Here is a 118673-nt window from a genome sequence, read left to right on the forward strand (position 1 = left end):
TTACTTCCCTCTATTGCTGTGGTCTCTAGATTTAAAAGCAAAATCGAAGGATGAGGTAAGTAAAGGAGGACTGCACTAAGGTAAAGGAAGCTATTTAGGAAAACAAATTGTACCTTTACATCCCCTTTAAGTGTTGGCATGGAGATTCTGTCACAATCCAAACACACTGCAGTTTGACATCCTGTAACAACTGGTAATATAAAATGGATATAAAACGGAGGTTAGCAAGAAAATGGCTGCACTTCAGTATCAGCAAAGCTCATTTCCCCTTCAGTTACATTCCCCATTTTTAGGACTTACATTTTTTAATCCATTCAACAAACAGAAATGCTTTGTACATATTAAATAGGCATGACAGTAAAATGAATATGGTTGTTTTTTATTTAGTATTATATAATTCATGAGAAATACTGAGAGTAAGATGACTGAGGTATAATACCTCCAATAAGGCCAGTGCCACTTTCTGATGATATTTCATGTTTAATGGCATTTTGTTTGTAGGTTTGCTGTTTGTTGCGCTCCTGTATACTTCCTGCACTCCCAGGATTACTGTAACATAATTCCATTTTCAACTGCTAATGGTTCAGAAAATTTCATTATCTGTGATACAGGAGACACTCAGGCTGACAGCCTATGCTAGCATACCACAACAACAACGACATCTACAATATAAAGACACTTTCAAGGTACCTGTATACAGCACCACTTTCGCAAAACAAAATTATTTTTATAATGCTTATTACCAACCCTGAAGATCTGAGAACCATGAATCAGTCTGTGAAAAACTAGGTTCACCCTACAGAGCAGGAGCAGTTGTCTATCAATTCACACCCAGCCAATTCACAGATTATACTAATTCAAACCTTAATGAAAAAAGCTGTATTGTAGCCTAAAGCTAAAATCTAGAGGACTATGCTGACTCTGGGACCTTGAATTCCAAATGAAATGCAAAACTTACCACAGTCGTGATGATTTGGGGAGCCGTGTCATCTGCTGGTGTTGGCCCACTGTGTTTTATCAAGTCCAAAGTCAGAGCAGCCGTCTACCAGAAAATTCTAGAGCACTTCATGCTTCCCTCTGCTGACCAGCTTTATGGAGATGCTGATTTCATTTTCCAGCAGGACTTGGCACTTGCCCAAACTGCCAAAAGTACCAATACTTGGTTTAATGATCATGGTATCACTGTGCTTGATTGGTCGACAAACTCGCCTGACCTAAACCCCATAGAGAATCTTTGGGGTATTGTCAAGAGGAAGATGAGAGACACCAGACCCAATAATGCAGACGAGTTGAAGGCCACTATCAAAGCAACCTGGGCTTCCATAACATCTCAGCAGTGCCACAGACTGATAGCCTCCATGCCATGCCGCGTTAATGCAGTAATTCCTGCAAAAGGAGCCCCAACCAAGTATTGAGTGCATACTATACTGTACATGGACATACTTTTCACATCGCCAATATACAGTCTCCTCGCTGGTATAGTTACCACACCACACTATCTCGTCTGTAGAGCATTGTGATGTCATCAAGCCCCTCCCCTACACAAGATGCCACAGGGGTCACGTGGCCTTTATAGGGGTTTATCACCAAAGAACCTAATAAAAACCCACAGGACATTAGAGTATACATACAGACAAAGCAATAGAAATCACCAGTGTAGTTATAATTCTGGCCATGGCAATGGGTATCAGAATTATAGGCAAGGTAATTATGCCATGATAGTGCATTTTAGTAATTATGCAATGAGTGCATTTTAGCTCTGTTGCTCATGCGTGGTGGAGAGGATTTCCATTAGCTGTGGAAGACACTTTCTTTGCGGTGATATTTATCACTCCTGTGCATTAGACTTTATTTACACTGATTACATTTTTTTCTATCAAATTTGAATATTGTGGATGCTTTTTGCACATTATGAATAAATGTTTTGATGGCACAGGCCTTAACCACTTTGCATACTGGGCACTTTTACCCCTTTCCTGCTCAGGCCAATTTTCAGTTTTCAGCCCTGTCGCACTTTGAATGATTAATGCACAGTCATGCAGCAGTGTAATCATATGAAATGTTTATAATTTTTCTTCAAACAAAAGAACATATAAATTTTTATACTATCCACTCTGTCTCCTAAAGCAGTTGCAGAACAGGGGGCAGATCCACAAAGCACTTACGCCGGCGTATCTCGAGATGCGCGGTGTAAGTGTAAATATGCGCCATCGTATCTATGCGCCGTATCCCCAAAAGGAGATACGCCTGAAAAATAGTTTTTTCCGACCAACGTAATTGTTCTACGCCGGCGCATCGTGGGCGCAAAAATACGCTGGACGCACCATTGTTTTGCTATGCAAATGAGGGAGATATGGCGATCCACGAAAGTACGTTTGTCCGGCGCAAGCTACGCGCTGTGCGCGTAATCTGTACGCCCGGTCTAAAGTTACCCCTCATAAAAGCAGCTTTAACTTTGCACCAGACGTGTGCAGGTCAGCTTCAGCAGCACCGTTAGGGACAAGCTGAGCAGCCACACTTGCAGGACAACAATCTGTATGCCAACATGCCAGGGGCATCCATGGTCATAGCTATACTGCTGGCTTTAGATGCGCGTAGAAGGAGGAGGGCACGGAGGAGGAGGGCACGGGAGAGGATATACCGACCATGCATAAACGTCTTTGCAGTAGGCATCTTTGCACATTAAACACACACACATTAATCATGGCACAAGGAGAATGCACACATGCACACCACTGTGGTCCCTAGCACACACCCCACATCCACATCAAATTGGATTAGCCCAAGTCCACCATTTAGGACTTGTGAGCAGCAACGCCACGCCAAGGCTCCGATTATGTTGCTATAAATTCATACACCATTCTCACGGACCTGGGGATCACTTCTCCCTGGTCCTGGGGATCCCTTCTCCACCACTACCGAGGGTGACACCCCTTTTCCGTCAGGAATGTCACCCCCACATTCATACATCAGTCACACTGTAGCCTGCCTGGGCATCCCCTCCTCCTCCTCAACCTCCTCCTGAGGAGAAGTGTGGTCACTCCCCTCCCCTGAGGACTCCGGGCTTGCCAGGTGGTCAGAGGCAGCCTGATATCCGGGGGATGGTGAGGACTGGCCAGATGGCCCAGCACCCTCCTGAACATCTGTGGATGACACAAAACATTCACAGGTTGGAGGATCCACACACTTGTCACATGTTTCCCCCCCCCCCCCACACATGCTACACACCAGATAGGAAATCAAACTTACTTACCTGTCCTCAAGGCATCCTCAATGGAGTCAAATCCAAGCACTCCCTCCACTTGATGCCTGTGGAGGCACTGGGCAACCACCCGCTCCTCAGCATTGAGCCTGAGAGTAGTTGATGGTCCCCCTCCAGTGCCCCTGACATGAGCGGAAATCTTAGCCAGCTTACCTCGGACGACGCGCCTGAGATCATTGTCTTTTTGAAGATCTCATTGGGGGTCCTGGCCTCACTCCCCAATGCATTAACAATCGCTGCAATAATTTGCAGGACTCCGTCCTCCTGACCTTGGTGGTATTGGCACTCTCTGGCCCATGGAGGTACCTATCATACAGGGTCATGGCCCTGACAATAATAGCCCTCTCCTGGGGGGAGTAATTGAGCTTCCTCTTCTTGGAGCTTCAGACATCTCTCCAAAAAACACACCGACAAACACCAACAGACAAACAGAACAAAAGCACCTTGCTTCAGGGGGGGAAACAAGAGGATGTACTTTTGCACTGGACGGGCGCATGTCTGGGCGTATTTCTGCCCTGGGCGTATCTCACTAATTACGCCGAGTTCTGAGCATGCGCAGAGAGGCACTGAACATAGTCAGCGTCATTGCGCATGCGCCGTCTGTTCGGCCCTTCATTTGCATATGGTCACGGCTCATTTCAATGGAACACGCCCACTTCCTTCCCACTTTGAATTACGCCGGCTTACGCCTCGGAATTTACGTTGCACCGGCGCAAAGTTGGGCGCAAATACTATGAGGATACGGTACTTGCCTCTCTAAGTTGAGCCAGCTCAACGTAAATGAGATGCGCTACGCCGGTCTATATATGCGCCGATGTACGTGGATCTGCCCCCAGATGTTTAATCAATAAATCTATTTTTTTTCAATACTTGCAACTCAAACATGCTATTCAAACCCTACTGCAGCTGTTAAATCTACAATTAAATCTACTGGCAGTAGAAGGTTGATTTCGGGAATGGTAACATGATGCTGTGTTGCAAAGATGTCTTGGTAAACTTATTTTTTCCCAGTAAAGGTAAATGGGAGGCCAATATTTGCCTCACTTATGAGAATATAAGGCTATTTTATTGCTAAAACCTACAAAAAATATTTCATAGAAAAATAGGAAAATTACATTTTGAGCTTAGTGCCATCAGTGTATCTGTCTGCTTAACACAACTGGTAATTAGTAATTGTAGTCTTACATAAAGTAGAAAAGAGAGTGGACCCGTGTTGTATCTGCTGTGAATCCTGGTAAGTTTCGTTTTATCACAGAATTGTTATTGAAAAATACAAATACAGAACAGAACAGTATTCCAGGTGAAACACAAAAAAAGGAAGTATACAATTTAACAGGCCAATATACTGTAGGTACATAGAAGATCATAGAGTAGACAGGATGGCATATAGGCATGAAATTCCTAAGTTCAAACAGCCATGGTTCATCATAGACAAAAAAGCCAACATATTGTCATAACTACCTAGGGATCCCAAGTAAGTAATCCAGGGGGGCGGGGCAGCGGGGGGGGGGGGGGGGGGTATATAAAAAAAAAGAAGGGGAGGAGGGGAAGGGGTAAGGAGCAGGGGAATGGACAAAAAAAAGGGGGGGGGGGTTAAAGCTTTGTCCATAGTAGCCAAGGGAGCCCTGTTTAAATTAATAGAAGAAAATCCAACCATCGTCAGCAGTGATATACTGGGGGGACCACAAAAGTCTTCAAACCATATATCATAAATAGAGTTGAGCGGACACCTGGATGTTCGGGTTCGGACCCGAACCCGAACTCCGAACCCCATTGAAGTCAATGGGACACGGACTTTTAGTAAAAAAAAAATGCGCAGAGGTCCCCCCAAATTCAATAACCAGACCCTTTAGGTCTGGTATGGAACCCCGCCGTCAATTTAAAAAAAAAAATATTATTATTATATGGGGTTCCTCCAAAAAATATCCATAACCAGTTTCTTGTGAAAAAAAAAAATATCCATAACCAGACCCTTCAGGTCTGGTGTGGATTTTAAGGGGAACTCCACCCCAATTTTTTTTAAAAAAATGGTGTGGAGTTCCCCCTAAAATCCACACCAGACCCCTTATCCGAGCATGTTGACCTGGCCGGCCGCAGAAAAGAGGGGGGGACAGAGTGCGGCCCCCCCTCTCCTGAACCGCACCAGGCCACATGCCCTCAACATTGGGAGGGTGCTTTGGGGTGCTGGGGTGGGGACAAAGGTCTCATCCCCACAACCCTTGCCTGGTGGTTGTGGGGGTATGCGGGCAGGGGGCTTATCAGAATCTGGAAGACCCCTTTAACAAAGGGGACCCCCAGATCCTGACCCCCCCCTGTTTGAAATGCTAATGGGGTACACTGTACCCCTACCATTTCACGAAGGAAGTGTAAATAGTAGTTTTCAGAAAAAAACACAAACACCGTAGAACAAATTACTTTATTAATTAAACCAAATACAAATCCAGCAGTGAAAATAGATGATCCATGCTGCTCCAACGTTGTCTCTATCCAGTGCCGGGTGATCTCTCCAGCGCCGGGTGATGTCTCCAGCGACGGATGATTGGTCCAGCGATGAGAAGATCCACCCATTCGGAGCACAGCTCAGCGAATGACGCGCCGATGCTTTGACGTTTCTTTTATAGGGGAGGCGGGCCAATGCGTCACATGACCCCGTCCCCCTCTGACGCACACTCTGCTACGTGGGCTGTCCCAGTGACATAGCAGAGTGTGCGTCAGAGGGGGACGGGGTCACGTGACGCGTGGCCCGCCTCCCCTATAAAAGAAACGTCAAAGCATCGGCGCGTCATTCGCTGAGCTGTGCTCTGAATAGATGGATTTTCTCATCGCTGGACCAATCATCCAACGCTGGAGACATCACCCGGCGCTGGAGAGATCACCCGGCGCTGGATAGAGACAACGTTGGAGCAGGATTGTCTATTTTCACCGCTGGATTTTTATTTGGTTTAATTAATAAAGTAATTTGTTCTACGGTGTGTGTGTTTTTTTCTGAAAATTTACACTTCCTTCGTGAAATGGTAGGGGTACAGTGTACCCCATTACCATTTCACACAGGGGGGGTCAGGATCTAGGGGTCTTCCAGATTCTGATAAGCCCCCTGCCTGCATACCCCCACAACCACCGGGCAAGGGCTGTGGGGATGAGACCCTTGTCCCCATCAACATGGGGACAAGGTGCTTTGGGGGGGCACCCCAAAGCACCCTCCCAATGTTGAGGGCATGTGGCCTGGTGCGGTTCAGGAGAGGGGGGGCCGCACTCTGTCCCCCCCTCTTTTCTGCGGCCGGCCAGGTCAACGTGCTCGGATAAGGGGTCTGGTGTGGATTTTAGGGGGATCCCCAACGCCATTTTTTTTTAAATTTGGGGTGGAGTTCCCCTTAAAATCCACACCAGACCTGAAGGGTCTGGTTATGGATATTTAGGGGGAACCCCACGTCATTTTTTTTTTAAATTGAAGGCGGGGTTCCCCTTAATATCCATACCAGACCTAAAGGGTCTGGTTGTTGAATTTGGGGGGACCTCCACACATTTTTTTTTTCTTACTAAAAGTCCGTGTCCCATTGACTTCAATGGGGTTCGGAGTTCCAAACTTTTTTCTTAAAGTTCGGGTTCGGGTCCGAACCCCAACATCCAGGTGTCCGCTCAACTCTATATATAAGTAATTTATATTTACAAACTGTACACAGTTTTGAAAAAATTAACACTCATAAGTTTTGTTTATATTAAGTAGAAGCCTTTCACACAGAAAAAACTGTCGGGATGTAACCTTTTAACACGTAACATACATAAAGCTAGAAAATAGGAAAGTGAAGGAGTTGTCAATGTTGAGTCCTGTAGATAAGAATTCATCCTCTTTTTTTTAGGGCACAGCGTCTAAAATATTTTAGAGAAGCAAGAGGTCCCTTACACTTTTCCCTTTTCACCGATAGTTGCATTTTTATACATTTATAAGCCGAGTAATATTAGGTAGAATATTTTTGTGACATGGAAAGGGTAAAAAAATATGTGTAACAATATGACATAGCTATCCATCTTTTGTATTTTGAGATGAAATAGAAAATATTCCATAAAATACCAGCTTTGCTTCAGGTCACCCTAAATAACATTAACCACTTAAGGACCGCCTCCTACACATATACGTCGGCAGAATGGCATGGCTGGGCACATGTACCTACAGGTACGTCCTGTACTAGTACCCAGCCGTGGGTCCCGGTCCAAAGCTACGGGACCGCGGGACCAGCGGACCCCTTCGGTGCTGGAGACCCGCAATCGATCCCCGGAGCTGAAGAACGCGTGATCCCTTTTATAGGGGGACACAATCGATGATGTCACACCTACAGCCACACCCTCTACAGTTGTAAACACACTTCAGGGAACACACAACCCCATCAACGCCCCCTTGTGCTTAACTCCCAAACTGCAACTGTCATTTTCACAATAAACAATGCATTTTAAATGCATTTTTTGCTGTGAAAATGACAATGGTCACAAAAATGTGTTAAAATTCTCCGAAGTGTCCGCCATAATGTCGCAGTCACGAAAAAAAAAACGCTGATCGCCGCCATTAGTAGTAAAAAAATATTTTTTATAAAAATGCAATAAAACTATCCCTATTTTGTAAACGCTATAATGTTGCGCAAACCAACCGATAAACGCTTATTGCGATTTTTTTTTTACCCAAAAATAGGTAGAAGAATACGTATCGGCCTAAACTGAATAAAAAAATACTTTTTTTTATATATTTTTGGGGGATATTTATTATAACAAAAAAGTAAAAAATATTGAATTTTTTTCAAAATTGACGCTCTATTTTTGTTTATAGCGCAAAAAATAAGAATCGCAGAGGTGATCAAATACCACCAAAAGAAAGCTCTATTTGTGGGGAAAAAAGGACGCCAAATTTTGTTTGGGAGCCACGTCGCACGACCACGCAATTGTCAGTTAAAGTGACGCAGTGACGAATCACAAAAAGGGGCAAGGTCCTTTAGCTGCATTTTGGTCCGGGTCTTAAGTGGTTTAATACTTATTTTTTCTTTCTTTATTACAGGGGGAAGGAAAGATGTCGCCATTTTGTTATAAACCAGATGGCAAATGGAGAATTGGTCGTGTCTGGGGACTCCTGTTGTCATGATAGTTTGCCAACACTGATAAGGCATTATCAAAACAACACTATACAACCTTATGGAGAGAATCTGGCTCAGTCTTACATTAAGGTAAACTGTAAACTACAGTTGGCTATTAGTTATATAATAATGAAAACACAGTCAGGCATATATGAATACTACTGACATTCTACAGGTGGTCCTGGTAATGATGGAAAAAAAAATATTGTAGAATATTATTTCGTTATGTTTTTGTGAAAGAAATAATGAAACATAATTGTTGCTTATATGGTAGCTATCACTGCTGATATTTTAGCACAGTTTGGTTCTATCTTGTAGCTAAAGCAGTACGTAAAGTGATTGGAAACCTACCGTAATTATTTTCAATATAAATGTTATATTCACCTGCTCTGTGCAATACAACACAACGCAGCCTAAATCCTCCTCTTCTTAGGTCCTCTGCTGGCACTCCTGGCTCCTCCTCTTCTTGCTGTGCCACCATAGGAAAAGCTTCCTATGGTGGCACACCTGTGGGCTTGATCCTGAGCTGTGCTGTCTGCGCGTCTATAGACACAGACAGCAAGGCTCGGCCCCACTCCTTGTCACAGGATTTGATTGACAGCAGCAGCAGCCATGGCTCCTATTGTTAAATCTTTGTCCTGTGAGGAGGGAGAGAGACACTGCTCTCAGGCACTGCTCTAGATTAAGAATGGGCTCAGGTAAGTATGGGGAGGGTTGAGGGGGAACCTGTGCACAGAAGGTTTTACCTTATTGTATGGAAATGCATTAAGGTAAAAATCCTCATACCTTTACAACCAGCTTTTTTGTCACCTCTTACAAGAAATTGCCAGGTAATCCTTAAGGCTGGGTTCACACTTATGCATATTGGATTGCAAGTTTCCCCACATCCAATTCGCATGACAGGCGACTGGGCCTGGATTTTTTATGAGACAGTTCACACATCTCCGGGGCGGCCGCAGAGTGCACTGCAATTAGGGCTGCATATCTCATAGCATGCATTCTAATGAGAAATGTAGTCAGAGTTGAGTTTATCTGTTTTGCATGATAAGGATTTGCTCCTTACAAAGAAACGCAAAAGGTGGTCAAATGCAGCTTCAGAATATTCACATGCCAAATGCCTTAAACCATGGCTGCTTAAAAGGATCACTAAAGGATTTATTTTTTTAAGCTAAATAGCTTCCTTTACCTTACTGCAGTACTGGTTTCATGTCCTTATTGTTCGTTTTTGCTTTGAAGTAGCTGTAATTCTGCTCTGATCTCCACACTTCCTGGTTGTCTGTTTCCTTATAACCATAACCAGTACTGGGAGCTTTTCACTGTTGGTCTAAGCTGTCATTACTGTGTGTCTAAAACTTAACAGAACCAATCAGATTCATTTTAAAAACAAAACACTGCCCTGGATTTGTTTGTTCTGTGTGTCTCTCTAGTTCACAGGAACCTGAAACCAGTTTAAAAGTGAAACTAACCTACAGGCACATTATATGATTGATTTTTATCTATTTGTAATCATTTTTAAAAGGAATCAGTTAACTTTTATGTCTCTATACCCTGTAAACAGTCATTTCAGCAAAAACATTTTTTTCCTTTAGTGACCCTTTAACCTGTGGCCCTTCAGCTGTTTCGGAACCACAAGTCCCATGAGGCATTGCAAGGCTGACAGTTACAAGCAAGTCCCATGAGGCATTGCAAGCCTGACAGCCTTGTAATGCCTCATAGGACTTTCTTGTAACTGACAGTTACAAGCATGACTCCCCACAGCTGAGGCATGATGGGACTTGTAGTTCTGCAACAGCTGGAGAGCCACAGGTTAAAGCGGAGGTTCACCCTAAAAACTTTTTTCTAACATTACATTGTGCTCACTTCCAACATTGACAGTATGCTGATTTTTCATTTTTTTTTTGCTATACTATCCGTCGTATAGCTATTCCCCCCCCCCCCCTGGCTTCCAGGGTACGTGGCTCCTGTGGGAGTGGGCGTTTCTATGCAGAGGCTAAGTGATTGACGTGATGACAAAAACTTTCCCCCGGCACATAAGCGCGTCACGAGTTTCCGAAAGAAGCCGAACTGCGAGTCGGCTCTATACGGCGCTATACGGCACCTGCGCACTGACGTTCGGCTTCTTTCGGAAACTGGTGACACGCCTTATGTGCCGGGAGGGGAAGTTTTTGTCATCACGTCAATCACTTAGCCTCTGCATAGGAACGCCCACTCCCGCGCAGCCACTACCGGGAAGTCAGGGGGGAAATGGCTATATGACGGTATGTTCAGCAACAAAAAAAATAAAAATCAGCATACTGTCAATGTTGGAAGTGAGCACATTGTAATGTTAGAAAAATGTTTTTAGGGTGAACCTCCGCTTTAAGCACCCATGCATTAAACAAAGCTCTTCCTTATTTAGCAATATGTAAAATCAGAAGTAATAGGCAATTCTCTTAGAGTGATTGTAAATGATCACCCTGTAAAACAACCTTTTAGTTTAAAATAGAAAGGGAAGGCAAAATATTTGTGTATAGATTTAAAAAAAAAAAACATGATAAATACAATTTTTATCCTTTTTTATAAGTGTTCACATTCCCTCGGTTTTCAGCTTCATAAGAGTTGGGGGAGAAGACACAGCAGAACAATGAGCTTCCCAGTGAATGGCTGTGTAGGGGAGACATGTCAGGACAAGTCTGATCATTGAAGGAGAGCAGGCTGAATTCCCAGCATAGCTAGAGAACTGACCACGGTGTATTCCCCTATTTAATGTGGTCAGTTTTTTTATAGGAAAGCAGAGGGACTGACAGGAACACCAGGGATTTCACACAAAGGAAGCAATACAAAGGGAACAGGATACTTTTTCATACAAGTACATGGTACAGCAGACACATATCAGGAATACAAAATGTTGGGGTAACAAATACTTTAAAGGGAACTCTGACTACACGAAAAGGCACCCAATATCCAATTTTAAGTTTTCCACTACAGACTTACACAATATGTAATTGTAAAGTAGCATTCCATGTTCATTTGATTAAATAGGCTTTTGCACTACTGACAGCATATTGGCATAATGCACCTCCAGATATCACTGTTGGCACCCTGTCCATTGTCCTATATATTCAGCAATGGAAACATATTACACAATTATTAAATAAGCAAGCATATGCAAGACACTCAGAAAGATGAGCGTATTGTATTTACAGTAGAAAAGATAATTTTATGATTTTGTCATTAGAAAATATATATTTTTTTAATTCTCTATTATGCATTTTACAGTTTTCTGAAAAAAATATTTATGACAACATTGAGCCGTCAAATGAAAGACAAGAAAGTGCTTTTTCTCAAACAAAGACAGCAACACAGAAAAATAATAAAGGTGGTATTCAGTACGGACACAGAAAACAAAGTATGCCTGCTACAGAGGTATGTTCTATTATACTAGATGTCCTATGTACATGGCATAATCCACTGCTGCTGGGTACATGCTGTTGACAGTATTTAAATAATATTAATCTGTATCATCATATTCTCATGCATCTAACCCACTGGATTTAAAACATAACTTTTATTACCCTAAAAATTTTGAAATTGTTATTCCCCTTATGTTATTAGGCACTTTGGCCCAGATTCACGTATCTGGGCGTAAAACTGTGCGGGCGTAACGTATCTGGTTTACGTTACGCCGCCGCAAGTTTTATTTTTGCCCACTGGCAAAGAAATGATCAGTCTGGATTTTTATGTTGTTATTCTGTCTCTCACTGTTAAAATAAACCTACCATTAAAATGATACACTCGGGTACACTCGGCCAGGCTCGGCTCCGCTCGCGGTCACGCCCAGTGCTGCCTCCTAGCAGAAGTTACACAGAGCAAAAACCAAGATGTTTGGCGATGGTATTGTAGCCCATTCCAGCTTTGTGTAGGTCTACAATCTTGTCCCCGACATCCTTGGACAGCTCTTTGGTCTTGGCCATGGTGGAGAGATTGGAATCTGATTGATTGCTTCTGTGGACAGGTCTCTTTTATACAGGTAAGAAGCTGAGATTAGGGGAACTCCCTTTAAGAGTGTTCTCATAATCTCAGCTCATTACCTGTATAGAAGACACCTGAGAGACAGAAATCCTGCTGATTGATAGGGGATCAAATACTTATTTCACTCATTAAAATGCAAATAAGTTTTATAGTGTTTTTCTAGATTTTTTGTTAAAATAAACCTACCATTAAAATGATAGACTGATCAATACTTGTCAGTGGGCAAACGTACAAAATCAACAGGAGATAAAATACTTTTCTCCCTCACTCCGATGCCTTGTACACACGACTGGTTTTCACGATGAGAAAACTGCCATTTTTTATATTGGTCGTGTGTATGCTCCCTAGCAGTTTTCTCGACGGAAAAACTGCCCGCAAAAAAATATAAACCACCTCTCTTTTTTCTCGTTGTGTTTCCCGTCAGTTTTTTTCTCGTCACGAAAAACGGTCGTGTGTATTCTATTTCGAGGGGAAAAAAAATGTGCATGCTCAGAATCAAGTATGCAGCCCAAAAGCAGCCCAAAGGGTGGTGCCATTTGAAAGGAACCTCCCCTTTATAGTCCCTTTGTACGTGTTGTACATCACCGCGCATTGGTCGGACGTTTTTTGCATGAACGTGTGTATGCAAGTCAGGCTGGAGAGGAATCACGTCAGGAAAAACTTTGTTTTTTTTCCTGCCAAGAAAAATGGTTGTGTGTACGAGGCATAAGAGTATTAGTTTAACCTCCCTGGCGGTATGATTCTTTTAGAAAAAACATGCTGAAAGCGGTACCATTATTTGCAAGGAAATTTGGCGTTTTATTTTGTAGGTCTGTAATTTTTAGAAATAACTCACTTAAATCTGACCAAACAAGATTCTAATAGGCATCCCGGGTATGACATTTTTTTAAAAACAAAATTATAAATTATAATATAATAAATAATTATAACAAATAATAATATAATTATAATAAAAATTATTCAATAATGTAATCAAATCAAAATCACTGAAATGTGCTCAGTTGCAGAATTGTCGCTGTCATTATTTATTTATTTTTATGACGAATTTCCCCACAAATCGCTATCGCACAATTCTGCAAGTGATTATAATTTATTATCGCTGTTTTTTAGCTGATCTAAACCATTTTTGACATAAAGGACACTTTTGGTTGCTATGGACAATCTACAGTTTGCAGGGAGAAAGAAACGTTTTTATTATATAAAATGACATGCATGACACAGGACAGACCACTAGGGACAAGGGGGGGGGGTGTTTTTTTTACATACAGTACTGTAATCTATAAGATTACAGTATACTGTATGTAATGTGTTTGTTTACTTTTTTGAATTTGGCGCCGTTCTCCGTCCCCGTGCGTCGTAACGTCGCAGGGAACGGAGATCGGCGTTACACAGAGGCACTGTGTGAATCGAGTGAGGTCCCGCTCACTCACACAGCGCGGTGGCATCGCTGGATCCAGGGACAAGGTAAGTAAACACTGTCTGTGGATCTAGCGAGGCAAGCCCGAGTCTGACTCGGGGTTACCGCTCGCAGCAGGAAAATCTAACCCCGAATCAGACTCGGGAATACCGCCAGGCAGGTTAAAAAAAGAAGTACATTAAAAAAAGAAGTACATTACTATGCTTATGTCAGTAATACAGAAAGCACATTTTCAGCTAGGGTCAGATTGGGATTTATATATTAATATACAGTGATATAAGAGGCAGAGATTACAAGGGTTTTGATCAATCGAAGCTGATATTTATTTTAATCTGTAGCAATAATTGTTCATTTTTGTTGTAGGACACTGCACCACCATTACCAGAGAGAAAATGCAGCATCGGTAATAATGATAATGAGGACATCTACTCTAAGCCTAGCAAAGATGCTCATGGTGAAGATCTATATTCTATTTCTAAAAAGGACACAGATGTCCTCTATTCTCTGGTCAAAGAAACACAGATCAGTCAAAAGAATATGGTAAAAACGAATGTTCCAGATGTTCTTTATTCTGAGGTTAAACTGGACAGCTTGCCTTCAGCTCTGGGACACTTACAAAGCTCCACACAGTCCTTAAATCAGTTGTCCCTGGACACACGGACGCCAACACTGCTTAGCAGCTTGAAGGATCTTTCAGAATGTGAAGTTCTGGAGATGAAGTTTGCAACATCCATTCAGACCGTTAACAGTAAAACAATTACTGCTCCTCTCTTGCGTGGCAGAGGTGAAAATTTAGACAGCTCATTATTGTATTCTAAAATTACATCAGAACCTGAAATTGAGGACACTTATGAACAAATACCATTTAGAGGTTCTAGATGTGAAAGCGAATATGAGGCCGTAAACCAAATTTCCAACTATTCTGTTTGTTCTACAAGCACCTACGATCATGTTTCTACTCGAACATCTAAAGAAATTACTTCTAGAGAATTTAACAAGAAGGTGGCAGTTACCAGCTTTGCACAAGATAGTGCTTATGAAACTGTTTCACGGGATGTTTCTAAGCTAGCAGGAAGAAAACAGAATATTGCAAAGGTATGTTTACTGCTTGGTGTCAATGTTCTAAAAAGATATAAAAACACTAATATAAGTAGCTATGCTTACACTTTATTAAAATCAATAAAATGTACTTTTACAGTAAATGCAGTTAGTGTAGGTACCTGAAATTGACATGATATGAGACTCTTGTTAATGCCTGTAGAGTAAAATGGCAAGGAACATGCTGATTAGAGAAATGGATAGAGTGAGCAAAGAATAGGATAATTTATTTGATGCAAAACAGAAGATATTGTAAGTTGCCAGCACATCAAGGATCACAGAGTCCAAAAAGGATTTTATACTCACCGTAAAATCTTTTTCTCTAAGTTCATAGACGGACACAGCCTTAATCTTGACAAAGTGGGTATTAGCCTTCCTTTAGGAGTGACTAGGCAGAAACTTATAGAAAATGTTAAACACATCATACACACCCTACAGCCCTGCCCAGGGGGCGGGCCCTTTGGGTATAATCCCTCTCTATGCATCTAGCAGATCAGTTCGTCAAAAAGCAGTACAGACATACAGGGCCGGCCTTAGGTGTTCAGGCGCCCTGTGCGAGCTAATCCTGTGGCGCCCCCCCATCTTCACCCCCTGGTCACCTAAACATACACAAAGAGGACGAAAAATATCCCAGCCCTGCTATAAGTCGCTGATCTCCGCAATTACTAGAATTTTTTTTTTTCCATAAATAAACAACACCGATGATGGGGCAACCATTACTCACATTGACATCAATGATGGGACACAATATCTCTCAATGACATCAATTATGGGGCACAATTTCTCCCATTGACACCAAAGATGGAGCATTGTTTTTTCCCCACTGACATCAGGAACTTTTGTACTCCAAATGGCCACAGTCTGGCCCTCCTGAAGCCTGAAGCACAGTAAACCAGCCCTTTGTTTAGAAAGTTTGGAGACCCCTGCCCTAAATTTATGAAAAAAGTAAAAAAAAAAAAAATTGGCATATGTTATATAGCAGAAAATACATATTTTTTTTCAGATTTGGTCTTTTGTTAAAAAAATAAATAAAAAAAATAAATAAATAAAAAAACACTGAAAAAATAAAATAATGCAGAGGTGATCAAATACCACAGAGAAACAAAAAATATGAATTTTATTTGTGTACAGCATCGCATGACCAGGTCAGCTTAAGTAAAAAATGGCCTGTCATGAAGGGGGGGGGGTAAATCTTTCAGAGGTCACTTGGTTAATCCGTGAAAATGTTTTGCCCAGAGTTTATTTATACTTTAGGCAATAAACCTGGGGTGTCAGTTACAAACAGGAAGTGATACTCTGTAGGAGTTTTACATATGACCGAGGTGCAGACATAGCCGGGGGGTACAAGTATAGACCAATCACAGACTGCCAGAAGTATAAATAAACTCTGGGCAAAAAATTTGACCTCTGGAAGATTTACCCCCCTTCATGATAGGCCATTTTTTGCTATGTGGGCTGCTCAACTTAAGCTGACAACTGCACGGTGGTATTTGATCATTTGATTGCGTTTTATTTTTTTTGGTTTTTATTTTTTTTTTACCAAAAGACCAATTTTGAAAAAAAATTATAATTTTATGTTTTGCTATATAACATATTCATTTTTTTTTTAAATTTCATTTTTTTTTTATTCTTAGTGCCAGGTTTTCACAGTGCTCACATCTGGTGCCCAACCTCCTCATTGGAGTACAGGTGAGGGGGGAGGAGGGAATGACAGGTGTAAAACTGTCAGCCTGCTAGATAAGGGGGAGGGGCTGCCTTACCGTTACTTTTCTTCAGAGTTACGGCGGCAGTCTGTCAGTCGCGTCCCGATCCCGGCTTCAGTCGGTCAGACTCAGTGCCCTCTGCTCTGCTCCTGGCGCCGTTAGAATTTCAAGCTGAGCGGCATGCATTACGCATACACGCTTTACGCGACGGCGCCGCGCTACCCAGGCCATTACCACCTGAGACAAGGAGAGGAGGAGGGAGGAAGGGAGTGTCCAGTGCGTGTGAGTGTCAGCGGGCGCGACGCCCCCCCCCCTCTGCAGCGCCGGGGTGCCGTGCCCGTGCTGAACAGTGACTCGGGCGGCTTCTGTCCCATTCAACACATCTTTAACAGCAAACTGACTGCGAGCTGTGATGGCCGCACGGCGCCCGTGTTGTCCATGGCGCCCTGTGCGGTCGCACAGCCTGCACCAAATCACCGCCTTACACACCTGGGAAACAGACACTTGATGTCGGAAAGCCCAAGAGGCACCTATTGCCCTGGTCGAATGCGCCGTGAGAGGAAAGGGGGGTGCCTTTCCTCCTGGCCTAAGCCACCAAAACAAACAGTGAGTCTGACCTCCGGAACGAAGAAGTAGCAGATAAGTATACTCTCAGAGCTCGGACAACGTCCAAGGAATGTAACGCCGCCTCTCTAGGGTGCGACGGATGAGGACACAAGGATGGAAGTACAATGTCTTCATTGAGATGGAAGGCCGAGATGACCTTAGGTAAAAAATAAAGCTGCGGGCGCAGCACCACCTTATCCTTGTGGAAGATCAGATAAGGAGCCTTGCATGACAAGGCTGCCAGCTCAGAAACTCGTCTAACTGACATAACAGCCACCAAAAAGACCACCTTCTGAGAAAGTGTCAACAAGGGAATCTCCCTAATCTCTTCGAACGGTGGTTTCTGAAGCACCGAGAGAACCAGATTCAAGTCCCACGGAGGTAGCGGAGGGCGGACCGGAGGGGCCACATGCCGAACCCCCTGTACAAATGTTCTCACTAGAGAGTGAGTCGCCAGGGGTCGCAGGACTCTGGACACCAAATAAGTCGCAAAGGGCTAAGTAAGCTTTCCAAGTGCGATGGTAAATCTTCCTAGAGGATAACTTCCTAGCCTTCCTCATGGTAGGTATCACCGAATCCGATAGGACCTGGTCTCTTAGTACCTGGCTTTCAATAGCCATGCCGTTAAAGCCAGCGACTGTAAAGCAGGATGCAGTAGGGGGCCTTGTGACAGCAGGTCCTCTCTCAACGGTAGATGCCAAGGGACGTCTGCTACTAGACACACTATATCGGTGTACCAAGGACGCCGAGGCCAATTCAGAGCAATTAGGATCACTGGAATCCCCTCTGCCTCCACTCTGTGAAGCAGATGAGGAAAGAGCTTTAGAGGAGGGAAGGCATAGATTAGCCGGTACTGACTCCACAGCGCCACTAACGCATCTGTCGCGTCTGCCCATGGGTCTCTTGACCTGGCCACAAACCTCAAAACCTTCCGATTGAGGCGAGACGCCAGGAGATCTATGTCTGGTGTGCCCCATCTTTGGAAAAGGAGCTGAAACACCTCCGGGTGCAGAGACCGTTCTCCTTGGTCCAGCATATGGCGACTCAGGTAGTCCAGCTGCCAGTTTTCCACGCCCGGAATGTATACGGAAGACAGGGCCGGTACGCTCCTTTCTGCCCACCTTAGGATGTGAGCGACTTCTGACGCTGCAGCCGAGCTTCTTGCTCCTCCTTGATGGTTGACATATGCCACCGCCGTGGCATTGTCTGACTGGATCCTGACTGGATGCCCTGTCCAGAGTCATCCTCACTGTCTGACCGATCTAGGTCCGCATCCTCAGATACCTCAGAGCCAGGGTCCTGAGCTGTAGTTGGGCCTGGCTCCGTATCTAAGTAGTCCCCAGAAGATGGTGGGGGGAGGGGGAACTTTCTAGCCCCCGTTTTCCCACATGCTGCTTCCACCTTGGCAACAAAGACATATAGGATTGCCGACGTAGCGTCCACCGATACATCGGGTGCAGGGGCATCAATTGCCAGCTCAGGTGTCTCAGGGGAAAAAATGTCTGCTTCTGATGCCATGCTGCCCACACGCCTGACACAGGGACTCCCAAGCAAGGTACAGTAACCCACCCTCCTAGCTGCAGCAGAGATTAGGGGTTCCCCCCCAGAGGACTCACCACCCAGGAACTTAGTAGTACGGTGTCGTTTTGTAGCTGAGCTGCTTCTTGTCCGCTGACCACTAGTAGAGTGTGTCTGTCAGTCTGTGCAGTTTTAAAGGCTATGATAGCTGCGATATGTGGCTACTTAATAGGGCTGCTGCTTTTGTCAGCTCTTCAGTTTGACTAGTCAGCAGCGTGTCTCTGTCTGACGGTGTTGTTTAAATGATAAAGATGGCCGCCGCTCTGACACTAGAGGCCAACAACGCAGAGGCTTTCAAAAGCAGCTAGAGGCCCACCCAGCGTGGCCACAGAAAAATGGCCACCGACCTTGTGGATTACCAAAGCAAAAGGCCTCAAGACCGAACAATGCCCGGGCCACAGCGCCGTATCTGAAGCACACTGCGAAGGCCGCTGAGCGGCCGCTAGATGCAGTACGGCCCTCAAAACCATGGCCGCCGAGCGTGGATGTAATACCACCTGGATCCTATGAAAAATGGCTGCCGAGGTGGCCGCTAGAGACAAAACACAGTGCGGCCACAAGAACATGGCCGCTAGTGCAAGATGTAACACCCCAGGAAGTAAACATAGCAGAAATCACCAAAAGTATGGCCGCCGAGCGTCAATAGAGGCCAATACAATGCGGCCACAAGGACATTTTCAAACTTGCAGCACAATTGCTTGCTATCTGGGTTGGTGTGATAATGACATACAGTCATGGCCGAAATTTTTGGCACCGCAGAAATTTTTCCAGAAAATCAAATATTTCTCACAGAAAAGTATTGCAGTAACACATGTTTTGCTATACACATGTTTATTCCCTTTGTGTGTATTGGAACAAAACAAAAAAGGGAGGAAAAAAAAAGAAAATTGGACATAATGTCACACAAAACTCCAAAAATGGTCTGGTCAAAATTCTTGGCACCCTTTTAAAAATGTGGATAAATAAGATTGTTTCAAGCATGTGATGCTCCTTAAAACTCCCCTGGAGCAAGTAACAGGTGTGGGCAATATAAAAATCACACCTGAAAGCAGATAAAAGGAGAGACGTTCACTTAGTCTTTGCATTGTGTGTCTGTGTGTGCTACACTAAGCATGGACAACAGAAAGAGGAGAAGAGAACTGTCTGAGGACTTGAGAACCAAAATTGTGGAAAAATATCAACAATCTTAAGGTTACAAGTCCATCAACAGAGATCAATATTTGCTTTTGTCCACAGTGCGCAATATTATCAAGAAGTTTGCAACCCATGGCACTGTAGCTAATCTCTCTGGGCGTGGACAGAAGAGAAGATTTGATGAAAGGTTGCAACGCAGGATAGGCCGGATGGTGGATAAGCAGCCCCAAACAAGTTCCAAACAAATTCAAGCTGTCCTGCAGGCTCAGGCAGCTTCATTGTCAGCGCCAACTATCCATCGACATTTAAATGAAATGAATCGCTATGGCAGGAGACCCAGGAGGACCCCACTGCTGACACAGAGACATAAAAAAGCAAGACTACAGTTTGCCAAAATGTACTTGAGTAAGCCAAAATCCTTCTGGGAAAACGTCTTGTGGACAGACGAGACCAAGATAGAGCTTTTTGGTAAAGCACATCATTCTACTGTTTACCGTAAATGGAATGAGGCCTACAAAGAAAAGAACACAGTACCTACAGTGACATATGGTGGAGGTTCAATGATGTCTTGCTGCCTCTGGCACTGGGTGCCTTAAATGTGTGCAAGGCATCATGAAATCTGAGGATTACCAAAGGATTTTGGGTCGCACTGTAGAGCCCAGTATCAGAAAGCTGGGTTTGCGTCAGAGATCTTGGGTCTTCCAGCAGGACAATGACCCCAAACATACGTCAAAAAGCACCCAGAAATGGATGGCAACAAAGCGCTGGAGAGTTCTAAAGTGGCCAGCAATGAGTCCAGATCTAAATCCCATTGAACACCTGTAGAGAAATCTTAAAATTGCTGTTGGGAAAAGGCCCCCTTCCAATAAGAGAGACCTGGAGCAGTTTGCAAATGAAGAGTGGTCCAAAATTCCGGGTAAGTGGTGTAAAAAGCTTATTGGGTGTGCAACCAAATATTAAAGCGGAGGTTCACCCTAAAACAATTATATACCATTCCATCCAGCATACTTCCGACATCTACAGTATGCTGGGTTTTTTTTTTGCCGTACATACCGTTTTATTGTTATTTTCCCCCCGGCTTCCGGGTTCTGGCTCCCGCGGGACTAGGTGTTCCTATTCAGAGGTTAGATGATTGACGTCTGGTGAAAAACTTCCCCTGGCGCATAAGGCGCGTCACCAGTTTTCCGTAACTAGCCGACCTGCGAGTCGGCTCTATACGGCGCCTGCGCCCGCCGTGTAGAGCTGACTGCGCAGGCGCCATATAGAGCCGACTCGCAGGTCGGCTAGTTATGGAAAACTGGTGACGCGCCTTATGCGCCAGGGGAAGTTTTTCACCAGACGTCAATCATCTAACCTCTGAACGCCCACTCCCGCGGGAGCCATAACCCGGAAACCGGGGGAAAAATAACAATAAAACGGTATGTACGGTAAAAAAAAAACCAGCATACTGTAGATGACGGAAGTATGCTGGATGTAATGGTATATAATTATTTTAGGGTGAACCTCCTCTTTAAGTTAAGGGTGCCAAGAATTTTGACCAGCCCATTTTTGGAGTTTTGTGTGACATTATGTCCAATTTGCTTTTTTTCCCTCCCTTTTTTTGTTCCAATACACACAAAGGGAATAAACATGTGCATTGCAAAACATGTGTTACTGCAATACTTTTCTGTGAGAAATACTTGATTTTCTGGAAAAAATTCTGGAGTGCCAACAATTTTGGGCCATGACTGTATCTTCTGTTCTGTGTTGCTTCTGGTTCCCAGCATCCACTTACCTTACAGCCATTTTCAGGAATGTGTGCATTGGGAATATTTCTTTGGGCATCCTTTTGATGCCATGCCTTTATTGCCCAGTCACATGTTGGGGGATGTGATCTAACTGTATTGATTTTCTGCAGTAGAGAAAATTCAGGTCACCAATGTCCTGCTCAACAAGCTGTACAATCACTACTTTACATTGTAGCAAAGTGTCATTTCTTCAGTGTTGTCACATGAAAAGATATAATAAAATATTTACAAAAATGTGAGGGGTGTACTCACTTTTGTGAGATACTGTGTGTGTGTATATATATATATATATATATATATATATATATATATATATATATATATATACAGGGCTTTTTTTCAGGGGGAACTTGGGGGAACTCTGTTCCACCACCTCTGGCTCAAACCAGGGCCGGATTAACAATGGGGCTGATGGAGCTGCAGCTCCAGGCCCCTTTCTCAAGATAGGCCCATTTGCCCAAAAAAAAAAAAAAAATTCAGAAAAAAAAAAAAAAAAGATCGAATTTGGGGGGTTGTAGCTCGACGACCAGAGGTCACAGAAACCCCACATTTGGGGGCTAGGCAGTTGAAGACCTACCCCACAACTGGTCAAAATATGGGATGGCTATCATTTATGGTTCCGGAGATACGGGCCTGCTTGCACAGCTTGTCAGAAGCTACATTCAGAGCGGCCAATATAAATACAAGCTGACACACTGCAGCAGACTGATAGGATCACAGGGCTTATAATAATTATTTGTATATTACTCATGGTAATTAACCCCTTGCCACCCAGGCCAATTCTGACACTTCTCTACTACATGTAAAAATCATCATTTGTTTTTTGCTAGAAAATTACTGTATGGGTGATCTTTGCACTTTTTATGTTGCACGATTCTGGCTAAAATGAAAATTGCAATTTTTTTGCTTAGAAGATAGATCACTATTCTCTCACGATTCTTGCGGCGTAACATCATCTTTCACATTAAAACAAAAAAACAAACAAAAAAAAAATGGTCTAACTTCACTGTTTTGTTTTTATGTTTTTTTATTAATCATTGAAATGGGCAAATGCAGTGTGACATAAAAGATTGCAGCAATTGCCATTGTATTCCCCAGAGTCTCTGCTAAAATATATATAATGTTTGGCGGTTCCAAGTAATTTTCTAGCAAATAATATTACTTTTTAATTTAAGAAACAAGTGTTGGACTTTAAGTGGTTAAATTTAGTTACAATGTTAGTTAGCTACAATGTTTCATTTTGTTTACAAACTTCGCAGACTGCCCAGATTTTTTCTTTACACACATAAGTGTATCCCTTTAATCTAAGAAGGAAGTGTCAGTTACAATGTTTCCTGTTAAAAACTTGGCAGACTGGGGATATTTTCTTTTGATAGCTGAAAGTCTCTCCACTTGTTATATGAAAGAATCAGCAAACTCTGCATTGGAGATCGTCAGGGGGGTTGAATTGAGATCACAATTTTTTTAACGATTAATTGTGCAGCTCTAGCACGGTATTTGCGCAGCAATTCTTCAAAAATGTTTTAAAAAAATATATATATTTTATTCATTAAAAAAAAACACTAGTTAGTTAAGTTAGCACAATTTTTTTTGGTATCCTAAGCGATGCTTTAAATTTTTTTTAGGTTACATGTTTAGAGTTACAGAGGAGGTCTAGTACTAGAATTATTGTTCTCGCTCTAACGATCGTGGCGTATGTAACCTGTGTGTATCTGGCTCTGATACTACCGGTGCCTAACCAGCCACTGACTAGTATCTCTCCCCAACCTGTCCCCACACACCCTCTCACCTGCTGACCTGTGGATGGGGGAATCACTCCTACAGTGTTATTGTGTTCTGCCAGTGCATACAATGATCAGTGTTGCTAACTATAGCTGGCAGCACTGATTGTTTTGAGAAAAACCTAACAGGCTGGTTGTACTCAAGTCGATTAATACATTGACTTGTGTAAAACCAGCTAGCCCATACATAGATCGACTATGGCTGGTTTCTGCATATTTGGCGTCATTTCAATCCATGTATGACCCGCTTAACCACTACGCAGTCCCTAAATATCCTTCCACTTCTGTACATAGTGCTCACTGTCATACACTCCACACTCCTCTCCTGTACATAGTGCCCACTGTCATACTCTCCACACTTCTCTCCTATACATAGTGCCCACTGTCATACCCTACACACTCCTCTCCTGTACATAGTGCCCACTGTCATACCCTCCACACTCCTCCATACGGAGCGCCCACTGTCATACCCTTCACACTCCTCTCCTGTACATAGTGCCTGCTGTCATACACTTCTCTCCTGTACATAGTGCCCACTGTCGCACCCTCCACACTCCTCTCCTGTACATACTGCTCACTGTCATACCCTCCACACTCCTCTCCTATACATAGTGTCCACTGTCATACCCTCCACACTCCTCTCCTATACATATCGTTCACTGTCATACCCTCCACACTCCTCTCCTATACATAGTGCCCACTGTCATACCCTCCACACTCCTCTCCTATACATAGTGTTCACTGTCATACCCTCCACTCTCCTCTCCTATACATATTGCCCATTATCATACCGTCTACATTCCCCTCCTGTACATAATGCCCACTGTCATACCCTCCACACTCCTCTCCTGTACATACTGCCCCATCATACCCTCCACACTTCTCTCTGGTACGTACTACCCTCTGTCATACCCCCTCACTCTTCCTGTACATACTGCCCATTGTCATACCCTTCACACTCCTCTCCTGTACATAGTGCCTTTTTCCGTACCCTTTGCACTCCTCTCCTGTACATAGTGCCACTGTTAGACCCTCCACATTCCTCTCCCTCACATGCACATACTTCCCACTTATATACCGTACATACTCCTCCCCTATGTCGCTTACCCACAAAAACAGTTCTTTAAAATTATACTGAATACCCTCAATGTTACCAGCTCTAGAAAAGACACACTTTTGTTAGTTCAACTAAAGGAAATCTCAGTTCTCATATTTGTTCAGCCCCATTATTAGTACTCCTTTAATTGTGTGATTACTACTATGATGTATAGAGGAACATCGGGGATCTCGGCTACTCTAAATATAGCACTTATATAAAAAAGTGTCCCTGAAAATATTTTTTAAATGTTGGCAACTATGCACTGCCCAAGGACCACCGGGTCAGTAGGGGGCCCCATGAGAGGCTCCTGGGATCCTGTGATAATAAAGCGGTAGTAAACTTTCCTGACATTACTACTTTTTAGAGGCCCTGGGGTAGGTTATGCCACAACGTACAAGTATGCACAGCATATTAGCACATTAGTGTACACTTCAATTTTCAGACTGAGCCCTCCAGTGCTGCGCTGTGATGATTCAGGCGGGGCCCGGGCGCTTACATCTTCATGGGTCTTCCTTCTGGGTTCTGTGCCATTGGTCATTTGCCTTGGCCGGGCTGCGTTCATGTCATTCCCACGCATTTATTTATTATTTATAAAAGGCCCCACCAAAATCCTCAGCACCAGGCCCATGATGTTCTTAATCTGGCCCTGGTTCAAACCCTTTGTTGTCTGCTCACCACAATCACTTGTAAACAGAGAAGTCTGGTTTCTGTGTTTACAAGTGACAGCTCTGCACTCTGTGTGTAACCCCCTGAACTCTGCATTCTACCCTTCTACTGTTTTTGAAATCTGAATGGGGTCGTGGTTGAGTTCCTGCACCTATTTTCTGAGAAAAAAAAGCTCTGTATATATATATATATATATATATATATATATATATATATATGTGTGTCCATTCACATGTAATGAATGGAATGGGAGTTAACTGTAATATTCAAAGCCAAATGATATTTTTATGTAAGTTTCGTTTAATTTGCAGTCCAAAAAGACAGATTAGATACAGCAATCTATAGTGTTAAAGATAAGAGACCTAACATCTTCTACAATTATATTCTGCATGTATTTACATAAGCATGGTACATACTTGTGCTTGTACTACTACTAACAGCTGACTTGTTTTATTCACAGACCGAGAAACCAAAAAGATTCTTTTTTGGAGACAAAAAGAAATGAAATCTTAATCTAAAGCAGCAAATGTATCGGAAGAATTCCTATTTTATGTAATGTATTTAAAATATGCAAAGGACCTGATTAGAACCATACTTACTGGAACGAGGTAAAAACTGTCCTAGGTAGCATGTACCAAATCTCACCATGCTTAAAGGGTCACTATAGGATTTTTTTTTTTTAGCTAAATAGCTTCCTTTACCTTACTGCAGTCCTGGTTTCATGTCCTCATTGTTTGTTTTTGCTTTGATGTTGCTGTAATTCCTCTCTGTTCTGGACACTTCCTGGTTGTCTGTTTCCTGATCACCACAGTACTGGGAGATTTCTCACTGTGGTGACTAATCAAGGAGGTGTGTCTAAAACCCCTCAGCACCAATCCAGTTTCGTTTTGCAAAACCTTCACTGCCCTCTATTGGCTCTCTGGCTCTGTACATCAGAGAACCAGGAAACAACAGCAAAAACGAAACTAAACTGTAGGTACATTATATGATTGGTTTTTATCTATTTTTAATGATTTTTAAAAGGAATCAGTTAACTATTATGTCTCTATACCCTGTAAACAGTCATTTCAGCAAAACATTTTTTTTTCTTTAGTGACCCTTTAATTGCTTTGTGGCTCCTGCTACCTTCTGTTCCAGTATAGGTTGGTGGAAATAATATATGTTACAGAGCATGCATGCATCTATGCCCTTTTTACTAGAAATATAAAGGAATAAAGCGAGTTCCTGTGGAACAGGTTCAAAACATATAAATGTTCAGAAATGAATATCTGCAAAACAGGTTTTGCCTCTTGAGCATTACTAATTTTCTTGGTGCCCCAAATCAAAACCATTAAGTGTTCTCTGTCTCTCTTATCACCATCTCAAATACAATTTCTCTGTTGATACAAAATATCATATCATAGATAAGAAACATATGTATAGAAACTGATTTACCTGTCAAAGGATTTTCAAAGTGATATACACACTCTTTTGATCCACTTGCATGTGTTGTACAATATGATGGATGTTAATACTTTCAAAAGCTGTTCCATGACACTGCCCCTACTTCTATGTGCTCTTTGAACTATTGGATATCACAACAATGGTGATGTCAACCCTAAGGCCTCGTACACACGGGCAAGAATCTCGTCGGGAAAAAAAACATTGTTTTCCCCGACGAGATTCTTGGCAAGAATCTCTTGCCGCCCGAGTGTACACACAGACCTTTCAAAAGAACCGCGGTTCTCTTTGAAGGCAAAAACGCGGTGACGTCATCGCGTACAATGAGCATGTGCTCGTCACATTCGATGCCGTCGCTCCTGCGCATGCATCAAAGTCATTTCGAGCATGCACGGGTTTCCACGGAGACCAGGTAAGTATACACACTCTCGAGTTTCTCGGCAGGAAAACTGTCGAGAATCTCACAACGAGAAAATAGAGAACATGTCTAAATTCTGGGCAGTTTTCTTGTCGAGAATCCTGAAAGCCTCGTACACACGCTCGGTATACTCGGCAAGAAAGCTCTGCCAGCAGTTTTTTGCTGGATCTTGCCGAGTAAACCGTGCGTGTGTACGAGGCTTGAGCTCTCATTCTCCTGTAAGTGCTCCAACTCTTATCCATCACCTAACAATACATGCACTACCAATACAATCCTCTGCTTTATTTTTAGCAACTGTTGGTCGGAAAATCCGCCATTTCTGTTTTGTGGATACCTTTTACTATATAGATTTCTTCATTATGCGAGACATAACTGGTGCACCCATTTTACTGTCTGTTATCATTCTTTCTTTACAATTTACAAGTTTGGATGGTGACCTAACCGGTCTGTTCCAATGAAGGCTGTACCATAACAAGGAGGTTTTCAAAGTTTTATAAAAATCCAAAATCTCCCATTGTTTTGAAAATCCAATGGAAAGTACTTAAAGTAACAACAGAGATACTACAAGAAAAAAAGAATACTACTAAAATAACTATTACTTTAACTAGTATTTCTATGTAAGTCTCATATACTATACCATCTCTAAACCTTACCAAAATAAAGCACAAAAACAATACATGACAAAGTATACTCTATATACTACCAATAGTGTCTGATATAATCCATAAAAATATAACATCTAATCTTCATAGTAAACAGTTCCCAAATTCAAGTACAATCCTCATATAAGTGACCCTTTCCTCATTCATTGTGTTCCTACAAATAGTGAAAAATGCGAGTATTGCCTCTGTTAAATTTGATAACAATATCTGTAAAATGTGCCAGCATCCCTATTGTTTGTAATTGGTGAGACCTGATCAATGAACTCAAACAGGGGCTGCTTGGGGCCTAGTTGATTGACCATAGATCAAAAAAGGAAAGGGAAATGTTTGGGATTTTCAAGGCACTGATATAAGACAATGTATTAAAAATGTATAAATATTTATTTGACAAATTATAATGATACAAAAAGTACAAGACATTTGGGACAAACCCCACAAATCAGATCGATCACAAGACCGTTTTTGTCTAATCGGTGGAGTCGTAATCTCGACCGGTTTCGCAGTATAAAACTGCTTCTTCAGGAGAATGTCTCGGTTTGCCAAAGTGATCGTGTGCTTGCTCGGGCAATACCCCCTAGGGCGCACGTGGGGGATAATAAAGACGGGCTCGTTCAGGGTATAGTAATCAATTTAATGATACTGGGGCGAGTGACACATGGTTATAGAAGAGGAACCGGCAAGATGACAAAAGAGCCAGTGTAATTTAACACAGGCGATAGCCAATCAAGTTCCATGAAGTGTCAGCGCGTCCCCAGGGAGAGCTCTGTGCGAGACGTGCGCCCTAGGGGGTATTGCCCGAGCAAGCACACGATCACTTTGGCAAACCGAGACAATCACCTGAAGAAGCAGTTTTATACTGCGAAACCGGTCGAGATTACGACTCCACCGATTAGACAAAAACGGTCTTGTGATCGATCTGATTTGTGGGGTTTGTCCCAAATGTCTTGTACTTTTTGTATTATTATAATTTGTCAAATAAATATTTATACATTTTTAATACATTGTCTTATATCAGTGCCTTGAAAATCCCAAACATTTCCCTTTCCTTTTTTGTTCCTACAAATACATTTCTGCAATTCCACTTGTGTACCCACGCAGTGTACCACTCCACATCTCCTGGATACAAACTTTACTCTTTTAGATTGACAGTAACTATATATAAACAGTTTGATCAAATTTGCTATAAAACCACCAAGGTTTGGTATCCTTCACTAAATGTCTTTCGTTCTTTCAGGTTCAATAGATTAACATTTCATGAGCATGACACAAAAAAGGCTCATAGTTTAATACAATTTAAACCATTTATTTAAAGCTCATTTCTAGGGAAATAACACAACTACAATTGCAGTGGGGTTTCCCCTGTATTGCAAGGGTTAAATGTTTGTTTTTGTCTAGGGTATCTTATGAAAGCTTTACTTATCTTATCCCGCATTCCCACAAAGCTCCTCCCCTCCATGAGACCGGTCCCCCAAAGGTGCTTTTCTTTAGTGCTGCCTCCATCAGTCACACTCGGACATCATCACATAGTCCTGTATTGTAAGTGCGGTCGCTAAGGGTTCCCCAACAACCTGGAGCAATGAAGGCAATAGGAAAGGGTCTGTTACTGGGGCAGTGAGGAGTAAGGTAAGTAAGGTAGTCATAACACTGAATAAGGTAAGTAAACCGCTTTTTTTTGTATCCCTGACAAAAACAAGCATTTAACCATTGCAGTGTAGGCAGAGCCCCCTGCAAGAGTAGTTTCCCAGCAGTTCAGCTTTATGATGCATAAAATAACACTTACATAAAAGATACACTACTTCTCTGCGCAAAGAATAAATAATGAGACAGCGTAACCATAATCCAAATGTGTCTGGGTGTCGTCACAGCTTCCCAGCCTGCATGCTTACATCAGCAAGCTCCACCCTATGCATCATGTCCTGTGGACTTCTTCAGGGATACCTTGCAATTATCAACAGTTTGCTGAAACCAACCCCAAGAAAATATAGGTGTTTTTTTAGAAAAAATTGCATCTTTAGAATCCAAAACAAGTGCATCCATTCAAAAATTGGCATTGAAGGGTTATTTGTAGGGAACTACAATACATTTCCAATAATGAAAACAGTTACAGGCATACCCCGCTTTAAGTACACTCACTTTACATACACTCGTGAGTAAGGACATACCCCCGAGTGTATGTAAAGTGCCTTACAAGTACTGTACAGACATTTTGCAGCCGCAGTAGAAGGAGCTGAATCTTTGAGAGCATAGCCCGCCCTGTTCCAGTGTGCCCCTGACACCCCTCACTACAGCCCCTGAGACCTCAACTACAGCTCCTGAAACCCCAAATACAGCCCCTGTCCCCCTACTACACCCTAGAAGTGAAAAAAGGTATTGTTTCACTTTAAGTACATTTTCGTTTTACATACATGCTCTGGTCCCATTGTGTACTTAAAAATGGGGTATGCCTGTACTCTTTTTTGGCTCCCCTCCATTTGAATATGTGCAAGTGTTTTACAAGGGAAGTGCAGACAGCAGAACACACAAGAGGTGACTTACTTCCATACATAGGAATTGGTTTTTAGAAGCTGTCTGAGGCCTCATACACACAACCGTTTTCCTCGACAGAATCCATCAAGAAACTTGGTGGCAGAGCTTTTTTGCTGAGGAGAACAGTCGTGTGTATGTTTTTAATCGAGAAAACTGTCGTGGAACTCGATGAGAAAAAAAGAGAACAAGTTCTGTTTTTCCTCGTCGGGAGTCTCAATTTCCTCGTCGACGAGAAACACGTTTGTGTGTATTCTTAGAAACCCGCACATGCTCAGAAGGGTGGCGCCAGTGGAATCAAACTTCCCCTTTATAGTGCCGTTGTAGGTGTTTTACGTCACCACGTTTGAGAACAACGAGATTTTATCTTGACAGTGTGTACGCAAAGAAAGCTTGTCAAGTTTCTCGACAAGCCTGACAAGGAACTCGTCGAGGAAAACGATGTTTCATTTACGACAAGTTCCTCGGTCGTGTGTACGAGGCCTGACACTTTAAAATCTTCAGGCTCAATTCACAAAGCTCAACTAAAAAATAGGACAGTTATTTTCAGCAGAGAGTCAAAAGGATTTAAAATTACAATCACAAAACAAAAAATATAGATCCTTATCCATATTTGTACATATGCTGTGTATGTATGGGACATGCACGGCTCTTGATGACAAAAAAGCTTTGACTACAATTAATACATTATACAAAGCAGGGCTGTCTTTAACAAGGGCCAAAAGGGGCAGCTGCCTTGGGCCTAGTCATTGTTGTGGGACCCAAAGCAGCTGCCCTTGAGCCCGGCTTTTGTTTTCCAGCACACACACTCCGCAATTTGCAGACACGCAACACACGCAACCTCCACCCTGGAAGTCTACAGGGTCCTGCCCAATCAGCAGTAGTCTGAAGGTAGATAGACATTGCAAAAGGCCAATGAGTGTGGTGGACTGGCTCAGACAACAGGGGCTACTGTGCCTGGCAGGGGGTGTAATCAAGAAAATGTTTGCTCAGGGTCCAATCATTATTAAAGACGGCCCTGATAAAAAGTATACAGTACAATGTACAGTTGCATGATTATGAATCTTGTTTTAGAATAGGCAAAATTGACAAGACTGGCGGTCTCCTCATCTCTCCACCACTATTTTATTTCACAAATGTTTAATGATTTTATTTGTTAATTAAAATGTACGATTTGATTAAAAGTTTACTAGTACAGAATTAACTAAACCTAATGTTATGGCTATTTTTTTATGGCATGGAATATGTACGAAACAAAATACATAGCTTCCTTTTAATTACCTGGTGTATAATTGCATAGTTTAGTAGTGAAAACTAATATGCCAATCACATTCAACATAAAGAAAACCTGTGGTTATTTTAATCCTAATGAGTTACCAGATGAACTTTATAGTAAAGGCAAGAAGATAAAGTTCTGGTCCGTCTGCTCCTTACTATTTATTAGTTCGGTCCACACGTTACATTTGGCAACTATAGGTGTGGCACAAGAGGAAAAAATGGCTGGCCAATGTCTTAACTGGTTGACATTTGCATTATAGATTGGTACAGCTTATGAAGCTTCTTGTGCTTTTGGGAAGAATTATGAAACACTTCTGGCACCTATAAGTAACTAGTTGTAAGTCTAAGGCCCCATACACACGAGAGGATTTATCCGCGAATACGGTCCAGCGGACCGTTTCCGCGGATAAATCCTCTCGAGGATTTGAGCGGATTTCCATGCGATGGAGTGTACTCACCATCGCATTGAAATCCGCGCCGAAATCCTCTGGCGATGACGTGTCGCGCCGTCGCCGCGATTATGACGCGGCGACGTGCGCGACGCTGTCATATAAGGAATTCCACGCATGCGTCGAATCATTACGACGCATGCGGGGGATCCCTTTGGACGGATGGATCCGGTGAGTCTATACAGACCAGCGGATCCATCCGTTGGGATGGATTCCAGCGGATAGATTTGTTTAGCATGTCAGCAAATATTTATCTGCTGGAATCCATCCCAGGGGATAAATATCCGCGGAAAAAGATCCGCTGGAGTGTACACACCATAGGATCTATCCGCTGAAACCCATTCGCTGGGATTTTTCAGCGGATGGATTCTATCGTGTGTATGGGGCCTAAGCAGAAATTTACAAGGATGTGCAATTTTTATGCAGACTACATGGCTAACCTTGATTTCCCTACATTGAAGTTCTATCCAATAATTGTGTGACATATATATATATATATATATATATATATATATATATATTTTTTTTTTTCTTATACAAAACCAAACACATTAGTTATATATAATGGTTTTTATCCCATTACCTGCAGAGTGCTTCTTGTAAAAGTCTTCCCTTCGGTGTTTCCTTCAAAGCCATCAGATATTTCCCTGAGCAAAATAGAAAGAGTTGGTCGCACACCACTGTAGTAGAGATGTTCAATCTTTTATTCCATATGTTGGTTATGAATAAGCACTAATACATGTGTGAAGTGCGTAAAAGGGTTTGTAAAGGTTTTTTTTTTTTTTAAATAACAAACATGTCATACTTACCTCCACTGTGCAGCTCGTTTTGCACAGAGTGGCCCCGATCGTCCTCTTCTGGTGTCCCGCGGCGGCTCTCGCGGCTCCTCCCTGCATTAGATAACCCCCTCTGGGAAGCTCTATCCCGAGGGGGTTACCTTGCGGGCGCACTCTCGTGTCATACAGTCGGCAACCATAGACGCCGAGTGTATGACCATGGCCCTGCCCCCCCAGCGGCCACATCATTGGGTTTGATTGACAGCAGAGGGAGCCAATGACTGCACTTCTATCAATCTATCCAATTAATGCAGAGACTCTGTGGAGAAGAGGACGCCGTGGGAGGCGCACAGCAGGTGAACGGGCTCAGGTAAGTAAAACGTGGGGGCAGGGGGGCCCGTGACAGCCAGGTGTTTTTTCACCTTAATGCATAGGGTGCATTAAGGTGAAAAAACACGAACCTCTATCCCAAAAGGAAAAAAAAATTCTAATGATTGGTAAGCTGCAATGTAACCCATTTTTGGTTTTGGGTTTAATACCGCTTACAGCCGCCACTGCTAGTCTGAAAAGTCGCTAGTCTTTTTTACTCTCCCCCTTTCACAAAACTCTTATTATTATTCTGCCATAATGTAATGCGTTCTGGGATTTGGTGGAGGAAATGCTGTCCTTCAACTGCTCCTCCATTCACAGAATATGATGCATTGTGTGAGAGTGGTAGTACAGGTTTTGTAAATAACAGAGAGGGCAAAAAAGAGCGGGCAAGCCGCAAAACTTTTTAGACTGGTTGCGGCCCTCAGAGCCCCGAAAGACGCTATATCTGGTGGCTGTGAAGAAGGCATTGAAGAGAGGATATTAACAAGACGGAACAGCCTACAGGTAAGAAGATACACACCAGTACTTATAACTAATGTGTTTGCTAAACTTCAGATTTAGTTTGGCACAGCAGTGAACATCCATTATAACAGCTAACCAAACATTTTGCTGTAAATCACATGACTGTCAATATTGTATTGATTCTTTACAGCTATGGCGCTGAAATACACAATGCATGTATTCTATTTCATGTAAAAGTATATCCCTCAGTTGCTGTGGGTCACAAAACATTATTTATCCATCCTCCACATTGTTTTGTGAGAAGCACAGTATAATTGTTTTATATCTTTTGCAAGCTTTGTGGTAACCTGTATAGCCATGACTGCTGATGGGCTCAGCAAAATAAGCGCTCCAGACCTATCCAATTACATGACTGGGGCAGGCCCAACTGGTATGGTGACCAACATAAGCCTCTTTTCTAAATCGATTTCACCTACTTTTGTATTTTTGTGGTCATTGTAAGTTTACCAAAATAATGAAGCTGTATTCCTCTATATATACAGTGCTTTGAGTGGGCGGGAAAGCTTCCATTCACATATTGGTCACTGCATCTGAGGTAAATTACCACACAGGGAGGATAATGAAGTATTATTCCAATATACCACCAGTGTGCTTCATTTTAGTTGACCAAGTTTACACATATGTGGTGTCATGGCACGTGCCCAGCTCATTGAAAACCCCCCCCCCCCCCCCCCACACACACACACTAAGATGGCAGTAGCAACTATTTTACTTTTTTTAGATTGTGTGTGTGTTTGTATATGTACGTACAGTATATAAGAATGACAATTCGTATTTATTCGATTTACCCTTTAACAACATTCTTTAAAATCACACATATGTATATTTCAGCCTTGTCCATATTCTGGAATATGATTTTGGTATGTGGTCCCAGGAGAATTTAAGCAGTTTTATATTTTTACTCTTATAGACTGTTCAAGCTGTGCTGGAAATACTAGTACAGTGGAAGATTCAATTCTAGAGAAAATAACCAGGATAACCAATCATATTACCTTACTGCAGTCCTGGTTTCATGTCCTCATTGTTTGTTTTTGCTCTGATGTTGCTGTAATCCTTCTCTGTTCTGAACACTTCCTGGTTGTCTTTTTGCTGATGAAAAAAGTCATGGGAGCTTTCTCTCTGTGGTCACTAATCAAGGAGGTATGATTACTGTGTGTCTAAACCCCACAGCACCAGTCAGTTTCGTTTTACAAACCATCACTGCCCTGTATCGGCTCTGTACATCACAGAGCAGGAAACAGCATGCAAAAACAAAACTGAAACGGTAGGTACATTATATGATTGATTTGTATCTATTTTTAATCATTTTTAAAAGGAATCAGTTAACTATTATGTCTCTATACCCTGTAAACAGTCATTTCAGCAAAAACAGCTTCACTGTTTGATACTTGGGGTCATGGGCTCTCTCATTGCCTAAACTGAGGGAGACAGGCTGTATCTGATGCATTAGACAGTAACTTCAGCTTATTACCTGGTTATATGTATGTACTGATTCCAGCAAGATCAGAATTTAAATAAAGGAGCTATTAAAATATCTAGACTTGATAAAACATGTCAAATATACCGACTTCATCAAGATTTGGAAAATTCCTTTCACTTTTGATTACATTCCTTTTCGGCAAGAGAACATATTTTATGTAGCACAGCTCCTGACAGCCCTAATATGCTATGGGCCTACTAATCTTCTAGATCATGCTAATAAAAGTGGTATTAAATCCAAAGAGAACATTTTAATATATTGCAGTTCATGGTGGCTGCATTTATTTTCTTCATTCAGTTTTCTTCCTATATTTTCAATGGTTTATCTGGCCAATAACACACTTCCTGTCTGAGGGTATCTCCACTCTGGATGGAGGCACAATGAAGTCACATTGGATAGCAGCATTGTCAACCTATGAGGGGAGTTTTAGATGCACTAGATTAGGGGTGTCAAACTGGTGTGTACGAGGCCTAAGACTAGATGTCCAGAGCACCCCACTCCCCTTACATCAGATGTCAAAACCCTCCCTTACATCACAGGGCACCCCCCTTACCTTGCACTGCTTCCAGGAAGAAGATGGGGCGGAGCTGGGAAGCAGAATGTTCAGGATCTGGAGGTGAACCAGAGGAGGGCTGGAGTTAGCTGCAGGATCTGGCAAAGGAGTTCTGTCCTCCTCTCTGCTGCTGACTGCGGGCGCGGGCGCGGTCATGAAGTTTCGGACCGGGTCGCAGGCGCGCCTGTACAGGTACGTGCCTGTGCCCTTCTGCCGACGTATATCGGCGTGAAGCGGTCATTAAGTGGTTAACACTGACAGGGGTGCTTACAAATGTCAGCTTTTAATCAACAGTTATGCCCAAAGAAAAACATTTTTGTGTAACTGCTCAAAAAGTGTTAGCTTGAGTTCTGGTTTGAATTGTTAGTCAAGTATATCTATATCTACTAGTGCACATGTGTCAAACTCAAGGCCCGCGGGCCAAATCCAGCCCGCCAGCCTATTTAATGTGGCCCTTGCACCTCTCCTGCAACTGCGGCACCCCCCCTTGTCTCCGCACCACCTTGTCTCAGCAGTCAGCAGCAGAGAGGAGGACAGAACTCCTTTGCCAGATCCTGCAGCTAACTCCAGCCCTCCTCTGGTTCACCTCCAGATCCTGAACATTCTGCTTCCCAGCTCCACCCCATCTTCTTCCTGGAAGCAGTGCAAGGTAAGGGGGGGTGCCCTAAGATTTAAGGGAGGGTTTTGACATCTGATGTAAGGGGAGTGGGGTGCTCTGGACATCTAGTCTTAGGCCTCGTACACACCAGCGGATCTGTCCGATGAAAACGGTCCGCGGACCGTTTTCATCGGACATGTCTGCTGCCGGATTTTGGTCTGATGGCTGTACACACCATCAGACCAAAATCCCCGCGGAAAACAAACGCGGTGACGTGTCGCGACGTGGCGGCGACGTGCGCGACCCTGGAAGGTCAATGCTTCCATGCATGATGTAAGGGGAGTGGGGTGCTCTGGACATCTAGTCTTAGAGAAACAACTGGTCCTTTGAGGGCAACCATAATGCTAATGTGGCCCACGATTAAATCAAGTTTGACGCCCCTGATCTAGTCCATCTAAAACTCCCCTCATAGGTTGACAATGCTGCTATCCAATGTGACTTCATTGTGCCTCCATCCAGAGTGGAGATACCCTCAGACATGAAGTGTGTTATTGGCCAGATAAACCATTGAAAATATAGGAAGAAAACTGAATGAAGAAAATAAATGCAGCCACCATAAACTGCAATATATTAAAATGTTCTCTTTGGATTTAATACCACTTTTATTAGCATGATCTAGAAGAGTAGTAGGCACATAGCATATTAGGGCTGTCAGGAGCTGTGCTACATAAAATATGTTCTCTTGCCGAAAAGGAATGTAATCAAAAGTGAAAGGAATTTTCAAAATCTTGATGAAGTCGGTATATTTGACATGTTTTATCAAGTCTAGATATTTAAACAGCTCCTTTATTCAAATGTTGATCTTGCTGGAATCAGTACATACATATAACCAGGTAATAAGCGGAAGTCGCTGTCTAATGCATCAGATACAGCCTGTCTCCCTCAGTTTAGGCAATGAGAGAGCCCATTAACCCAAGTATCAAACAGTGAAGCCAGGACTATATGAGCCCTTTGGCACTTAAAGGAGTTGTAAAGGATTTTTTTTTTTTTGCTGAAATGACTGTTTACAGGGTATAGAGACATATTAGTTAACTGATTCCTTTTAAAAATGATTAAAAATAGATACAAATCAATCATATAATGTACCTACAGTTTCAGTTTCATTTTTGCATGTTGTTTCCTGCTCTGTGATGTAAAGAGCCAATGCAGGGCAGTGATGGTTTGTAAAACGAAACTGACTGGTGCTGTGGGGTTTTAGACACACAGTAATCACACCTCCTTGATTAGTGACCACAGAGAGAAAGCTCCCATGACTTTTTTCATCAGGAAAAAGACAACCAGGAAGTGTTCAGAACAGAGAAGGATTACAGCAACATCAGAGCAAAAACAAACAATGAGGACATGAAACCAGGACTGCAGTAAGGTAAAGGAAGCTATTTAGTAAAAAAAAAAAAAAATCCTTTAATGACCCTTTAACACTTCCAGGCACAAAGCGTTAAAATGTCCAGTGGAGAGGCATTTGCGAATAACTTGTCAAACCTCATAGACACATTTTCCTACTGGCTGCACAAAATGATTTAGCAAGGAGTATGCAAGGTATTTCCAGGTTCAAGAATATCAACTAAAGTGTCAACTAGAGAGAGTAACCGATCCAGGAGCACTAAGGACATGACAAAGCCTGCCTTGGCCTAGCCCCCATAAGGCTGCATTCACACCTGAGCGTTTTGTCGCCTGAAGCGCGAAGCTCAAAAACGCTAGAGGGGAAAAAATACATTACTGTCTATGGAGATGGTTCACATCTCCACTCCAATACGCCTGAAGCCGAACGCCTGAAGCTCAAACAAGTTCCGGACCCTTTTTTGTCGCGTATCGGGCGGTTTGGTCGTTTTTGAGCGTTTCTATTTCCCATAGAAAGTAATGAAAAAGGCTCGATTTAAGCGACTAGCGTGACAACGAGCTTTTGCTACGGGCGTTTTGTCGCTTTAATCAATAGAACATTTCACCCAGGCAGAAGATAAAAAAAATCTACCGACATAGCAACAAGTGATGAAAAGATGATCTTTTTTCCTATTGGCTAAAATAAAAAACGTCGAAGTACAAAAACGTCGGACGACGCTGTATGCAAACGCGCAAATAAGCATGAATACGCGCAAAACGCCGGAATAAAACGCCGGAAAAAACGACCGAACGACTGACGCTTAGGTGTGAATGCAGCCTTAGCAATGAACATTTAGTATATTCTAGGAAGTAAAGAAGAAATAACTCTACAACACACTTTGTTTTACTTTAAACAGAAGTCATTTTCCATATCTTTAATAAATATGCGCATTTCCAGAACAAAAGAAAAGTCGTTCATGATTTTCTTGAAATGTTCAGAAACTCAGCATGATTATAAAAAGGCACCATATTAATTCTGGGAGAATTTGTACAAATTCCCGTGAAGGTTCTCCCAGGCAAGCAATGCCCTTTAGAAGTTCAGTGACTTATCATGGTAGAGGCATGTATTGACCTCCATCCTTCATAAACCGAAGGGGGTATACTCTCTTGCATGTTAGCCCTTGTGATAGTTCATTGCACACATTATATCCTTCAAGAAACAAATATTTTCAGTTTATCTAAAGGAGAAGAGATCACCTGTCAAAGGTAACTGTTTATCCAGTACGGCCAAATGATGTCTTTAAATATTAATGCTTGTTTGGCATATACTTTGAGTGACAAGCATGTCAGATTCATAGAACACCTTAACTGCCAAAGCATAAAGTCTAACATTCTGCAGCTCTGCTCCCATTCACAACCTGCCAGGTAAGTTATAGGGTTTTATTTCTGCTCTTCATTGCTTTCATCAGGAAAAGCTTTCCTTAAGTGTGCGTGTGTCCTTTGTATCTTATAGAAGACATCTTGAAAATCAGAATGGCATCCGTTTCCGAAACACGCCACTCATATAAGCCCTTGAAAAAGCATATGTCATTTGCGCTCCATGTTATTGGTGTTATAGTTTCCTTCGATGATAAGGTATCATAATTTAGAAAAAATGCATGTAAAGAAAAAACAAAACAACATTAAATAATGTTGATTCACTTGGTGTTGCACAACCAATGAGTGTCCAGAGATAGCACGCAGCAATGAAATGTACTGCATGACAACACAGTTGTGAAGTTCCTTGAGTACAACCCTTTTCTCGCACATAAGGCCCCTCATAATAATCATAATCTTCTTTAGAAGAGAACAAATCTTAAAAATCCTTCAACTTTTTTTGCTTTAAAGATAATAAAAGGTTCAGAGTATAAAATGCAAGCAAGTTCATGACTGATAGTAAAGAAGACCGAACTTCCTGGAGTGAAGTTTACTTCTGCTGTGCAAATGGACACAGTTTTTTTTTTTTTGCAAGTTGGAAAGACTGGGTCCCTTGGAGGCCTGAGTTCCATTTGTCCTGAACCAAAGAAAACGGCTGCACCATCCTCATATCCTTATATGGAAGGTACTAGAAAGGAGAAACAAGGCAAAAGTTTTATTAAGTAACTTGATATGCAATCTGCAGCCAAAGTCTTATTACGTCTGTGTCATATGGAATGAATGACCTGGGCTTACTGAGCTATTGAAGTGTCCGGAGTTCATGTCCAAATTGCAGGGAAGAAGAGACTGATTCAGAGGTTACCTACTACAGGACTGTCCTCCACGTCAGCAATGTTAAATCTGTTAAAATTACTGCATAAAGCAGAGTTCCTTGTTAGGCTGTCGAGGAACTCGACAAGGCAAGTTTCTCCATTCCCATCAAGGAAATAGAGAACATGCTCTCTTTTTGGCTCGTCGAGTTTCTCGACAGTTTCCTTGACGAAAATGTACACACGACCGGTTTCCTCGGCAAAAAATATCTCCCAGCAAGTTTCTTGCTGGTTTTTGCCGAGAAACTCGGTCGTGTGTACGAGGCTTAAGGCTTACACTGTGCTTTTGTCCTATAATACTGGGAATATAGTTAGGCCCCAGAATGCTTGCCCAGTAGAGACTGTTAGCAAGTGAAGCTGGCCATAGATTAATTGAAATTTGTCTAGTTCAATTGAATTGTGGGGCCGAGCCTATTCAACTGAAGTTGATCGTTAGTTTACATTATGTCGAATGGGCTTGTTGAAAAATTATCGATCAGCCAGCTGCAGCCGTAAGTCAGTGTATTCTATCCCGCTGTCAGAATACAATGTTCCAGCGGGGAATATTTCTCTATCAACCTTGCTTGTGTGGATTGAGAAAAACACTTTTTTCCCCAACAGACTAATTAAAAAAAAATGAAATGATCTATGGCCAGCTTAAAGTGGAACTTCAGTCTATTTTTAAAGTTGCTGTTGTTGGAATCATTTTCCCTCTCTTATAACTCTAATGGATATAAAAAAAAAAAAAATTTGTTTAGATCTCTTCATACCCTTTTTTTTTCCTCTCTACTTTCTGCTGTGATCGCCTAGGCAAATTATATAGTGTGTTCTCATGTTGACTCCTAGGATATCTACATCACAAATCCTAGGAGTATTCATGCAACTTTTTTTTCTTCTCCTAAGATCTCTGTGCTTGAGAGGGTGGAGGAGGGTGGGGGCAGTGAGGCAGCGGGCAGAGAGGCTTGTCCAGAGGCTATAGCCCAGTCAATGAGAGGGTGGAGGAGGGCAGGAGAAGCTGGGCAAAGAGGCTTGTCCAGAGGCTATGGCTCAGTCAATGAGAGGGTGGGAGAAGCGGGTCAAAGAGGCTTGTCCAGAAGCTATAGCTCAGTCAATAAGAGGGCAGAGGTGGGCGGGGGAAGGAGGGCAGAAAAACTTGTCCAGAGGCTATGGCTCAGTCTATGAGTGGGTGGAGCAGGGAAGAGAAGGAGGGCAGAGAGGCATGTCCAGTCATTGAGAGGGTGGAGAAATGATCCTGCGATCGGCCAACAACACTGACAGTATGAGTGCCACATGGAGCAAGAATTATCGCCGTGGGGGCAGTGGGGTGTGCTCTGGCTGGGGACAAGCACATTGCCGCGTGCATGACAAAACTCCAAACATTAGGTCAGTTCAATGGCAGCATAGGAGATCACTAATTCGGTCACTCTGTAATTCGAACCACAGAGTTGGGCTGTGTATATCCATAGATACACACAGCTTAAAAACCTGCCCTCCCCCCACTCTCTGTTTACAGAATTAGATTGACAGCAGCAGGAGAGGAGCAAATTGGTCCCGCTGCCTCTGTCCTTTGTGTGCAAGGAGAAAGGAGAGAGACACTATAGATGGACACAGTGCTGGATCGAGTGAGGACCAGGTAAGTATTGGGGGGGAGGCATACAAACACTGGACAATTTTTTAAAAAATGTCATACCTTAAAAAGAACAAATCTGTCTGGACACAAGAGCAATACACAGGGATTCATCACACATGAATAAAAATCTGTAAGTGTAGAGATCCAGCCCCATCACAACAGAAAAGGCTTCCTAGTAGAAGAGCATCCTGTCCAACAAAGCTTCCCCCTGAACAAGAGCAGAAGAGGGGGTGGGGGAAGCGAAGAAATGCCCAAGGAGGCAAGACACCAGAAGAGGGGCGGAGGAAGAGTGAGCAATAGCCACCTTATTCCACAACAATAAGGGGAGGAAAAAAGGGGAGAAGGGAAGAAGGGCGGTTTCCCGCGCAATCCAGTACACCATGTAATTCAATCAGACTGTATGAGCAGTCATATGGATAGCTAAGAGCGGTCCAGGCTCAAATGATCATTAAAGACAATCCAGAGGTCCCAAATCTTCAAGAACTTAGCATGAGTGTCCGTTAGGATAGATGTGAACTTCTCATGGACTATGGTTCCCATGAACCGCTGTTAGACCTCAGCAAAATTAAGAAAAGGCTGCTGCCAAGCTCTAGCTAATGTCTGTCCAGCTGCCGGGAAGACAAACCCCTCTAGCTTTCTGTGGGCTTTAGTCAAGGATGGAATGAGCTTATGCAGCAAGGCTTCCCAAGGATCACATGCCAGCAAAATGTTTAGAACTGATCTGATCAATGAGTAGATCTTGGCCCAGAATCTTATGGCTTTAAGGCAGGACCACGAGAGGGGACAAATTTCACTACCCGCACTGGGGTCATATACCAATTGGAGAGGAGCTTGTAGGTGTTCTCCGGGCTATTTAGGGGTATCAAGACAAATTTTGTTCGACAAGGAATCATCCAGACATTTGCCTAAGTCCGCTTCCCACTTTGTAACGTAGAAAGGGCCCCCGAGTTGTGAGTCAAGGAGCTGTAAAGGTCGGACACCAAACACTTCATCTCAGTGGCAAGAGTTTACCATTGCTCAAGTAAGTAGTCATCAAGTCATGCAAGATGCCATCAAGAATTCCTATACATATTTAGTCCCTCGCATTTTTCACCAGTGAAACTCTGTTGGGTTGTCATTAGCTGGTGGAAATGGGGGGGGGGTCTAAGATAGCGGATTAAGGCAAATGGGAGGAAATAAGTTGAGCAGACAAAGGAGGATAATTAGCCTGGTAAAGAGAATCGTATGATGGGGCTAGACGGGCACCCAAATACGGTAAGGAAGTAGGCCATGAGAAATTACAGTTGGGGCGGATAACCAATAGCTAATCTGGGGCGAGGGAAAGGTTTAAGACTTAAGCCCTGTACACACGATCGGTTTGTCCGATGAAAACAGACCGATGGACTGTTTTTATCGGACAAACTGATCATGTGTGGGCCCCATCGGTTTGTTTTCCATCGGTGAAAAAAAATAGAACATGCTTTAAATTTTTCCTATGGATAAAAAAACGATAGAAAAATCCTATCGTCTGTGTGGAACTCCATCAGACAAAAATCCACGCATGCTCAGAATCAAGTCGACGTATGCTTGGAAGCATTGAACTTCATTTTTTCGGCTCGTCATAGTGTTGTACGTCACCGCGTTTGGACACGATCGGATTTTTGACCGATGGTGTGTAGGCAAGACTGATGAATGTCAGCTTCATCGGATATCCGATGAAAAAATCCATCGGATTAGATTCCATCAGATATCCGATCGTGTGTACGAGGCTTTAGAGTCATTTACGTGAAGGTGGGATGTGGATCCAAAGTAAAAAAGGAGAGCAAAAAGGTTCGACAAAGAGGTATGGGAGTCATACAAAAATATGTATTCAGCGAACATTATTTTATAATGTTCGATCGCTAGTTCCAGGCTTTCAATGTCTGGACAAGTGCGGATGGCCGCAGCCAAGGGTTAGAGCTCCAGAATAAACAGTATTGGGGACGGGGGCATACCTGTCAGGTGCCCCTACACACTGGAAAAGGCTCAGAGGTCAGCATATTTAAAGAATGCAGACAGGCAAGTGTAGAATGCGGAAATCCAAGAAAGGAAGGTGGCGCTGAAGCCCCATCATTGGATGGCAAAGAACAGGTAGGCCCAGAAAATGGTATCAAAAGCTTTGTGAACATCAAGGGACAATAACATGGCAGGGTGGGAGAGAGGTTTGGCTAAATGTGTGAGATGCACCACCCTGCAGATATTGTCACCTGGGCCCCCGAAGCAGGACAAACACGGCCTGATCTTAAGCAATCAGATGGCCTAGGAAAGTGTTCAGTCTAGAAACTAGGATTTTCTCTTTCTCCTCTTGAAAAGATACAATGAATCCTTTTCTCTTTACCGCAAGAGAATAATGTAAACAAAATGTCTGTGTAAAAAAAAAGAGAAAAAAAAACAGATAAAAAGCTAGATCAGGGTTTGATTTGGGTCAGTGTCAGGATCTTTTAGGTCTGGTGACACTAAAGAGGGGGGAGGGGACAGGACCGCCGGCGGGGGGACCTAAGTAGAGGAGGATCAGGGCTGCTCTGTGCAAAACCATTGTATGTCATGTTTGTTATTTTAATTAAAACAAATTAAGCTTTACAACCACTTTATGGGATAACATATGGCTACTAAATGGAACTTTAACACAAATCATTTGAAATAACCATTGGTTTAATTAGGCACATTACCTGAGAAAATCTGGGGCTTTTGAAATCATATTCTCAAAGTCTGCAAATGCTAATTTGCCATCACCATCCATGTCAGCCTCCTCAATAACCTTCTCACATACCAATGTCACCTCTTCCTCTTCCAATTCTTCTCGTGTCACCTTGTTAAGAGTCTGCTCCAGATCAGACTTACAAATGAAATTATCTGTATTGAAATCTGAGCAGGAAGAAAAAAATCCACACATAAGGGCCTCATGCTCACTAAGCAGTATTTCGCAGCTGCTTCAAGACATTGCACAATAGAGATCTTTCCTAGACAAGCAACACATTAATGAGACCTGTCCATAAAGACATCAATACTCAAGGCATATTACAAGCACATGGGCACTTTGTTCTGATTTAAAAAAAGAATAGCGAAACTTATATGAATCTTTGATATCTGTGAATGTTTAAACATGTACACAACAGGGTTGATTTACTAAAGGCAAAAAGGCATTTTTTTTTGCAAGGAAACTTGCACTTTGCAAGGGAATTCACCCCAAAGCTTAGTAAAAAGGGTGAAGCTCTACTGACTGTCATCACCCAATCATCTGCAAGCAAATTTTTTATTATTTTTTCTCACATGTGATTGTGCATTCTTTGCAAAGTGAAATGTCACTGAGGAAAACTCCCTTGCAATGTGCAAGTTCCCTTGCAAGGTGAACAGCCAATTTGCCTTTAGTAAATCAATCCCAATGAGAGATTTAACCTCCCTGGCGGTATGATTATTTCAGAAAAAAGGTGCTGAAAGCGGTACCATTATTTGCAAGGGAATTTGGTGTTTTACATTGTAGGCCTGTAATTCTTAGAAATAACTCACTTAAACCTGACAAAACAAGAGTCTAGTAGGCATCCCAGGTATGACAAGTTTCTTGCTGGTTTTTGCCGAGAAACTCGGTCGTGTGTACGAGTTCTCAGAGTAGCTTGTTTTTAAAGATTTTAGCATTGATGGTCCAAAGCTCTGTTTTACAAGTGCCTGACACCCTGACCACATCTCTGCTAATTTTCTTGAAGCACTTAAAGCGGGAGTTCACCCAATTCCTTTTTTTTTTCTATTTTCCCCTTAGATTCCTGCTCGTTGTGTCTAGGGGAATCGGCTATTTGTTTTAAAATATGATCCGTACTTACCCGTTTTCGAGATGCATCTTCTTCCGTCGCTTCCGGGTATGGGTCTTCGGGAGCGGGCGTTCCATCTTGATTGACAGTCTTCCGAGAGGCTTCCGACGGTCGCATCCATCGCGTCACTCGTAGCCGAAAGAAGCCGAACGTCGGTGCGGCTCTATACTGTGCCTGCGCACCGACGTTCGGCTTCTTTCGGAAAATCGTGACGCGATGGATGCGACCGTCGGAAGCCTCTCGGAAGACTGTCAATCAAGAAGGAACGCCCGCTCCCGAAGACCCATACCCGGAAGCGGCGGAGAAGATGCATCTCGTAAACGGGTAAGTACGGATCATATTTTAAAACAAATAGCCGATTCCCCTAGACAAAACGAGCATGAAGCGAAGGGGAAAATGTGTAAGGTATGGGTGAACCTCCGCTTTAATGTTTGTTTTATTCTGTGGGTGTCACCCGACCTGGCTACTTCCTGCACAACATGATCCCGGACGGGGTGCGGAAGGTGAAGGGGATGGTAACTACTAGGCAACCCGTTGTTAATGGGTGAACTGTACTGTCACATTCTAATGGTCAGTGTCTTTTGTACACAAATTTGTTCTGGACTTTGTTGTTTGTCCATTCTTTTCAATAAATAAAAAAAGAAACTTGACTTGTATTTTGGTGCAGAGTTTTAGTAAAATCAATAAGCCAATTACGCAGGTAGAAAATACAGTTTCTGAGGGTTTTCTGTATACAGTGTACAGAATGCCTTCTGGTTGCCTTATTGCGTTGAATTTTACTGAAGATTACAAAGTCTGCAGATTGAAAAAGAAAATACAATTTCTAATAACATTAATTTGCAATATACAGTAGCTTGTGTAGCAATTGTGTAAAATATATATATATCTTTTCAATTGCTATATTTCTTCACAAGAGCGGATGTGCACCCCAAAGCAGCCCCTGTAAACAATTTGGTTGGTGCTGGCTCACTGATCTGTGCGCTGTCATTGATGGGGTGACACCATTGCGGTCGGATATCACTTTCTACTTGGTGTCACCCCTGTGGCGGGTGCAGTCCGCACCCATATAACAAAGCCCCTGATCCAAACATAAAAAGACAAACAAAAAAATGGAGCGGGAGATAGAAACGGAAAGAGTGCAAAAGATGGACAAAATTATAAAGATAGAAAGAAAAGGAGACAAGGAATGAAGGAGATGAAGACAGAGGGAAGAAAGAGACAAAGTACCTTTCTCCTTATCCCCCCTAGAATATTGCCTATTAATCCCCACCCCTATTTACAGGGATTTGTTGGAAGGTCTGCTATAAAACACTGCACATGCCCCTGTATTTATTACATAACCTTTACCATAGATTTTAAAGGCATAGATTGCTTTCAGCTCACGGGGAGCCATTTCACTCATCACAGAGAACATATCTACAAAGTCATTGAAGCTGAGATTGCCCTCTCCATCTTCTGAGAATGCCTGCACAATTCTCTCCTTGAAAGGGTTTTCCTGGAAAAAGAGAAAGAGGTCATTTTAGTTGTGTCATTGTGATGTATGACATCATCTTATCGCAACCTAATTGTGACATGTTTCTTCTATACAGAGGCAGCAGAACAAGCTAACAGCGTGTCACAAATTGAAACAAGACAAATGAGTTAGGATGGGTGATGCTGACCAGAAGACAAAAGATTTTTACAGTAATTATTCCGCTGTTTTGCAGGCACAGTCTATAGATTACAAAACAAAGGCTAATGCTGACTAAACTGTATTCCATAAGACCTCCCCATTTAGGTCAACAGTGAAATCTGAAATGCACTCTTTGTGGGCTAGATCGTGCAATGGGGGCATTTTTGCACTCCTAGTACCCAAATTTAGATAAAGAAAATTTTATATGTACAATATATATATATATATATATATATATATATATATATATATATATATACACAAACACATACATATATAGATATACAGTATATATATATACGCTGAGCAAAATTATAAACGCAACGCAATGGAGCATGGGGGAGCTCATGTCCAAAATGGGGGTGGGAGTGACACAGCCCCAAATCCACAATGGCTCAAAAGTGATATGGTCCAGAAATATTTAGACAGAATAAAGGTGGATAAAGCACCTGGACCAGATGGCATCCACCCACGGATCCTAGGTGAGTTGAGCTCTGTCATTTCAAAGCCACTGTATCTAATATTTAGGGACTCATTAATGACAGGAATAGTACCACTGGATTGGCGTAGAGCCAATGTGGTGCCTATATTTAAAAAGGGAACAAAGTCTTTACCAAGTAACTATAGACCTGTTAGTCTAACTTCTATAGTTGGGAAGATACTGGAACGTTTAATAAAAGACCACATGGATGAGTTCTTGCAGGAAAAAAACTATTTAAGCAGCAGACAACATGGATTCATGAAAGACAGAAGTTGTCAGACAAACCTGATTTCCTTTTATGAAGAGGTAAGTAAAACCCTGGACAGAGGCGTGGCTGTGGACGTGATATATTTGGATTTTGCAAAAGCGTTCGATACAGTTCCACACACACGGCTCATGTGTAAGGTAAGGTCTACAGGATTGGATATATCAGTTTGTAAATGGATAGAAAATTGGCTGAAAGCCAGAATTCAGAGAGTCGTGGTTAATGATTCTTACTCTGAATGGTCCAATGTTATCAGTGGTGTACCCCAAGGTTCAGTGCTGGGACCCTTACTTTTCAATATATTTATAAATGATATTGGATCTGGGATCAAAAGTAACATTTCTGTCTTTGCAGATGACACCAAGCTATGCAGTGGAATAACGTCCTTGCAGGATGTCTCCAATTTACAAGCCGACCTCAATGCTCTGTCTAATTGGGCGACTGAGTGGCAGATGAGGTTTAATGTTGATAAATGTAAAGTTATGCACTTGGGGGCTAAGAATATGCATGCATCATACATACTAGGGGGAGTACAACTGGGGGGATCTGTAGTGGAGAAGGATCTGGGGGTTTTAGTTGATCATAAGCTCAATAATGGCATGCAATGCCAAGCTGCGGTTTCCAAAGCGAGCAAAGTCCTTTCTTGTATTAAGAGAGGTATGGACTCCCGAGACAGAGATATAATTTTGCCCCTGTACAAATCATTAGTAAGACCTCATCTGGAATATGCAGTTCAGTTTTGGGCACCAGTTCTCAAAAAGGATATCGGAGAACTGGAGAAAGTGCAGAGAAGAGCAACCAAACTGATAAGAGGCATGGAGGAGCTCAGCTATGAGGAAAGATTAGAAGAACTAAATCTATTCACTCTTGAGAAGAGGAGAATTAGGGGGGATATGATCAACATGTACAAATATATAAGAGGTCCATACAGTGAACTTGGTGTTGAGTTATTCACTTTACGGTCAACACTGAGGACAAGGGGGCACTCTTTACGTCTAGAGGAAAAGAGATTTCACCTCCAAATACGGAAAGGTTTTTTCACAGTAAGAGCTGTGAAAATGTGGAACAGACTCCCTCCAGAGGTGGTTCTGGCCAGCTCAGTAGATTGCTTTAAGAAAGGCCTGGATTCTTTCCTAAATGTACATAAAATAACTGAGTACTAAGATTTGTAGGTAAAGTTGATCCAGGGTAAATCCGATTGCCTCTCGGGGATCAGGAAGGAATTTTTTCCCCTGCTGTAGCAAATTGGATCATGCTCTGCTGGGGTTTTTTGCCTTCCTCTGGATCAACTGTGGGTATGGAGTTGGGTGTATGGGATTGTATTGTGTTTTTTATTTTGTTTGTTTATTTTTTTGAGGTTGAACTGGATGGACTTGTGTCTTTTTTCAACCTGACTAACTATGTAACTATGTAACTATGTAACACTTTTGTTTTTTCCCCTATTTATCATGAGCTGAACTCAAAGATCTACAACTTTTTCTATGTACACAAAAGACCTATTTCTCTCAAATATTGTTCACAAATCTGTGAGTGAGTGAGAAACTTATATAGCTTAACACATGCAAACTGAATTGCCTCTGGGCACCTAGTATCCTTTCCCTATTGTACTTTTGAGTTTTTTTCTGAGTAATCTGTGTAAAGCCAGTAATACACGGTTTGAATTTCGAAAACAATTTTCTTTCGAAAATCATATCAAAGAATTTCCGTACGAATTTCACACCGTTAGTGGGCTGCAGCAACAGCCGACTTTCGTGCGGCAATCAAATTTGAGGAATCACACATGTTGAAATTTTTTGCGCATGTGCAAGAAAAGAAAATTCTCAGAGAGAAAAGAATATTCCCGGCCACGAAAATTATTTTCTGTAGCAACAAGGCTTGGTCGGCCGAATTTCGAAAATCAATGATGGCATCATCGGATCACAAAAAAAAAAAAATAATCTGATTTTTAAAGGAAAATTTGTTCAACATTCAACCGTGTATGGCCTGCATTAAAAGGCCACTCTACAGTAAAATGTGCAGTTTTATCACAAAGCACAATGCCACAGATGTCGCAAATTTTGAGGAAGCGTACAATTGGCATGCTGACTGCATAAATGTCTACCAGAGCTGTGGCCCTTGACCTGAATGTTAATTTCTCTACAATAATCCATGTCCAAAGGCGTTTCAGAGAATTTGGCAGTACATCCAACCGGCCTCACAACTGGAGACCACGCGTAACCACACAAGCCTAGTACCTCCACATCCAGCATCTTCACCTCCAAGATCGTCTGAGAGCAGACACTCGGACAGCTGCTGCAACAATCGGTTTGCATAACCAAAGAATTTCTGCACAAACTGTCAGAAACCGTCTCAGCGAAGCTCATCTGCAGGCTCATCGTCCTCATCAGGGTCTTGACCTGACTGCAGTTCGTTGTCGTAACCGACTTGAGTGGGAAAATGCTCACATTCAACGGTCTCTGGCACTTTGGAGAGGTTTTTTCTTCATGGATGAATCCTGGTTTTCACTGTACAGGACAGATGGCAGACAGCATGTATGGGATGGTGTGGGTGAGCGGTTTGCTGATGTCAATGTTGTGGATCGAGTGGCCCATGGTGGCGGTGGGGTTATGGTATGGGCAGGTGTATGCTATGGACAACGAACACAGGTGCATTTTATTGATGGCATTTTGAATGCACAGAGATACAGTGACAAGATCCTGAGGCCCATTGTTGTGCCATTTATTCACAACCATCACCTCATGGTGCAGCATGATAATGCACAGCCCCATGTTGCAAGGATCTGTACACAACACCTGGAAGCTGAAAACATCCCAGTTCTTGCATGGCCAGAATACTCACCAGACAGGTCACCCATTGAGCATGTTTGGAAAGTTCTGGATCGGTGTATACGACAGCGTAATCCAGTTCCTGCCAATATCCAGCAACTTCGCACAGTCATTGAAGAGGAATGGACCAACATTGCACAGGCCACAATCAACAATCTGATTAACTCTATGCAAAGGAGATGTGCTGCACTGCATGAGGCAATTGGTGGTCATACCAGATACTGACTGGTTTTTGGACCCCCCCCCAATACAGTAAAAAATGCACATTTTAGAGTGGCCTTTTATTGTTGCCAGCCTAAGGCCTTGTACACACGACCGGTTTCCTCGGCAGAATCCATCAAGAAACTTGGTGGGAGATTTTTTTTGCCGAGGAAACTGGTCGTGTGTACATTTTTCAGGGAGGAAACTGTCGAGGAACTCGACGAGCCAAAAAGAGAGCATGTTCTCTTTTTCCTAGACGGGAATGGAGAAAATTGCCTAACAAGAACTCGACGAGGAAAACCATGTGTTTCGCCCGCCGAGTTCCTCGGTCGTGTGTACGAGGCCTTAGGCACACCTGTGCAATAATCATGATGTCTAATCAGCATCTTGGTATGCCACACCTGTGAGGTAGATGGATTATCTCAGCAAAGGAGAATTGCTCACTAACACAGATTTAGACAGATTTGTGAACATTATTTCAGAGAAATAGGCCTTTTGTGTACATAGAAAAAGTCATAGATCTTCAGATCATGATAAATTGGGGCAAACACAAAAGTTTTGCGTTTATAATTTTGCTCAGTGTATATACACACTATATTACCAAAAGTATTGGGATGCCTGCCTTTACATGCACATGAACTTTAATGGCATCTCAGTCTTAGTCTGTAAGGTTTAATATTGAGTTGGCCCACCCTTTGCAGCTATAACAGCTTCAACTCTTCTGGGAAGGCTGTCCACAAGGTTTAGGAGTGTGTCTATGGGAATGTATGCCGACGCCTTAAGAATTCCCTTCGCTGGCACTAAGGGGCTAAGCCCAACCCCTGAAAAACAACCCTACACCATAATCCCCCCTCCACCAAATGATTTGGACCAGTGCACAAAGCAAGGTCCATAAAGACAGGGATGAGTGCGTTTGGGGTGGAGGAACATGACTGGCCTGCACAGAGTCCAACCCAATAGAACACTTTTGGGATGAATTAGAGCGGAGACTGCGAGCCAGGTCTACTAGTCCAACATCAGTTCCTTACCTCACAGGCATGCTTCTGGAACAATGGTTAAACATTCCCATAGACACACTCCTAAACCTTGTGGACAGCCTTCCCAGTTGAAGCTGTTGAAGCTGTTTTAGCTGCAAAAAGTGAGCCAACTCAATATTGAACCCTACGGACTAAGACTGGAATGCCATTAAAATTCACGTGCGTGTAAAGGCAGGCGTCCCAATACTATATACATACATACATACTATATATATTTACTGAAATATCTGTTATAGCTCTTCACCATGTAGCCAAGGGCAACAAAGTTTGAAAGTTTGAGGCTTTGCTATAAACTTACGATATCTGATTGGCCGCTACTGGCTTCTATACTTTCCACCGGCTTAGTAAAAAGCCTGACAGTGCATTTGCCACCCTTTTGTATAGATTATTACACAAAACCTGTTCACTATAGTTTTCCAGAGCTGCAGTCACACGTTTTTGGTTTTGCTTCATAAAATGCATAACACGGAACACTAGTGTTTATGTTTCCAGCTGCTGTTTTTCAAGTGTCAGCAAAGTGATTCTTAATATGCACAATTGACTGCATATCTATCATCAGATGACATTTCTCTTTTCATCCATAAATTCATTAGTCAAACAGGAAAATGGCTAATCAATACCCCATAACCTTTATTTTAACTTCTCTTGAGATCATTTTCTCCTTGACTAACCACAACATTTCCACATGGCTTTTTTTTTATTATGAAAAGATAACTCAACACTAATACAGTAGAACAATTTGAAAAGACAAAAAAGACAAAGCAGAACTAAAGCAACAAACACTGGGAGCAATGTACGGGGTGCTGGTGACTAGTGGCAGTAGACAACAGTGCTGATTCTCCCTTGCTGCTGGTCAGTTCACCCCAAAAATCCTATCTCCAATGAAAGAAATACTTGTAGTATCAGAAAGGCCAATGCATACATCTTCAAAATGTTGTTAGAAGCCTGTTCATGCCTGGAAAAACTTCCACATATCTATATGTTACAGTTACCATAGAACTCCCCTGGTGATACAAAGAAACTCATAGAAGGGTCTGCTGTACTTTGGGGTATCGACTATGCGATTATGGGGGTGATGGCCATCTTGTCCTGTTGCACTGGTGAGTGAAGCTATACATAATGTTGGAAAGTCTCTCCTGAACTCTGGCCTTTAGAGTGGGATAATGTCTACATAAATGCCATGAGGTGCATAATATCCACCAGATGGAAATCCAGATATATACATTCTCTAACCACTTGCTCACCACCAAACTGTAAATTTACGTAATTTGTTTGACATTACATGCAAGGGTTATAGCTGCAGCTAGATGCCATAACCCCCCTGTCTCTTTTTTTTTCCTTAGGCGGCCAACTTTCCGATTAAAGTGATCCCATTAGTGGATTTGCCACGGGATCAATTTTATAAGTGGCAGGAGAGGTGCCCCCCCCCCCTCCCGCCGCTTCCAGTTGTTTCCTAGGCTAACGTTACTGATGGCTGAGCCTGGGAACCATCCAGCATAGGCTGTGTTTTTGCATAAAGATTAGTGATGGCAAGATGGTCACTGCTCATCTCTATGCCCTTAGAGGAATGGAGCGACGTTGACGTCTCTTCCGGTTCTCGAGCCGTGTAAAAAAATGTTTTTATCTTAAAGCAAAAGATTAAGAAAAAATAAATCTTTTGCTGTTAAGGGTAGAGAAGAGATTTGGAGGGACAGTGTAAGAATGTTAAAAATGTAATAATAAAAAAAAATATTTAAAGCGCACCCGTCCCCGCGTGCTCGCACTCAGTAGTGAACGCATACGTAGGTCACATCTGCATATGTAAACAGTGTTTGCACCACACATGTCTGAGCGAGAGAAATAATTCCAGCACTAAACCGCCTCTGTAACTCTAAACTGGTAACCTATAGAAATGTTTAAAGCTTCGATCAATGGAGATCTTTAATACAGTAGTATGGCACCATTCCACGAGTGTGTGCAATTTTAAAGCATTACATGTTAGGTATCTATTTACTTGGCATAACATCATATATATTTCATATTATACAAACAAAATCTGAGTATATATTATTATTTTTTTATTCATTAAAGTGGATTTTTCCCCAAAAAATTGCACTTAAAAAAAGGCTGAGCAAAAATCGTTGACATAAAAAATTCCAAGGACAGACATTTTTTTCTCAAGGGCCTCTGCTAAAAAAAATATATACAATTTTTGGGGTTTCTAAGTAATTGTCTAGCAAAAAATGCTGATTTTATATTGTAAGCAACAAATGTCAGAAAATGACACACTCAGTAAGTGGCTAATATGTCAGATACAAAAAGTGTTGCGCAACACAATATTTTATCAAATATCAACAACGCATGTAAGGTTTCATGCATTGAAGTGCATAAAAATATGTGACAACTCTATAACTATGGATTTTTTTTTTATAGCATTCTTATTATTAAATCTGTTTTAAACCCTTTGAAAAAATCACATGAGTGTGCATCAGGGCAGAGCCTAGTGACATCAGTATGCCCACCAGGAAGTGATGCTAAATCCATGCTGGTTTATGTGAGCTGGGAGTCGGAGCCTTAAAGCGTTTTTTTACCCTAAAAAAAATAAAAAATGGATCCTGTTCCCTTAAAGCATGTTACACAGCACAGTGCTTGTGCTGTGTAATTTGGCCCCCTTTATAACCTAAAATACCTGGCTGATCCGGCCTGGTTCTGCCCTCCCACTTGTAAACTAAACACGGTTTATCATGGCTGCTGAGCCCTGACACTGTGGTCAGTTTAAGTGCCTCCATCATCTGCTCAATCCTATATCCTCCTCTGTCCTCTCTCCTCCCTCCCTCCCTCCCTGCCTGTCAGCTCGTGACAGTGCTGCTCTGCTTCCCTCCTGCTGCAATAATAACTATATTATATTCATCCTATCCCCTCTGTTAAATAACGATATGTGTCCCAGTGTCTGTGCTATATAAAACAGACAGTAGGAGTAAAATGTGAAATGCAATATGTTGATACATTGACACTTATTTATCATGAGATATTTATTAACCACTTAAGGACCACCTCCTGCACATATACGTCGGCAGAATGGCACAGCTGGGCACAAGCACGTACCTGTACGTCCTCTTTAAGTGCCCAGCCGTGGGTCGCGGGCTCGCGCCCGCGACCCGGTCCGAAGCTCCGTGACCGTGGCTGCAGGACCCGATCGCCATCGGAGTCCCGCAATAGGGTCCCCGGAGCTGAAGAACGGGGAGAGCTGTGTGTAAACACACCTTCCCCGTTCTTCACTGTGGCGCTGTCATTGATCATCTGTTCCCTGATATAGGGAAAGGCGATCAATGACGGCACACGTCCAGCCCCGCCCCCCTACAGTTAGAAACACATATGAGGTCACACTTAACCACTTCAGCGCCCCCTAGTGGTTAACTCCCAAACTGCAATTGTCATTTTCACAGTAAACAATGCATTTTTATAGCACTTTTTGCTGTGAAAATGACAATGGTCCCAAAAAAGTGTCAAAATTGTCCGATGTATCCGCCATAATGCCGCAGTCACGAAAAAAATCGCTTATTGCCGCCATTAGTAGTAAAAAAAAAAATATTAATAAAAATGCAATAAAACTATCTCCTATTTTGTAAACGCTATAAATTTTGCGCAAACCAATCGATAAACGCTTATTGCGATTTTTTTTAACAAAAATATGTACAAAAATACGTATCGGCCTAAACTGAGAAAAAATATTGTTTTTTTTTCAAAATTGACGCTCTGGGCCAGATCTACTGATACGCCGGCGTACTTTCAAATTTCCCGTGTCGTATCGTTGTTTTGAATCCTCAAAACAAGATACGACGGCTTCTGGGTTAGATCCGACAGGTGTACGTCTTCGTACGCCTTCGGATCTAAGATGCAATACTTCGGCGTCCGCTGGGTGGCGTTTTCCGCGTCGGGTATGCAAATTAGCGATTTACGATGATCCACGAACGTATGCGCGGCCGTCGCATTTTCTAACGTCGTCTGTAGTCGGCTTTTTCCGGTGTATCGTTAAAGCTGGTATTTTGCGGCGTAAAGATAGACTTGCCATGTTAAGTATGGCCGTCGTTCCCGCGTCGAAATTTGAATTTTTTTTTTGCGTAAGTCCTCAGTGAATAGGGATGGACGTAACTCACGTCTAAGTTCAAAAAATGACGTCGTTGCGATGTCATTTCGCGCAAAGCACGGCGGGAAATTTCTGGATGACGCACGCGCAGTTCATTCGGCGCGGGGACGCGCTTCATTTAAATTAAACCCGCCCCCTGATCGCCGATTTGAATTCCGCCGCCAGAAATACACTACGCCGCCGTAACTTACGGCGCAAAATCGTTGTGGATTCGAAATTCCGCCAGGTAAGGTACGGCGGCGTAGCGTATCTCTGATACGCGCCGCAAGTGCAATTGTATGTGGATCTGGCCCTCTATTTTTGTTTATAGCGCAAAAAACAAAAACCGCAGAGGTGATCAAATACCACCAAAAGAAAGCTCTATTTGTGGGAAAAAAAGGACGCCAATTTTGTTTGGGAGCCACATCACACGACCGCGCAATTGTCAGTTAAAGCGACGCAGTGCCGAATCGCAAAAACTGGCCAGGTCCTTTACCTGCGTAATGGTCCAGGTATTAAGTGGTTAAAGTCTGTAATTCTACCTTTCCCTATTAGTATGAAATGCACGGCTCCATGATTTTAGGTGAAATACACAACTTTCTAATAAAGCAAATGACCTTATAATTTCTACCTACACATCTTTGGCCTAACAATTGTACAGTATATTAAAAACGTTTTGCTCCATTGATGGTAGCTAATATGATCTTTTGTTGCATAGCTCACCGAAAGCTCAGGCATATTAATGATAAGTTGCATGGGCACTCTGACATCTGGATCATCTGTATAATCCATAGGCACAATATTGGGAGCAAGCTCATAGAATATCCCGTGTAACCTGTAAGAAACCACAAAAACCCAATGTATTCCATTTAGTATCAAACAATACTAAATATTCGCTTACTTACCGATAAATCCTGAAAAGTTATTAGTAATTGCAACGCCAGTACTAGAAATTATTTATTATTTTTCATTGTTGTAAGGAAGGCTATAAGTATTGGAGACAAATACCACAAGTCATATTTCTTTATGTTTCACCTAAACCGTGCTATATATCTTACACAACAGAACCCATGTCTGAAGTCTACTTAACTAGCCACCCATCAAGAAGATGTCAATACCAACAAACTGCTGCCTATTAGCCTGTGTCATCCACTACCTGTCTGTGTAACATGTCCTTGAAAAGATATTAAGCTCCCTGCACCTAGTGGGTGGAGTCTGGGGAGCAGCGAGCGCAGCCAGCCTACAACTCCCAGTGGGATCTTCTTGGACACCGTAGTGGCTGAGTCTGACTCACTGGCTCGGCGTGCAAGGAGGAGCACCTGTCCTGCTGAGCCTGAGCTGGCAGCTGCCATTGGCCCATTGCTGAGGTCATGGAGAGAGACCCTGACACCCCCACATGATCATCCCATCTATCTCCCCCCCTATACACCTCATTTACCCTGCCCCTGTGCCCATCCAGTAACCTCAAAATATCCCTTAACACTGGGAGCTGCCCAAGTGCCCATGGCCTGTGGATCCTGCTGGGAGCTAGCTGCTGACCTGTGGGGTCCTGCTAGCTGTGGACCTGTGGGATCCTGCTGGCTGCGGACCTGTGGTATCATTCTGGCCATGGACCTGTGGGGTCCTGCTGAATGCTGACCTGTGGGGTCCTGCTGAATGCTGACCAGTGGGGTCCTGCTGGCCGCTGACCTGTGGGTTGTGGGATGCTGCTGGTCGCTGGCCATGGCCTATGGGACAGCAGCCAGCATGACCCAGAGGTCAGCAGGACCCACAGGTCTGCAGTCAGCTCCCAGCAGGATCCACAGGCTGCGAACCTGTGGGGTCCTGCTGGCCGCTGACCAGTGTGGTCCTGCTGGATGCTGACCTGTGGGGTCCTGCTGGCCGCTAACCTGTGGGATCCTGCTTGCCCCTGTCCAGTGACCTAGGGGTCCTGCTGGCCATGGCCTACAGGCCAGCAGGACCCATAGGTCAGTGGCCAGCAGAATCCACAGCCAGCTCCCAGCAGGACCCACAAGCTGTGGGTCCTGCTGGGAGCTGACTGCGGACCTGTGAGCCCTGCTGGCCACTGACCTGTGGGTCCTGCTGGCCGCTGCAGAGCAAACACTTCGAAGCATCTGGCAGTAAGCAGTGACTGGTAGAAAGCAGTAACTACCACTGTATATACTAGTTTAATGTTTTTGAAGTGGGATGTGAAAACTTGTCCTGTGGCTCTCCCTGGGCTAAATGGTTTTCAATAATGGCAGGGCTTGGCTATAAAGTCAGGTTAAACTAAATCTGAGGGGGCACAGTGGAGGTTTAAAGGACCGGGGTCTTGAGTGATCGTGTCATACTTTGCTATTAGCCCATGACAAATATATTTAAATATATTCCTCTACCACAGCTGATTAACAAAAGCTTTTAGAAAACCCTAGACTATACTATAGGATGGGAATTCTAACATTGGCCAGCCAGTACCAGACCAAGACTTTATGCCCAGTACACCTAATGCAGATAGCTCTTCTACAATGTGTTCACAGAATACTTCCCTTGCTTCCTTGTTTAATGCCTTCCCTAGCCCTGTTCACCATGTGCTCCAGTGTTAATTTTGACAGCAAATTTTGATTTAGTTTTAGTCTTATGACTAAAATGGCATTTTAGTTTTAGTCCCATTTTAATCTTCTTCAATTGTTTTAGTTTTAGTTGTATTTAGTCGCCTAAATCTCCAGTACATTTTAGTCAACTAAAATGTCCTACGTTTTAGTCTACTAAAATCTCCAGTACATTTTAGTCGACTAAAACTAATTTTAGTCATCTAAAATCAAATGGGTGTATTTAAATTGTATTTAAATTGTAATGTATTAGTTAACATTTCTCTACAATTTCCAAACTCATTATATACTGCTGGGGTGAAAAATCTAATAGGTTGTTTTTTATGGTATTGAGGTATGAACATGCACTATAGACCAGTGTTCATTTTGAAGTCAAAAGACACGATTCTTGTCAAGCTTGCCTTGCATACACACGATCGTGAAAACAAAAATCTTGAGCAAAGAGCGGTGACGTACAACACGTACGACGGCACTATAAAGGGGAAGTTCCAGTTGATTGGCGGCACCCTTTGGGCTTATTATGCAAATTTCTCTTCTCATAAACTCAAACGAGATTCTGGCCAGATTTCCTGATGAGAAACCTAAATGCCTCGTACACACGAACGGAAATCTCGGCAAGAAGCAATTTTCTTGCTGGTTTTTGCTTCTGAGCATGCGTGTTTTTTTCCCCATTGTTAAAGCCTACACACGACAGTTTTTCACGACGTGAAAAACAACGAAGTGAAAAAAAGGACGAGAAAAAATAGAGCATGTTCTAAATTTTTAATGCCCATTTTTCACGTCAAGAAAAATGCTCTGGAGCCCACACGTCTCGTCATGAAAAATGGTCGTGTATACGCGGCATTAGTCTTTTGACTAAATGGCATTTTAGTTTTAGTCCCATTTAAGTCTTTTGACTAAAATGCCATTTTAGTCGTATTTTAGTAATCTCATTTGTTTTAGTTTTAGTCGTATTTTAGTCGACTAAAATAGTGTTCATTTAGTCGACTAAAATGTTTTAGTCGACGAAATTAACAACTTGAAAAACTTTAAATTGGGCTCTGCATGGGCAGACTGTTACATAAAGTCCCGTTCTAAATCATGTTTCAGAAAATAACAGATCTGTACAAACTCAGTTGCAGCTAGTGACAGCCCATGCAATACAAGAGAGAAAAAAAAGACAGAATTATTCAGTAGCCATATGTCTTATTGACTATAGAAACAATGGTGAATGGGAATGTATGCACGTAATTAAAAGCAAACAGACATTCTCTAAAGCTTTGTACACACGACTGAGAATCTCGTCAGAAAAAAACCTTTTGTTTTCCCTGACGAGATTCTTGGCAAGAAACTCTTGCCGCCCGAGTGTACAGACTTTGGTTTCAAAAGAACCGCGGTTCTCTTGAAAGGAAAGAACGCGGTGACGTCATCGCGTACGACGAGCATGCGCTCGTCACATTCGATGCCGTCGCCGCCATCTTGCTTCACCCTACCTATGCCGTGGAAGCTACCACGCATGCGTCAAAGTCATTTTGAGCATGCGCGGGTTTCCACGGCGACAGGTAAGTATACACACTCTCGGGTTTCTCGTCGGGAAACAGGCCGACAAGAATCTCGACGAGAAAAAAGAGAGCAGGTTCTCTTTTTTTCTCGTCGAGATTCTGACCAGATTTCCTGATGAGAAACCTGAATGCCTCGTACACACGAACGGTAATCTCGGCAAGAAGCAGTTTTCTTGCTGGTTTTTCCAGAGAAAACCGGTCGTGTGTACGAGGCTTTACATGCCATTTTTGAAGTCTAAACACAAATAAACTCAACCAGAAATACAGGAAGATGACCATATCTGGAGATACATTTGCTTTTCAGGACCCATACATTATTATTTTTTTTACTGTATATAAGGCTTGTTGTTTCTGGAAGAATTTAAAAAAAATGTCTTTGTTGCTTTTGACTAATGTTTCACTTACCGAAGTATTTCTTTTCTTGTGAAGAAAGTACAATCCTAAAGAAACAAAAGAAAAAGAGTAAAAAAAACGTTATTATTAATATTCATGCAGTACAAAAACTCACATATTTCCTCATATTTTTAAATCGAATTCTAGAGATTGTCAAGCATGATTCTATTGTTCTAAAATACTATGCATGCCCAGCCACAGAAATATTAGTAAAACAGTGACTTAAGATCCAATAAAGATATATTTGAAATCTAGATATTCAAGGGAATCAAAAACGAGTTCATCTGCTTCTCTACTTATTCACTTTTTTGGGTGTATGCGCTGCGACCTACAGAGGATCACAGTGCGCACCTTTTTCAAGCTAAGTGTAATGTAAACCATGCATGCATATAAAAACAGGCTGTTCACAGCCATTACACTTGAAAAAGGTGCGTGGTGTGATCATCTGTAGGTCGCAGCGCATACAGCGAAGCGCGTTGCATTCTGGTCCACGGAAGTGACGTCATCCCCCAGAGACCATGCGTCCTAGTAGGATCCATTGTTTGCGCTCCTGCCCTCTCTTTGGTGCCGCAGAGACTTATCCGGAAACCGCTTGTCTGCGAATCGGGCACACGCTCTCCCATTAGCAGCATAAGCATAGCGAATGGATTCCACAGCTACAAGGGACTACAGATTGCGGTTGTGAACTGACTGTCACCAGGACCTCATCTACATGCCTGCATACTACTACTTCTATGTGAGTGCTTTGATGTTACTTTTATATTAAAGTCTGCAGTTTTTCTAAGTGGCGCCTGCTTTTTTCTGTTTCATGTTTTGGAGTCTGGCTTCGGCTCCCCACGCAAGGCTGCCCAGAATAAAAGGACTGCTCTCTCACTCCAGAGCTATATTGCTCAAAGGACTTTATTCATACTTCTGTTAACATGCGCCATTATTGTATATATCCCTGATGTCCAAGGATGCCAGAAAGTCCCCTGGCTGGAGGGCAGTGACGACAGAGTGAACCGATTCCATCCGGAATCTTGTACCTACATGAAGCAATTGAAGGCCCTGAGGTCCAGAATTGGGCGAACGCCCTCCTTCTTTGGTACTATGCACAGATTGGAGTAAAACCCCTGAAACCGATCCTGTACTGGGACAGGAATAACCACCCCGCGTTTCAGCAGGTCTTGAACTGCCCCAAATAGGGCTTCCTGACGATTCGGTTGTAGCTGGCATTGGAGGGAAAAACAATCTGTTTGGTGAGCAGGATAGAAGCTCTATCTTGTACCCTGAAGACACTACTTTGCAAACCCACCGGTCGGGGACCTGAGATGTCCACCGGGTTGCGATTTCGCGAAGACGTCCCCCCACCTGAGAGATGGGTGGGGGAAAACCTTCATGCAGACGTAGCTTTGTCTGCAGGTTTGTTGAGTTTGCGAGACCAGGGACGTCTCAGTCCCTGAGCAGGCGCTTTATCGGCCTGTGGTCTTTTACCCACCGTACTGGGCATCCTGGACAGTGCATCTTCCGCATGGTAACGGAGATGACTGTTGGCCAGGCTACTGCGACTAGGCCCTGTAGACCGGTCCGATTCGAGCCCTGGAGCGTATAGCTCCCCGGCCACCCGTAGAGCGACGGGTATGTCGTGGACGACCCAGCGCGCAGCTATGGTCAGCACACGCTCAATGGTCGAGACTGGGAAGAATACAAGGATCTGGGATCCAGCCTGTCGCACAGTCGGCAGTTGATCGAAGCATATCCACCGCATTGTAATGAAGGTGGCTGTCGGCCAGGCTACTGCGGCTCGGCCCTGTAGACTGGTCCGATGCAAGCCCTGGAGCGTATAGCTCCCCGGCCACACATAGAGCGACGGGTATGTCATGGACGACCCAGCGCGCAGCTATGGTCGGCACGCGCTCGATGGCCGAAACTGGGAAGAATACAAGGATCTGGGATCCAGCCTGTCGCCCAGTCGGCAGTTGATTGAAGATTGCAGGAAAAACTTAAATAAATAAATGAATAAAAAATCCAAAAAATGAATCCAAACTAAAAGCCTCCAAGCCATGGACCTGAAGGGAGCCATGTCTTCTCCTTAGACTAGGCAGAAAAAATTGAATTGCTTGGTGCAGGCTGAGGGGATATAGTCAGTGGGACTGCACCATGGGCGGGGCGGTTCTGCTTTGAAGTTAACACTTCTGCCTAGTCACTCCTTAAGATAGATAGGCTAATCCCACTATGTCAAGATTAAAGCCCCATACACACCATCAGATTATCTGCAGATTTTTGTCTTCAGATTTACCAAAACCATGTAGTACAAGGGCCTGCCTGATTGCATACAAATTGAAACTCTTAAGGTTTGACCTCATATTTTAGACCCCATTCACACCTTCGCGTTTTGTCGCATGTAGCGCGACGCGAACAAACGCCAGAGGGACGAAAAGCAATGAAAGTCAATGGGGATGGTTCACATCTGAACGCTGATGCGCCTGACGCGCATCGCCTGTAGTCAAAAGAAGTTCTGGACCCTTTTCTGTCGCGCAATACGCGCGATATGCGCGTATTTGAGCGTTTTTGGTTTTCCATTGAAATCAATGTAAAACGCCAGATACGCGCGTATTGCGCGACAACAAGCGTTTGCTACAGGCGTTTTGTCAATAGAACTTGTCGCCCATGCAGAAGATTTAAAAAATCTACCAACATAGCAACAAGTGATGAAAAGATGATAGTTTTTCCTATTGGCTAAAAAAAAACCGTCTAAGTACAAAAACGTCGGACAACGCTGTATGCAAACGCGCATATTAGCATGAATACGCGCGAAAAAAACGCCTAAAAAAACCGCCGGAAAACGACGCTATTGCCTACGCCTAGGTGTGAATGCAGCCATATGGTTTTGGTAAATCTGAAGACAAAAATCTGCAGAAAATCTGATGGTGTGTATGGGGCTTTAGGCTGTGTCCATCCATGAACGAAAGAGAAAAATGCTTTTTCAAGCTAGCTAGAGTCCCTGGTATGCCTGGTTTCCAGCCTATCTCCTCCATTCATAACTGTTTAAAAAAGTCTGTCTTGTTCCTGGTTGTCCATGTCTGCTTCCTGTCCAGACCTTGACCTGATTCCTAGTTATCTGCTGCCTGTCTTGATGTTTGGCATGTTCCTAGTTATCTGTGTCTGCTTCCTGTCCTGACCGCGGCCTGGTTCCTTGTTATCCATATCGGCCTCCTGTCCTGATCCTTGGCTTGTTCCTGATTACTAATGTCTGATTCCTGTCCAGACCTTGACCTGATTCCTAGTTATCTGCTGCCTGTCTTGATCTTTGGCATGTTCCTGGTTATCTGTGTCTGCTTCCTGTCCTGACCGCGGCCTGGTTTCTTGTTATCCATATCGGCCTCCTGTCCTGATCCTTGGCTTGTTCCTGGTTATACATGTCTGCAGAGCAAGCACTTATATTGAGGTACAGCCAAGAGAGAGAGAGAGAGAGAGAGAGAGAGAGAGAGAGACTTGTAAAGCGCAACACATGCGAACCGAATCGCCTCTGGGCGCTGTATCCATTTCATGGGTAAGGAACCCCTTGACCTCAGAAGAGATGGGTTTTAATCTTTCTCCTGAAGGCCAAGTGGTCCGACTCCAGTCGGATGGTGGTTGGTAGTGCATTCCACAGGCGAGGTCCCTGGACTGCAAATCTTCGATCTCCTTTGGACTTGTATCTGGCCTTGGGTAATCAGAGTCTGTGTCAATCTAGCTCTTCAAGATTAATGGCCAGAATGGCATTCCTTGTGCTACTGTAGATCCTTCCAGACTAGGCCAGGGAAATAAGACCAAGGTATTGAAAGGTTGCTTTTATCAAACGCAAACCCAAGATGTCCATGCTTCATGTTTATAAAAGTCCTGCATACATAGGTGTTTTTTACTTCTGTTTAGTATTTTTCGATTGTAAATTTTTCTTAAATTCACTGTATTATTAAGACTGCTAAGTAAAGCACACTCAGTTCATACAGCACTGCTTGATACATTAGGAAAATCTTGTCAGAGTCTTAAAAGAGTATTTCTATAAAATGTTTTTATAAAATCAACAGGATTTAACATACTTAGAAGTGCATTTGGGGACATGCACAGTGATACAGAACAGGAAGGACTTTGTGAATGATTAAAATATAGATTTATTGCTCATTTCCTGCCAAAATCGCACTATCCCTTCCAAAAACTAAGAGATGAGATGCAGCGAGAACTCCCGGTGACCTTAAAGGCAGCAGTGCGGTAATCACAGTACTCAGAATGCATTACTCGAATTTTTAGGATAAAGTGACAGTCCTGTATAGAAGAAGAATGTATTTGTTTAATGAGCTGTGGTAGCAATCCCAAATGAGGCAAACAAACCCCTAGTAATTTGGTCCAATAGGTCCAATACACAGATTGAAAACTAACATTTTAGTATATAATGTACCGGTATGTATTTTGTATATAAGAAAGCTAATTCCACGATTTGTAGATTAATGTAAAATGCTTATTTTTTTATTTATTTTTTTAGTAACAGTACTATTACTTTTACAGTTGCATAAAAACTGTGGTCCAATGAAAAAAATAAGGATATTATTTTAAATGGCAGACTATTTGTGTAACTTATTCCAATATTTATAAAGTCTGTAATGACTCATAAAAATGCTCACACTGGCCCGGATTCACAAAGACTCACGCCGACGTATCTACTGATATGCCGTCGTAAGTCCAAATGAGCGCCGTCGTATCTATACGATGATTCTTTAAATGAGATACGCCTGAATTTTGCCAAGATAAGACCGACGTAAGTCTCCTACGCCGGCGTATCTTGGGGTCATATTTACGCTGGCCGCAAGCAAGGGGCGTTTCCGTTGATTTATGTAAATGAGCAAGATACGCCGATTCACGAACGTACTTGCGCCCGTCGCTGTAATCTACGTCGGTTACGTAAGGCGTTTTTCCGGCGTAAAGTTAAACCACCAAAAAGCTGGTCTAAGTCGTTTAGGGTATGGACGTCGGAACTGCCGTCGGATTTTACGCCGTTTACGTAAGTCGTACGTGAATGAGGCTGGGCGTAAGTTACGTTCACGTCGTACGCATTGAGCCGTCGTATCTTAGGGAGTATTTGCGACGTGATTCTGAGCATGCGCGCACATGCGCCGTTCGTTCGGCCATGCATTTACATGGGGTCACGCTTCATTATAATACTACACGCCCACTGCCTTGCTATTTTGAATTACGCAGGCTTACGCCGGCCCATTTACGTTATGGCGGCGTAAATATGGGAGCAAGTGCTTTGTGAATACTCAGCTTGCCTCTCAATGTTACGTCGGCGTAGCGCATATGAGATGTGCTACGCCTATCTAAAGATGCGCCGATCTCTCTGAATCCGGGCCACATTTCCTAAACATCCTACAGTACAGGGATCGACAAATCCCGGGCGCCAGGTCGTCATGGCGACTAGAAATAGTGTCCTGGCGACTTGGCTTGGAAGGTGGGCAAAAAAAAAAAAGCTGGTGCCATCTGGTGGTGAGCCGTTGGTATTACAAGTTATTACCACCAGATGTGAGCTGGCGCCATCTGGTGGTGGCCGTTGGTATTACAAGTTAAGCATTACAAGTTAAACAGCAATTCTAATGTCATTTTTCACTATTTTCACTGCCATATTCTTCCCTCTAATTAGAACCCCCAAACATTATATATATTTTTTATCCTAACACCCTAGAGAATAAAATGGCGATCGTTGCAATACTTTCTGTCACGTCGTATTTGCGCATCGGTCTTACAAGCGCACTTTTTTTGGGAAAAAAATACACTTTTTTTAATTAAAAAATAAGACAACAGTAAAGTTATCCCCATTTTTTTAAAATATTATGAAAGATAATGTTACGCCGAGTAAATTCACACCCAACATGTCACGCTTCAAAATTGCGTTTGAACACCGTTTACATATGCGGGCGCTGCTCGCTTATGTGTTCGCTTCTGCGTGCAAGCTCGTCGGGACGGGGTGCTTTTTCTGGCTCCTAACTTTTTTAGCTGGCTCTTAGATTCCAAGCAAATTTGTCAACCCCTGCTACAGTAGATACACCTTTAAAAATTGTTCAAAGATAACTTTTAAGGATATTTGCAGTGACATTGGTAATGTACAGGACGCAGATGCGATCTATACACCGATTTATGGTGTGTACAGGACACAATAACACTAAGGCCCCTTTCACACTAAGGCGGTTTGCAGGTGCTATTGCGCTAAAAATAGCGCCTGCAAACCAACCCTAAACAGTGGCTGCTGTTTCTCCAGTGTGAAAGTCCGAGGGCTTTCACACTGGAGTGGTGCGCTAGCGGGACCGCTCCAAAAGTCCTGCTAGCAGCATCTTTGGAGCAGTGAGCGGTGTGTTTACCGCTCCTTCCCATTGAAAGCAATAGGATACCGCAGCTATACCACCGGCAATGCGCCTCTGAGGCGCATTGCTGGCGGTATAGCCGCGGTGTTGCATTGCTTTCAATGGGAAGGAGCGTGGAGGAGCAGTAAGCAATGGGAAACCGCGGCTATCCCACCGGCAATATACGCCTCTGCAGAGGCGCGTTGCCGGCGGCATTAACTCTTTTTCGGCCGCTAGCGGGGGTTAAAACCGCACTGCTAGTGGCCGAATTCCGCCGCAATTCCAACGGTATAGCGGCGCTATACCGCCACCGCACCTCCCACCCCAGTGTAAAGGGGCCTTAAAGGGGTTGTAAAGGTAAAAAAAAAAAAAATAGCTTCCTTCACTTACCTCATCCTTCGATTTTGCTTTTGAATGTCCTTATTTCTTCTGATAAATCCTCACTTCCTGTTCTTCTTCTGTCTGTAACTCTTTCTCCCTGGTGTGGAGTGTCGTGCTCGAGCCCTCCCCTGGAATACAGGAGATTTAGGACGCTCTCTACGTTGCAGATAGAGAAAGGAGCTGTGTGTTAGTGGGCATCCTGACTCTCCTGTATTCCAGGGGAGGGGTCGAGGACAACACTCCACACCAGGGAGAAAGCCTTGCATTACTGTGTGGAGTTACAGACAGAAGAACAGGAAGTGAGGATTTCTCAGGCCCCATACACACGATAGAATTTATCCGCGAATACGGTCCAGCGGACCGTTTCCGCGGATAAATCCTCTCGAGGATTTCGGCGGATTTTCATGCGATGGAGTGTACACACCATCGCATTGAAATCCGCGCCGAAATTCTCTGTCGATGACGTGTCGCGCCGTCGCCGCGATTATGACACGGCGACGTGCGCGACGCTGTCATGTAATGATTAGACGCATGCGTGGAATTCCTTATAACGCATGCGGGGGATCCCTTCGGACGGATGGATCCGGTGAGTCTGTACAGACCAGCGGATCCATCCGTTGGGATGAACTCCAGCAGATGGATATGTTCTGCATGTCAGCAAATATTCGATCTGCTGGAATCCATCCCAGGGGAGAAATATCCGCGGAAAAAGATCCGCTGGCATGTACACACCATAGGATCTATCCGCTGAAACCCATTTGCTGGGATTTATCTGCGGATGGATTCTATGGTGTGTACGGGGCCTCAGAAGAAATAAGGACATTTAAAAGCAAAATGGAAGGATGAGATAAGTGAGGGAGGACTGCACTAAGGTAAAGGAAGCTATTTAGGATTTGTTTTTCTCCTTTACAACCCCGTTAAGCAGGAAGCACCCTATTGTGAGGATGCAGGAATCTCAGGCTGGTGGCAGAATCAACATGCATTTCATTCTTACCCCTGCCTAAAATGTAACTGAAGGCAAAACATATTTTTGTTTTGTTTTGGACAGAGAGTGGGGATGGATTGGAATACCTGTCGGGTTTTTATTGCTACCCATGTTAAAGCGTTACTAAAAAAATCACATCCAGTGGCGCGCCGCGTCACTGGATGTGATTGACAGCAGCGCCAGCCAATGGCTGCGCTGCTCTCAATCCATCCGCTTTAGCCAATCAGCGGCCAAGCTGAGCGGCGAAGTGGATCGCGGAACCGCGCGCGGACCTTTCGTGCCCAGTGTGAAAGGGGCTTAATAGAGGAGAAATCTGGGACTGCCAAAAGATTCCCTTAATTTGAAGGGATTTCCTCTCACTTCCTGTATTGGCTATGGGACAGGAAGTGAAGGGAAATCTCCACAGATGACAAAAAAAATAGCAAGTGTTTTAACCCTCCCTTACATATCCAAAATAAAAAAAATACCTGTAATTCTGCTTTATAAAAACAAACATCACCTATTTATAAAGCACAGCAATGTTCTTTACTAATATGCATTTTACCAGTAAAACCAGTTTTCTGGAGAGCGGTATAAGACACGGGCTCTTAAAATCACTATGCCTGGATTATATGCAGGAACCTTCAGGTGATTAGACGCTGACAAAGAAAAAAATATTACTGGGACATCCCCCATATCCCATTTTCCCCTCCCATTTCCAGCTATCCTCAGTTTTGTAGCAAGTAAATGCAGAAATATTTCTGGTGCCCCCATATGGGAGTTGTCATTTTACTAATTCCTCCCCTTTACATCTCATTATACATCACATCTGTAGATGGACTAGGCGCAGGGGCTGTGTATCCTATGCAATCTATCATGCCATTAAACATCTAGAGCAGGGGCAGCCCAAAGCATGTGTAAAGGGATGCTGGGGGTGCCATCCCCCAGCACACTGAACACTGACTCACCTCGATTCTCTCTCTGTGCAGCCTGAGATAGAAATGGGAGGCATTCCAACTGGAGTTGGTGGAGACAGTGCGGGATCCAAGACTCCCAGTGTTAGGAATTCATCCCTGCACATCAGCACTCAGCAGCCACTGAAAACTAGAACTCTCATGTCAGGAAGAGGAGCGGCCCCTCCCCCAAGCGCTGCCAGGCTGGACGGGCTGCCCTATGCTCACACATCAGTTCTGGACAGACACACCTATGTTCAGAACACTAGTTCTGGACGGACACAAACAAGGAGAGAAGGAGGGAGGGGAGAACTCTGGCACTTCGACGCCCCCACCTCTGCAGGCGCCTGGGTGCAATGTACCCTGTGCACCCTGCCTAGGATCGGCCCTGATAAGAATGAAGGGAAGTGACCTGTGGCCTGGACTGTATTCCAGGAAACAGATTTTACTTGTAAGTCAAAAATCACAGGACACAGACTCTTTAAAATATGACTGGGACTGTCCAAAAGCAGTTCAACTAAGGAGTAGGCAGTTCAGCAACAATGTCAACAGACCCACATAACAACGTGTAAGGTCAGGCAATAGAAAATTCCTAATAGGTTTGAAAGGTTGCTTCTGTAGAGCCAAGAGAAACCAATTTTGGTGTCAAGAGGAAACAGGAGATTGGACAGGAGGAGCGATGTGAGCTTTGCCTTAAACAAAGATCCTAACCAGAGAATGAGAAGCTACAGGTCTCTGAAACAGAATGGCCAAGATTTGTCCCATGATAAATCTGACCTTCAGTACTTGGCCAAGACCAGGCTAATGGAGGGACAGAATGTGTCCCATGGAGTACTTTCTATAATGAAAGTCCCTTACCTTGCATCAAGCAAAGTAAGACTTAAGTCTCGTACACACGACCGGTTTTCCCATCGGAAAAACTGCCGTGAGAGCTTTTGGCGGGGAAAACCTGCCGTGTGTATGCTCCATCGCAGTTTTCCAGAAAACTGCCGGAAAAAAAAAAGAGCCGGCTTTCTTTTTTCCCGTCGGGACTCCCGGCTGACTTTTTCCTGTCTGGAAAACCGGTCGTGTGTATGCTTTTCTGAGGGGGAAAAAAACCACACATGCTCAGAATCAAGTATGAGATGGGAGCGCTCGTTCTGGTAAAACTAGCGTTCGTAATGGAGATAGCACATTCATCACGCTGTAATGGACTGAAAAGCACGAATCATCATTCACCAAACTTTTACTAACACGAGGATCAGCAAAAGCAACCCAAAGGGTGATTGTTAATCAGTTATTTAAAGTCCATCTAAATCTACCAATCCATCTAACGCTACCCTCCCCAGACAATGCTACTGACCAGGGGTGGCTCAGTTGCTCCTCCATAGATAGAGAAGTCACCCTAAACCCCTCACACTATGTAGTGCATTTTGTTTTACCTTTTATTCACATGTGCTTTGATCTCTTAAGAACGATCTGTGTTTATATCGCTCTTCAGAGAGCATTTGACAGGCAGTGAAGAGGTGCTGTTTTTCACCGCCTGTTTTAAGACTTTGAGTCCTGCACCAGCACGTGGATGTGGGGCGCTTTAAGATAAGGTGACCAGATTTTTTAAATGAAATCTGGGGACATATTTTTTCCTTACTAGTAATGGCAACAATCAGCGACTCTCTGCCCGTCGCCGCCTCACAGCCTGTTAGGTCTTATTCTCCGGGCCCCGGCTACTACTGGAGGAAGATCACTCTGCCAGGGAAGGTAAGGAGATAGGCAGGTGGCTGGCCAGGATTTGAGCCAAGGCAGAAGAACATGCGAGGGAAGCTGAATGGGCATGCACCCGAAACTGAAGAAATATTCCCTCCGCTCCGACCAGCACATGATCATCAGAAAGGGGCACAGATAATGGGAAAAATACAACCCCCCATGCTAAAAGGCACGGCGGAGCGGGGGGTGTAATTCTAATCTTTTTGTTTTAATTAAGTCTTTGAAATTGCCCCTGCCCCCTATTAAATCCAATCTGGGGACAAAACCGGGGACAGACTTGGTCTGGGGACAGTGTCCTCAATCAGGGGACTGTCCCCTGAAACTGGGGATGTCTGGTCACCCTACTTTAAGAGCAACCCTATTCACTTGAATCAGTCACATTTAGTGGGTGTTACACCCATCAGAAGCAACAGGGGGTATAATTCCTGCTGCGGCTGTGGCATTTGACAACCCAGGCCTGCAGAATATATGGGGATATATGCAGATATATGCAGAAATATGCAGGAAAAAACAGGCACTGGACTGCAGTGTAATCAAATGACCTCTGCTGTCCGTATGACCACTGGCCCCACACCCACCCCATCTTGGCTTAGTAGGGCCTGCAACCACCTTAGAGCACCAGGATATAGGGGGGGGGTGCACAGGGCCGCAGATAAGGTAGCACAGCCAACCCTCCTGTACCAGGCCCAATCAGTTCAAAAGTGGGGCCCGGTCACCTGCCAAGCCAGCTGCACTGCCGTATTGCTGACACTAAGTCTCTTGTGGCTCTCCCTACAGCTCTGCAAGCTTCTCCTGCTGCGCTGTGGGGGGATCGATTCTAGTATTTTTGCCACAACTCCTCTGATCACCCCCACCCACCTTTTTGGTCCCACCTGTGTGTCCCCCTCCCCTGCAGAGCTGTCAACTTCCCTCCTCTCGTGTCAGCTGCTGTATGCACATAGGCGAATAGATTTTAAAATGGAGAGTGGGGAGGGGACCATAACATATGCCATATATACCGGCCCCCTTCTTTCCTGAATGAACACAGTGAACGATCAGTACAGATTGCTCACGTGTCCATTCGTCACTGAAGCATAGTAAACTGAAGGGTGTGCATTCGCCTGTGTGAATCTTTGCCTGTCCCTTAGCTATCTCTCTTTTTTTTTTTTACTGTCCATATGTAAACCTTTAAAAGTGGTATCTGATCATTTTTAAGTGGTGCCACATTTAAAAAAAAAATCTTTGTGTCATAAAAATAATTGTAATGTCTTTAAAAAAGGGAAAAATCCCCCTTCACTTTTGCATGGAACAAAGCTGCTAACCCTGGAGCAAGCAGATAAATGGCCGCATTCACACAAACTGCATCTATTTCATTTTATTGTGTTAGTATAAAAAAAAAAAATGGCACCTTAACCCTGTTAAATTCAGCAAAATATAGAAACAGCTTTTTAATATGCATACATATTCAGACGATGGCCCCTTATAGCTATAGTGTATGCATACCAAAACACCACATGGCACTGCAGGTACCGGTGACGTGATAACAGCTGCATGCATTCTATTCATTTAGATTCAGTCTTTCCTGTCTGCACAGTTAAGCACGTTTCATTGGAGTCATTAATGAGACAGATATTGCTGGTGTTGTGTGCGATGTTCCAAAACGTACAAGGCCTGGCAGCTACGGGGTTAATGACTACTGGGGGGATGGGGAGAGAGCTTGGTTAGAATGTTCTGGAGGATACGTTATCAATGTCTAGAGTTCCAGGTTTGTTCTCTAGAGCCTCTGGAATGAATAATTCAAGCCTGTGCTAAGGATAAGATGGCAGTCAGTAAACAAATATATGGCTATCCAAACACACAGCATCCTCCTGGCTGCAACCATCTGTCCTTTCTCCCCTCTGATATATAAAGAGTATATACCCAGTATAAGGCCTGGTTCACACCTATGAATTTTTTGGTGCATTTTCCATTTTTCAGAAACGCGCTACAGTCCATTTAATATGGTTTCCTACGGATGTAGTTCACATCTGTGCATTTTATGGAAAGGGCCAGGGACTTTTTTTCTGGTTCATGGTTCCATAGGCTTTAATGGATCAAAAATGTGCATTGAAAAATGCAAAATGCACCTATAAAATGTAAACTGCAAAGGTGTCAACGAGGCCTAAAAAGGCTTATGTCTTCTACAAGGCCTAAGAAGGCTTATGTCTTCTACCAGGCCTAAGAAGGCTTATGTCTTCTACAAGGCCTAAGAAGGCGTATGTCTTCTACAAGACTTGAAAAGGCTTATGTCTTCTACCAGACCTGAGAAGGCTTAGGTCTTCTACAAGACCTGAGAAGGCTTATGTCTTCTACAAGACCTAAGAAGGCTTATGTCTTCTACAAGGCCTAAGAAGGCTTATTGTCTTCTACAAGGCTTAAGAAGGCTTATGTCTTCTACAAGGCCAAAGAAGGCTTATGGTCTTCTAAAAGGCCAAAGAAGGCTTATGTCTTCTACAAGGCTTATGCCTTCTACAAGGCCAAAGAAGGCTTATGGTCTTCTACAAGGCCAAAGAAGGCTTATGGTCTTCTAAAAGGCCAAAGAAGGCTTATGTCTTCTACAAGGCTTATGCCTTCTACAAGGCCATAGAAGGCTTATGGTCTTCTACAAGGCCAAAGAAGGCTTATGGTCTTCTACAAGGCCAAAGAAGGCTTATGGTCTTCTACAAGGCCAAAGAAGGCTTATGGTCTTCTACAAGGCCAAAGAAGGCTTATGGTCTTCTACAAGGCCAAAGAAGGCTTATGGTCTTCTACAAGGCCAAAGAAGGCTTATGGTCTTCTACACGGCCAAAGAAGGCTTATGGTCTTCAAGGCCAAAGAAGGCTTATGGTCTTCAAGGCCAAAGAAGGCTTGTGGTCTTCAAGGCCAAAGAAGGCTTATGGTCTTCAAGGCCAAAGAAGGCTTATGGTCTTCAAGGCCAAAGAAGGCTTATGGTCTTCAAGGCCAAAGAAGGCTTATGGTCTTCAAGACCAAATAAGTCTTATGGTCTTCTACAAGGCCTAAGGAAAGCTTATAGGTCCACATGCACCATCTGCCATAATTGTACATATCCAAAGCCACATTTTGTGTTCATTTCTTCAGGTGACATGTAATAAAAGTGACATGTTGATAATAATTATTCCCAGCATTTTAACAGTACAGTACAGTGGAACAGTAGATGTTGGTGCTGGTATGTTTCAGTGAAGTAAGTTCGACATTTGTTGCAGAGGATCACAGTGGCAAACAAGTGGTTAAAATGAACCAATGCTTTACATATACAGGCCTAAACCAGTCTTTTTTTTATCCAGGGTTCTTCAGGGGTGCCTTGGCAAAATGCCTAAAAATTGCCACAAATTTCTTAAAAAATGTCAACAAACTGGAAGGTGGATCAAGCCTGTCTTTTATTGTTACACAAAGCCAGGAGGTTTTTATTGTGTAGCAATACAACCTTGGGTACCGTGCGGGCCAGCTATCGGCATCTTAACAACTAATGAAGCCATAGGTTGATAGGGAGGACGTTGGGCACCTAGAGATGTCCTATTTTGCACCTCCCCTGCCCCTCTCTGTCAGCGCTGGGGTCATGTTAGCTAAATGAGGGAGAGAAACTAATGGAGAACAGAAAGCTTAAAGCGGAGCTCCACCCAAAAGGTGAAGTTCCGCTTTAAAGTGTTACTAAACCCACAACAGTAAAATCTGTCTGTTTATGCAGTAAAGCATGCTTGTTATATTTACTGTGGAAACTAAGGGGTTAATCCTCTGCATTGTGTACACAAGGCTGTATGATCCTGCCCTTCTTCCACAGTACCCAATCCATCTCATGATAGAACAGAGTCTTGGGGGCACTCTGCACATGCTTAGTCTGGTTTGTATTTTTTGGGTGAGTGCATGTGATCAGCACAGGGCCAATCAGCACTGTCCAGACAGAAAGTCGGGGTCATGCAGCCTCCTAGGACAGTCCAAGGAGAACGAAAATTCCTCCTACAAACTTTATTCAGTGCTCGGCTGGACATTGATAGAATTTATAAGACTGCTGATGAGAAAGCGTATTTAGCAGTTTATATTTATTAAAATAGTTGCATTTTCATGTTCTGTGTACTGTGGGAGATCAGATATAGTGAATTCAGGGTTCTGGGTTTAGTATCCCCTGCCACATTTGACAACCATGTTTTATTTTACACTCTAAATATGGCAAAAAATGTGACTAATTCCTTTTAGATCTCTGCCCTGTGCCGCCTCTACCCCAACCCCAATAGCAATACTTAAAGCGGAGTTCCACCCAAAAATGGAACCGCCGCTTTTCAGAACCCTCCCCCCCTCCGGTGTCCCATTTTCCACCTTTCAGGGGGGAGGGGGCAGCAGATACCTGTTTAATACAGGTATTTTCTCCCACTTCCGGACATAGATAGCCGCATTATCTGCAGGTATCTACGCCAACCCCCCTTGCGCTGTATTCTGGGAGACACACAGGTCCCAGAAGACAGAAGGGACCATTCAAATCGCGCAGCGTGAGTCACACATGTGCAGTAGGGAACCACAAGGCTTCACTTCCTCATTCCCTTACCGAAGATGGAGGCGGCAGCACCCGAGAACCGAGCGATAGATCGGCTTCGGGTGCCGACATCATGGGCGCGCTGAACAGGTAGTGAGTGTCCTTCTTTTAAAAGTCATAATAAAAAAATAATAAAATCGACGGACCTCCGCTTTAAAGCCAAACTGAATTACAAAATAGTAATGTGGGTAATAGTCCCTCAGCGTTTTAGCCATAAAAAATCCCAACCTAGCCAATATCTTTTTCTGCTGAATTACACTGGAACACCAGCCAAACAGCTAAATACACCACTGTTTTTCCATTTGATCGGAACAAGCAGGGCACATCAGTTGTGGTGGTGTGCACACTACACATCCCAAAGTCCATCTCAGGAACAGAAAAAGGAGGGTGGCTATGTTCCTACATACAGTGGAACTATAGGTGTGCACCCCAAAGCTCAAACACACATGCCTTTCTCTGCAGCCTCAGCTGCACTGGACAGTGAATAAATGGGAAGTGCTCTGTGCTGAGCAGCTTAGTGTTCATTCACAAACGGAAACATAGTAAACCACAGTTTACTATGCTTCAGTTGTGAATGGACACAGTGAGTGAGTGTGTTCATATATAAAAGGAAGGGGTCAGTAAATCACATTTACTTCATCTTCCTCCTGAAACATATCCTGCAGCAGCCGGGGGGAGAGGAGAGGAGGGAAGCCAGCAGCACTGCAGGGCAGAGGGGGGCAACAAGAGGGGGGAAGCCCAAGCAGTAGGTGAAATTGGCATCGCACATAGCGATTAGGGTGTGCCCAGGCACACCCCCTGCACACGCCTGTGAGTGGGACCATGGAGAACAAATGTAGCCACCCTCTAACAGGAAGTCAGATCACAAATTTTTTTTGGATGGAGGCTGATGCTGAGCAAACTGTTGGCGCTATATAAATCCTGTATAATAATAACACTAGAAGGCAGTTTTTCTAATTATGAATACATAATTGAAACGATTATTACATTTTTTTAAACCAGAGTTTAGTGTCACTGACCTATTTGTTTAGTGTAATATCTTTATTTTCTCCTTTTTCCTGATGAAATAATCACCTCTGCAGTGCTTCCACATGAGTCCCACTAGGCCTCTTCCTGGGCTGACACTTGCAATGAAAGATTTGCTGCAGGCCGTGCTCTTTATATATTCACCATGAATTGTTATCTTGTTCCTGCCATTTATATGCCTGGCCTCTAAGCAATTATATACTGAATGTGGGCTTGGATGGCATGGGATGTGTGCCAGATGTTATCATGTTAGACAGCCAACAAATTACATAGAACATTCTATAAAACGAATCCTTGGTTATTGTCCTTCCATCAGTACCATTTCCCAGTCTTACAAACCGCCATTAATTTTACAGCCATCAAACCATAATACCAGCCTTATACTGTTCAATCCAGTCCATTATCTTACATATGGGGCCCGTCTATCTTTCTACTGTAGCCCAGAGTACCCATTCCTTAGTGCCAGGTGGGGTGATACCAGGGCCAATGACTGCCTTCCATTCACATAACCCACCTACAATCAGAATAATCTCCTTTAAAGAGGATGTCATGCATTATGATGTCAAAGACCAAGCTAATGAGCGCTGTGTGTGAGTCATACAACAGTAAGATCTCATTTCCTGTCAATGCTATGTTTATAATGTGTGTACATCAACAACAACAACTTAATGGATGCTATGGACACAGGTCACTGCGTACACATGAGCTTATTATTATTTATGGTACCTTTTTATATATATATACAGAGAATTGTGCACATCAGTATCTTTCTACGCTGTAATATTTCATCCATGCAGAAATATGCTAAATAACTGTCACAAGAAGCTGAGTGTTCTATAATGAATTATCCAGAGTGTAATACAAGTGTTAGGCCCCGTACACACGAGAGGATTATCCGCTGGAAACGGTCCTCCGGACCGTTCCCGCGGATAAATCCTCTGGCGGATTTTGATCTGATGGTTGTACTAACCATCAGATCGAAATCCGCGCGGAATCCATCCGCGGTGACGTGTCGCGCCGTCGCCGCGATGATGACACGGCGACGTGCGCGACGCTGGAAGGTAAAGACTTCCCACGCATGCGTCGAATCATTACGACGCATGCGAGGGAGGGGATCAGACGGATTGATCCGGTGAGTCTGTACAGACCACCGGATCAATCCGCTGGACAGGATTCCAGCGGATAGATTTCTTAGCATGCTAAGAAATTTTTATCCGCTGGAAATCCATCGGCCCGAAAAATATCCGCGGATAAATATCCGCTGGGCCGTACACACCACAGGATATATCCGCTGGAACTGATCCCCGGATAAATACCAGCGGATAGATCCTCTCGTGTGTACGGGGCCTTACACAACTACAATGATAATCCAGAGTGTGATACAAGTGTAACACAACTACAATGATAATCTAGAGTGGAATACAAGTGTTACACAACTACAATGATAATCTAGAGTGGAATACAAGTGTTACACAACTACAATGACAATCCAGAGTGTGATACAAGTGTTATACAACTACAATAATAATCCAGAGTGTAATACAAGTGTTACACAACTACAATGATAATCCAGAGTGTAATACAAGTGTTACACAACTACAATAATAATCCAGAGTGTAATACAAGTATTATACAACTACAATGATAATCCAGAGTGTTATACATGTGTTACACAACTACAATAATAATCCAGAGTGTAATACAAGTGTTATACAACTACAATAATAATCCACAGTGTAATACAAGTATTATACAACTACAATGATAATCCAGAGTGTTATACAAGTGTTACACAACTACAACGATAATCCAGAGTGTAATACAAGTGTTATACAACTACAATAATAATCCACAGTGTAATACAAGTATTATACAACTACAATGATAATCCAGAGTGTAATACAAGTGTTATACAACTACAATAGTAATGTCCTGTCTATAAACACTGATGATAATCAACAGCCAATGGACCAATACAATCATCCACAAGAGTTCTCTCATACTATCTATTCTCTGTGAATAATAATGGATTTATAGTAATGACAGGTATAAGAGAATATAGCACACACCAATACAAATATAACAGGTATATAATACTATAGCACACACCAATACAAATATAACAGACACACCAATACAAATATAACAGGTATATGAGACTATAGCACACACCAATACAAATATAACAGGTATATAATACTATAGCACACACCAATACAAATATAACAGACACACCAATACAAATATAACAGGTATATGAGACTATAGCACACACCAATACATTAATGACACTTTCTGGTCCTTACCTGGTAAGCATCTAGCTGTTCATCAGTAAAAATAGTTTGCTTATTTCCCATGTTAAATAAGGGATCTTTGCTCTCCTGAAATGCATTACACAGGGAGAGGCAGCTGGGATATCTAGTGTATGCATTGGCATTTACAAGGAGGCAGATGGGGCACACAGGGACATCAGGGTACTTGGTAAAAGGAGAGATGAGATTCAGTGTCAGATTTCAGAAGCATCCACTGGGTTGTAGATGAGATAGTTGAGAATGGTGTGTGGATTTCTCGGAATTCTCCTTGATGCTCCTCTGCCAGCAGCTTGCAGTCTCCAGGATGTCTGTGCATGTTCTATGTGCTGCTCAGTTCATCAGTGAGGACAAGACACTCCCTCTGAATTGTTACAGATCAGCACTTCTGTCACAGGCCACTAGATGGCGCAGAGCAATCACAGAGCAGCTGACCAGTCCTAACCCCAATGCCAGGACTAATTCCAGGGTTCTGCTGAGATAAATAGTGTGTGAATCGATGTTACAAAGTTGCATTTTTTTAGATGTTGAGTTTATCAAAATCTAAAAAAATATATACATTGCTACATATACACTTTGTAATTGAATTGTTTTGTTATTTATTGTTTTTAACCACTTAAAGCGGATGTGCCACTAAACAAATATATTAAAAGCCAGCAGCTACAAATACTGCAGCTGCTGACTTTTAATATAAGGACACTTACCTGTCCTGGAGTCCAGCGGTGATCGCAGCAGATGACGAGCCGATCGCTCGTCACCCTGCTGCTCCCCCCTCCATCCAAGGTGAGGGAACCAGGAAGTGAAGCGCTCCGGCTTCACTGCCCGGTTCCCTACGGCGCATGTGCGAGTCGCGCTGCGCCCGCCGATTGGCTCCCGCTGTGTGCTGGGAGCCGAGTGTTCCCAGCATACAACGGGGGACGGACGGGAAGCGGAGAAAAAACCCGTCCTTTGCCCGTATCGTAGGGCCGGAAGTGGGTGCAGATACCTGTCTGTAGACAGGTATCTGCACCCCCCTCCCCCCTGAAAGGTGTCAAATGTGACACCGGAGGGGGGGAGGGTGCCGATCAGCGGGACTCCACTTTAGAGTGGAGATCCGCTTTAAGCCCTGGACCATTTTGCTGGTCAAAGACCAGGCCACTTTTTGCGATTCGGCACTGCGTCGATTTAACAGACAATGGCGCGGTCGTGCGACATGGCTCCCAAACAAAATTGACGTACTTTTTTTTCCCACAAATAGATCTTTCTTTTGGTGGTATTTGATCACCTCTGTGGTTTTTATTTTTTGCACTATAAACAAAAATAGAGTGTCAATTTTGAAAAAAATGCAATATTGTTTACTTTTTGCTATAATAAATATCCCCCAAAAATATATAAACAAACATATTATTTTCTCAGTTTAGGCCGATATGTATTCTTCTACATAGTTTTGGTAAAAAAAAATATTTATTGATTGGTTTGCGCAAAAGTTATAGTTATAGCAGCTACAAAATATGGGATAGTTTTATGGCATTATTATTATTATTTTTTTGTTACTAGTAATGGCAGCGATCAGCAATTATTATTGTGACTGCGATTTTATGGCAGACACTTTTGACACATTTTTGGGACCATTGTCATTTTACAGTGATCAGTGCTATAAAAATGCACTCATTACTGTAAAAATGACCCTGGCAGTGAAGGGGTTAACTACTAGGTGGCGCTGCAGGGGTTAAGTCAGTACTAGGGAGTAATTCTTAGGCTTCATTTTCACTGGCGTTTTTACAGCCACTTTTCTGAGCGTTTTTTACAGCTTAAAAACGCCTGTCCATGTTATTCTATGGCATCATGCCCACATAGGCGTTTTTGAGCTGCAAATGGCATAGGCGTTTTTGAGCTGTAAAAAAAACGTGGGACCAGGGCGTTCTGTGGCTCCAGCAATAGAGCTGTAAAAACGCCAGAAATTAAAAAATGCTCAAAACGCGCAAAAACGCTCACAAAAAAAAAAAAATGTTTTTTTTTTTTTACAAAATAAACATGGACATGCGTTTTTAAGCTGTAAAAAAGGCTAAAAAAAGTGGCTGTAAAAACGCCAGTGGAAATTAGCCCTGTTAGGGTGTGTGGCTACACCCGACACGTCACTGATGACCGTTCCAGATCACGGGGGAACAGCCATCAGTGACAGTTTTACTAGGCAGAATAGGGGAATGCCCTGTTTACAAAGGCATCCCCCTGTTCTGCCTTTGCCGACCACAATTGCGGGCCGCCTGGGAACATCCAGTTCTTGGTAGGGTGACCACATTTCCAAACTACCATTCAGGGACACCCTCCCTCCCTCCCCAAAAATCAGCTTGTGCTGTAACGAATCACAGCACAGTGATTGGACACAAGAGGCGGGATTTAAGATTTCTCCAATCACAAGCAGGGGACGGGATTGTGTTCTCCAGGTATTCCCAGCCAGGACAAGTACTGTCAGTGAGTAAAGTGGTGAAGTGGCGGCCTTTTTTGGGGGCATCAGATTGGCCCGGGGGGGGTGGCTGTGTCAGTTTCATTCTGGGACACTGTATTGTCCTGGAATGAATGTGCCCAGGACAGACCTGCAAAATGCGGCACTGTCCCGGGCAATCCGGGACACGTGGTCACCCTAGTTTCTGGTCCTCGGCTGCTTCCGCCGCCATCCTCGGTGAGGAAATCAGGAAGTGAAGCCTGACGGCTTCACTGCCCGATTCCCTACTGCGCATGCGCGAGGATCGTGGCGCGCCATCACTGGTCCCCTCTCTCTCCTGGGAACAGTGTTTCCCAGAAGACAGCGGGGGGGGGGGGGGGTTTGACATCACAGGCTGGATTCCCCGCAGGGATCAGACCCAGAAGTAGTGCAAATACCTCAGACAGGTATCTGCACCCCCCTCCCCCCTGAAAGGTGCCAAATGTGTCACCGGAGATGGGGGAGGGATCCAAAAAGTGGAGGTTCACTTTTTGTGTGAACCTCCGCTTTAAACGTTCCCTGACACTGAGCTTCTGCATCATGTGGCCGGATCCAAGAAAAGGTACTTACACACATCTCTTTTACAGACAATATACAGCATAGGTAAGGGGAGGGGGGGGGGGCAGCAGTGTTTTAATTGTAGACTTATATTTAGCCTAAACTTCCACTTTATTACTTTTCTAGGAAGTCTGTGCTGAGCTTGAAGTCAAACTACTGTCAACCCCTGCAATTTCATGTTTGATGAGATGGTTTCTTGCATGCCAACAGGGATGCAGATGCTATTTATTTTCTTCTTACAGCACTGAGATCGATTAAAGTGGTTGTAAAGCCTTGCATAGACCTTGTGAAGTGGCTGGCCTCAGGTGATACACAGAGATAAAACAAATCCTCCTACATAAGTTGTACCTGTTTATCTGCAGCCACACACGTGCAGCATTTTTTTTATTTTTTTTTTATATGGAACGCTTCACGAATTTGCGTGTCATCCTTGCGCAGGGGCCATGCTAATCTTCTCTGTATCGTTCCAATTTTAGTATATGTCCTGCCGAAGCGAGGACGCAGCATTTTTTAAGGTTGTCTGAGAGCTCAGAAGAAAGGGGATGGAGAGCTGAAATGACACTCTGCAGAGCTCAGTGAGGAGAGCTCTGAGAGCTGATTGGAGGGAAGGGACACACAGCTCACAGAAACAGAGTTGAGGCTGTCAATCAGCTGGAGCTCCCTCTCCATCACCATTTTCCCTTGGTGTCTGGTAAACTTGTGAAAAGTGATTCATGCTGATAGCAGAAGAACAAGGCAGCAGACAGAAATGACATTTAGTGCTCTGGATTGAGACAGAGAGCTGGGGGAGGTGAAACAGCAGCACATTTATTTTCCCAGTAAATTGCTATGCAAGGGGGCGGTCAGGACAAGCAGGGCCGGACTGGCCCACCGGGATACCGGGAAAAATCCCGGCGGGCCGGCTGCTTGGCTGCTCCTGGAAACAAATATGGCTGCGGCCAAGCCGGCCGACATGCATCTGCGCATTCGTCAGCGCAGATCCGAACCTAGCTGTGCTCAGGAAAGCCCGTACACGCTCGACAAGTTTCGGAAAGGCGGGCGCATGCGCTGTGACACGACGGCGCCAAGCTCGCCATTTTTAAAATGTGTGCCGCTCACTGAGGTGAGGTCTAGTCTGGCGTGTGCAGCCTGTGCCACTTCCTACATCCCCTCCCTGGAGCCCCCCCCTCTGCAGCCTCTGACCTGCTGTTCCCCCCTCCGTAGCATCTGACCTCCTGCTCCCCCCTCCACACCACAGCATCTGACCTCCTTCCCCCCCCCTGCAGCCCCATACCGCCGCAGCCTCTGACCTCCTATTCCCCCCTCCACAGCATCTGACCTCCTGCCCTCCACAGCCTCTGACCTCCTGTTCTCCCTCCACAGCATCTGACCTCCTGCCCCCCCCTGCAGCCCCTGACCTCCGCAGCCTCTGACCTCTTGTTCCCCCATCCACAGCATCTGACCTCCTGCCCCTCCCCCTGCAGCCTCTGACCTCCTGTCCGCCCCTCTGCAGCCTCTGACCTCCCCTGTACCATCCGCAGCCTCTGACCTCCCCTGTACCATCTGCAGCCTCTGACCTCCCCTGTACCATCCGCAGCCTCTGACCTCCCCTGTACCATCCGCAGCCTCTGACCTCCCCTGTACCATCCGCAGCCTCTGATCTCCTGTCCCCCCTCCGCAGCCTCTGACCTCCCCTGTACCATCCGCAGCCTCTGACCTCCCCTGTTCCATCCGCAGCCTCTGACCTCCCCTGTACCATCCACAGCCTCTGACCTCCCCTGTACCATCCACAGCCTCTGACCTCCCCTGTACCATCCGCAGCCTCTGACCTCCTGTCCCTCCCTCTGCAGCCTCTGACCTCCCCTGTACCATCCGCAGCCTCTGACCTCCCCTGTACCATCCCCGGCCTCTGACCTCCCCTGTACCATCCGCAGCCTCTGACCTCCCCTGTACCATCCGCAGCCTCTGACCTCCCCTGTACCATCCCCGGCCTCTGACCTCCCCTGTACCATCCGCAGCCTCTGACCTCCCCTGTACCATCCGCAGCCTCTGACCTCCCCTGTACCATCCACAGCCTCTGACCTCCCCTGTACCATCTGCAGCCTCTAACCTCCCATGTACCATCCGCAGCCTCTGACCTCCTGTCCCCCCCTCCACAGCCTCTGACCTCCCCTGTACCATCCGCAGCCTCTGACCTCCCCTGTACCATCCGCAGCCTCTGACCTCCCCTGTACCATCCGCAGCCTCTGACTTCCCATGTACCATCCGCAGCCTCTGACCTCCCCTGTACCATCCGCAGTCTCTGACCTCCCCTGTACCATCCACAGCCTCTGACCTCCCCTGTACCATCTGCAGCCTCTGACCTCCCATGTACCATCCGCAGCCTCTGACCTCCTGTCCCCCCCTCCGCAACCTCTGACCTCCCCTGTACCATCCGCAGCCTCTGACCTCCCCTGTACCATCCGCAGTCTCTGACCTCCCCTGTACCATCCGCAGCCTCTGACTTCCCATGTACCATCCGCAGCCTCTGACCTCCCCTGTACCATCCGCAGCCTCTGACCTCCCCTGTACCATCCGCAGCCTCTGACCTCCCCTGTACCATCCACAGCCTCTGACCTCCCCTGTACCATCTGCAGCCTCTGACCTCCCATGTACCATCCGCAGCCTCTGACCTCCTGTCCCCCCCTCCGCAACCTCTGACCTCCCCTGTACCATCCGCAGCCTCTAACCTCCCCTGTACCATCCGCAGCCTCTGACCTCCCCTGTACCATCCGCAGCCTCTGACCTCCCCTGTACCATCCGCAGCCTCTGACCTCCCATGTACCATCCACATTCTCTGACCTCCTGTCCCCCCCTCCGCAGCCTCTGACCTTCCCTGTACCATCCGCAGCCTCTGACCTTTGCTTGTCTTATATCAGGTCTGGAGAGGAGACAAGAGTGGGAGTGCTGCCAGGATGGGGGTCATGGGAGAAGTCAGACATGTATGGACTGTGGAGAGGAAACTATGGGATAAAACCAGAGTCGCCAAGCTGGAGCCGAGTGACTGAGCCTCGCAAGGTGCACCTGAGAGGAGGTCAGTGACAGCACCGCTAGGCCAGTCTAAGGGAAGGGGGGTCAATACAATATTTTAAGGGGGCACTGATCTAAAGGTTCCCACTTACCTTAGTGTTCAAGCGGTAGTTCACCCTCACTGGCTTGATTTTACCATCGAGACAGGCATTGTAGCGCGAGCTACAGTATGCCTGTCCCGATTTTTTTAACCCCGGACTCACCTTGTAATCGGACATCGTAGATTTCGGCTCCCGCGGGGAATGGGCGTGCCTATGGAGAGGGAGGATGATTGACGGCCGGCCCTGGCACGTCACTCTCCCCGAAGACAGCCGGAGTAGGTCTCGGCTCTTCACGGCGCCTGCGCACAGGCTATGCGCAGGCGCCGTGAAAAGCCAAGCCTATTTCGGCTATTTCCGGAGAAGCGTGACGCGCCAGAGCCGGCCGTCAATCATCCTCCGTCTCCATAGGCACGCCCATTCCCCGGTATCTTCGATCTACGAGTACAAGGTGAATACGGGGGTAAAAAATTCGGGACAGGCATACTGTAGCTCACGCTACAATGCCTGATTTTATGGTAAAAGAAAAAAAAATGTTTTTTTTTCGTTGATAGGGTGAACCCCCGCTTTCACTTTCTGCGGAAGGTGGGCTCTAGTCACCAGAGTCCTCCCCACATTCCCAGAGTTCCCCTTTACATCAAAGTCTGCAGGATTCAACCTTACAGTGCAAGGGGGCACTCTGATGTAAAGGGGAATGCAGTGGACTCTGATATAAGTGGGGTCTCTGGTCACCAGTGCCCCCCCTTATATCAGTGTTCAACCCCTTTCACACTGACATGCTTTGCAGGCACTGTAACGCTAAAGATGGTGCCTGCAAAGCACCCTGAAAGAGCGGCTCCGCACACTCCTCCACCGCCCCTGCCCATTGAAATGAGTGAGCACCGCAGCTATACCGCAGGCAAAGCGCATGACGTTATGATGTTGGGCTGGTATAATAAAGCTATGGGGCTGGTATGAAATCATTTCCAGGGCTGGTTTTTATTCCGAGTCCGGCCCTGAGGACAAGTCTGATCATTGAGGCCGGATTCACACTAGTGCGGTGCGAATTTCAGCTCTCTTATCTCTGCAGAGAGATAAGAGAGCTGTTCAGCAGATCATCTCCGTTTTAGATGCAAATTTGGAGACCTGGGAGAGGGGAGGGGGGAAGTGTATTGAGCTGAATGAGAGAAATCCTGAAGAGAAATGAACACATTTGCGAATCAGCTGCGTGTCCATAGAAGATAATGGGCCTGAATTCACACCTGAGCCACACTGCAATGCCTAGAAAACACACGTTTTTTCGGCAATGCGCAGTGCGAATGCATCGCACATATGTGAACCAGCCTCATTAAAATCAATGTATTTTATAATGTTAGGCAAATTGGATGCGGTTTAGGCCGCAACCAATTCGCATAGGTGTGAAGCCGGCGAATAGACTGAGTTCCCATCACAGCTAGAGAACCGAACACGCCGTGTTCTCATGCCTAGTATGGTCAGTATTTAAGCGGAAAGAAGAAGGGCTGGCCAGAACACAAAGAAAGCAATACAAAGGGAACAGGATACTTATTGATACACGTACATGGTACAGCAGGCACATATCAGGGATATGAAATGTTAATGTGACGTATTCTTTAATGGGCAGCAGATGAAACAGTTCTGTTTTCATTTCACTGGCCTTATGTTTAACCACTTGCCGACCAGCCGCCGTCATTGTACGGCGGCAGGTCGGCTCTCCTGGGTGAGAGCTAGGGTTGCCAGATCATCCCTTTAAAAAGGAACACATCTGAATTACACAGATTCTGAGGCTAATTTAATGCAGATAAGGCACCAAGTGAGTTTAATTACCACCTTAATCAGCCACAGAACCTGTGTAATTCAGATGTGTTCCTTTTTAAAGGGATGAGGTGGCAACCCTAGCGAGAGCCCGTAGTATAACGTCGGCTCCTAGAGCGGCCACTTGTCAGCGGGGGCCCCCCCCACAGTAAGAACACACCCAGGCACATACTTAACCCCTTCCCCGCCCCCTAGTGTTAACCCCTTCACTGCCAGTGGCATTTTTATAGTAATCCAATGCATTTTTATAGCACTGATCGCTATAAAAATGCCACTGGTCCCAAAAATGTGTCAAAAGTGTCCGAAGTGTCCGCCATAATGTCGCAGTACCGAAAAAAAATCGCTGATCGCCGCCATTACTAGTAAAAAAAATATATTAATAAAAATGACATAAAAATACCCCCTATTTTGTAAACGCTATAACTTTTGCGCAAACCAATCAATAAACGCTTATTGCGATTTTTTTTTACGAAAAATACGTAGAAGAATACGTATCGGCCTAAACTGAGGAAAAAAAATGTTTTTTTATATATTTTTGGGGGATATTTATTACAGCAAAAAGTAAAAAATATTCATTTTTTTCAAAATTGTCGCTCTATTTTTGTTTATAGCGCAAAAAATAAAAACCGCAGAGGTGATCAAATACCACCAAAAGAAAGCTCTATTTGTGGGAAAAAAAGGACGCCAATTTTGTTTGGGAGCCACGTCGCACGACCGCGCAATTGTCAGTTAAAGCGACGCAGTCCCGAATCGCAAAAAGTGCTCTGGTCTTTGACCAGCAATATGGTCCGGGGGGTAAGTGGTTAATGACCAGGGAAAAGTTACCCACAGGGACTGGAAACAATGAAAGCATTGCTTGAAAATAGTGATCAAACTCATACACAAGTGTAACAATCTTTATAAAAATATAATAGCATACATTCTACCACCATTAAACATATATATATATATAAAAGTATATTGGTATATATAGGACCACAACTCTTATGTGTTGCATCCGTGACCCCACAAAGAGATGTCTGAAACGGTTAAGCTATGAAGTGGTAGTGCAAGAAATATAACAATGCTCATCCAGCAATTATTAGCTTCAGCACTGTGGGCTTGGCACTGGTTGTTCTTGGCACAGTGCACTGACGTGTTCTATCCCAAAGGCCTCCTCGCACTAAATCTCCCTTAAATGCACTATTATTGACACACCCTTCCTTAACTATCCATTATGCAACACACTCTTTACAACATCACACTAATACCTTTGACCACACTGTTAAGCCTCATGTTAAAGCTCTCTTAGGCTGGGTTTACAATATGTGCGGAGTGGCTCACAGCAGGGGGTCCGGTGTGTCCCTGTTCTCCATTTCAGGTGCGAATCAGGCCCGAATTTGTGCCTCAATTTGCACCTGAAACTGACCCAAAATAGCACAGGACCCTTTTCCAGTGAGCTCCGCAGCTGCCCCAGAGCTGTGTGAACTGGCTCCATAGAGAGCCAGACACAGTCTCTTGTTATGCAAACTGAATGCGGGGAAAGCCGCATCCAATTTGCCTCAGTGTGAACCCAGCTTTAAAGTAATAGGATTATAACCCCTGTCAGATCTTTTTTCATCATCTGTGTCCCATTACGAAGATTTCACTTCCTGTCCTATAGCCAAAACAGGAAGTGAAAGCAAATCCCCACAAATTATGGTAATTCTTTGGCCCCATACACACCATAGAATCTATCCGCAGATAAATCCCATCAAATGGGTTTCTGCGGATAGATCCTATGGTGTGTACACGCCAACGGATATTTATCCGCGGATAAATCTCCCCTGGGATGGATTTCCAGCAGATGGATATTTGCTGACATGCACAACAAATCCATCTGCTGGAATCCATTCCAACGGATGGATCCGCTCGTCTGTACAGACTCACCGGATCCATCCGTCCAAAGGGATTCCCCGCACGCGTCGTAATGATTTGACGCATGCGTGGAATTCCTTATATGACAGCGTCGCGCCCGTCGCTGCGTCATAATAGCGGCGACGGCGCGACACGTCATCGGCAGAGGATTTCAGCGCGGATTTCAATGCGATGGTGTGTACACGCCATCGCATTGAAATCTTCTGAAATCCTCGAGAGGATTTATCCGCGGATACGGTCCGCTGGACCGTATCTGCAGATAAATCCTCTCGTGTGTATGGGGCCTTTGGGGACCTCCAGGTCACCAGAATACCATTGGAAGATTTCCCCTCTATAACTTTTCTGGGGACAATCAAAAGTTGAGATTTTCTTTTACTTCCATGGTAATGGTAAAGAGCACAAATAGAGAGGGTGAATCTCCTTCACAGGAGCACAGACAGCAATAAAAACCTGACAGGTGCTCTAATCACTCTCCACTCTATCCAAAACTAAAAAACTTTGCCTTTAGTTATACTTTAATCCTAATATTAAACCTCACACTATCCTATGTAACCCTGACCTTCACAGTAACACACCCTAAGGCCCCTTTCACACTGGGGCGGGAGCCGCGGTGGCGGTATAGCGCCGCTAAAAATTGTGGCGCTATACCGTCGGATTTGCCGCGGGATTCGGCTGCTAGCGGGGCGGTACTAACCCCCGCTAGCAGCCGATAAAGGGTTAATACCGCCCGCAATGCGCCTCTGCAGAGGCGCATTGCGGGCGGTATTGCCGTGGTTTCCCATTGTTTTAAATGGGAAGGAGCAGTATACATGCCACTTCTCTCCCCGCTCCAAAGATGCTGCTGACAGGAGATTTTTTTCTCTCCCGCCAGCGCATCGCCTCAGTGTGAAAGCCCTCCGGCTTTCACATTGAGGTTGCTGGGCAGGAGTTTTTCAGGTGGTATAGCAGCACTATTTTTAGTGCTGTACCGCCTGAAAAACTCCTCAGTGTGAAAGGGGTCTAACACTCCTACAACCCCAATATTAAACCTCACACTATCCATCTATGTATTCCTGATCTTCACACTAATGCTCTTTTAAAGTGTTATTAAACACAAAAGCAAACATTTACTATATTGCAGCTTACCAATTCATGTGATGGCTGCATTTGTTTTTCTTTTTTCAAGCTTTCTTTCCTTTATTTTTAATAAATAAAATTGCAATTACTTGGGCAGGACATCACCCAGAAGCATCCTGACAAACCGGGAACTTAAAGTGGAACTCCACCCAAAAGGAGAAGTTATGATTTAAGGCCTCCTGCGCCACTCCCGTTTCTGAAGTGGAGTGGATACACGCCCCCACATCGACTGTCTAGGCCAGGGATCTCAAACTGGTGGCCCTCCAGCTGTTGCAAAACTAAGAGGCATTGTAAGCCTGAGAGTTACAAGCATGACTCTCACAAGCAGAGGCATGATGGGACTTGTAGTTTCGCAACAGCTGGAGAACCAGTTTGAGACCCCTGGTCTAGGTAATCAGCAGTGAATGTTCTCCTCCCCCCTCTCCTGCAGTTTTCTGGGACACATCACAGGTCCCGGAAGACTGCGGGACAATTCACACTTTGTAGCATGCGCAGTGGGCACGCAGGTGTGAAGCTGGATCGTGGGACAGGTGAGTGGCTGTTTATTGGGTCTCATGCACACAGGTTTTTTTTTTTCCTGATGCTTTTAGGAGTGTCAGACATTTTTTTTAAAGCTTAAAAACACCTCTCCAAGTTATTCTATGTGTCCATCAGTGGCGGCTGGTGCTCAAAATTTTTTGGGGGGCGAGTGATACAGTGAGTGGCTATGGCCGCTCGCTGTATCACAGGAGCGCGTCCGCAAGGACTACACACAATGCAAGCTCTCTTGTGCGGGAAGGACCAGAGACAGCCGCCGAGGGACCCCAGAAGACATGGATCGGGGCCACTCTGTGCAAAACGAACTGCACAGTGGAGGTAAGTATCACATGTTTGGTATTTTAAACCAAATTTTTTTTTCCTTTAGTGACCCTTTAATATTCGCTATTGTCTTCCGGCTTCTCCTCCTGGCCAATCAGGTTGTCAGATCGAGTTGTCTGGGAGGAGAAGCCGAGGAAGCTGTGGAGGGGTGAGTGTGGGAGGACCTTGGGGTTGTTTGCCACTGCCCCCAAAAAGTTTAGCACCAGCCGCCACTGGGCTGGATTTTAGTAGAACTTGATTTTTGAACAAAAGTAATTTTTACAGGCAAGCATACCTAGTTTTTCCTTACTGTGTCTGAGATTTTGTTTAATTATCCCGTATAGGGATATATGCATGTATTTATAATAAAGGTATAAACGTCAATAGCAGATAGCCCATTATATGTAAAGGACATACATTTTGTGTATGGTTAAATGAATGTGCTATGTGTCTAATGTTTCTTGTAATACAGCAAACTGTCCATGTAACTCAATTCTCCTATATCATATGTAAGGGATTGTCTTTACATCCCATTAGCCTGGGGGTGAAAACAAGGGGCAGGACACATGAATAAATGATACCCCTAAAGCACAATACCTAGATGTGGAATACTAGAGCCAGCCCTTCTAGGGTTTTCTCTAATGTAATTAAATGCTATAGCTGTCCTGTCCACATGAATGCAAGGAACATATTATTCCCATATTATCCCGATGCAGATCTAATGCTGCGTACACACGGTTGATTTTCGGCATGAAAAAAAAAAGAAATTTTTCATCATGAAAAAAAACGAAGTTTTTCCAACTTCATCATCAAAAACGATGTTGCCCACACACCATCGTTTTTGAAAAATAATGAACAAAGCGCGGTGACGTACAACACGTACGACGGCACTCTAAAGGGGAAGTTCTATTCACCTTTGGGCTGCTTTTAGCTGAATCCTTGTTAGTAAAAGACAATTTGCGTTTTTTTGTCTGTTACAGCGCGATGAATGTGCTTACTCCATTATGAATGGTAGTTTTTCCAGAACGAGCGCTCCCGTCTCAGAATTTGCTTCTGGGCATGCGCGGGTTTAAAACGTCGTTTTTGCCCACACACGATCATTTTTTACAACACGAAAAACGACATTTTGAAAAACGATGTGAAAAAATGCAGCATGTTCGATTTTTTTTTTTTTGTCGTTTTTCAGAAGCCGAAAAACGATGTGAAGCCCACACACGATCATTTTAAATGACGTTTTAAAAAACATCGTTATTTTTCATGCCGAAAAATGATCGTGTGTACGCGGGATGAGATTCAAACATTTTCGAAGTTATAACTAATTATCAAAATGTAACCGCCTATTACAGGTCATTTTTAAGAATGAAAGTGTTTACAGTGCAAATAAAAGGTTGCACAATTAATTGAACTGTTCTTTGGCTGTATGAATGACTGTGATATTCACTGATCTTGTCATATGTGTTGTGCAAATAATTGTATTGGTGACCTTACAAGGGACATACTATATTTAGACCCCTTTCACATTGGAGGCGTTTTTCAGGTACTTTAGCGCTAAGAATCGCGCCTGTAAAGCGCCTGAAAAAAACCTTATCTGCAATCCCAGTGTGAAAGCCCGAGTCCTTTCACACTGGCAGGGTGTCAAAAAAAGTCCTGCAAGCAATGCAGCGCTTTAGGAGCAATGAATACAACGCTCCTAAAGCGCCCCTGCCCATTGAAAACAATGGGCAGTGCCGCCAAAGCGACTGCAAAGTGCCTCGGCAGCAGGGCTTTGCGGGCGCTTTTAACCCTTTATTTGCCTGCTAGCACCCCACTAGCACCCGAAAACCGCCTCAAAAACAATGGTAAAGCGCCACTAAAACTAGCAGCGTTTTACCGCTTGACGCAAGTGCGCTGTCAGTGTAAGCCCTCTCACCTCTCAAAGAACCCCCCAGCACATATCTGACCCCCCCTTCACTTCCTTACAAGCACAAGTGGAGAGGGGGATCTTTACGGAGGGAGGAGGTCTCTAAGGAGGGAGGGGGCTGTACTTAGTGGAGGGGGGTCTGGACTGAGGTACGGTGGTCTGTACTTAGTGGAGAGGGGGTCTGTAAGGAGGGCGGGGGTCTGTACTTAGTGGAGGGGGATCTGGACTGGGGGAAGGGGGTCTGTACTTAGTGGAGAGGGGTCTGTAAGGAGGGAGGGGGGTCTGTACTTAGTGGAGGGGGATCTTGACTGAGGAACGGGGGCTTGTACTTAGTGTAGAGGGGGTCTGTAAGGAGGTAGGGGGGTCTGTACTTAGTGGAGAGGGGGTCTGTAAGGAGGGAGGGGGTCTACACTTAGTGGAGAGGGGAGGTCTGGACTGAGCGAGGCTGGCCTGTACTGAGGGGAGACTATACTTGGTGGAAAGGGGTGACACTATGTTTTACGCATCAGGTGACACCAACCCTAGTGACGTCACTGACCCCTGCTAACCTGCTGGGTCCCTGACTTGGCACTCGCAGAAGCTGTCCCCGGCTCAGTAAATCATGAAAGGACGGTGTCTGTGATCATGAAAGGACGGTGTCTGTGATCATGAAAGGACGGTGTCTGTGGAAGCTTCTGTCCATTTATATTGTGAAATTTCAAGTTTAGAAATACTTTATAAGGACTTTGGACACAAGGTTCTTATCTTCATATGGGTCAATGTGCTTGATTAAATCTGCCACATAAACTGCATTGGCTTTTACTATTTGGCAGGAATGTGCAGCCTCTGTGCTCCAAAACCAGTAATAATTATTAACATAGAAGGACAGCAATGTCCCCCTACAAAGCACACAGAGCAGAACATTATTTATTCATTATTTCCAACCTCCGAGGAACAGTTTTGCTTAATCTGGTATAATAAATTTGTCTAAACATTAGTAGAAGTGGAATGTGTACCTCCTGAGTCGGTTGATGTTAAACCCACTTTTTTAAATTTTAAAAGAAAAGGCCCAGACCTGCCTATTATCACCTATCTTTGTCCTTCATATAGTTCCTTTGCTGTTGTCCTGCTTTGGCCCAAATCCGCCTGTTTGCAGGTGTCCCCTTTACCTAGCCGGGTGGTAAGGAGACACCCATGCATGCGTGCTTCTGTGGCAGGTGTCGTACGTGTCCAGGGGGGTGTGCAGTAACTGATCACTGTGATAGCCAATCAGAGGCTATTAAGTAATCAGGTCCCGATCCCCGATCGTCAGTAGGAGACCCCGAGCTGTCAGTCTCTGTGTTGGGGGCACGCTGTGCAGCAGCACAAACACAGCAGCACATCTATGTGGATCCATGGATAGAGACCCATATCAGTGACACCAGATAAATGCGTACACTAGACTGGAGGAGTTTACAAAATTGTCTCCGGCAGCAAAAGGGTTTAAAGTGAATCTATCACTTTATTCAAATCAGAGTGACAGACCTACCCCGCTGATACTTACTTACCTCCCCTGCTGCCTTGTCTTATCCCTGTGTTAGTATGTGTTGGAGGGTGAGCAGAGCTTGAGGGGTCATAATGGGGGCCCCTGTCACCTCCCTGTCATCTGTAGCTGCAGGTAAGCTTCAAGCTACACCTCTGTGTTGGCGCTTACACCGGGTTCATGACCCCTCATCATGTGACAGTAGCCAGGCCCTGCGATTGGCCGCTGTATGATGGGAGTAAGGGGAGGAGGTGACGCAGGAATTGCAGAATACAGAGGGCTAGATTCAGAGATAATTTACGTCGGCGTATCTATAGATACGCCGCGTAAATTCAAATCTGCGCCGGCGTATCTTCTTTCTGTATTCAGAAAGCAAGATACGCCGACATTAGCCTAAGATGCGACTGGCGTAAGTCTCTTACACCGTCGTATCTTAGGGTGCATATTTACACTGGCCGCTAGGTGGCGCTTCCGTCGTTTTCAGCATAGAATATGCAAATGACCTAGATACACCGATTCACAAATTTACGTACGCCCGGCGCTATTTTTTTACGTAGTTTACGTTAGACTTTTTCGGCGTAAGGTTACTCCTGCTATTAGGTGGCGCACGCAATGTTAAGTATGGCCGTCGTTCCAGCGTCGAAATTTGAATTCTTTATGTCGTTTGCGTAAGTCGTTCGCAAATAGGGCTGGACGTAATTTACGTTCACGTCGAAACCAATGACGTCCTTGCGGCGTACTTTGGAGCAATGCACACCGGGAAATTCCACAGACGCGCATGCGCCGTTCGGGAAAAACGTCAATCACGTCGGGTCACCAAAAATTAACATAAAACACGCCCCCTCATCCACATTTGAATTACGCCGGCCCCATTTACGCTACGCTGCCGTATCTTAGAAGGCAAGTGCTTTGTGAATACAGCTAACTTACGGCGGCGTAGCGTAAATACGATACGCTGTGCCGCCGTAACTATGCGCGCCCCTACCTGAATCTAGCCCACAGTGTAGTAAAAGTATCAGTGGTAGTGGGGGGAGGAGTGTTGTGAGGAGGATCTGTTACATTGCATCCAATGGACACAGTGACAGGCTCCTATTTGGTTGACAAACAGACACCATGATTATTAGTGGAAACCAACACCAGTATGCTTAAACCATAAGCTTGTCATTCGTGTTGACAAGCCTTATACAGTATGATATACAGTATACATATATAAGATGAGATACAAAATGACAGACATCTCTATAGGACACAGCTCTGCAGCTAGGCAACAGACACTTCCGGTATTGTACAGGGAGGGACTTCCGGGTTTTTGGAAGCGTCGTGCAAAGCTCCGCCCCCTCGCAGATTCCCGCAAGAAGATGGCAGGCAGCGGCTGGAGGTCATTGGTGAGTGATGGAGCCGCTGGGCTGTGTGTATGGGGGGGACACGCGGCCTGTGCTGGGCTGAGGGAGGCGAACTACCGGGGAGAGACCAATACAGCAGCCCGGTGCAGTACCTGGCAGCGTGTACGGCACCTGGTATAGCAAGGTCGGGCTGTCTAGGTGAATTACGGTAGCGGGGCTAGAAGGAAGCGTGAGGAGCACCCATGAGAGCTGTGTGAGGACAAGGACAACCCGGGATGTATTCCCTATACAGGGCGCCCCCTATCGGCCCCATACAGGGTGCATTGTCACTTGTATATGGTGACTGAGTAAAGGTCAGACCTTTGCCACACGATCCGAAAATGAGACTTTTTTTTTACATGCTTGTCATATATAGAACCTGAAAAGCTTACTAAAGTGACACATTCTCATACGACAGAATAACAAATCGGAAGTGATGTCATATGTTGTATTTTCAGATGACATCTGTACTGATTAAAGGAAAAATTGTACGATCTGGTATTATATGAGAATCATTTTCATGCTTGTGTGATCGGATGAACTGTCGTGATCGGCTCTCGAAAAGCTTTGTACTAACAATCTGATTATCGTACGTTCGCTTTGAAAGCGGTATTTTTTATTTATTTTTTGTACAATTTTCGCATCGTGTGTACCGGGGCCATACACTGTACTAGGGATGAGCTTCGGTGTGTTCTCACTCCACGTGCAGAGGAGGAGACAGTGGCAAGTGACATGCTGCATCTGCTGGCAGGTGTCGTACAGAATATCGGCGCCTGAAAATTGGTATCGGCCCTGAAAAAACGGTATCAGTCGCCCCCCTAATGTAAATGGAAGATGATTATTGGCTTTTTTTTTCTGAGGAGAAAAGAATAAAGCCAATAACTGGCTTCTGTTAAAGGGACATCGGTCCCAAGTTCCTAACATTTGCCCACCAGTGCTGCTAATCGGTGCCCACCAGTGCCGCTAATCGGTGCCCACCAGTGCCTCCTCATTATTTGTCATCTATCATTGCAGCCTCACACACTTCAACAGACTTCTCAAGTCTCCCGCGAGTCACGGGAGTCTCCCGTAGTTGACTGCGGGCTCCCGGACACCCGCGAGCGCCGGGCGATCTCCCGGCTTGGACTCTCACTCAGCTACAGACAGAGCAACCCGGGCAGCCGAATGGAGTAAGGCCGCTTGAGCTGCTCTGTTTTCTGTCTATGGCCAGGGGAGGGGGTGGGACAGAGCCAGGAGATCTGGAGACGCACTCCTTGCTGGTGCCCCATGCTGCACTTAGACCTCTCATGGCACGCTCCTCCCCGCTGGCCCCTCCTTCCCTCCCGTCCACCACAGGTGCTTCTGGGGCCAGCGGGGAGGAGTGTGCCACGAGAGGTAAAATGACCGCCGCTTTGTAGGGATCAGATCTATCATCACCTCGGGCAGACTAGAAGAGAGGAGGGGCCGACAGGGAGGAGCATGCCACGAGAGTTAATGACACCCACTTCCGAAGCTACTCGGATAGCTACTTGGATCTTGCTGTGATGTGTGCCCCATGCCCTGCTGTTTGCCCTGCTGTGTGACCAGTGTACACTGTGTGCAGGGCTGGGGCAAGGATTTTTGACACCCTAGGCAAAACCCTATTTTGCCGCCCCCTTGGCTCCACCCCTGACCCCACCCCCTTTGCCCTGCATGGGTATACCCCATCTTTTTAATGAAGCATCCAGCGCCCATCAAATGCAGCCTACCAGCGCCCATCAGTGCAGTCTACCAGCGCCCATCAATGAATGTTAGCTTGCTTTCCAGTCATTCGGGAGTCAGGACACAGGCACAGTCTGACACTATGTGCGAACAGAGCAGCGACTTAGTTGCGACTTAGTTGCTTGCTGTGAAGAGAAAAGAGTAGGAACACCAGTGGCCGGGCGCCCTAGGCAGCTGCCTAGTTTGCCTAGTGGTAGCACCGGCCCTGACTGTGTGCCCCGCTGTATGCCGAGTGTCCTGCTGTGTATCCCATGCCCCGCTGTATGCCCTGCTGTGTGTCTCATGTCTTGCTGTGTGTCCTGATGTATGCCCCATGATGTGCCCCATGCCTGCTGTGTGCCCTCCTGTGTGCCCCATGTCTGCTGTGTGCCCTCCTGTGTGCCCCATGCCCTGATGTGTGCCCTTCTGTATGCCCCATGCCTCGCTGTGTGCCCAGTCTCCCGCTGTGTGCCCCACGCCCAGCTGTATGCCCTGCTGTGTGTCCTGATGTATGCCCTGTTGTGGGCCCCATGCCCATTGTGTGCCCTAATGTATGCCCCATGTCCTCATGTGTGCCCAGTACCCCGCTGTGTGCCCTATGCCCTGATGTGTGCTCAGTACCCTGCTGTGTGCCCCATGCCCCGATGTGTGCCCAGTCGACTGGGTCGTCACCGGTGTGAAGGGTCACCTTCCTGAAATGAGTGTGCCACCTCCCTGAAATGAAGTTTTTGCAGGTTGGGATGTCTGCATCAATAAAGGAGAAAAATTACCTGTTTGCAAAAATGTTCTAATAAACTATGAAAAATGTTTGTTTTTTCAAAATTTTCAGTCTTTTTTTTTTTTTTATTATTATTATTATATCATTATTTGTTTAGCAACAAATAAACACAGTGGTAATTAAATACCACCAAAAGAAAGCTCGATTTGTGTAAATCTTTTTAAAAAAAAAATGATAATGTCATATGGTTACAGTGTTGCATGACCGTGCAATTGTCATTCCAAGTGTGACAGCACTGAAAACTGGCCTGGACAGGCACATGCCCAGCGGCGCCCCCCTACAGTAAGAAACACACATTAGGGAACACTTTCATTTTCACAGTAAACAGTGCATTTTTAAAGCACTGTTTGCTGTAAAAATGACAATGGTCCCAAAATAGTGTCAAAAGTGTCCGATGTGTCCGCCATAATGTCGCAGTCACGATAAAAATCGCTGATCGCCGCCATTACTAGTAAAAAAATAAATTATTAATAAAAATGCCATGAAACTATCCCCTATTTTGTAAATGCTATAACTTTTGCGCAAACCAATCAATAAACGTTTATTGCGATTTTTTTTTTTTTTTTAAATACCAAAAATATGTAGAAGAATACGTATCGGCCTAAACTGAGGAACTTTTTTTTTTTATATATATTTTTGGGGATATTTTGTATAGTAAAAAATATTGAATTTTTTTCAAAATTGTCGCTCTACTTTTGTTTATAGCGCAAAAATAAAAACCGCTGAGGTGATCAAATACCACCAAAAGAAAGCTCTATTTGTGGGTAAAAAAGGATGTCAATTTTGTTTGGGAGCCACGTCGCACGACCGCGCAATTGTCAGTTAAAGCGACGCAGTGCAGAATCGCAAAAAGTGGCCTGGTCCTTTAGCTGCATATTGTTATTTGCATCTCTGTGAGCGGCGTGTGCCCATCGCTGGTACAGTTGATTGCTTCGGTGGAGATGAGCCGTGCCAGCACCTGAGATGCGATTGCAGAGCCAGATCTCGCCTGGAGCACCATGTGAAATACGACATTGTATGGCAGGAATATGCAATTAGCGGACCTCCAGCTGTTGCCAAACTACAAGTCCCATCATGCCTCTGCCTCTGGGTGTCATGCTTGATGCTGTCAGTGTCTTGCTATGCCTCATGGGACTTGTAGTTTGGCAACAGCTGGAGGTCCACTAATTGCATATCCCTGTTGTATGGGCATGTTTATCATACAGTCTAGCTTTGGGCGTTGTCATTGCACTGTATACATTCCAGGCATTCCCAAAATAAAGCTGAGCATGGTAGAGACTTCTTAAAGTAAGACCAAAACTTTTATTTTTCAATAAAGAGGGGGAATGATCTAACATGTCAGTTTTTTTTTTTTTTGCTATCTTGGTCCCATAGCGGGATTTCCCTTCACTTTTTGTCAAAGCCAAAACAGGAAGTAAGAGAAAATCCCTGTAAAGCCAGGGAAACCTCCCCTTAAAGAGGAGCTCCAGACTCCTTCAGAGTAGCTGCTAACTTTTAATATAAGGACACTTACCTGCTCAGGGATCCCGCAGTTCTTTCACACGAGCTGACTCTTCAATAGGCTTTGGGTGCAGGCGCCGGCATCTGTAGTAAGGGAGTCAAGAAGTGAAGCCTTGCGGCTTTTCAGCCTGTTTCTACAGCACATGCGTGAGTCACCCTGCACCTTGTAAATGGGCATGTAGTCTTCTGAGACTTGTGATGTGTCCCAGCGGAAAAGGAGGGCGCCCGAACTTCTGGCTCGGTTTGCCGCACCAATCTGAGCCCGATGTGGAAACGGTATCTGTCAAAATGATGTACCTGCTCCCCCCTAAAGTTCTGAATGTGGCAGTGGAGGTTGCTTTAAGCTGGCAGTACAAGGATCGTATTTTGGATGGCTGTCTCCTCAAATTGTTGGAGCCAGCACCTTGATTACCTTGCGCATCATGATTCTCATTTTATCCAGAATCGTGCAACTCTAACAGTGGGTGTTTTTATTTGCTGGAGCTCCCTCCCCTGACACCATTTTTCTCTTGGTGTCAGAAAAACATGTCAGAAGTCACTCCTGCTGATGGCAGAGGAACAAAGCAGCAGACAAAAATTACATGTATTGCTCATAATTGAGACAAGTACACACTATGGACCGATATGCTTTGTTCTTATTTCATGTCTGAGGTTTACAACCAATTTAAGTGATAGGCTTGCAACTAGGGATGCACCAATATATCGGTGCCGATACATATCGGCCGAAAACAGCTGTTTTGGCGACATGCCGAAACAGCTTTAAAATTGCCGATATGGGCATCGGGTGCCCTTAAAAAAAAAATGTTTGCTGGGCTGTCACGGCTCCGTCCTCTGAACGAGCCAACAAGTGTCACTGCCTCCTGACTCGATCGGCTATTCAAAAATGGTGCTGTGTGGTGCCATTATGTATCTGCTTATGCGCCGCCCGACCGAGCGGATACAAGCTTTCCCGAGCCCGGCCAGCTTCGGGCTCGGGAAAGCTCCTATCCGATCGGCCGGGCGGCGCATAAGCAGATACGTAATGGCGCCACCCGGTGCCATTTTTGAATAGCCGATCGAGTCAGGAGGGACACTTTGGCTGTGACACTCGTTGGCTCGTGCAGTGCACTCGCCATAGGCAGAGGACGGAGCAGTGACAGTCCAGCACAGCACAGAGCCCAGCTATGTCCAGCCCAGCCATGTCCAGTACAGCCCAGCTTTAAGGTAATAAAGAAGCTGGTGGTGGCAGGAGGTGGTGGGGGCATGAGGTGATGGTGGAAGAAGGTAATGGTGGCACCGTGGCAGGAGGTGGGTGAGGTAATGCTGGCAGGAGGTGATGGTGACAAGAGCCGATTGTGGCAGGAGGTGGGGGTGGTGGGTGCAGGAGGTGATAGGGGCAGGAGGTGATGGTGGTGGGGGCAGGAGGTGATGGAGGCAGGAGGTGGGGGTGGTGTTTTAACATACAATTATATATAAAAAAAAAAGTAATTTTCCGTTTCGGCTTGACATTTTTTTTTATTTCGGTTTCGTTTCGTTTCTGAAATTTCCATTTCGGTGCACCTCTACTTGCAACCCGTATTTGCCAAAAATGGTCACCATTGGCAGGTCTTGTGTACATCCCAGACATGTTCTTTAAAGCGGAACTAAACCCATTGATTTAACAGTTTTAAAAACTGTTACATTCCCAGAATGTTAAGTGTCGGGAATGTAACTGTCACATTGCTGGTACTCTCAATCAAACTGTCAAACCATCAAATGCCTGAGGTGTGAATGCAGCCTAACTGATGACATGTGAAGCATCATGGCAGTTGAAGATCAAACAGAGGGCAAGATGGCAGATTTCTTGGCTGAAAATGATAGGAGGGTTTAGTTCTCTTTTACGATTCTCCCAGAATTGTACTACAGCTCTTTTATTGTTACTATTTTTAGTTCCATCTGATGTACGTCTGTTGAAGATTTGTTTGATAAATATGAAATACCTGGAATATAATGAGCTCTCTCCTGATCTGTATTGAGCTGTGTACCATGTCCATGTAATGGCTAATTTTGTGTTCTGATATTTTGAACAGATCAGTCGCTTGACTGGAGCAGTCAATAACCAAAATGGAGCCAGAGCCTTTTCCAGCAATGTAAGCATGCATTGCACCGATGAATGTGTTTGTAAATCCTTGTACATACATCAGTTCTTATTTTCCTCTTTATATTTCTCATCTACAGATGCAGACAGTCACTCTGATACCAGGAGATGGGATTGGGCCAGAGATTTCCTCTGCTGTCATGAAGATTTTTGAGGCAGCCAAAGTTAGTAATAAGATACTGTTTAAAATGATTGTAAACCCTAAAAAAAAACAAAAAAAAACTGCAAGACAAAGGCATAATGAGCTAGTATGCATAGCATACTAGCTCATTATGAATTACTTGCCTCACATCAAAGCCCCCGCAGCCATCCTCGTCTCCCCCTCCGGCCGGCGACAGCTCTCCCGGGGGTTACTTCCGGGTATCGCGGCTCTGGCGATGTGATTATCCGGAGCTGCGATGACGTCACTCCCGCACGTGTGTATCGGAGCTGCCGGTAACTGCACACGGACTGAAGCAACGGCACATACATGCCATTTCTTCAGTTTGCTTAAGTGCGCATGTGCCGATGACATCGACACATGCAGGGGACAAGGGATGGTTTAGGAGATATCCTGGGTAGCTACAGGTAAGCCTTATTATAGGATAAAGTGGTTGTAAAGTTTTTACAACCACTTTAAATGGGAATTGGAATTCATGTTTTTCACGACTTACCTTGACATCGGTCCCCATGGGCAATTTATAGACTTGACTGCTTTCTGACTCCATTGGGGTTTCTTTTGACAACACGAAAGCTGCAGATATGAGGGGTGCTTCATTGATTGCAGAATGACAATTGGTTGCTACTGATGACCCTCTGTTTTAGGCTCTGTTCACATTACGTTGGATGAACTTTTCTTTTTGGGCAGCATTCTATTGCAGCTGAATTGCTCCTCGCCATGAGAAGCAGTAGCAAATATTTGACATGGCTCCCACTCTGCTTATAGTGTTTGGGTTGGTTCACCGCAATGCAGAGAGGCGGCTCTAAGCTTTGTGAGGCCTTAGGCATGAGGCCCCACTCACGCCCATAATGGGAAAAACAATTTAAGCAAGAAAAATGGCTGCAGAAAATGCACGGATCTAACACACTGGTGATCAGCACCATTTCCAGGGCACCCTCCTCACCCATCAGACATATTCAGCCAATGCAGGAGGGGGAGGTGAGAAATAGAGAGGTGATAGAGAGATCCGATGGCGCAGACATTAGTATTGATTAATGGCAAATGAGTGTGAGGCCTTAGGCGACCGCCTAATTAGAGAGCCGCCTCTGCTGCATTTTCCCCACTGCTGGTGAGCTCAGTGCACACACTTTCAGTTGTAATGTCAGGTGGTTCCCCTTCAGCACAGGAAAAAAAAATCAAGCACTTGAATAGACATTTTCTGGGTTAAGGGACTTGGCTTTGGCTGGGCAGATTGATTAGGCCTACAAATTCCAACTCTGAGCTGATGTTTATATATAGGGGTACTCCAGCATTAAAAAGAAAAGCAGCACTGGCTGTTATACTCCTTTTACCTCCCCTACATCCCTATTTGCCGCAGTAACTCCAGCACAAGTTGTCTTCTGGGTTGAATGACACCAAGCAAAGACTGAGAACATACTGTGAGTGCAGGATGTCACAATGCATAGCATTCACAGTTTGTTGATGCAGAGAGCAGTGTTGACGTCATCACGTTAGCACACCATGCCACTATTTGGCTTTTTTAGTTTTTACCTCCTTGACTACAGCTCGCATAATGCATTGAATGCACTATTCAATGTGAATATGTGTTTTAATAAAATATCATCATTTCCAGTTCAGCCAAAGCCAACAGCGATAGCAAGTCTCCCTGCTCAGTGGTAGTGGAGGTCAGTTATATACATTAGGGTTGTCCCGATACCACTTTTTTAGGACTGAGTACAAGTACAGATACTTTTTTTCCATTACTCACCGATACCGAATACCAATACTTTTTTTTAAATATGTCCCCAAATGCAGCCATGTCCCCCCCACAGATGCAGCCATGTCCCCCCCCCCCCCAGATGCAGCCATGTCCCCCCCCCCCAGATGCAGCCATGTCCCCCCCCCAGATGCAGCCATGTCCCCCCCCCCAGATGCAGCCATGTCCCCCCCCCCCCCCCAGATGCAGCCATGTCCCCCCCCCCCCCCAGATGCAGCCATGTCCCCCCCCCCCCCCAGATGCAGCCATGTCCCCCCCCCCCAGATGCAGCCATGTCCCCCCCCCATATGCAGCCATGTCCCCCCCCCATATGCAGCCATGTCCCCCCCCCCCTATGCAGCCATGTCCCCCCCCCCATATGCAGCCATGTCCCCCCCCCCCCATATGCAGCCATGTCCCCCCCCCCATATGCAGCCATGTCCCCCCCCATATGCAGCCATGTCTCCCCCTTATAAGCAGCCATGTCTCCCCCTTATAAGCAGCCATGTCTCCCCCTTATAAGCAGCCATGTCCCCCCCTTAGAAGCAGCCATGTCCCCCCCTTAGAAGCAGCCATGTCCCCCCCTTAGAAGCAGCCATGTCCCCCCCTTAGAAGCAGCCATGTCCCCCCTTAGAAGCAGCCATGTCCCCCCCTTAGAAGCAGCCACCCCCCCCCTTACCTGCATGCTGCCGCGCCGCATGGTTAAACAGCGTGCGGGGAACATCACAGCTTTCATTTGAATAGCTGTAATGATTCGCATCGCGCTGCGTATAGACACTCCCCCTTGCTCGGGATTGGACAGATCACCCGAGCAAGGGGGAGTGTTTATACGCGGCGCGGCGGGAAACACTACAGCTATTCAAAGGAAAGCTAATGTTCCCCGCTCGTATTAACCAAGCGGCGGGATGCAGTGTAGCGGCGGCGGGGGGGGGGGGTTTGGCTGAGTATTCTATTTAGGCATCAGCGGTATTTGCGGGAGTACGAGTACTCCCGCAAATACTCGGTATCGGACAACCCTATTATTATATTTAGTGCAGGTCAGTTACAGTAAATTCAGTGCTATGGTAACCTGAAAGCGATGACATGACACCACTCCTGGTTTACCCGAATGTCAATGGTGCCATTTTTTGCAAAAACAACAATCTTGGTGTTTTTAATGTTTTCAAGTGCGGAGGAGGGGGTTGGCATTAGAGCAAAAGTGTAAATTTTTTTTAATTAATAGTCATGCATCATTCACGCATGCAAACGGTGATCGTGCCACACGTGAGGTATCCCTGGTAAGGTCAGATTATGGACAGTAATTCTATCACTAGAATCCCTCTGTAAACCTAAAGCAGTAATTTGTAAAGTCTTTTAAAGTGTTGCCTATAGTTAGTAAAATTTATGTAGTTTGTCGCTGTTGCACAAATATTGTGTGACATAAAAATTGCAAAACCCACCAATTTATTCTCTCCAGGGCCTCTGCTTTAAAAAATATATTTGAGGGTTCTAAGTAACTTTGTAGCAAAACAAAATAACTTTGTTTTGTATAAACAAAAAGTGGCAGAAAAAAACCTGGCCTTCAACTGGATAATCTACATTCTTTAGGGATACTGTTGTTTAGCTTGTAAAAATAGAAGGGCATGCACAATTAAAATGTAATAAATAACCTCTAATGCAGAAAACGATTAAACATTTTAAGTGGATCATCCATGCACAACCCCAGAATAGAAAAATTTTATCGCATAAAATTAGGTAAAAACAAAAATCCATTTTTGTAAAACTTGAAATACATAATGAATGTATTTGCGTTTGTAATAAACAGATTATAAACATAATTACTATATTCTATGCCAGCTTTTTATTACCTAATTCATGGTAACTGCCATTCATACCGAATCTCTTACAGGCACCCATTCAGTGGGAAGAGAGAAATGTTACAGCCATTAAGGGTCCGGGTGGCAAATGGATGATCCCCCCTGAAGCCAAAGAATCTATGGATAAAAACAAAATGGGTCTTAAAGGTAACCCTTTCTTATCCTCCTGTCTCTAATACAATTTCTATGCAGTATGTGACATTTCATGTATGTTTTTCCAGGTCCTTTGAAGACTCCAATTGCTGCTGGACATCCGTCCATGAACCTGTTACTTAGAAAAACGTTTGATCTGTATGCCAATGTCCGCCCTTGCGTCTCCATGGAGGGTTATAAGACTCCTTACACAGATGTGGACCTGGTTACTATTCGGGAAAACACTGAGGGAGAATACAGTGGCATTGAACACGTGGTATGTCAGTTTGGCTGCATTCATTATGCTATTTTAAAAACCTTTTGCTATCACTCATTTTATATAGTTTAATGATCTTTCAAAATGCGTTGTCCTACTCAAATAAAGTGATCGTTGTCCAACTGGCTGCAGTTTTAAAACTTTCTATTCATACTTTACTGCTCTTCACTCACCTCCATGATCTTCATATGCTTAAGGGGGCCTCTATGAGTTGAACTGCTACAGACCTACTCACCACCAACAAGGTCCAGTGCTACCTCACCCGTACACCCCAATGCTCACTCAGTAAGTGTAACTGTCAACCTGTCGAGTTGTAAGATAAATTGTACCAATTCAGAAGCACTCCGCATCTCCCTCTGACCTTTTAGGGTATAAAATCCAAGGCAGTCCTTCCGTTTTCAGTGGGCTTGTTCAGTGGTTAAATACGTGGGCATTAGACTCGCACCTGGCCCAGCTAAATTGTACAAGGCAAATTTTTCAACCTCCTTGTTGCCAAGATCCACTCCAATTTACAGAGCTGGAGGGCAATGAATCTAACTTTGTTCACAAGGAGTATTATTATTATTTTAGGTACTTATATAGCGCCGTCAATTTACGCAGCGCTTTACATATACATTGTACATTCACATCAGTCCCTATCCTCAATGAGCTTACAATCTAAGGTCCCTAACTCACATTCATATACTGGGGCCATTTTTTTAGGCAGAAGCCAATTAACCTACTAGCATGTCTTTGGAGTAGTGCATTTAAAATGATAACTCTGTCTTAGACGCCAAATCTGATTCAAACACTGCCCATATCAATCCCCCATGTTCTTCACCAACTTGCATTTCCTACTTCTTGGTTTCATATGGGAAGACAAATTACAACACATCCTCCAATGTCACAGCTATCACACAGCTATCACACATAATAAATAGGTGCGCTCAACTCAATGTGAATGAGGACAGGAATGCTCTCTGGTTTCATTGTCTTGTCTCCGTGGCTCCCATCCCATCTTTTGAACTCTCTAAGAATACATCTGACGTCTGAGCTACGCTTTTGGGTTATTTCCTCAACTTTCCCATTAACTGTGACCTTTCCAAAACTCTGACTTATGACCCCAGTATTGGGAGCCCCAGAATTCACTGCATGCTCTGCCAATAGACACTTTAAATGTCTCATGGAAGTGGGCAGGTTCAGCCCTATGCATATCCTACCTGATCACGATGGCTGTCTCAGTTGGAAAAACCAAATCTCACTGACTGCCTATTAATGCATTGTCCTCTTACCACTTATGCCATTTCTGAAATGCTGCAAATTGGCTGACTGAAATGGCTGACTGTTCACTTCCTAACTCAGGCTTGCATGTTCACAATGTGGCATCCCCCATTATCATGGTTCTCCAAAGTAAATCAAATTTGACAGATGGAGGCCCTTGCTGCCTCGTTCTATCACCAGAAGGAAAGTTTTGGAATCCATGGACAGCTTTTTTCATTTGTCGCCTTGCTGGATTTTCTTGACTCTCCCATTCCGGATTTATACAGGATGTGTGGCTCAACCTTCAACCAGGAATGCATGAACAGGTCTACCTTGTTTAGACAGTTCTGGGAAGATTCCCCTGATGCCCTGTTGTTCTAATTACAATTAAAAAGAATGGACCTGGTTCACCCCCCTGATGAATACCTCTTCCTGATGCCCCCCCCTTTCTTTTCTTATCTCTTAACCCCCACTTTTTATTTATTTAATTATCCTGATGGCTGATTTTGCAAAGCTGGCTATATTTTGACTGAAATGCGTCCGGTTCATTGGGAAGAATTTCAATCCGTGTGGCCATTTCCACTCAACAGAAGTCAGTCTACTTCTGCCGAATGGGCTTGTTGGAATTTTTTTTCTCTGTCTCGGAAGAGAGGACTTTTTTTTGGTTTGTTTAATAAGGCATATTTTGTATCAATTTTACCTTCCTTCATGGGACACAGGATTATAATAATTCGGTAGACTCATGAACTTTTGCAGTAACAGATAACGAAGTAGTGATAGTCATCTGTTGATATTGACTTGCAGTACATGATCTGCTGCTGCTAGTTAGAGCTGGATGAGTTCTGTTTGATACCAAGATGGCTTCTGAAGCTCAAAGAAAATACTAATGACATTGGAGATTTTGAGTTGTTGCCTGTAACAACAATGTTAAGCATTCGAAGTACATTCTGCTACAGAGCTTTACACAGGGAGTGGCGCTAAACCCCACCAGGAACCACTCAGCTATTAGAACCAGGCACCATCTTATTTCAATGATGTGGTTTAATCAGCCATCTTGATTTGGGATGAGCTCAGGAGTGTTCAGACACAAATTCAAACCTGCCTGAGATATCCCGCTAGTAAACTTTCGAAGAAAACAGGCAATCTTAGGCGACAATGGCACCCCCCACCCTGCAGCTGCACGTATGCAAGGAGCATACATACTTGTGGCTGTGGGATGTGGAATGTCTCTGCTACCTTTTGATTGGATTTGGCAGCTTCCCAGTGGGATATCTCAGGTGGGTTCAGACTCCTGTCAGAACACTCCTGAACTCGCCACTGATCATGATCACACATCAATAAGGATGTGCTCTGGTGTGTTCGCATAGAACACGTGCAGAGCCCACCAGGAAGTGTGCACGGCGCTGCACTAATCACAGCCAGGGAGACATTTCACGATCTCTGCAGCCAAGCATCGGGACAATGTCTCCCTGGCTGTGATTAGCACAGCGCCGTGCACACTTCCTGGCGGGCTCTGCACGTGTTCTATGCGAACACACCAGAGCTCATCCTTACACATCAACAATTGATATCAGATGTTTCTATATCTTTCATATAGACCTGTAAAGTAGTTACCTGAAGTTTTGTGTTTGTGCATTGCAGATTGTGGAAGGAGTAGTGCAAAGCATTAAGCTAATTACAGAGCAAGCCAGCCGCAGGATTGCAGAATTTGCTTTTGAGTATGCCAGGAGTAACCAAAGAAGCACGGTGACTGCAGTTCACAAAGCCAATATCATGTGAGTTCTTTGTACAGAGCAGATTAGCAAATCTCTTATTTTGCATTCTTGAAATAACTGAAATGTCATCTTTGCTTTTACCCTCCATCTTCTATTTTATAAATGTGAACTGTTGCAGTAGAAGTACTATGTGACCCTCTATAATTGGTCTATGAAATGTTCTGAACAATATGTGAACTCCATTGTTTTTGGAGGCAATTATACTTGTGTACCATTTGCTCACTTCTCTTTTATGCTTGGTTCTCAGGAGGATGTCTGATGGGCTTTTTCTGAAGAATTGCAGAGAAGTTGCAGAGAACTACAAGGACATAAAGTTTAATGAAATGTACTTGGACACAGTGTGCCTCAATGTAAGATAAAATGTGCTAAACTAAAAAACCCTTTATACCTATATATATTTTTTTTAACCACTTTAATACCCGGGTGCTGTTCTATTCCTCTTGTTTGCTTTTTCTAATCCGCCTTTGTTTCTAAATTCACAGATGGTCCAGGACCCCACAGAATTTGATGTACTCGTCATGCCGAACTTGTATGGTGATATCTTAAGGTTAGTTTTAGTACACTTCCAGGGCATCATAAGGATATTGCAGAGTATAGGTTCATGTGTTATACTTCTACTACAAATTGATTCCTTTTTCAAGTTGTAGTTTAGTTAAAATATATTTCTTTTTTTGGAGGGGGGGCGAGTTTCAATCACATAACTTACCTGTAATGAAACTGTGCCTGGTGACTGTTTTTTACTATGGAAATGTTCTCTTTCTTGAAGTTGGGTCCTCTTCACAGTACTGAACTTCTAAGACTGCATGTGTTAACTGCCTTCATTCTAACATTGAAGGAGTTCTGACAACCACCCTCCATATCCTCTCATCCATTCACAACACTCCTTGCATTGTTTTCACAAAATGCAACACATTTTCTGAAGGGGGAGAGACAGATCCTTTTTAAGATATGGCCAATTGTTCCACCGGACAGATGCCACTGTTGGTCAGGGGTGTCCTAAAGACGTAAGATCACAAAACTGGCTAGATTGGGCAACTGTAATCTTATGGTTATATGTACCAATAAAATAAAAATTATTTGAAGCTAGAACTTATTGTCTTCTGAAAATTTGTGGGCAAAATGTGGAGTTCTGCAAAATATATTTATACATTTCTGACAGAGGTTTTCCTAAAATGATAAACACATCCTCAAACTGTGATACTTTGACAACCTATATACAGTTTTAATTTTTTTTTACAGTTGGACACATTGCATTTCTACACACCTCATTTAGGCTACTTTCACACTGGGGCGTCGTGGGCATTGGCGGTAAAGCACCGCTGTTTACCGTTTTTGAGCTGCTCTTTGGCTGCTAGCGGGGTGCTTTTAACCCCCGCTAGCGGCCGAAAAAGGATTGAAACCGCCTGCAAAGCGCCACTGCAGCAGTGCTTTGCCGCTCCTACAGCGCCTCAAAGACTTTATTTTTACCGTCCTGCTAGCGCACCACTCTAGTGTAAAAGCCCTCGTGATTTCACATATGAGTAAAACGAGAGGCACTTTCTAGGCGCTCTGCAGGCGCTATTTTTAGCGTTATATCGCCTTAGGGCGCTGTAATGCTTTGTAACATGCTGCAGCACATAATAACATAATAAGATATAAAAACCACTGTGATCTGTGTTAAAAGTGGTTGCAGTGCCTAGTAAAGCACCCACATGTGCACATGCATTATTTGCACAGCAACTTAAGCTGTGTTGCGAATGGGCTCTCATTTGCTGGGATTTTTTACATCCACAGTTTTTCTTTATTTTTCTTTCAATTATATTAGTTTTCAGAGTTATAACACATTTTAGCTATTGGCTTCCCAGTCAAAAGCAGCATTCATCTCTCTTTAGGCTTTATTAACCATCAGTCCAAGGTTTTATAACCTGGAGATGCCAACAAGATGGTTCCCCAGCCTGATTTATATTGCCTAAAACAAATCTGTGATTAGTATTTTGATTTTTAATTCCTAAATACAATGAATAGCAAGCACCCTTAGGTGACTGCTCATCCCATCTGATCCCCAGGGTAATGCCCCTTCACCTCTAAATCCACAGCACAGGTACCAAATGGTTCCCTGGTCACTAGCTGTGGACCAGCCCCTTTTTGATTTACTATTGAATTACAGTGATATGTGGCTCCAACAACCAGTAGTAAGGCATATAGCATTAGAGGGGTTAGAGCCACAGCCAGTTTGGGATAGCAGGCTGTTACTCGCACCATGGAGGTGTGTTTTTTACCATGGGCTCACATAAAGTGGAGCTCCAGGAATTTTTTTATATATATATTTGATGTTTGCCTGAAACCAGTTTAGTTACCTCCAATTCTTGGCATACTTCATCCGGGTAGGGCTGCTGGGAAGGTAAAAAAAAACACACTTGTATTGTCTGATACTACTGTCAGGTTTGACCTTTCAGCTCAGCACTGATGTTGCTCAGGGTCGCTCGTTCTTGTCCATTTGGATAATGTTTGTATTTTCCTGGAATACAAGGTATTCTGTTAATGGAGGGGTTGGTGAATGTTATATTCCCCCCTTGTCCAACCACAGAATGAAATGCATGCAAATTTTTTTTTTTCAAATGGGTGTGGAGTGAGTGACCCACCCACTATGATCACAATATGAGTGGCAGAACTCCTAGCAGCTTGAAGATCAAAGCTGACCATAAACCCAGCATGAATAAAACAACAATTTTTTTAGCATCCCCATCAGCACTCCAGATGTCGTCTACTTGGCATTAAAAACTAGGCTTTACCTAGAAAACATAAAAAATATGTTTCCTGGTGTTCCAATATAATGAGCCTTCTTAATTTTAGATGGTGTCTGAAAGTGTTTACAGGCTCTGTCAGTTTATTTTTCCATCTATGTCCACATTATATGTAAGAATCCACCTAGATGGACCCAAAGGTTGCCAATATCCCGGTGTGAGAAATTGTGTATAGAGTACCCCCCGATGAGTGTACTATTGGACTTTAACTAATGGATAACAGAATATGAGAAAATAGAAATGTTATTAAAAAAAAAAGAAATGCGGTGCATAAATCACCATATATCAAATGCATAAAAACAAGAAACAGAATTGGATCATGTGAGTACAGTTCTCTAGGAGCCAGCTAAAAAAGTTAGGAGCCAGAAAACGCACCCCGTCCCGACGAGCTTGTGCGCAGAAGCAAACACATATGTGAGTAGCGCCCGCATATGTAAATGGTGTTCAAACCACACATGTGAGGTATCGCCGCGATTGGTAGAGCGAGAGCAATAATTCTAGCCCTAGACCTCCTCTGTAACTCAAAACATGCAACCTGTAGATTTTTGAAAACGTCGCCTATGGAGATTTTAAAGGGTAAAAGTTTGTCGGCATTCCACGTGCGGACGCAATTTTAAAGCGTGACATGTTGGGTATGAACTTACTCGGCGTAACATTATCTTTCATAATATTAAAAAAAAATGGGGATAACTTTACTGTTGTCTTATTTTTTAATTAAAAAAAAGTGTAATTTTTTCCCAAAAAAAAGTGCGCTTGTAAGACCGCTGCGCAAATACGGCATGACAAAGTATTGCAACGATCGCCATTTTATTCTCTAGGGTGTTAGGATAAAAAATATATATAATGTTTGGGGGTTCTAATTAGAGGGAAGAAGATGGCAGTGAAAATAGTGAAAAATGACATTAGAATTGCTGTTTAACTTGTAATGCTTAACTTGTAATACCAACAGCCACCACCAGATGGCGCCAGCTTACACATCTGGTGGTAATAACTTGTAATACCAACGGCTCACCACCAGATGGCGCCAGCTCACAAAAAAAAAATTTTTAGTCGCCCTGGCGACCAGGATTTGTCGAGCCCTGAGTCCCATTTGACAGAAGTCAATCATTAGATCAACATCTGTCAAACGGGAATGGAGATGGTTCGAAATTCGCTCCAGCTCAGTCCCTGCTGAATTTCGATCCATCTACATGCAGCTTAAAAGCCTTATAGATCTAACCTTCCCACCAAAAGGGTTGCCCTTTTATTAATGTTAGAATTATGACAGGCCCAGGCTTTGCACCAATTCAACAAATCTTCAATCGTGTCTTCCATATTTCTACCCTTGCCCGTTCTCTTAAGTCAGGGCTGTCCAACCTTTTGATCTTCCTGGGCCTCACTGAAAGAAAAGGAATTGTCTTGGACCACACACAAAATAGATTAACGATGATGGGCAGATCAGATTAGCAATCACTGATATAGATAATGTACCGATCTGAGTAGTAATGTTCCTTGAACAATCTTCCTTCATCCTCAACTTTTTTCTTTTTGTTGGTTTTTTATTGTGACGTATAAGTTATGCTATATAAAAAAAAATATATATATATATATATATAATGGAGAGAGAGAGGTCCTGTTCACACATATACAGTTGCAGCGCAGTAAACCGCAGAGGTATACAGATGAGCAGCTGTCCGTTACTGCTACAGTGAGCCGACATTAGGGTACTGTGTGGTGTGCAATTCAGCGCATCACACAGCTCCTTTTTTCTTTTTCTTTATATTTTTTCCTAATAATTTTGAAGTGCACAAAAGTGACACTTGATGTGTATCACTGTACAGCAGCGTGGTGCGTTGTACTGCTGTCCAGTGACATATGGTCCTGTCCATTGCGTTGCGATAAAACGCATGTCTACATTTTATCACAGATCACTGCAGCACAGCTCCAGGCTGTGTTTCAGTGTGAATAGGACACATTAAAAACTGTTGTTTTCTGTATGTCCTAGCAGTGACCTGTGTTTTCTAGTGTGCAAAAATGGTGGTCACCGCCCTGTGTGAATTGGCCCTAGATGTACTTGTCTTGGGTTTCCCTATAGCAAGCTGCTTGTTGTGGGGGCACTCGCCAGGAGGGAGGGACCCGAGAAGAGGAGGATCCAGGCTGCCCTGTGCAAATCCACTACACAGTGCAGATAAGTATGACTTGTTTTGCTATTTTTAACAAAACAAAAACAAGACGTTATAATTACTTCAGGTGGTAAATGGCAACTTTACATGGCTAAACATGTGAATTGTCAAATTATAGGGTAGAAATTTCCATCCTATCATCGGTGACTTGAATCCTGTAGTGATACCACAGCAGCTGTGTTCTTTGCCCTGTACCTCTGTTGTGGCATTTCAACCAGTTAGTCATACTCTCCCTGACTACTTTAGTGTTTTTTCATCCTCCACACGCCGTTGCGTGTTTTTTTTTTTTTTTCTTTGCCATTAACTTCATCCAGGGGATCCTCCTCTCTTCTGGCAGTGTTTTGATCCTGCATCGCCATGACGTCATAGGAAGGCTGCCTGCTGTTCCGGGTTTAACCGACACTTCTCTTGATGATGTCCCGCTAGGACCGCCCCCTCCTCTTTTACTGAATGAAAGGCTTTGCCTACTGGGATAGGTGATGTTCATATCCCGGGAGGCAAAGGGGGAACAGGGCATCACCTAGGCGAATGATGTGAAAAGGGGTGGAGGTTGGCAGGGTCAGGTCAAATTCATAAAAAAAGTCAATAAAGGAGTAAAAAAGTAAAAAAAAAAGATCCCATATTGAGCAGAGGACTGGAGGAGGAATGATCATATGCAGGGTGAAGATCCGCTTTAGTTGTCGGTTGGACAGATGTTGATAATGGAGCTCCCTGATGGGTATTACTAGCTAGCGAGTAAATCGGCCAGTCATTGTTTACCTCTACCTGTTGGTAGAGGTAAAACATTGTCAAATGTTTAAGGAAGTAAGCAGTCCTTGACGTCTAATGTTTTTGTTTTTTGTTTCCTTTTTTTTTTTTTTTAAGTGATTTGTGTGCCGGTCTGATTGGAGGGTTGGGAGTAACGCCAAGTGGAAATATTGGTGCTAATGGGGTAGCGATTTTCGAGTCGGTAAGTACAACTGTGTTTCAGTTATAAGATACAGTATGAACCTGTGCCAAGCTGTAGATGGTAAAGGTTGGCCCATAGAAAAGAACATGCCAACCTGCATATTCACCCAGCACTGTACCTAAACAATGGCATGCATTTGAAACAGAATTCTCACACAAGATACCTGATTATGTACAGTTAGTATTAATAACACTCGGCTGGATTTGGTCTGTAAAGTTGAAGACAATTCCCAACTTACCAGGCCACTTCAGTTTTCTAGAGTGTCAGGAAGATTCCCCAACATTTCTTTTCACACCGTAGGACACTTTAATCCAGTCCCCATGGATTGTGGAAATCCTGATTGTCCAGGAAAAAGATGGGAGATGTGAAAGTTGTAGTGCCACAAAGTTCTAGTTGCATAACTTCATTGTTGGTGGCAGGAAGCCAGCATAGGTGTTCCTTGATTTACATGGCTAAAAGTTTGAATTGCCAAATCACAGGAGCAGAGATGTTATAATGATATATGTGAAGAAAGATAGTGATGAAGGCCTCCATCCCATTCAGGGAGAGTTGTTTAACCACTTAAGGACCGCCTCCTGCACATATACGTCGGCAGAATGGCACAGCTGGGCACATACAGGTACGTCCTCTTTAAGTGCCCAGCCGTGGGTCGCGGACCCGGTCGCCGCTGGAGTCCCGCGATCGGTCCCCGGAGCTGAAGAACGGGGAGAGCTGTGTGTAAACACAGCTTCCCCGTTCTTCACTGTGGCGCCGTCATCGATTGTGTGTTCCCTTATATAGGGAACCACAATCAATAACGTCACACCTACAGCCACACCCCCCTACAGTTAGAAACACAGATGAGGTCATACATAACCCCTTCAGCGCCCCCTTGTGGTTAGCTCCCAAACTGCAATTGTCATTTTCACAGTAAACAATGCATTTTAAATGCATTTTTTGCTGTGAAAATGACAATGATCCCAAAAATTGTCCGAAGTGTCCGCCATAATGTCGCAGTCCCGAAAAAAATCGCTGATCGCCGCCATTAGTAGTACAAAAAAAAAAATGCAATAAAACTCTCCCCTATTTTGTAAACGCTATAAATTTTGCGCAAACCAACCGATAAACGCTTATTGCGATTTTTTTTTTTTTTTTTTTTACCAAAAATAGGTAGAAAAATACGTATCGGACTAAACTGAGAAAAAAAAATATATATTTTTGTGGGATATTTATTATAGCAAAAAGTAAACAATATTGCATTTTTTTTCAAAATTGTCGCTCTATTTTTGTTTATAGCGCAAAAAAAAAAAAAAAAAACGCAGAGGTGATCAAATACCACCAAAAGAAAGCTCTATTTGTGGGAAAAAAGGACGCCAATTTTGTTTGGGAGCCACGTCGCACTACTGCGCAATTGTCAGTTAAAGCAACGCAGTGCCGAATCGCAAAAACTGTCTGGGTCCTTTAGCTGCCTAAAGGTCTTAAGTGGTTAATTATTATGTTAATGACCTCTTTCATACCTCTTGCACACCAGTTGTCCTCTCTGTTCAAATTGTGCACTTCACTGTCATTGAAATATTGTCCCTTTTCCTTTAAGGTGTAGGAAAACTGAGTTTTGGCCTGTAGAATTTGCCCTCCTATGTTGGGCGAGAGGTTGTTTTGTCTCCCTAATGTGACAGGTCTTTGTATATGCAGTGCAATGTACTAAGGAATACAAAGTTACTTTGCTTCTAAGGGTGTACAAGCTTTTGTATCATTGTATTGCTGGGTTTGAAGGACCCAAGTATGCAATGTTTGTTAGAAGATCCTTCTGAAGTTTTCCAACACTCCAGCTTCATGTGGGATGACTATATGATTGGTGTGTTCTGCTTTTCCCCTATGTTTGATAGTCCAGATTTATTGCTTGGTCTTGTGGATGTTTTAATGAAAGCCCTCTCTGGGTACCCACAAACTTTCATGGCATTCCTGAGAAGTCTCTCTACTTTGTCTTTAGACTCTGTCCTAATAATTTCCAGTTGGGTTTTAGTGGGTGGTAGGAGTCAAAATACTGATCTGTGTGGGTAGGTCTCCTGTAGACCTTAATAGTTGCCAATTACCCATAACTGAGTAAAGGAGCAGCTTTTGGCTAATTCTTTAATAAGTTACAGGTAATGGGCTTAAAATAAATATCATCCTTGAGGTTTAGAAATAGTAGGCTAATTTTACTTTTTCTTATGGTCCTGTTTAGGTTCATGGCACTGCTCCAGATATAGCTGGGAAGGACTTGGCTAATCCTACTGCTTTACTACTGAGTGCAGTCATGATGCTCCGGCACATGGGGCTGCAGGAACATGGACTCAAGATAGAGACTGCATGCTATGACACCATTAAATCTAGAAAGGTAGGTGCCGAGTTCTTTTATGGGCCCATTCACACCAGCAGGAGCCCATCATATATAGATGTATTATTCATATGTGCTACAATGTGTCATTATAGTGCATTGCACAGCAGCCATTGTGACACGATACCTTGTGTTGTAGTGAGTTGGGTATTTATGCCTGCATCATATTATTGTAACATTTACCAATGCACATTTGTGCAGACAGACCCCAGACAAACCAAGGCTTTTTGTCTTGTCTTGTCTTTGCATTGCAACTGCGTTGGGCAACTCGGCTGTAAATGAGCCCTTAGAGATTTGTCTTGAGTAACTGCTTTAATTTGTATGATATAGGTAGAGACATTTAACAAAACTGTTTTTCATTTTACCATTTCTTTGTTACAGACTTTAACTAAAGATTTGGGTGGAAACTCTAAGTGTTCAGAGTTTACAGATGAGATCTGCCAAAGGATACGGGACAGCGACTAATTTACTTTGCTGGTTTCAGTCTCCAGCCCGGCCTGCTGACATCACACGCACATCATATAATGCTCATCCCGACTTAATTGAACAGTGTCTTTTTCCCCTTAGACGAGACATGGTATACGAGTATGCAGGGCAATGTGCTGGAGGCCACTCTACTAAAGAAACATGCCACATCCAAATTGAACCTTGCAGGCAAATTAGAAAGCCACATAAGAACAGAATAGTCTGCCTACATATCGGACTTCTCCTATAATACTGTAACTTCTTACCTGTTTTGTCTTGTCATTGCCTTTCTGGTCAACATGCTCTTCAGGAGACAAGCTACAGTATGTACTGCAGGCTTTTCAAAGCTGTGTTTAGTAAAATGATTAGCTTCAAGTAAATTACACATTTTGTATAATATATCGTCGCAATACCATATATTATTGTTGTACAATTGCTTCATTTAATCATATCTTTAAGTAATGGTTCCATTCATGTAAACCAAACACTCCTTGAATATGCTGTGTCTCTATAACAAGTCCTCTATTTTTCATTATTTTTCAATATCCTATCCATTTCACCTGAGTAAAACATGAAATGTATTCTCATATTCCCAAGTTGTGGTTTAGCTAACCTGTTCAGTTTTTAAATCCACCGCCAGGGGGTGCTGCAGCACATTGTTCTGTGATAAGAAAGCACAGTCCAAATCTCAACCCAGCTCTATGAATGTCTTGTCATGTCTTGCCTTAATCTTTTTCTTTTTGAAAGCTCTATTTATTGTATATCTGTGAGTGAAACTGCCTTGTACTTTCATTGAATGGCTCATTTTTCTTTTTGCACTTGTTTCTAAAGGAAATACATTAAATGTGCTGGGTGTTCCAAAGAGCTCAGAGATGGTTGAATTTTTTTGAAAAGTAAACTTATTTATAAAACGATAAATTATATGTATGTATCACACATGTATCTAAATTTAAAAACCAAAAATGTGATTTATTGCAGCTTACCAAATCTTTAGACGTGGTGGCTGCATTAGTTGTCTGATTTTAAGCTTTCTTTCTTTTATCAGCTGGTGATCTGGTCAGTACAGATTTTCTGTCTTATGGTGGCTTCTCTCTCTTCAGAGAAACAACACAGACATTCTCGGAGAGCAGCGTTGTTTGGAGAGGGTAGCGTAGAATGGGCTAGTAGATTTCGATGGACTTTTAAATAAGTGATTAACAAATTAAATATGAACTCCAGCTAATACTTTTTAAAAACCGAACTAAACCCACCAATTTAATGGTTTCCCAAAACCATTACATTTGAGGAATGCCATAAATAGCCCAGGCTATAGCCAAAAGACGG

The 118673-nt window shown here is 44.0% G+C and overlaps 3 protein-coding genes and 1 non-coding gene across 4 annotated transcripts; 2 read left to right on the plus strand and 2 right to left on the minus strand.

The window, feature by feature from the left end:
- The first annotated feature begins 8252 nt into the window (after positions 1 to 8252).
- LOC120930303 (SH2 domain-containing protein 7-like) lies at positions 8253 to 25899 on the plus strand. Its single transcript, XM_040341519.1, has 4 exons — positions 8253 to 8469; positions 11638 to 11784; positions 14171 to 14902; positions 25720 to 25899. Exons 1-4 carry the CDS (start codon positions 8341 to 8343, stop codon positions 25762 to 25764), a joined length of 1053 nt encoding a protein of 350 aa, XP_040197453.1. The 5' UTR covers positions 8253 to 8340; the 3' UTR covers positions 25765 to 25899.
- A 12690-nt stretch (positions 25900 to 38589) lies between these two features.
- Positions 38590 to 79158, minus strand: CIB2 (calcium and integrin binding family member 2). The gene is made up of 6 exons (XM_040343088.1): positions 78797 to 79158; positions 60543 to 60577; positions 56732 to 56843; positions 46770 to 46917; positions 44289 to 44484; positions 38590 to 39811 (listed from the first exon to the last, which is right to left on the minus strand). The coding sequence occupies exons 1-6, from the start codon at positions 78845 to 78847 to the stop codon at positions 39790 to 39792; spliced, it is 564 nt and encodes a 187-aa protein (XP_040199022.1). The 5' UTR covers positions 78848 to 79158; the 3' UTR covers positions 38590 to 39789.
- Positions 79159 to 82211: 3053 nt separating this feature from the next.
- LOC120934127 lies at positions 82212 to 82318 on the minus strand. The gene has a single exon (XR_005748279.1). It is a non-coding gene; the product is annotated as a U6 spliceosomal RNA (small nuclear RNA).
- A 12926-nt stretch (positions 82319 to 95244) lies between these two features.
- IDH3A (isocitrate dehydrogenase (NAD(+)) 3 catalytic subunit alpha) lies at positions 95245 to 118219 on the plus strand. The gene is made up of 11 exons (XM_040343090.1): positions 95245 to 95351; positions 101394 to 101453; positions 101542 to 101625; positions 105245 to 105359; positions 105434 to 105621; positions 108502 to 108635; positions 108883 to 108985; positions 109118 to 109182; positions 114445 to 114529; positions 116733 to 116885; positions 117267 to 118219. Exons 1-11 carry the CDS (start codon positions 95325 to 95327, stop codon positions 117348 to 117350), a joined length of 1098 nt encoding a protein of 365 aa, XP_040199024.1. The 5' UTR covers positions 95245 to 95324; the 3' UTR covers positions 117351 to 118219.
- The last annotated feature ends 454 nt before the right edge of the window (positions 118220 to 118673 follow it).

Source organism: Rana temporaria, chromosome 3 (genome assembly GCF_905171775.1).
Source record: "Rana temporaria chromosome 3, aRanTem1.1, whole genome shotgun sequence".
NCBI classification, from domain to species: Eukaryota; Metazoa; Chordata; class Amphibia; order Anura; family Ranidae; genus Rana; species Rana temporaria.

Coding starts and splice junctions, on each gene's coding strand:
- LOC120930303 (XM_040341519.1), top strand. CDS start 8,341: ATGGCAAATGGAGAATTGGTCGTGTCTGGGGACTCCTGTTGTCATGAT. Junction 8,470..11,637: donor TGGCTCAGTCTTACATTAAG/GTAAACTGTAAA, acceptor TGCATTTTACAG/TTTTCTGAAAAAAATATTTA. Junction 11,785..14,170: donor AAAGTATGCCTGCTACAGAG/GTATGTTCTATT, acceptor TTTTTGTTGTAG/GACACTGCACCACCATTACC.
- CIB2 (XM_040343088.1), bottom strand. CDS start 78,847: ATGGGAAATAAGCAAACTATTTTTACTGATGAACAGCTAGATGCTTAC. Junction 46,918..56,731: donor TTAATATGCCTGAGCTTTCG/GTGAGCTATGCA, acceptor CTCTTTTTCCAG/GAAAACCCTTTCAAGGAGAG. Junction 39,812..44,288: donor AAAGCCCCAGATTTTCTCAG/GTAATGTGCCTA, acceptor TCTCCTTTCTAG/TACCTTCCATATAAGGATAT.
- IDH3A (XM_040343090.1), top strand. CDS start 95,325: ATGGCAGGCAGCGGCTGGAGGTCATTG. Junction 95,352..101,393: donor GCAGCGGCTGGAGGTCATTG/GTGAGTGATGGA, acceptor TATTTTGAACAG/ATCAGTCGCTTGACTGGAGC. Junction 109,183..114,444: donor TTGTATGGTGATATCTTAAG/GTTAGTTTTAGT, acceptor TTTTTTTTTAAG/TGATTTGTGTGCCGGTCTGA.